Source organism: Hippoglossus hippoglossus, chromosome 16, assembly GCF_009819705.1.
Source record: "Hippoglossus hippoglossus isolate fHipHip1 chromosome 16, fHipHip1.pri, whole genome shotgun sequence".
Classification (NCBI taxonomy): domain Eukaryota; kingdom Metazoa; phylum Chordata; class Actinopteri; order Pleuronectiformes; family Pleuronectidae; genus Hippoglossus; species Hippoglossus hippoglossus.
Genome location: NC_047166.1, coordinates 26,816,153 through 26,960,331, shown reverse-complemented (window position 1 = coordinate 26,960,331; position 144,179 = coordinate 26,816,153). Strand labels below are relative to the sequence as shown.

Genomic DNA, 144,179 nt, shown 5'->3' with positions numbered 1-144,179 from the left:
AAATGAAAATATCACTTCATTCAAACTGCTAAATATGAGGAAAGGGAAACCATCTGTGCCAAAAGCCGAGTAATTCAGGCTTCAAGTGATATATTTATCTACTAGGATACTAACGGGGGTGGTTGTGTCTCAGGAGGTCGAGCAGGTCATCCACTAACCAGAAGATCCCCGTCTCCCCCATTCCGTGTGCCTTGGGCAAGCTTCTGAACCTCAAATTGTCTCTGACGGCTGTGCCGGCAGTGTATGATTGATGTATGATAGACAAGTGCTGCACATAGATGCACTGTGTGAATGTGTTTAAATGGGTGGATGTCAAAACTGTACTGTAAAGAGCTTTGAGTGTTCATGAAGACTAGAAAAGTGCCACAAAAATACAGACCATTTCCCATTACCATTTGTGACAATGTTGACAAAGACTTGAACACGATGTTCACAGAATATTTCATTTATATTCTGGTTGCAAAGCATAGTTTGATTACGACTCAGGTCATCACATCTCTGACATTACACTGGAACCCAGGAGATGCATCATCAAGCAGTTGATAGCTGCCGTATGTCGATATCACAGACTGCTGTGAAAACTCCAAAAGGCCATTATATTGTGATTAAGATAAGGGCTCCAGACTAACTTTTTACTCTGATTGCACTGGTGCACCAGCACATAATTTAAGTGCACCCAAGATTTTTCACTGATCCTTTTGGCACCGCAACAATACACCTATTATACCTTTTCTTGACAGTTCCCAAATACATTCGTAATTTCTCGACTACGGCTGGGTATCGGCAGTGATTTCCCAAATCGATTCGATTCCTATTCACAAGGTCTTGATTTTATTCAATTTTCAATTCGTTCAATATATCGATTCAGTTCAGGATATTTCATTGTGAAATACCAATTTTGCTTGGATATGACAGATATTCTCAGAGAACTTAAACTGTAAATTGTGCAAGGAAACCTCTCACTTCCTGCATTATTAAAAATAATAAAGGTTCAGTGTGTAGAATTTAGTGACATCTAGTGGTTGCATGTTGCAGCTGAATGCCTCTCACCTCTCCAAACATGAAAGAGAACCTGTGGTATCCTTCAATTGTTATAAAAACTCAAAAGGTGTTTAGTTTGTCCAGTCTGGTATTTAAATATAAAGGGACCATTCTACGGTAAAGACACATACTGCCTCGTTCACGTCAACAAGCTCTCTATTGCTAAAATACACAGACAGCTAAATATTAGGTGCACTGGTGCAACCAAGGAGAATTTTTAGTCGCACTTTACAGATTTTTGGTCGCATGTGAGCACTCTGGAGCCCTGCGTATACATGTTTACATAATGTGACTAAGGTTGGAATACTCCATGGGCCTGATCTACTCCATGGACCGCATAAAGAGTGCTAAATTGCGTGTGCATTATAACAGATTGCACGTTTGGTTGGTGGACGTTTTGCGGGTGATCTACTAAAAATAATTGCAGAAATGATAACAGGTGCAAACATGGTAGAGGCAGTAGTATTTGAATGTTTTGCGTGCGTTACTGGTTTCCGCCATGGAATTGGAGGTGTTAGTGGAAGAGGCAAACAAACATGTTGTTGAGCTACACCAAAGGAATATTAATATAACTCAAAGAAACGCGATATGGGAGAGTATCTGCGAGAAAGTAAATGCTGTGGGTAAAACAAACAGAACAACCAATGAAATTAAGAGAACATGGCAGGACATAAGAAGAAGAACAGAAGAAAAAAATAGCTCATAATAAAACCTCTGCAAATAAGACAGGTGGGGGGCCGGTGAAAGAGATGCTTCTGACCAATATAAAGCAGCAGGTGCAGTTCCACTTTCTGAAAAAAATCATTCTCTCAGTCTTCTTCCATGCCATCTCCTCCTACCACAATAACTGCATATCATGATTCCAATACAGTATGACAAGCTGTATGAGAAGCACAGGGAAGTCCTGCACTGCATTAAATCATTATTTTCTGCTCTAATGGATGTATACAGTTTAGTGTGGAAGAGCTCCATGTTCCTGTCAGACTAATTTCACAACCATTTTTTTGAAACCATACAGTATATACCTGTATCGCTGGTCTTACCATCCGAAACCACACATTCAACATTCAAGTTTCTATTCACACATTTTAAATCAAAGTAAAAAAGTATTTTCTCAGGCTAGATCCATACTAATACGTTTTTGTTTTAAAACAGTGTCTTAAAACTGAATCAATGTCTGTCCACACAAGCGATTTGGCTTTGAATCAAATGTAAATGTAAGCACAAGTGGGTCCACCTGCTGGGCAACGCTGCTTGACGCATCTAAGGCAGTGCCATTGTGCCTGCTGCAGGGTTGTCAAGTGGGAGCCACTCTTCACTTGCTCCTTTAATCTCGGAATATCGTACCGAATATCCTTCGAGGTGAAGGAGCAGCAGCAGGGATGTCTCGCTACCACTCACTGCAGCTGGCCCTAGAATCCTTCTCTGCCCCACACCTTATCCTTCCTTTGGAGCCCTTTGTTCTGCCTCCTTCGCAAGGTCTTTGAGACCCTTCTTCAGCTTGTAGCCTCTGACCATAATGGACATAAGGAACCGCTGGATGGATGATCCAGTGTAGCCTGTACAGCTGACTTCCACTGGATAAGTGTATGCCCTCCACCCTGCTTGTGAGCATACAGTTGCCAGCTCTGTATACGTCTTCCTCTCGAAGGCAACTTCCATACCATCGTCCCACGGAACCGACATTTCAGCCATGATGATTGTCCCACTGGGGGTAGACGATAGCACAATGTCCTGTCAAAGGGAAGGGAAGTTTCAACTGGTGGTCGAGGTCAGCTCTCATGTTCCACTCCCCTCCAGGAGACAGGAAAGACCACTCCCTTGTGCTGCTGCTGTGAATCTTGCCCACTTGCCTTACAAACTACATCAACTGTTGACAGGCTGGCCCTGTTTGCGTATCTCAAGGATTTCAGTGAGCTTCATACCGGCCCTGTGTAAGTGTATCCTTGTAGCCAGACAGGATGTGCTGCAAGCTCAGGTTCTGGGATTTGCAGAATTAGCAGGTCTCCTCTGAGTCGTACCAGCCGTAATAATCCCTGTACATACTAACACACCTGAAAATGCGAATCAACTGACTATTCATGTACATTAGGCAGGTGTGAGTTGGTGTTAACAAGAGGCAGATGGTCACTGTGAATAAGGAACAGCAATAGTGCAATAGAGATTTGTTTTTCTGGATCGATGACCAGGTGGACCTGTAGGTATTAAAGTTTTGCCCTCACCGTTGGTAGTTGAGTCTCTACAGATAGAAACCAATCAGACTACATCACAATCCTGGAGTTTTCAAACTAAAACAGGGCCAGCTCTATTTCAAACTTCTCCATTATAGTGTGGATGACAGGCATACACATAGCAACAGTGATGTGTTTTCAAACAAAAACGTAGTTGTGTGGATGTACCCGCAGGCTACAGAGGGAGAAACATCCCTTGGCTGCAACGGTCTAAATTAGATGTGGAAGGTCAAAGATATTAATCTTTAAACAACAGAGGGTGAAAGTAGCAGGGAGAACATCAGAAAAGTAGCAGGATGTTGTTAGAAAAAATGGATAGGAGGAGAGTGTTGGTCACTAAACAGGTCACTTACGGTCTCATCGGTACAGATGGAATGGACTTGGGTGCCGAACATCACAGAGGTGAAGATGAGGAAGAGGAGACCCTCAAAGCACAAGAGTATGAGGAGGATGACTGTTGCAGGGGGAGAGAAGGAGCTGCACTCTGGGGGGACGGAGGGACAAGGAGAAAGAAGTGAAAGGGCAAAGAAGAGGATCATATGAAGAACCGCTACACTAAGATAACAAAAACTACAGTTACTTTAATGTTGAACTATGTGTCACTAAAAGAAGGAGGCTAAGCTTATAAACTATTCAGTCTACAGCTATAGGCAGTGATGTACTGATTATGGAGATTTAAGTACAAATATAATACTATATTTTATCACCACTTTACAGTAAGTCACGTCTGCTGCATTGTGCAAGTCCCTTATACACATACATTTTTGTTAAGTGGTACGTTTTGTCAATTTATCGACTAATCATAAAAAAAAAATCAACAAACACCTGATTTTCAATGAGACATGCTGTCTTATTTCATTATGAACAAAGTAGAGGAGAGTATTCATATTTATGATGCAGTCACTCAAAATGGGAACTGCTGCTCACACTGCTTGATAGTCCGTAACAGAAACATCCAATTAACTAATTAAAGTTATTAATCCTGACCATGGACTGTATATAAACATGGAGGAAAGGTATCCTCTTCTTCCCTCTGTCAAGAAATGAAGCCAAAATATCCCAGACATGAATGTTGCCATCTTGCGGCAAAGATGATCCATAAGTCATTCCATCCATATTTTGAGAGCCAATGATAATGAAAATAGAGCAGCGCCGAACTGATCATGTGGCTGGAATAGAGTTACAGCCACGTCGGTGTTTAGGTTGACGCACACAGCAGAGTGTAGTAGTTGCAGCCGGCAGCAGCACATGTGCTAATGTTTGGGCTCCTGCAGAGAGATGTGGACATTTCTGATTCTTAGATTCATCATGACGCGGACATAGAAAGGACACTCAAATTAAAGATCCGGTCGTCCTGTACTGTCTGAGTCTGCTTCCTCCTCACTCTCCACTGACCTGCGCTCACTTTACACTTTACCAATAAACACCATCAATGATCAGAAGTTATTAGGACACGTACAGTACAGACGTTTACTTGGTGTTTCTTTGATTTGCTCTAGTGTTTAGGAGACACATTTAAACCTGCTACACAACACATACGTAACATGTCTCCAAGACATCAGGGTTAAAGTAACCAGAACGATCCGGATTTAATGATCTGAAATCATAATAACTGAAAACATGTGATTATCAGTTCTTGTGTGCAGACAGACAGACAGACAGACAGACAGACAGACAGACAGACAGAGACACAGACACACACACAGAAGATAAGTTCTTACGCAGATTATGAGGCAACACTGTGTTTTAACTTCATTGTTGCAGAAGAAGCGACGCCCCGTTTATCCAGGAACATAAATATGAATTCAGTAGGTTTTTATAAATGTGATTATTGGTTTGTGTGTGAAGAGGGACAGAGATGAGCAGACACACACACAAACTTGTCTCACTTGTTGACCTGCACAGAGTAATGTGCCTCAGTGCAGTGGCGCTGACTTGATTTATATCGTGATATATATCGATATCGAAAAAGATTATCGCGAGAAGATTTTTTTCCATATCGCCCAGCACTAACAGTAATGTTTGGGAGATGGAGCCTCGGTACTAAGCTCCCACCTTGACAAATCATGCTCAACTAATCATAAGTCAGTGACAGCTGTCAATCATGCTGTTTCACAAAGTTTTTATAACATCAATACAGTTAATGCTGAATTTACTCTCAAACTTACAATCAACTCTTTATTTAGTGCATCTTACTAAATAGATTTTCTGACTTTGGGGTCAACCAAAGTGGAATCGGGCTTAATTGTAGATGAGACATTGTAAACCAAATATTAATAGTAATACAAATTTTTTTTTTTTAAATCGAGATCTAATTAAGGGCAGTGAGTCAAACAGCAAATTGCAATGAAAACAGAATGAAAGTCTAAGGGTGCTGCTTTATGAGTGGATAACTTTCTTTCTATCTTCAACCACATTTACAATAGTAACAACTAGACACTAGGGATGCCACTGTGTAGAGATTTTCCCCCCGGGTTATAAACTTGTGACAACACCACCGTGACTGATTATACCTGGCATGTAGCTAATCATGGTTTTTGGTTTGTTCTGCAGCCAGCCCAGTAGCTTCCAAGTACAGCAGGTTGAGGAAGGCACACTGTCTGGAGTCCCGCAGGAATGCAAATATTTGCAAAAATGTTCATTTCCAACCACTACAAAAGGAGAATGTCCAATTCTTCAGGTTTTCCTACATTAACTACAGGCATCTTACATTAATTGTATAACAATGCTATTATTTATATATTAAGTATTGTCGGTGTAGATAAAGCCTGATGGAGATTTATGAATAACAATTCATCATCATTATGGATAGAAAGAGAAAAATACTGTCTTATTCTGTGACTTAGCTTTGAAAAGCCTGATGTTAACTGATGGTCATTTAGTTTTCTTGGTTGAAATTATTGGTGCAGATTATTAGACAAGGTCATTTTTCCTTCATGTTCTAACTTTTAAGAGCATCAGTAGGACAGACATGTCATGTCACGTCATTGCTTTGGCGGAGGTACAGTATGTGCTCTGCCATTCTCGTCTTTCTTTTCGTCTAAGTAAATAATAATAATAATAATAATAATAATAAGGATTCTTCACATCTTAAAAGAAATATAAGTTTTTCCATTCTACTTTCGAAGTGAAGGCGGGGTGAATCGATAACTTTCTGAACCAAAAAAGTTATTTTTAAAATGTGTTAGACATGATTTTGATGATTTTTTTGATTTTGATTGCATTTACATGTTGAGGTGGACATGGAGGAAGATTCTGGTTTGATGTATAAATGTTTATTTTCCTATGATATATTGTTTTTTCTATGACAATGGTTATTGTATATCTAATTTTGTGAGGCCTGATCATATTCATTATGATAATGATTTACTGGCAATTTTGAACTTGCCACGAATGAATCAATTCAGTTTCACCTGAAAATTTAACCTGAAAAAATTGGATTGGGTGGCTGCCCTGTGAAGGTATAGTACCAAAACGCTGCAGCATAATAATTCACTGATTTCAAGTTGGAGCTCTTTTCTGTTTTTGATCTACTCGTCCCTCTCCTACGCACCTGTTCCGCCAAATGTAGGTGTAAAGCATTCTTTAGTTTTTAAGATATCTCACACTAAAATAAACCTTGCCAATGTCTATCCTTAAATAATTTTAAATGTTACTTATATTCATTTGTATTACAATAAAAGTGTCAGAATAGTTACAGTGAAATACAATATCAATCCAGGGCTCATAATTCTGACAGATCTTTTTTGACAGTGAAGGAAATTATAGGTTATAGAGCTTTAAAAACACTCACTTGTCCAATCATCTTCAAAGCAATAGAGGAAATGGAAGACCACCATGACCATAGCATGGAGAGAGATGAGTGCAATATACATCTGGGGTAAAAGACAAGAAAAGAAAAGACACAATGAAGGACAATTCACCACATACACTGCATACAAAGTGGTAACCACTGAGGAATCCCTCTCGTCTGCATTTGGCATTACAACAGCAACTTCTACTGATTCCCTTAAAAAAGCTAGTAAAATGTGTTTTCAACTACAATCTGACAAATTGGTCACCTCTGAGCGTTAAACCGGACTCTGAACACTTGCAGTTCCTCACTTTACATGTATATATTATAGTATTTATATATCTTACCTTGTAATACTATTGTGTGTTATTTTTATATTGTGTCTTTTATTTTACTATTTTAAAAACTGGATGCAGGCGTAATAACACATTTCACTGCACCATGTATAATTGCGTACGTGATAAATAAAGCTTATCTTATCTTCCAACTTTAGATGCTGAAAGTTGGTCTTTGACTGAGTGAGACTCCTTGTCACCGTGAACTTACTGTGAAAAGCACAAAGTACTTTTGGTTGTTCTCCCCAACACAGTTATTGACCCAGGGGCAGTGATGGTCCATCTTCCGTATACAGCGTTTGCAAACACTGTGAGAGAGTTACACGTAAAGGGGAAAAAGTAATTGATCAAAATAAAAGGCAAACTGTGAATTTCAATGTTAGTAGAGAGAGTGAAAGGAACAAGATTGTGGCAGGAGCAATTTTCTAAGGTTGAAATTTCTGATAACAGTGTGCACTGTACAAAAACACTGCAGCTGTAAACATGGGACTGGGTGTGTGAACATCAAATACTGCAATGAGCATATTACATCACAGTTGCCCTACCTGCAGTGGTGGGCTCGGTCAGGCTTGATGCTGCTGCACTTTGGACATTTGTAGACCACCTGCCCTGGTTTCAACTGAAGGCTTTCTATGTATTCCTTAGTAGCATTCCCTTTTGGTACAGCCCCCTACCAGGAAACATCACCACAGAGAAGACTTGAGTGTAATTTTTGCTAATTAGTCAAAATAATTTACAAATAAGGCTAAATATACTGTAATATTGAGATTTTGCAGTGCCTATCTATACACACATTCGTGAACATTTGTTCGACATACATCATTCCTGACATGTTCTGCCCCATTGAAGATGATATAAGCATGCGTGTTGAGACAAAAGTCAGTTATTAGACATGCACATCCTCATGAATACTTTCTCGGCATTCTATGTAAATGCAAGAAAAAAAAAACTATGATGCCTCATGAGCTTTCTCATGTTTGTTACCACACAGAGAACTCTATAAACTCTTTGCATTTGTTCGCAGTGTCAATTTCTTCTTCTGCTGTATTTAAGTATCCAAATAATTAATTTTGAAGATCTCTCTCTCTCTCTCTCTCTCTCTCTCTCTCTCTCTCCCTCTCTCTCTGTCTCTCTCTCTCTCTCTCTCTCTCTCTCTCTCTCTCTCTCTCTCTCTCTCTCTCTCTCTCTCTCAAAAATGTTCACGGCCCAAACATGTATGAAAAGACTCATAATTAACACCATAGGTGGGCTTAGTGGAGCTGTGCATGGCTCCCTGGTGTCTGCCCCGGAGGCGCTGCGGCCGGGCTGTGCGCCTTCTCCCGGCTATGGAGCTGTCTGTGGTCTCTGCGCCCGTAGCCAGGGACTGTAAGTCATATCGTCATTGCAATATTAAACAACGTAATCGCATACGACATGTTTTCCTAATATCGTGCAGCCCTACCCCGAATTGTCCCTCATAGAAAAAGAGTGCTGCTGTGTGAATGTCAAACTGTACTGTAAAGACTAGAAAAGCGCTATATAAATACAAACCATTTAACCATTTACGTTTTATCTTTGCAAACGTGCAGTGCAACAAAAGATTCTAACACGATACGTTTATTCCGCTCTATATGCAAATAATTTAGACTGTCGTTTGTGAAGACCAAATTATGTTGTTTTTACCCAGTATGGATTCACTGGCGTGTTGGATGAGAGAGCGAAAAGAGAGCAAGTGGAGTCAGATGGGATTCAATAAATGAATGAATGCACGCAGCTATGAAGAAAAATGTAATACAAGTATCGACCATAATGTGGTGATCAGTGTTGATCAAATGGATATATGGACACTGAGAAGCTAAAAACACATTTAAACTGTAGCAGGTCAGAGACGTATGTGTGTGCATGTCAACACAAGTCGGAGAGAAAAGTGAGCAAGTGGAGTCAGGATAATGGACGAATATATATTTTTTTAAATAATCAATAAGTTTCAGTGCCTTTGTTAGTCATTTGACATGACAAATCACCCAAACAATCGCCCAAAAAATAACAACTGACGATGGACTCAGTCTTTATAGACGTTATATTCGTCCAATTGCCCAACCCTAATAGCTCAGAGCGTGAGTAAATTACATGATCAATGTAACCCTGAACATCTCGCCAAAACCTTATTAAAAAAAATGGTGTTACATGACAGATAAAAAGAATCATTGAATATCCAACTGAAAAAATTCTTATTTGGGTACAGCCCCAGAAATGAACCCCCCAAAAAGCTCAACTTACAGGGTCAGTGCACATGGCCCTGAGGTGTGAGGCGAGGGCAAGGAAGGCCAGTGTGTTGAACAAGGTCCCGTTCACAATGCAGTATGTCAGACTCTTGGAGGGCAGCAGCATTACAAACAGCACCACAAACTCGGCATACAACACCAGCAGCCAGGTGATGACCGCGCACACTATGCCGCAGGCATCCCAGATGAACCACATGGCAGAGGCAGAGGAGGAAGTGATAACATCTTTGGAGATGGGGATGCGCTGCTCAGCCTGTAGGCAGTTTACTCCTGCCCGATCCCCGGCATGCCCACGCCCATGCTCTACGTCCCTGTATCTGTGCACTGGGCTCTTCATCCTTCATCTAAGCTGCCTGCTGCTGCCGGACACACTGGGTCTTCAGACCCCAGTCACCGCATGCTGATGGCGAAGAGCAGGAGGGTCCACAATTTGTATCTCTACAGAATTTCTAAGGGGAAAAACATATTATTAATCCACATGCATTGGTCCTATTAAATCTGTGGGATTAAAATTCGCTACTGTTGGATGTATTGTACAAAAAACGCATACTAGCAATAGACACAATTGAAAGATGCTGCAGAACTGAAACAATTAAATCGCTTAATCTATTGACACATAATCAATTGTAAGATTCTGTAGTTTCAGCTTCTCAACTGTGAGAATTTACTGAATATATTTAGCATTGTAACTGTTGAATAAGCAATTTGATGATATTAGGTTGGGATTTAGAAAATTGTGATGGGCACTTTTTTGATAGAAAATTCATTGAAAATAGAGCTGAATGTATGAGTAAATCTATTTATATATAATTATGTTCTCCCCATGACTGTGTGGGTCCTCTCTCGGTATTCTGGCATCCCCCCACAGTCCACAGATACACAGGTTAATTGGAGACCTAAATTGCCAGAAGGCGTGAAATTGTGTCTGAATGGTTGTAGAAAAAAAAAAACATAACTGTACACTATGAACAACTCTTTGTAAATTTACAGTCCCGCACACATGTACAACATGCACAGCTTGAAGCAATGAACTCCCATAATGTGTGCTAATGCTACACCTGTAATGAAGTACTTATGGCACAGCAGATTTGTGGATGACAAACCCATGTGATGTGCTGACATGCTGAATAGAACTGAAGGTTCCTGTTCTATCGGAAAACATGTCCATGTAAGCTCACTAGTTAAACTTTCTCCCATTGAGCACTAAAATACGAAACCTCAATCAACCCTGCAACTCTCAAGCCATTTTCAGAAATCACCTGCGGGCCTCCAGTCTTTCTCCGCAGTTTGCCTTTCACACATGCACAACAGAGCAGGAGATCCTCTACAGGATTTTTCAGGTGAGGGGTGGTGCAACAGATAGATGCAGGAAGTAATGTATTAATTCCGCTGCGGAAATTGCTTTCTCTTTTTTTTTTTCATCTTTTCGCATGAACCGTCATCAACCTCCCTACTCACTTAGGGAGAATCCTGCGGTGGATCTCCTGCTGTTTACTTACATCGGCTCCTCCTGACGTTCTGCAGACTTTATATTTTTTTACGATCCTGTCTCATTCCACACACACTACCTTCTCTCCAAGCAGTGCCCAAGGTCAGGTTATAGATAAAGGACCAACCAACAGTGCATTGTAGTGTCTACGCTTAGGGACTTTCAGATCTAATTCAGATGCCCCAGACAGAGAGGCACCATCATCAACTCTCACCAACTTCACCTCTTTTGCGTATTTCACCAGTGGCGAGACGTAAGGGCACAATGTGATTTAGGAATGCATGCTTGAGACTCAACTATCCAATAGGATGCGAACACCTACAGGTAACATAGAGAGTGACAGCAATTCTAGCCAAACATGAATGTGCTGTTGGAATGGGTGATGCAAGTAGAGGAAGATATATTGTGGATGCTGTGGGAGACATCGTCAGACAATTGCTTATGTTACTCTGTTGTATATTGTTTCACCTTCTGGTCTCCTTGATGCATCAAGTCTACATTAAAATCTTCTGCATAAGACATCATATACATATCTTACTTTTGTCCTTGTTGTAAGGTAAGCAGGCATCCTTGCCTTAGGCTAGATAAAGTAATAATTTAGTGGCTAACAATAATTGATTAGACAGTTTTCAGGCCTACATATCCACTGAAACCTGATACACACAAACCAACACACAGTACATTTTAGCTAATGCTTGTTGCTTTACAAACGTGTCAGAGTGAGCATTTACTAACTTGTTCACATATTCCTGTCGGTATGCTTACTTTCAACTGTGAAGCGTTAGACTACCGGGACTGTTCGGCTGCCTTCACTAGAGATGAATGATCATTATTTCCCGCTGAATCTCATCTGAACGATGAGCCAGGAAGAGCACCTTCCAGCCGATCCCTCTGCAGCTGTTCCGTGACTCCTCCTCAACATGCTGCTCCCGCCCTTCACAAACAACACGACGTAGCATATATGATATAATGTTTGCAGCCTTGGTAGTGTACGGTTCTCCGCGTATGGTGAACTGGTTGCGCATGTGTAGGTCTAAAACGGAGATTGTGGGATTCGCGCATGCGTAGAGAAACCTCGACCTGCAGAGCCGCCTCCGTTTCAGACGTACGCATGCGCCACCAATTTGACATACTCGGGGAACCAACTCTTCCATGGCTTCCAACATTATAAGAAAAACTAAAACAAAATAAATGTAAATAAATAAAAATAAAGATATATAAACATATATATATATTTATACATAATTTTTTTGTTCTTGTCTCCTACGGCTGGCATTTTTGATGCCAGCCGTAAAAGGCCAACATAATAAACATAAATCTAAAACAGTTGTATCTCTACACACACATACGCCGACATGAACTATATATATATATATATGTATATGTATACACAGCCATGGAAATCTGAGTGGAGATACAGAGTGCTGCTTAAAGCTTTTCAATGTTATGCTACCAGTGTATTTATTTTTCTATCACAGAATACTATATGTTCAGTTTCATATTCTTAGTGGCATGGCGTTGCAGGACACAGTTTAAGGTAGTTTATTGGTTTGAGTTTAGATTAGGAAATGCTCAGTATTTCATGAAAGGGCTCTTTATTATTGTACTTGTACATTTGTACACCCCTTGCATACATGCACCAAGACATATATGCTGCCACTACTCCATCCTTGGGCGCTTTCGCAATGGCTGGTAGCCTTCTTGTTGTAATCATTTTTTCCACCCTGTCCTCAAAGTGTTCTGTTTAACTATATAAAAAATACAAACAATGATTAGGATAATACACATAATATCAACCTTAACCCCTACATTGAGGAAAAAGACAAACAGTATGTAAGTGAAAATTACAATGTCATACAAAAGTTTGGGAACCTCTTATAGTTAGTAATGTGATAGGATATGAACTGATCTTCAAAAGGCCTATAATTGAAAATACTTTTCTACATTTTAAGAAAGATTAGTGTATTGTTTTTTGTACAATTTTTTGTACCAGTGAAAAGAGAGAGCACTGTGCAAAAGTTCAGACAGCCCAAGAGATTTTATCTTTTTTGTCAGTTTATAATGTGAATTGAGGTCATAAATACATATTCTTCATAAATCTTGCTTATCCTTAGTTGTAGTACTGCCATTTTTACACATTTACACATGCGTACGTTTAGAACGGGTGCTTGCATCTAGAATGGTATGGAAAGCCAAACGGTTAAAAAACATGTGAATTTGTCATGCACAAACTATACATAAACAACAGGTTGACAACGCGTTGCTTTGATTTTTTTTACCAACAGAGCGGTTGTCCTCTAACCAGAAGGTTGGTGGTTCAATCCCAATCTTAACCATTCCAAATGCAAAAGTGTCCTTGGGCAAGATACTGAACCTCAAACTGCCCCATTTACCTTTTATTTCTTTGAGCTTTCTTCCCTATTTTGTGCAGCTGATAAAAATGAAATATTTGGATTGCACTTTAATGACTCGATACAAAATTGCCACCCGTTGCTCCTCCAAGAAGGAAACACATTAGCAGATATGCTGGCTTCAATCATTCATCATTCAGCAGCTGAATCGTTCAATTTTGATTTAGATGTTGATCTTACAGATCATTGAAAAATACAATGTGAAGATGTTGTGTTGGAGCATGAATTGTTTGGAACATTGTAATTCACCAGCACAACAGCAGAGGGCATACTTGACTATACTGTTAGTTCCAATGAAATTGACAGACAGGTTGACAAAAATGATCAGATTTTAACTCGGTGCTTAGTTGAAGGAAATCATGTAAAATCATATACTCATACATCATTGCAATATTCTTAACCCTCAAGCTCACTAATTGTCAAAATGTCTTTTGAAGCTGCTTTCAAACATATTTTTTCTCCACATTTATGCATAACACAGAATAATACTGATCTTGTGATGAATTACATTCCTTTAAAGCAGATATCTCCCTAGTATGTACTTTCTGTAGACCAAAGTTAATCTTTTTCTCACTTATTCAATGAATATACTCTTCAAGTAGCTCTGATGATTAATTCAAGTTTCATTAGATTGCCACCAATGTTAAAAGACAAAGACTTATTTCTGAATTGTAATGCAGGCTCTAAATATACTCAATATTCAACAATATTCTCAAACTTCTCTGTCTTGTCGGTAAATATAACATCCATTAAACAATAATACTTTAATCCACACCTTATATCCATCCATTTCATGCAGAGCAACAGTATCTCTTCTAAGATATAGAGACTTCTCAAATAATCAGAAAGTCTTTGTCATAATAACTTGTGTTGTATATCTTTAGGTTTACATGTACTATATGAATACTTACAGCTGAACAATGATAATGCCAACAAGTAACTTGCTGCTTTTGGACAGTTTATATGCTGGTTTATCAACGTGACAGACTTAAAATGACTTACTGACTATATGAAAAGGCAAGGGCTTGAAATGGAACTGATGCTAGTACACTGCAAGTTCCTCAAGACACGTCACCAGGGGAAACAATTGATAAACAGGTTAATATATTATAGATGAATGAATATTATAACTCTGTGAAGAGTTTGCATGTTTTCCTTGTGTCTATGTGGGTTTTCTCTGGGTACTATTTCCTCCCACAGTCCAAAGACATGCAGGTTGATTAGACACTCTAAATTGAACATTGGTGTGAATGGCTGCTTGTCTCTGTATGTCGGTCCTGTCAAATACCTCAGCATTTATACATTTTTACCATCACTGAATAGCCAAGGCTCTTCAAACTTATTACCTTCATGATTGCCTCAGTTGTCTCAAGTCTTCCTGAGTCTTCTCTTATTATTTGATAATAAAATCACCGGTGTTTTACATCTCTCCCCTTGCCTTCAAGGACTGTACCATTGGCCCACCTCCCATGACCACCATCAAGAGATCTTTAACCCCTCCACCTCCAGAAGCAAAGTCTGCACCACACCCACCTCCAGATAACAAGGACTTTACCTTGTAAAGTGCTCCTGTACATATGGCAGAATTGACAATGAAGTTAACTTTGACTTTCAACTTGAATATATTGCTTGTATGTGATTTTAATAAAGAATTTCATTACAATGTTATTTTATTAATACAATTTCAGATTACATTGTGTACAGAAATTTAATATAATTTTGGCAACTATGTTTATGCAAAAAACATTTTTAAACATAATGAAAAAACAAAAACCTATCCAGATAACAATCCGGAAATATACACAACACAAATTATTAACTGTGACAAAGAATTTTTCTGATTATTTGTGAAGTCTTGATATCTTAGATGAGATTCTGTTGCTAGGCATAATAATAATAATGGCTTGCATTTATATAACACCTTTCAGAGGACCATTTACATAATTTTGTGAATACAAAACAGAAGAGAAAAGAAAAAAGTAATAGTAGCATGGATGGATGTATATTATTTTACATAATTTCCTTCAATTTAGCACCAAAATCTGATCATTTTTGTCAACCTGTCCGTCATTATCTTACCATTTTATTGGAACTAACATTCTAGTCAAGTATGTCCTCTGCTGTTGTGCTGGTGCATTACAATGTTCTAAAGAAATTCATGTTCAACACATGTCCACAATGTATTTTTCAATGATCTGCAAGATAAACATCTAAACCATCATTAAACTATTCAGTTGCTACTGCTATAATTCCCCTTCCCCCACAAAATTAATGTTTCAAAATAAAAGAAAACTCTTGTTTGATGAATGATATATCTAGAAGCAACGGGTGGCAACTTTTTATCGTGATAAAAGATGAGTCATCAAAGTATGTCTTTTCTTTTTATCAGCTACACAAAATAGGGAAAAAAACTTTGAGAAATAAAAGGATGTGTATTATGTATGGTTGTATAACTCCCCCTGGGCTTACAAAAATTGTTTAACCTTAGTGCTCAGCAGCCAATGAGACCAGTTGGATTTTCCTTTTTTTTCAGTGTTGCAATATTTTGGAATAGGTTCCTTGTATTTATCAAGCTCAAATTCTGAGATCTAGAAGAGATCCAGACAGAGTTGGATATATTGCTGCAACATTTGTTGATCTCAACTGTTTATTTATTTGTTTCTTTTTCAGTTTTTACTATGCTACCTTTTAGATTTTCACGGATGTCTTTTACTTTTTTCTAATACTTGATAAGTTCATACTTGAACAGTTTTAATATTTCTTGTTCTTTTTTTTTTCTTTTTTTCTGTTATCTTTTGGTTTCTGTGGTGACAAATATATTTACAATAGTGTCTTAGTTTTTCTTGCACTCAATATGACCTTTATCCTACGCTTACTTGATGTCCAAGATTAGTATTCATCCTGCATGTCTGTATCCATTTAAGAGAGCAACACCTGAAAGATGTTTCCTGCATCTGTTAAAGAAAACAACAGTTGAAAAGGCCATCAAACTGTTTCATCTAATATAGCAAAAGTTGCAAAGGCCAATAGATTAGTTGATGGAACCTGCTCCATATCCTGTAAACCACAGCTGCAGACATATGGACATATAAATTTGTGTCATATTGTGATGCTCTTTGTCAGATCTCCTGAATACACTTAGGGCCTGATCTACTAAAGGTTTGTGCATTTAAAAAAGTGGGAAAACTTGATCTCACCTGCAAAAAAACATGCAAGCCTATCTACAAATGGTGTGCACTGAGGATTGCGTGCAGAATAACAGGTGCTGTCAATTTAGTACGTTTGCCTGAATGAATATGCAATATCGGGCGTTTCTACCCGAGTGCGCAAAATATTGGGAGGAGTAGATGCAAATACTTTAATTTAGCACACGCACTGTGATTTACAAAGCCTGAAAATAATTGCAGTGATTGTGACTGCGTCTATATTTAATACGTTTGAAAGGTAGGTGCTAATCGGGATAGCGTTGCGCACAGATGGCTGCAGTTATTTTGGTGAGGAGGAGATTGCATGGAAGAAGATGGCGAGAACTGTTTTTGTCAGAAAGTGAACTGCACCTGCTGCTCAATATTGGTCAGAAGCATCTCTTCCACCGGCCCCCCACCTGTCTTATTTGCTGAGGTTTTATAGCTATTTTTTCTTTTATTCTTCTTCTTATGTCCTGCCAGCTTCTCTTAATTTCATAGGTTGTTCTTTTGTTTTACCCACAGCATTTACTTTCTCACAGATAGTCTCCCATATCGTGTTTCTTTGAGTTGTATTAATATTCCTTTGGTGTAGCTCAACAACATGTTTGTTTGCCTCTTCCACTAACACCTCCAAATCCATGGCATTAGATTTCGCTTTGTGCTTGCGGTCACTCTGCTCTCTGTAATGCACCATGGTGTAAGCCAGTAACACACGCAAAACACTCATTTAAATACTACTGCCTCTACCATGTTTGCACCTGTTATCATTAACGCAATTATTTTTTGTAGATCACCTGCAAAACACCCACCAACCAAACGTTCAACATGTTATAATGTACATGCAATTTAGCACTCTTTATTTTGGGATCTTAGTAGATCAGGCCCTTAGTGTATGAGTTCTGTCCTTCAGCTGAATGAAGATTTTCTCTGCAACTGTTAATTAAAATAAAAATTGCAAAGACAAATTTGTTTCACTAGTCTAAAATGATTTAACTTTTCACGAATTTCCACCACAAACTTGGCGAGGAAAGAATAGAAGCCAGCTACTTCCTCCCTGAGGGTGAGAAGTTGTCTTCGAACGGAGCTAAGGTACCACTCCAATCCTGATTAAGAGGAAAGAAATCATATATGGGTGAGAGGCGATTTAATATTATTTCATTGAAAGTTTTGCAGAGTTAATCAGAGATTAAAGCCCTTCCCCCTCATTTTGCGTGTTCCTGTGTAGGGGTTGGCTGTCCCAATACCTGTTGGGATGAAGGGGTAGGCCAAAGTGATTTTTCAGACCCTCACTTTAAACAAAGGGGTATCCAGAATGCCTTGCGAATCACAGGCAAACTGGGAGAGAGACCCATAAATGTAGTATTTTCTCCTTTAATAAGGAGAACATTTTCAAATTACCATCATGATTGTAATATCTCAGTTTAGTATCATTTCAATGTATTATGGTCATTTCTTCTAGTGGGCCAAGTTTTCTTACCAAGTGCTGGGGCAGGGGTCGGCAACCCGCGGCTCTGGAGCCGCATGCGGCTCTTCAGCACCTCTGCAGTGGCTCCCTGTACAGTGTTCTGCATGTCGCGCATATTTTGCGCGAAAGGTGAACTTAACGAATCAGTTTTCATATGATGAACGTGAACGTGAGTGAACGTCACGTTCACGTTCATTTTTTAAATCATCATCGTATCAGGCCATCATGAAATACCAGGAGCGGGCGAATGTGTGTGTGTGTGTGCTCCCAGACAGCGCACACACACACAGGCCACGGGGCTACGCCCTCCGCCCTCGTTCACGTGAAGCAGCCGGTCAGTGCCGTCGGGGGGGCAGCGCGAGACCCTAAGCGTCCGGAGGTTGGTCGGGCTGCCTTGGTCGACCGGGGTCGAGCAGGCTGTACCGGTAATGATCCTTCCGCAGGTTCACCTTCAGAAACTTTGTTACGAGTTTAACTTCCTCTAGATCAGAGGTCTTCAACAGGGGGTCCGCGACACCTAGGGGGTCCGCGGAGGTACTGCAGGGGGGTCGCGAAATTTTTGGTTGATTAGACAATTTTTTTAATTTTTAGTTATTTTTTCAAACCAATTTTTTTCCCACAAATTTAAATGTCTTTAAATACACATTAACATGAATCCAACATATTGTAGCGAACGGATAAATGGAGGCAGAAGACGTTATCTTTCAGTCAGCAATGCACACATTCAGCGTCAATAATAAAAACATGAATATATGAACCTGTGTATTATTTGAATAGCTTAGTATTGAATGCACAATAACAGGGTAGCTATGTTTATACATGGCACTAGAACAATTTTGGGTTGTTTGTGTCTGTATAGGCCTACTATGAAAAGCATTTTGCATCTTTAATTTTGGTACTTGTACTTTTACTTTTGATACTTAAGTACATTTCAACACCAGATACTTTTGATACTTAAGTACATTTAATATGAGCTACTTTAAGACTTTGACTCAAGTCATTTTCTTACAGGTGACTTTTACTTTTACCGGAGTAACTTTCAGGTAAGATATCTGTACTTTTACTCAAGTATGGCTTTCAAGTACTTTATACACCATTGCTTACCGGCTACTTCTTAACAGTGGGAACAGTGAAAACACAGAGTTTCTCTGGTCACAGCTGCTCAGAGATCAGCGCCGCAGCTTCTTGATCAGAGCAGAAGCTGCAGTTGGTTTGTACCAAGCTTCAGTTTCTGTGTCCATCTCCAGTCGGACCTGCTCTCACTTTTTGTTTTAATATTTCGTCAACTAAAATATATCTTTTTAAGCTATTAGGCTGCAGCTATATGTTTTTATTTATTTCAAAATAGGGTACTTCTTATTTCATACATTTCCCACATATATGACACAAATTTTATTTGGGGGAAGAGGGGGAAAAATGGCTCTTTTGATAGTAAAGGTTGCCTACCCCTGGGATAGGACCAAGGACTAAACCTTGGGGCACGCCACAAAACAGAGTTTCAGACGAGGAGGTAAAACTGCCAACAGATACTGAAAAACTCCTATCAGAGAGGTCAGAGGAGAACCACTGCAGGGCTTACCCAGTGATACCCACCCACTGCTCAAGTCTCTCAACCAGTGCAACCGGCAGAGATATATACAACACACATCTGAGGTCATTTCTGTGTTACTTTTTGCAATTTAAAAATAAATAAATAGATAAACAACAGCGCCCAGCAGCTACGGATAGCTGATAAAGGGGAACTATTAACAGGCTGCTCACAGCTGGCCACAATCACATATAACGAAGAAAGGGGTGAAATAAATGTAATTGTAAGTAAGGGTTGGGTCCTCTGCATAAAGGACACAGAAATAAAAGAAATACATACAAAGGATTCCATTCCATTCCGCAGGAAATGAGAAAGCTCAGTGGCTCTAATCACATCCCCCTAAAATTGTGCTTTTCAATCGAAAGCATCTTTTCTTTTTTTTTGTGACCACTGTGTATATATTATTTTTGTAAAAAGTATTTTTGATTAATTAATTTAATTAATTAATTTGTCTTGCATGCACATCTGCTGCTATAATCTCACCCTATTATATAAAAATACTTTCTATGTACCTGCAGTACCTCCTCCAGAGTATATTCTTTCACCTCACAGCACTTGTGATGGTATTGTAACATTTGAAACATCTGAAAGACGCTTTGAGACATGCACTGAACTCTGGAGAACTTTTTGACCTTCTCTGGAGGGGCTGTGTGTGAGCGCAAATGCCTGAGTGGGAACCTCCAGACTTTCTGCAGAGTTTATCTGGCCAGCCCCCTTGTTAAAATTCCACAGAATGTGTGAAGCTGCCGATTTGAGAGCCCAGCAGGATATCCACTAAGGTATTTAAACATGCAACAGATGCAAAACTGCCAAAAAAAAAAAAAAGCTAAAAGAAAGCTAATATCTTAAGATGAAAAGGTGGTGCCATACACATAGAAGAAACCGATGAGGATGTCAAGAGATTTTGGTGACGAGGGCCGAAACCAGTGCTGTTGTGCCACGAGTCAAGTCATGTTCGCAGTGAAATTAATATGTTTTGTCCTGCCTCTTCATGCTGTGCCACCCCTCACCTTAACACTCCAGAGATTTCTGTTTTGTTTTTATGTTAATTCATCTAAGCAGAGAATCCCATGCTGTGTTGCTCATGTGAGAAAGGCAATATCTGAAAACGACATTGACACTTTTTTCTCTGCTGAATCCAATTGCGGTAACAACTTTCTGTCTGTGGTTTTCTATAAGGGCCACCCAGACAAACAAGGCTCTAAGGTCTTACCAGTGGGTTTTGACATTTATCTGTGATCCCACATGTCTGCTGTACTCCACTCCAAGAAAAGACTCACAATTTCCACTCACTGCAAACTCTGTTATGTGTTTTCTCAGCACATTAGCCCAGTAAGGCTTATGAGAATGTCATATTACCTATATCAAAAATTGTTTGAGAAAAGATGAGGCATTTTGATCAATATTGCCAGTTCACGATGTAAAACAATAAAATCTAAATTTTTCTACGAGATTTCTACGACTGTGACTGATCCCATTCGTTATGTAATTATGTATGTATGTTATCCCTTCCAAATGTGAGGAACATATTGCTTAATTATAATTTTGAAAGGTTTCTAAGTAAGAATTTTGGAATTTAAATGTAGATGTTATTATGACACGTGATTCTGGAGCAGAAAATATTTTTATGTCAGTTGAATCGACAAAGTCCATTCATCACTTTAATAGAGCTATAGATAGTCCAACTTACTGAACTGGAACTCAGATAAAAATAGGATATTCAATATGATCCCTGGCTTCCTTAACCAGAAGTGCTGTTTTTATAACATGGAAAACTTCCTTTGAAAATGGAAATAAAATGTTTGTTGATGAACAGTGGTTTTCAATTTCTTCCAAGTCTTCTTTTTTAACAGATCTACAGCTAGGAATTACTCTTGAACTAGAAAGGCCTGATTAAGTCATTCACTATCTTTCAGTTAATCAATTCTTGATGACATTGTCACTGCTCCTCAAAGTTACAATTTGCAAGAGCAGGTGGTCAGTGGAAGAGGTTCCATTGTACCTATAAGAAGTTGGTTTACAATCAAAATGCTTTGGGGGAATTTCAGGCCCAGGAATTTACAAGGATGAGTTTTAAAATGAATGAGGTCACACAGGTTTAAAGCATCCATAGGTTCAGAGAGCGAGTTCCATTAACAAAAGACTTATTTGATTTATTTAACACAATTTAATACAATATACTCAATGCAGCTCAATGAAGCTTAAATCTTACCAACACCCAAATCCAATATAAGTGAACACTCAGGCAGGGGAATTAAAGGAAATGAAAGCAGGGCTGGGGCTTACCATGGCGGCAGGAAACCAAAAAGAGGGAAGGGGAAGGGTCCATAAACTAACCACCCGTGGCAATGCACACCAACAAAAGAAGTGTATCTTGAGGAAAACACCACCACCAAGAGATTGGACTGCCATCTTAGGCCCACAGCACCTGTCCAACAGAGAGAGGGTTATTAAAAAAATATGCCATGATTTGCAATAATTTGGTAGAAAGATACAAATGGTAATGTATTTGAAAATATATACACATTCATCCAAACACACACAAACACAGATGTCCTGCGTGCAGCTGGAACCAACGTGCACATACAGTTGACAGCAGAGCCAAGGCACTACGAGCTAACAAGGAGGTACAGAGAAAAAGACTAGATTTAAAGCCAAAACAGTAGATCCAAACCAGGGAGGTGGCTGGAGAAAGGCTACACACTTACTGCAGCCTATATAGAAAGGCACAAAACATTCAGTTAATACTTAAAGTGGTTTATCCAATTTTAAGGGTAATGCAGTTCCATGCACACCGCTTAACCCAGGCGCAGCCCCGCTGTGAGCAAGAGGATGTGAGCCGTCAACCCCACAGCTCAAACTCACTGCAGCAGGAGATGCATAATAATTATCTGCAGGGGAGCTGAGTGACTGCTGGGGTATGATCCGCAGATAACATAGCCTTACCACGGGGCCCGAAACCGGAACATCATCAGCTTCACTCTAGTCACCTGCGCGCACACATGCTCCTCATCATCCAATTAAGCCAATGTACAAGCCTCCTGCCTCACACACACTCATTGCCAGATTGCTCTTCGCCATATCCCATGCAAGACTCTCCAACGCGTTTCCTCGGACTGATTACCCATCACCGATCCTGCCTGTCCCTGACTTACATGCCTTGCCTGAATCCCGGAAAACAAGCCCTCTGTCCCTGACCACAAGATCTGCTCCTGCGATTCTGGTTTCTATCTGCCCATCTACAAATGTAACTGAAAAATTATCTAATGAATCTAATCTTACCCTCTTCCTTCTCTGTCGACTCCGGGATGAACTTTTCAATGCTGCTGCCTGAGCTGCAAGGTCCAGTTGGCTGTACCGGAAGTTCCTTCATACTGTCTCATAGTAAGTCTTACAGGCAGCTGGAAAACAACATGAGTAACATGAGTATATTATTAATAAATGGAAATATCCTCGCTAATTGACCGTTGGAAGATCCACAGTAAAAAACACAATTACCACACAGCTACTTACATTCAATGACATAATTTTCCACACTGCAAATCTGAACTTGCAACGAGAGCTTCGACCAAGGGTGCAGTGACTGCCTCGTTGCGAGGGAGCTCAGACTGTGAAAACATAATTTGAAATAGACCAGATAAAGTAAACATAGGCAATGTATTTTATATAGCACAATTCATCTCTTTTTTAACCTTACCCTTGCTCCAGTTCGTGGCGCTTGCCATTTGCCTCAGAGGTGTGTCGACGACGGACAGTTTCCTATAAAAGACAATAGGACAAAGAAGTCACTTTTATGAAAAAACTTAAGTTTAAGCAGTTTGTAAACATTTAAACATACACTAGTTTTGCTCAAGCACTCGATGCTCTCTTCTTCTTCTACCAACTTTCTTGCTAATCCCACAGTTGTTTACACGCTATTCAGATCTGTTAGTTACTTAGCTTAGCAGTTAGCTTATCTTTTACCGTAATTTTGGGATTGTGCGCCCGTCTTTTCAGCTTTGACTCCTGTCGTGTTCTTTTTTCCTTAGGTAGAGATGGTAGAGTCGGTCTGGTTCAAAAAAGTATTTATTTAGAAGCAATGAACAGCTACTACATAGCTATGGGCACTCAACGTACAACCCGCAAGCCGCCTAATACCGCCAGGGAAGTCAAGAGTCGCCCCGAGCGGACGGTGGGTGCAATATTTATAATAATAGGTAGAACTTCAGCAGGAGGGGGAGTCACGTGGCTAGTGCACAGGCTGGTCCCAGCCTCAAGGCACTGGAATTCGCCAATGATGAGGAGCCGCTCCCAGTTTCGTCCCTCCTTTGACAGTAGCTGGGACAAATCTTCACATTCTGACAGTGTTTGGTTTGGTGTTTTAAAACAAGCCTTGAATCGGCTGACAGCTTGTGAGCTTTCAGTATGGCATGCGCATTTTCTAGACAAAACAACGCCTTTCCTATCTGTCCTTCAGACCCTAGTGGCCGCTGCTTGAATTCTTTCTAAGGGTATGTCACAGTTTTTTAAGAAAACAGTGCATTCATCTATGTGTGATTTTTGAAATAAAGCTAATGGAGTTTATGCTGTAATATAGTAAGTTAGGTATGAGAACAAGTTAAAGTACAGTGTATTGTCTGCCACAGATGTACAGTCTTCTCAAACAGGCATTATCAGACAGGTGCAAGACTGAACTGCGATGTGACGCACACACACACACAACAATCAACTTCAAGATTAAAACCAGCCAGCAACGGCTACTATCAGTCACTATGTGAAGGCCACACATTTTCCCACCTATTCAGATTCAGCCCAAACTGCCCCTGCCCCCACCCCTGTCTAACATACTGCACTTGTTTAGTTCAGTTTCATTGCCATCTTCACAGACACATATTCAAAGAAGAACATAGATTTTAGTCTTAACAATATTCAAAGGAAAACATAGATTTTAGTCTTAACACTCCTCAACACTGGGCCCCAAGCTTTGCTTTCCAACGCAGTCATTCTCTTCAGACAGTTTTTTCACCAAACACAGTTATTCATCGACCCACGCAAAACAGCAGTCGGTAGTTTCTTGTCTGCGGTAGCAGGACATCGATCATGAGGCTGTGATTGGACGAGCCCTCGTGAGGACGCTGACGACGGATGTGGCATCTTCAGGAATGGACATATTCATGTGCTGAGTGTGGTCTTTTCAGAGTAAAACTTCACATATGATCTGTCTCTCTCTTCTCTCTTCTATTTTCTCTCTCCTCTTTTCCACCCATCTCTCCTCTCCTCCCCATTTTTCCCTGCTCAACCCAACCGGTCGAGCCAGATGGCCGCCCACATTGAGTCTGGTTCTGCTAGAGGTTTCTTCCAGTTAATGAGGTAGTTTTTCCTCTCCACAGTCACCAAAGTGCTTGCTCATTGTGGGAACTGTTGGGTTTATTATTAATTGGCGCAATACAAATAAAATGTAATTGAATTGAATTGAACTTTTGAAGAAGCGGTTCTATCAGTTTTTAAATTGTACTTTACATTTATATAGGATGAGTATGTGACTGAGGACCAGTTTATTCTTTCTGGTGTTAAGTTACTTACATGATTCTTGCTGTTCTGGGTTTGCACCCTAGTTGAATGCACTTATTGTAATTCGCTTCGGATAAAAGCGTCAGCTAAATGAAATGTAATGTAAAATGGTGTTTTTCATTTGAGCGTGTTGAGTGGAATACTGGAAAAGATTAATAACACCAATAGGACAATTGAAGTCCAAATTATGAGGCTATTTCAGCAGAGGCAACAGCTTAGTATGTAGTAAGCTGTCTAAGTACCTTTTAGAAAAAGGTGTAACCTCTGCACCAGTGGTGAGTTAAACTATCCTGATTTGCATTTGTAAAGCTCACAGTTTTGATATTTACATGTGAAAGCCTCCCCTAGACCTAGGAGCAGGGGGGTCAACTGCAAAGCTTCTCAGGCTCGAAACTTGTCCTTAGCCGCTGGTCATTACAAGCATTTCATTCCACAACAACCACTACATGAAAATAAGAATTTGTGTCAGTTAGTGCCGTTGTAAATTTCTGTGGAAGTTCAGGTTAACGATTGTTCACAGGAATCTACAGGCAGCACAGAAAACTGCCAGGAACTGCCGGGAATTGACGTGGGGTTCCAGTTTTGGGCAGTTTTAAAAGCCTGAGAAGCTTTGCAGTTGACCCCCCTGCTCCTAGATCTATGGGGGGGCTTTCACATGTAAATGACAAAACTGTGATTTTAACAAATGCAAATCAGGATAGTTTCACTCAGTGGTGCAGAGGTTACATCTTTTTCTAACAGGTGCTAACTCCCTTTTAAGAAAATCTCTCCTATAAATACATCAGGCCTTTTATAATTATAGAATCATAAATTGTAGCTTGAATAGATTTGCCTTATATAAGTAAGTATGCTATAATGAGTGTAATCAGTGATACAATTTTCAGGGTACATCTGATGATACATCAAAGAGATGTCTTTCTGCTGACACCAAAACATTGTGCTTCACATAAAGCATATCAGCTGTGTCATCGCGTGACAAAGTCCCAAACATTTGTCCTCCCAAACTACTGGGAAAAACTCACGCACCATATTCACGTCCATGGCATACTAAGCTGTTGACTCTGCTGAAATTGCCTTATAATTTAAATTGTCCTATTGTTGTTATTAAACTTTCCCAGTATACCATTAAAACACTCAACACTTTTATCCAAAGTGACTTACAATAAGTTCATTCAACTATGAGGGTACAAACACAGAACAGCAAGAATCATGCAAGTACATTAACTTAACACCAGAAAGAATAAGCTGGTCCTCAGTCACATACTCATCCCATATAAATGTAAAGTACAATTTAAAAACTGTTAGAAACGCTGCTTCAAAAGTGAAAAGGTCTTTTGTGAAGTTTTACTCTGAAAACATCCCACTCAGATCGTGAATACGTCCATTCCTGAAGATGCCAAGTCAGTCGTTAACGTCATCATGTTAGAGGGCTCGTCCAATCACAGCCTCGTGAATGAAGCGTCTGTCTCCCACAAACAAACTCCAGGCTGTTGTTTTGCGTGGTTCGATGAATGACTCTGTTTTCAGTGTAAAAAACTTGCTGAAGTCAACACCACTGTTTCCCTGGAGGAGAGGATGGAAAGTAAAGCCGCGGGCCCAGTGTGGACGAGTCGAAGCGGAAAAGACGGGCGCACAATCCCAAAATTACGGTAAGAGCTAAGCTAAAGAGAGAAGCCATTGCTAACTGCAAAGTAACTCATAGATCTGAATAGCGCGTTAACAACTGTGGGATTAGCGAGGAGAAAGTTGCTAAAAGAAGAAGAGAACATCGAGTGCTTGAGCAGAACTAGTGCATGTTTTAATATGTACGAACTGCTTCAACTCAAGACTTTTTTCAGAGTTTGTTTTCATAAACTTGACTTTTTGTCCTGTTGTATTTATAGGAAACTACCCGTCTCTTCACACCTCTGAGGCAAATGGCCGGCGCCACGAACCGGAGCGAGGGTAAGATTAAAGAAGAGACGCGCTGTGCTGTATAAAATACATTCTCTACGTTTACTTTATCTGATCCATTTCATCATTGTGTTTTCACAGCCTGAGCCCCCCCCCCCACTGCATATTAGGCCGAGACTCTCGCTGCAATTCCGGATTTGCAGTGTGGAAAATGACGCCATTGTATCTAAGTAACTGTTTAGTAATAGTGTTTTTTACTGTGGATCTTCCAACGGTGATGTAGCGAGGCTATTTCCGTTTATTAATAATATACTCATGTTACTCATGTTGTTTTCCAGCTGCCTGTACTATGAGTACTAAGACGTACTATGAGTCAGTATGACGGAACTTCCGGTACATCCAACCGGACCTTGCAGCTCTTGCACCAGCATTGAAAAGTTCAGGAGTCGACAGAGAAGAAAGAGGGTAAGATTAGATTCATTAGATCATTTTTCAGTAACATTTATAGGTGTATATTGTCATTGAACTGTGCTGATTGTCATTGAACTGTGCTAATTGTACTGATTGGTTTACAGCTGATTGAAGCGGGACAGATGACATGGATCCATCCTTCCACAGCCAGGAGCTCACCGACCTGTGTGCCACACTTTAAAGAAGACCAGAAGCTACACTGAATCTCACAGCTACACACCACAGACGTCTACACACTGGAGCAGATTCAGACAGAGTCCCACAAAGAAGTTATGACCCAGAGGCGGAAAAGAGACATTTCAGGCTTCACTTGATTAGTTTTTCACTGGCTAGGCCAGTTGTGTTTTTACATTATTTGTGCTGTATGTAAATAAAGCTTTGACTCAACATATACCTGGTTAATGTTTTTTTCCCTCTACAATATGTTCAACATATAACATCAAGCATCACATGAATAAATGTATAGTCTTCAGTAACTGCAATGCTTTTGGTAAAGGCTTACTAAAAATTAATATTAATAAATACATTATTAGTAACAATAACTATGTATTAATTATTCATATTATTAATATTGTGTGGGAGGGGTTTACCCACATGTGTATTATAATGACCCAGGGTGACCAATAGCAACAGATCTACCAGCCAATCACAAGTGACTTTTCAAAGGTCTGTGGTTTCATCCAATGGTGAAGTGAAATAAGTTGTCACAAGCAATTTGGCTGCGATTCATATGCTAATTAGATCACACCTTCGCTCCGCGACTCCCCGGCGGCCCTGCCCCCTCCCCAGCCCCCCCATTGCGCTACCAGGAGTACGTCCTGCCAATTTGTGTCACGGGCGAACGTGGAATTCGCATCCTGTAAACGGGCACTAACTGCCAGGAATTAGACGAGTTTGCAGACGTTTGCAGGGGCGAAAATTCGGCTTTTAGTGCAGTGAACCTCAATTATATACGTCAAGCCAAAATGACTCAATTTAAATCCTATACAGTCTGAAATTCCATTCAAATGATACACTGCTGTGGTCTGGTCCATGCTTGTGAAAGCTGCAATAAAGGTCAATTCCAACTAACTGTGTATTGTTCTGCATCTGGGTCCCACATATACATATACCATTACACACATGGTTAGAAGATACATTAATTGATTTCACTGAAATTTTCTGGAAAGAATATAAACATGCATTTACATAGCCTACCTGAGGTAGATTGAAAACATTTGCTGTGGACACACTTACTGTAGCATGAATGGCCACATACAGGAGGGATTACTGTTTGCTGATTACTGCACCAGTTTTAACCAATACATGTTTAATATAACCAAGTATGAGGTAATTCAATAAATAAAATAAAATATTTAAATCATTTTAACTCAGGTACTTGATTGCATTAATCATCATTGCATGTCTTTTAAAGCTGCTGCTTATTTTAAATGTGATCGCACATGGGTCCTGAGAAATGCAATTTTGTTCCACTGTATGATTTACAGATATGGCTAGAATGACATGAACTTGAAAACAAACAAAATGAGGTAACTGTCTAAACAGAGAGAGAGAAAAAACGAGAGAGAGATAGGGAGGGGTCAGTGCACTGACTATCCTTGTGCTGACATCATTAACAGACAAAGTGACAAACAGGAAAAACACTGAAATGGACTAAAAACATGTATCATAGCCTTGGTGAGGCAGCATTTCAAGGCTACAAAAACAAACTTTGTTTCCCTCCTATGTGAACACAATCTACTGCCCAAACCACCTCTTGGAAGATACATTCACTTCAGCCCTTATACCAGTACTTTGTGTTTGGATGCTCTTCAAAATGACAAAACAGACAAACCATCTTCTGAAAAGGGGTTTAAACTAGAAGGTTATTTCAGCAAGTGGCTGTGAAGAAAGGAACAAGTAAGGCTCTTACATGATTCTTCATTTAATTCAAGCTTTTATATATATAATGTCTAATCATGAATTCAATGGGGAAAGTAAATGTTGAGCTATGTTTTGTCTATGGCTATATAGGAGTTCATTACTGTAAGTGCATTTACTGTAGCTGTTTTTAAAGCTTAATGTAGTTTTTATAATAATCAGATTGCCATATGGTTAATCTGGAAGAGGAAAACAAACGAATCAAGGATACCTTTTAGAAAATAACAGCTAAGATGTGGGGCTACTGAGTAAGACAGCAAGCAAAGGCTATATGGACAGGGCTTACGTTACCAGTATACTGTCTAGAATACTGGTAACTTAAGCCCTGTCCATTATGATTCCTCCTCTCATTGTGTACAGTCCTGGCTGATTAATTTGGCTATGATCATTTTTCAATAGGAGCTCACTGTTGAGGGCTCATGGCTCAACTAAGCATCTGTTCAAAAAGTGTATCATAATTTAAAAAAGGAAATAGGAAAAAAGCATTGACAACATAGCTTGTTTTATGTTATAGCTTAGTGCTATAAACGTGCAATATGTTTATTTATTTGCAGCCTCATTGGACTCTAGCAGTAGGTCCTATGCCGAGTGACATTTAGTGTGTAAATCAAACCTGTATCTGAGCCCAAATGATAACAGCTTCATGTGACTGCTTCTTCAATATGCAGCATTTGAAGACAGATCATATGATCACAAGGAACATCCAGTACCATAATAATGTAATTTCATATAAATCCCACTGTTTGACCTTCAGCATGAGATAACAGTGCAAGAAGAAACTGTAATGTAGGGAAAGAAATGCAGAGATGTTTCACAATAAAGGACTTGAACAGATAAGTGTTTGGTATGGGGAAGAGGGGTGGGACAGAGAGAAATAGAGCGAGGCCTGGAGAGGAAAGAAATATTTGCATAAGCAGCTTGTGAGATGAAAGCAAGATTGAATGGATCATGTATAATGTCTATATTTCATGTCATGTTTATGGCTGCGCCCACTTGGGGCACTACTAGGTTCAAGATTTGTCTGTAGACCCAATGAAGGGGAAATATTAATGCTGCTACATAAGATTTTATCTGAAACAACAGTGTTTTTCCCAATGTTGTGGTTTCAGTTTGGAGAATGCTCTCTATTGCTCTTGTGTGTGCAAAGCAAACATTCCCAGTTTGGTGTGGAAAAACTCTTTGACTGGCATCTAACTCATCCAAACCCATTGGGACAGTGAAAGCCAACACCAAGCAAGCAAGCAAGCCTAACTCCAGAATCAGTAACATTTAAAAAAACAGATAAGGAGTATGCAGGTTTGAAACATGTCTCTCAGGCTCTCTCAGACCTACTTCTGTCAGCTGTTGTGTGAACTGAGAACAACATCATAAACACCTTTGAGGAAAGACTTCTAAAAGTGCTATTACCACAGATTAACCCCATTACCCCAATTTAAACAATCACCACATCTTGCCCTACAGTGAGGTCTTGCCTTCACTCATGGTCAGATAGTGTATAGTATCCACTATATAATTCAAATACCACAGCCAATATATATTAGACAAATGTGTATTTGACTTTCTAGATTTAATTTGCTTTATCCATTTCAACAATGGACCCAATGAACAAAGCGCCATAAACAAATAGTTTCTCCCAGTTTGGTGATTAGGATCTTAAAGGGATAGTTCACCAAAAAAATGAAAATTCAACCATTATCTACTCACCACTATGCCAATGGAGGGGTGGGTGAAGTGTTTGAGTCCACAAAACACTTAAGGAGTTTCAGAAGTAAACAGCGTTGGAGCCAAATCAAATACTATTGGTACTGGTAGTCACTTCTTCAAACGTAAAAACACAACATGCCGCCATACTGCTTGTGTGGTGTCATCCAAGTGTCTGGAAGCCCTGACATTCAATTTCCACTCAAAACGGTGTCACCCCTCCATCGGCATAGTGGTGAGTAGATGATGAGTGAATTTTCATTAATTACATCAATTTACATCAGAATATTGACAACGGCGTGTGTGTGTGTGTGTGTGTGTGTGTGTGTGTGTGTGTGTGTGTGTGTGTGTGTGTTAATATTCAACCCCCCCCACACACACACACCCACACAAAAGCACACCAAGCATAACAAAATAATTTCCTGAACCCATCACACCACCAGTGGAAATAAGTACATTCAGTCATTATGTTTTCAATAAAGCCCTGAGAGACTGTGGACATTACAGATACCAGTATGAACAGGTCTTGTCACAGCATCCTCAGGGTTGTTGTTGCTTTTCATGTTGTAATAATCAAAAGCTGAGCGATGGGTTTGGACTTTCTGCTGGAAGTCATGGATCACACATGCTGTTTCTAAAAGAACAACACAAAATGACTGGTGTGCAGGAGTCAGGACTGCGGTCAAGCCATTTTGTTTGTATATCCGTAGTCAAACCAGCACACGTATTCAGACCTTTACGGTACATGAAACAACTTTCATTTCTCTCACTCTCTAAAGACTCCTGAAGTCCTGACTCTGCCACACCACTCATTTTGTGTTTTTAGCTTCCACAACCACAACACCATCATCCTCTCGTCCACAATGTCTGATCGTGTCTGATAGTGGTGGTTGCATTCAATCTCTTGACTCTCGACTTCCCGGTGCCCTGTAAAGTGGCTAACAGCACCACAGGCCATTGTGGATTGGATGGGGAATTATTCAGGACAACTTGTTAGAATTCTTCAGCAAGACATATCGGCTGAACATATTTAGCCAAAAGTTACATGATATTAATTGTGTCGTACTTGTGGAATATCTTTTTTGGACTTAAATTATTTTTGTTTAAATGGGATACATTTTCCTGCATGTAAGATTTATCCGAATGCCGGACGTGTCCTTGGGCAACATATTTGGCCCCAAATTGCCCTTTCTCATAGAGAAAAGTGTTGCACTGTATGAATGTTTTTGTGAATGGGTGAATGTAAAACTGTACTGTAAAGCGCTTTGAGTGGTCATCAAGACTAGAAAAAGTGCTATATAAATATGTAGGATTTTCTTTTGTACTTACATAACATACAAACATCTATTTATTAAACATATGTAGTTTATTTGTTTGTCATGTGTATTGTATTTGCAAAAAAAAAAGGATCAGTTTGTTAAGGACGCTTTTGTATTTGCAAATGCTGTGTTTGCAAGTTAATGTGTAGGAAATTTGTAAAAAATGTTTTTGTTTGTTTATTGAGTTTTGACAAGCATCTAGTTCCATAGTTTCTTTACTGAGGGGCCAATGAAAGTGTTATCAAAGCTAGGAAACATTGTGACAAATACTATTAGCCATGAAGTTTGGTGCAGATATTGTTCCACACAAAATAACCTAATAAGGGGCAGTTGCCATGTTCTGCCAACTGCACGAGCGGAACACACTGACTAAATACACATACAGGGAAGGATATGACACACAGGTGAGACAATCAGGCACAGGTGTAGCACATTAGGGCGGGGCAAGTAATCACACAGGAGGGAAACTTGACAGGACGTGGGGTCTGAAACGAGAAGAGTCAGAGGTTACCAAAATAAAACAGGAAACACGGAATTAAATTATAATAAATAACGTGAACATAACTTAGGTAGTCAGGCGAGATGTAACAGTCTCCGTTATTATCTAGATCAGTGGTCACCAACCTTTTCGAGCCCAAGATCACTTTTTAATTCCAAACATACGCAGAGATCTACCACCCTGATATCTTCCATAAAACCTACTTAGGAGGGTCACATTTATAATTTTTTGCTATTTCTGTTAAAGGCTGAATTTATGAGCATGAATATACTCAAAGAAAGGCAGTTGTGCAACTTTAAATGCACAATATTTACATTAATATCAATTCATATTTATAGCATCTGTTCAATGCACAATATGTAGCTTCTCAGTTCAAGAATATGTTCTGCAGAGGAGCTGCTACTGCAGCACAATGTTTTTACATATAGGGTTTGACTTGAATATGGCCATACAGTATGAAGCCATGCATCTTCCACTCCTGCTAATATTTCACATCCATTGAATCCATTCATTTGTTCTAACAGGGCTTTGATTGTTATCGACAGACTGGAAGATGCACATCTTCATACCGTAGATTCCTGAAATTAAGTTTATTACATAAACTGACTTGTTTTGAAGGAAATGCAGGAGATAAACCAGCAGCTCAGCCGCCAGTAGCGGACACGCAGCTCGTGTGAAAAAAAGACAACCGACACACAGCTGATCTGTGGCGCGACGGACAGCCAGTGAGTCCAGAGAGTTCGGGGATCGACAATGAAGACTTGCGAGATCGACTGGTAGATCGCGATCGACAGGTTGGCGACCACTGATCTAGATATTGGAAAGAGGTGTCAAGGTGTTATTTAAAAGCTCTCAAAAAACCAAATATGTTAACAGCTTTTATGTTTTTGTCCAAATTCCAACTTCAAAGCACCTGAACATACCAAAGTTGGAATGACTTCACAACTCAGGAAATGGGACCTTCCAAGGAGCATGTTAACGCACAGTCTTAGTATGTTGGCTATTTTTGAGCGCTAATAACAATTGTGCCAAACTACAGCCATATGGAGCACTCATACACGGTGGAGGCTTCAACGAAAAGCCACTTTGAATCAGATGATGTCATGCATTGCTTAACTGCTTTGGGGTTCAGTTACTTTGCCTTGCTTGTGCTGTGTGCGGTAGAATGCAAACTTTTGAAGTGGCAGCACAGGCACCAGCCAATTAAATCTTGTTTAAACCAATACTCAAATAATAGACGCATGTTTATGCAAATACAGGTCCGGTCTGATATCAAACATCAGAATTTTGCTGGAGAGAGGAGGCAGCTGCTGAACCTGGTGTGTGTTCATCTGGTTGTGGAGTTTATTTCCCATCTTCCCCTTAACATTGCATGGACAGCCAGCATGACATGCACAAATATCTGCCTGTCTTTCTGTTCATCTATCATCATAAGTGATAGTAAGAAATAGTAGAACTAATTTAATATCTTCAACAACATTGTTGGACAGAAATTTGAGAATGGCTGCTGCACCTTATCATAAGAATAGATTTTATTTCCAATGTGATTTTCTTCCTAAACCAGTTTATGAATACATTGCATTTTTAACCACAACCACAGCATGACAGTTCCACAAAATTTTGCATTAACAACTTTAATAACATTTCATATATATATATGAAATTTTATTAAATTTGTATATATATATATGTTACTTTTAGATGGCCATTCACCCATTCTAAACAGCAACATCCATGAATGGCTAGAATTGCTGTCACTCTTTATGTTACACCTAGCCATTACAATGCATTGGTTGGTCCTTTATCTATAACCTGACCTTTGGTACTGCTTAAAGAGAGAATGGAGTATCTTTGGAATTTAGACAGGCACTATTCTCCTGTACAGATATCATATAATATTACATTATATACATAATATATAGTGGCATATACAGTAATGTGTGAGGATGGTCAAAATTCCTCAATACTGCTCACCTTGCTTTATTGCAGTTACCTGCGTATTCACTCACTTATTCACTAAATAAGGCTGGGATATGTGACAAGATAATGACATATCTTAAGTGAAAGTTCAGAGGAAGGTTTAGCTGGTTTACTGTCAATATCAATCCTGAAAACTTACTTATTCCTTCTGGTAGCAATATGCAAAATAGCCATCTAAAAGTAACAGTCAAGCTACTTCCACAATCACATTAACTGATAATGTTGCATTAGCTTACCTTTTTATCTGTTGATATAGTTTGTTCTTGTTGCTGATGAAGACCGTAGTACAGTACATTACTAAAAGGTAACAGCAGAGCAGCCCCTCACACTATATCAGCAAGAGGTATTTTGGGGAGGTATTAATTGTTATGTGTCCTATTTTTGGTTCACTGATGAAAAATGGAAAAGATTCGATCTTAATAATTTTTAATTGTTAGTTTTATTTGGTTTTATTCTCGTTTTCATTGTAATAAAATGTTGTAACTAATAGTTTCCTTAAGGTTTCACTGACACACATTGATTTGAAGATTAAAAGAAGATTTAAAATTGGGAAATTCAAATTGTATTTCTGAGCTAAATCTTGACCTAATTAACTCTCCTCAATATCCTGACAGCTCTGGAACGTTTTCCCTCTAACAGAACTATGAACACGACCTCAGTATTCCAGACGGACTGCCCTGAAGTGAAAGTCCCGGTCCCTCTCTTCCTTACCATGGGATTAGTGAGCTTGGGTGAGAACTTCCTGGTTGTGTTAGCCGTCATACGAAATAGGGATCTTCACTCGCCCATGTACTGCTTCATCTGCAGCCTGGCAGCATTCAACACCATCGCCAGCCTTACCAAAACCTGGGAGACCCTGATGATTGTGTTGGCCGACGTGGGGCAGCTGGAGAAAAGAGGCTCCTCTGAGACAAGTTGGACGATGTGATGGACTCCCTGCTGTGTATGTCGTTCGTTGGCTCCATCTCGAGTTTCCTGGCCATTGCTGTGGACCGGTATGTGGGTAGGGCTGGGATATGCACACCAAAGTGTTATAGAAGAATGTCTGATACTTTAAGACCCACTAGTGTGATGGTATGAATATAATCAACAAGAATACTAATTAGGGCCCGAGCACTGACAGTGCAAAGGCCCTATTGAAAATGATGTGATTATTATTATTTTTCAGGCAAATGATTTTAGTTTTTCAAGGCCTAGACATGTTCAAAAACTCACCAAAATTTACACATTCTGGAGTAATTTGAAATGGGCATGGTAAAATGGCTGAACAGCACCACCTAGAACGCAGCCCCTGAGTTTGCTTTCACTGATCTCCACGAAAATCGGTACACATGTGTGTCAGACCAGATGAACAAAAATGTCTCAAGGAGCATTATGAAAAACGCAACAGGAAGTCGGACATTTGGGATTTAGTGGCCATTATGGCCATTTTACACGTGTATTTTAACGAACTCCTCCTAGAGCTTTCATCAGATCAACTTCAAATTCGGTGAGTGTCATCTAAACAAGATGGAGATTAACACTACCTTGATTTTTGAGTTTTCGTCACACAGTGTGACAGTGGCGTGGCGCCAAATATTGATTACTTGCCATCAAAACACAAGGTTGTTGTATCTCAGACATACATGGTCCAATCTAATCCAAACTGGATATGTATGACAAGAGTCCCGGCCTGATGACATCTACACAGAAATCATGACTTAAAATCACAGCATTCCCTGGTGGCAACAGGAAATGTCTTGTTTTTTGCACATCTTAAACTTTGATGTATTCCAAATTTCAACAAGTCGGCCATTTGGAATTGACTGGCCATTTTGGACCATTTCCACATGTTGTATTTGAACAAACAACTCCTAGAGTTTTCATCAGATCAACTTTAAATTCAATGATTCTCACCTCAACAACATTGAGATTAAAACTAATTCAAAGTTTTAGTGTATGTCACACGGTGTGACCGTGGCGTCAAAGTTTAATGATTCACCAAAAAGAGGGATTTGTGATAACTCCTCTGTGCATAATCCAATCGGACTCAAAACTCTTTCACACGATTACAGTCCCGCCATGATCAGATCAATATGTCAATATTGACTCATCATTACAGCGACACCTGCTGGCGAAAGGAAGTGGCATGTTTCATACTTTGATGCACTGCTCTTGGCTGCTTTACAATATACAGCTCAAATGAGCTCAGACAAGTCATACGTCCTTGGTCAGAATTGTGACATTTCCTTAAACATTGATGTTCAGGGAAGGTTGATCCTTCGCCAAAGGAGACAACGTTGTCATAACTCCACTGTGCATTGTCCAATCACATGATCAAAGTCCGGGCCTGAACAGCTCCATGTGTCAATTTTAATTCTGGGTCATAGCGCCACCTACTGATTCGCTGTGAAAACGACGTTTGTTTAAAACTCCACTGTGCATTGTCCAATCAGCCCCAAAATTCTGTCACATGATCTGAGTCCAGGCCTGAACAGCTCCATATGTCAATTTTAACTCAGGGTCATAGCGCCACCTACTGATTCACTGTGAAACAGGAAGTTTTTTTTAACTTCACTGTGCATAGTCCAATCAGCCTAAAAATTCTGTCACATGATCAGAGTCCAGGCCCAAACAGCTCCATGAGTCAATATTGAGTCAGGGTCATAGCGCCACCTACTGATTCCCTGTGAAACAGGAAGTTTTCTTTAACTCCACTGTGTATTGTCCAATCGGCCCCAAAATTCTGTCACATGATCAAAGTCTCGGCCTGAACAGATCTATTAGTCTGTATGTAGGGATAGTGATAGCGCCACCTACTGGCAACAGGAAGTAAGCCTCGTTTTACAACTTTAATTAGATTTACATACAATTTTCACCATGGGGTCTGTACTGGACCGTAATGCATGATTAGTGGGCGTGGTTAGGCGTTGCGTGACGGACACAGGAAGTGAAGCGTTTATTCTTCCCGGGGTGCTCAAAACGGGCCCGCTCAGTGCTGCTTCGCAGCCCTTTTTCAATCATGATGCTTTAAACTGTGTAAATCAAAGAGAATATGGATTAATTGACTGTTAAGGAAACCAGAATGAATGTGGTCCTACTGTAGCTTGTTTCTGTGTCTGTTTTGGTCTCTGAAAATAGTTAACCTCTGCTTATATTTTTTTTAACATAAACATTAATTCATAACATCAGGTCTAACTGGGACTCCGTCTCAACATATCTGTGGTGAGTCAGACATATATATGTAAATAGGCTTTTTTTTGCCAAAAACAGTTCCATGTATCAGCTTAAAAGGAAAAAAAAAGTCTGTTTTGTCTTTTCATTTTTCTTCCACTACAACACATGGCTACAAAAGTCAGTTACTGAAGGTTTAAAGCTTCCACATGACACTCAATGTAACGATCATGATTTAGGAAGATTTAAATCTTTGTTTTCATTTTCAGTTACATCACCATCTTCCATGCACTGCGATATCACAACATTATGACAATGCAACGCACCAGGGCAGTCTTGGGTGTCATCTGGACAATGTGTGGGGTGTCAGCCGTACTTATGGTGAGGTTCTTTGCCGCCAAGTTCACCATGACTTCTCAAATAATCAGAAAGTCTTTGTCATAATAACTTGTGTTGTATATCTTTAGGTTTACATGTACTATATGAATACTTACAGCTGAACAATGATAATGCCAACAAGTAACTTGCTGCTTTTGGACAGTTTATATGCTGGTTTATCAACGTGACAGACTTAAAATGACTTACTGACTATATGAAAAGGCAAGGGCTTGAAATGGAACTGATGCTAGTACACTGCAAGTTCCTCAAGACACGTCACCAGGGGAAACAATTGATAAACAGGTTAATATATTATAGATGAATGAATATTATAACTCTGTGAAGAGTTTGCATGTTTTCCTTGTGTCTATGTGGGTTTTCTCTGGGTACTATTTCCTCCCACAGTCCAAAGACATGCAGGTTGATTAGACACTCTAAATTGAACATTGGTGTGAATGGCTGCTTGTCTCTGTATGTCGGTCCTGTCAAATACCTCAGCATTTATACATTTTTACCATCACTGAATAGCCAAGGCTCTTCAAACTTATTACCTTCATGATTGCCTCAGTTGTCTCAAGTCTTCCTGAGTCTTCTCTTATTATTTGATAATAAAATCACCGGTGTTTTACATCTCTCCCCTTGCCTTCAAGGACTGTACCATTGGCCCACCTCCCATGACCACCATCAAGAGATCTTTAACCCCTCCACCTCCAGAAGCAAAGTCTGCACCACACCCACCTCCAGATAACAAGGACTTTACCTTGTAAAGTGCTCCTGTACATATGGCAGAATTGACAATGAAGTTAACTTTGACTTTCAACTTGAATATATTGCTTGTATGTGATTTTAATAAAGAATTTCATTACAATGTTATTTTATTAATACAATTTCAGATTACATTGTGTACAGAAATTTAATATAATTTTGGCAACTATGTTTATGCAAAAAACATTTTTAAACATAATGAAAAACAAAAACCTATCAGATAACAATCCGGAAATATACACAACACAAATTATTAACTGTGACAAAGAATTTTTCTGATTATTTGTGAAGTCTTGATATTTAGATGAGATTCTGTTGCTAGGCATAATAATAATAATGGCTTGCATTTATATAACACCTTTCAGAGGACCATTTACATAATTTTGTGAATACAAAACAGAAGAGAAAAGAAAAAAGTAATAGTAGCATGGATGGATGTATATTATTTTACATAATTTCCTTCAATTTAGCACCAAAATCTGATCATTTTTGTCACACTGTCCGTCATTATCTTACCATTTTATTGGAACTAACATTCTAGTCAAGTATGTCCTCTGCTGTTGTGCTGGTGCATTACAATGTTCTAAAGAAATTCATGTTCAACACATGTCCACAATGTATTTTTCAATGATCTGCAAGATAAACATCTAAACCATCATTAAACTATTCAGTTGCTACTGCTATAATTCCCCTTCCCCACAAAATTAAATGTTTCAAAATAAAGAAAACTCTTGTTTGATGAATGATATATCTAGAAGCAACGGGTGGCAACTTTTTATCGTGATAAAAGATGAGTCATCAAAGTATGTCTTTCTTTTTATCAGCTACACAAAATAGGGAAAAAAACTTTGAGAAATAAAAGGATGTGTATTATGTATGGTTTGTATAACTCCCCCTGGGCTTACAAAAATTGTTTAACCTTAGTGCTCAGCAGCCAATGAGACCAGTTGGATTTTCCTTTTTTTTCAGTGTTGCAATATTTTGGAATAGGTTCCTTGTATTTATCAAGCTCAAATTCTGAGATCTAGAAGAGATCCAGACAGAGTTGGATATATTGCTGCAACATTTGTTGATCTCAACTGTTTATTTATTTGTTTCTTTTTCAGTTTTTACTATGCTACCTTTTAGATTTTCACGGATGTCTTTTACTTTTTTTCTAATACTTGATAAGTTCATACTTGAACAGTTTTAATATTTCTTGTTCTTTTTTTTTCTTTTTTTCTGTTATCTTTTGGTTTCTGTGGTGACAAATATATTTACAATAGTGTCTTAGTTTTTCTGCACTCAATATGACCTTTATCCTACGCTTACTTGATGTCCAAGATTAGTATTCATCCTGCATGTCTGTATCCATTTAAGAGAGCAACACCTGAAAGATGTTTCCTGCATCTGTTAAAGAAACAAACAGTTGAAAAGGCCATCAAACTGTTTCATCTAATATAGCAAAAGTTGCAAAGGCCAATAGATTAGTTGATGGAACCTGCTCCATATCCTGTAAACCACAGCTGCAGACATATGGACATATAAATTTGTGTCATATTGTGATGCTCTTTGTCAGATCTCCTGAATACACTTAGGGCCTGATCTACTAAAGGTTTGTGCATTTAAAAAAGTGGGAAAACTTGATCTCACCTGCAAAAAACATGCAAGCCTATCTACAAATGGTGTGCACTGAGGATTGCGTGCAGAATAAACAGGTGCTGTCAATTTAGTACGTTGCCCTGAATGAATATGCAATATCGGGCGTTTCTACCCGAGTGCGCAAAATATTGGGAGGAGTAGATGCAAATACTTTAATTTAGCACACGCACTGTGATTTACAAAGCCTGAAAATAATTGCAGTGATTGTGACTGCGTCTATATTTAATACGTTTGAAAGGTAGGTGCTAATCGGGATAGCGTTTGCGCACAGATGGCTGCAGTTATTTTGGTGAGGAGGAGATTGCATGGAAGAAGATGGCGAGAACTGTTTTTGTCAGAAAGTGAACTGCACCTGCTGCTCAATATTGGTCAGAAGCATCTCTTCCACCTGTCTTATTTGCTGAGGTTTTATAGCTATTTTTTCTTTTATTCTTCTTCTTATGTCCTGCCAGCTTCTCTTAATTTCATAGGTTGTTCTTTTGTTTTACCCACAGCATTTACTTTCTCACAGATAGTCTCCCATATCGTGTTTCTTTGAGTTGTATTAATATTCCTTTGGTGTAGCTCAACAACATGTTTGTTTGCCTCTTCCACTAAACACCTCCAAATCCATGGCATTAGATTTCGCTTTGTGCTTGCGGTCACTCTGCTCTCTGTAATGCACCATGGTGTAAGCCAGTAACACACGCAAAACACTCATTTAAATACTACTGCCTCTACCATGTTTGCACCTGTTATCATTAACGCAATTATTTTTTGTAGATCACCTGCAAAACACCCACCAACCAAACGTTCAACATGTTATAATGTACATGCAATTTAGCACTCTTTATTTTGGGATCTTAGTAGATCAGGCCCTTAGTGTATGAGTTCTGTCCTTCAGCTGAATGAAGATTTTCTCTGCAACTGTTAATTAAAATAAAAATTGCAAGACAAATTTGTTTCACTAGTCTAAAATGATTTAACTTTTCACGAATTTCCACCACAACTTGGCGAGGAAAGAATAGAAGCCAGCTACTTCCTCCCTGAGGGTGAGAAGTTGTCTTCGAACGGAGCTAAGGTACCACTCCAATCCTGATTAAGAGGAAAGAAATCATATATGGGTGAGAGGCGATTTAATATTATTTCATTGAAAGTTTTGCAGAGTTAATCAGAGATTAAAGCCCTTCCCCCTCATTTTGCGTGTTCCTGTGTAGGGGTTGGCTGTCCCAATACCTGTTGGGATGAAGGGGTAGGCCAAAGTGATTTTTCAGACCCTCACTTAAACAAAGGGGTATCCAGAATGCCTTGCGAATCACAGGCAAACTGGGAGAGAGACCCATAAATGTAGTATTTTCTCCTTTAATAAGGAGAACATTTTCAAATTACCATCATGATTGTAATATCTCAGTTTAGTATCATTTCAATGTATTATGGTCATTTCTTCTAGTGGGCCAAGTTTTCTTACCAAGTGCTGGGGCAGGGGTCGGCAACCCGCGGCTCTGGAGCCGCATGCGGCTCTTCAGCACCTCTGCAGTGGCTCCCTGTACAGTGTTCTGCATGTCGCGCATATTTTGCGCGAAAGGTGAACTTAACGAATCAGTTTTCATATGATGAACGTGAACGTGACGTTCACTCACGTTCACGTTCATTTTTTAAATCATCATCGTATCAGGCCATCATGAAATACCAGGAGCGGGCGAATGTGTGTGTGTGTGTGCTCCCAGACAGCGCACACACACACAGGCCACGGGGCTACGCCCTCCGCCCTCGTTCACGTGAAGCAGCCGGTCAGTGCCGTCGGGGGGGCAGCGCGAGACCCTAAGCGTCCGGAGGTTGGTCGGGCTGCCTTGGTCGACCGGGGTCGAGCAGGCTGTACCGGTAATGATCCTTCCGCAGGTTCACCTTCAGAAACTTTGTTACGAGTTTAACTTCCTCTAGATCAGAGGTCTTCAACAGGGGGTCCGCGACACCTAGGGGGTCCGCGGAGGTACTGCAGGGGGGTCGCGAAATTTTTGGTGATTAGACAATTTTTTTAATTTTTAGTTATTTTTCAAACCAATTTTTTTCCCACAATTAAATGTCTTTAAATACACATTAACATGAATCCAACATATTGTAGCGAACGGATAAATGGAGGCAGAAGACGTTATCTTTCAGTCAGCAATGCACACATTCAGCGTCAATAATAAAAACATGAATATATGAACCTGTGTATTATTTGAATAGCTTAGTATTGAATGCACAATAACAGGGTAGCTATGTTTATACATGGCACTAGAACAATTTTGGGGTTGTTGTGTCTGTATAGGCCTACTATGAAAAGCATTTTGCATCTTTAATTTTGGTACTTGTACTTTTACTTTTGATACTTAAGTACATTTCAACACCAGATACTTTTGATACTTAAGTACATTTAATATGAGCTACTTTAAGACTTTGACTCAAGTCATTTTCTTACAGGTGACTTTTACTTTTACCGGAGTAACTTTCAGGTAAGATATCTGTACTTTTACTCAAGTATGGCTTTCAAGTACTTTATACACCATTGCTTACCGGCTACTTCTTAACAGTGGGAACAGTGAAAACACAGAGTTTCTCTGGTCACAGCTGCTCAGAGATCAGCGCCGCAGCTTCTTTGATCAGAGCAGAAGCTGCAGTTGGTTTGTACCAAGCTTCAGTTTCTGTGTCCATCTCCAGTCGGACCTGCTCTCACTTTTTGTTTTAATATTTCGTCAACTAAAATATATCTTTTTAAGCTATTAGGCTGCAGCTATATGTTTTTATTTATTTCAAAATAGGGTACTTCTTATTTCATACATTTCCCACATATATGACACAAATTTTATTTGGGGGAAGAGGGGGAAAAATGGCTCTTTTGATAGTAAAGGTTGCCTACCCCTGGGATAGGACCAAGGACTAAACCTTGGGGCACGCCACAAAACAGAGTTTCAGACGAGGAGGTAAAACTGCCAACAGATACTGAAAAACTCCTATCAGAGAGGTCAGAGGAGAACCACTGCAGGGCTTACCCAGTGATACCCACCCACTGCTCAAGTCTCTCAACCAGTGCAAACCGGCAGAGATATATACAACACACATCTGAGGTCATTTCTGTGTTACTTTTTGCAATTTAAAAATAAATAAATAGATAAACAACAGCGCCCAGCAGCTACGGATAGCTGATAAAGGGGAACTATTAACAGGCTGCTCACAGCTGGCCACAATCACATATAACGAAGAAAGGGGTGAAATAAATGTAATTGTAAGTAAGGGTTGGGTCCTCTGCATAAAGGACACAGAAATAAAAGAAATACATACAAAGGATTCCATTCCATTCCGCAGGAAATGAGAAAGCTCAGTGGCTCTAATCACATCCCCCTAAAATTGTGCTTTTCAATCGAAAGCATCTTTTCTTTTTTTTTGTGACCACTGTGTATATATTATTTTTGTAAAAAGTATTTTTGATTAATTAATTTAATTAATTAATTTGTCTTGCATGCACATCTGCTGCTATAATCTCACCCTATTATATAAAAATACTTTCTATGTACTGCAGTACCTCCTCCAGAGTATATTCTTTCACCTCACAGCACTTGTGATGGTATTGTAACATTTGAAACATCTGAAAGACGCTTGAGACATGCACTGAACTCTGGAGAACTTTTTGACCTTCTCTGGAGGGGCTGTGTGTGAGCGCAATGCCTGAGTGGGAACCTCCAGACTTTCTGCAGAGTTTATCTGGCCAGCCCCCTTGTTAAAATTCCACAGAATGTGTGAAGCTGCCGATTTGAGAGCCCAGCAGGATATCCACTAAGGTATTTAAACATGCAACAGATGCAAAACTGCCAAAAAAAAAAAAAAGCTAAAAGAAAGCTAATATCTTAAGATGAAAAGGTGGTGCCATACACATAGAAGAAACCCGATGAGGATGTCAAGAGATTTTGGTGACGAGGGCCGAAACCAGTGCTGTTTGTGCCACGAGTCAAGTCATGTTCGCAGTGAAATTAATATGTTTTGTCCTGCCTCTTCATGCTGTGCCACCCCTCACCTTAACACTCCAGAGATTTCTGTTTTGGTTTTATGTTAATTCATCTAAGCAGAGAATCCCATGCTGTGTTGCTCATGTGAGAAAGGCAATATCTGAAAACGACATTGACACTTTTTTCTCTGCTGAATCCAATTGCGGTAACAACTTTCTGTCTGTGGTTTTCTATAAGGGCCACCCAGACAACAAGGCTCTAAGGTCTTACAGTGGTTTTGACATTTATCTGTGATCCCACATGTCTGCTGTACTCCACTCCAAGAAAAGACTCACAATTTCCACTCACTGCAAACTCTGTTATGTGTTTTCTCAGCACATTAGCCCAGTAAGGCTTATGAGAATGTCATATTACCTATATCAAAAATTGTTTGAGAAAAGATGAGGCATTTTGATCAATATTGCCAGTTCACGATGTAAAACAATAAAATCTAAATTTTCTACGAGATTTCTACGACTGTGACTGATCCCATTCGTTATGTAATTATGTATGTATGTTATCCCTTCCAAATGTGAGGAACATATTGCTTAATTATAATTTTGAAAGGTTTCTAAGTAAGAATTTTGGAATTTAAATGTAGAGGTTATTATGACACGTGATTCTGGAGCAGAAAATATTTTTATGTCAGTTGAATCGACAAAGTCCATTCATCACTTTAATAGAGCTATAGATAGTCCAACTTACTGAACTGGAACTCAGATAAAAATAGGATATTCAATATGATCCCTGGCTTCCTTAACCAGAAGTGCTGTTTTATAACATGGAAAACTTCCTTTGAAAATGGAAATAAAATGTTTGTTGATGAACAGTGGTTTTCAATTTCTTCCAAGGTCTCTTTTTTAACAGATCTACAGCTAGGAATTACTCTTGAACTAGAAAGGCCTGATTAAGTCATTCACTATCTTTCAGTTAATCAATTCTTGATGACATTGTCACTGCTCCTCAAAGTTACAATTTGCAAGAGCAGGTGGTCAGTGGAAGAGGTTCCATTGTACCTATAAGAAGTTGGTTACAATCAAAATGCTTTGGGGGAATTTCGGCCCAGGAATTTACAAGGATGAGTTTTAAATGAATGAGGTCACACAGGTTTAAGCATCCATAGGTTCAGAGAGCGAGTTCCATTAACAAAAGACTTATTGATTTATTTATAACACAATTTAATACAATATACTCAATGCAGCTCAATGAGCTTAAATCTTTACCAACACCCAAATCCAATATAAGTGAACACTCAGGCAGGGGAATTAAAGGAAATGAAAGCAGGGCTGGGGCTTACCATGGCGGCAGGAAACCAAAAAGAGGGAAGGGGAAGGGTCCATAAACTAACCACCCGTGGCAATGCACACCAACAAAAGAAGTGTATCTTGAGAAAACACCACCACCAAGAGATTGGACTGCCATCTTAGGCCCACAGCACCTGTCCAACAGAGAGAGGGTTATTAAAAAAATATGCCATGATTTGCAATAATTTGGTAGAAAGATACAAATGGTAATGTATTTGAAAATATATACACATTCATCCAAACACACACAAACACAGATGTCCTGCGTGCAGCTGGAACCAACGTGCACATACAGTTGACAGCAGAGCCAAGGCACTACGAGCTAACAAGGAGGTACAGAGAAAAAGACTAGATTTAAAGCCAAAACAGTAGATCCAAACCAGGGAGGTGGCTGGAGAAAGGCTACACACTTACTGCAGCCTATATAGAAAGGCACAAAACATTCAGTTAATACTTAAAGTGGTTTATCCAATTTTAAGGGTAATGCAGTTCCATGCACACCGCTTAACCCAGGCGCAGCCCCGCTGTGAGCAAGAGGATGTGAGCCGTCAACCCCACAGCTCAAACTCACTGCAGCAGGAGATGCATAATAATTATCTGCAGGGGAGCTGAGTGACTGCTGGGGTATGATCCGCAGATAACATAGCCTTACCACGGGGCCCGAAACCGGAACATCATCAGCTTCACTCTAGTCACCTGCGCGCACACATGCTCCTCATCATCCAATTAAGCCAATGTACAAGCCTCCTGCCTCACACACACTCATTGCCAGATTGCTCTTCGCCATATCCCATGCAAGACTCTCCAACGCGTTTCCTCGGACTGATTACCCATCACCGATCCTGCCTGTCCCTGACTTACATGCCTTGCCTGAATCCAGGAAAACAAGCCCTCTGGTCCCTGACCACAAGATCTGCTCCTGCGATTCTGGTTTCTATCTGCCCATCTACAAATGTAACTGAAAAAATTATCTAATGAATCTAATCTTTACCCTCTTCTTCTCTGTCGACTCCGGGATGAACCTTTTCAATGCTGCTGCCTGAGCTGCAAGGTCAGTTGGCTGTACCGGAAGTTCCTTCATACTGTCTCATAGTAAGTCTTACAGGCAGCTGGAAAACAACATGAGTAACATGAGTATATTATTAATAAATGGAAATATCCTCGCTAATTGACCGTTGGAAGATCCACAGTAAAAAACACAATTACCACACAGCTACTTACATTCAATGACATAATTTTCCACACTGCAAATCTGAACTTGCAACGAGAGCTTCGACCAAGGGTGCAGTGACTGCCTCGTTGCGAGGGGAGCTCAGACTGTGAAAACATAATTTTGAAATAGACCAGATAAAGTAAACATAGGCAATGTATTTTATATAGCACAATTCATCTCTTTTTTAACCTTACCCTTGCTCCAGTTCGTGGCGCTTGCCATTTGCCTCAGAGGTGTGTCGACGACGGACAGTTTCCTATAAAAGACAATAGGACAAAGAAGTCACTTTTATGAAAAAACTTAAGTTTAAGCAGTTTGTAAACATTTAAACATACACTAGTTTTGCTCAAGCACTCGATGCTCTCTTCTTCTTCTACCAACTTTCTTGCTAATCCCACAGTTGTTTACACGCTATTCAGATCTGTTAGTTACTTAGCTTAGCAGTTAGCTTATCTTTTACCGTAATTTTGGGATTGTGCGCCCGTCTTTCAGCTTTGACTCCTGTCGTGTTCTTTTTTCCTTAGGTAGAGATGGTAGAGTCGGTCTGGTTCAAAAAGTATTTATTTAGAAGCAATGAACAGCTACTACATAGCTATGGGCACTCAACGTACAACCCGCAAGCCGCCTAATACCGCCAGGGAAGTCAAGAGTCGCCCCGAGCGGACGGTGGGTGCAATATTTATAATAATAGGTAGAACTTCAGCAGGAGGGGAGTCACGTGGCTAGTGCACAGGCTGGTCCCAGCCTCAAGGCACTGGAATTCGCCAATGATGAGGAGCCGCTCCCAGTTTCGTCCCTCCTTTGACAGTAGCTGGGACAAATCTTCACATTCTGACAGTGTTTGGTTTGGTGTTTTAAAACAAGCCTTGAATCGGCTGACAGCTTGTGAGCTTTCAGTATGGCATGCGCATTTTCTAGACAAAACAACGCCTTTCCTATCTGTCCTTCAGACCCTAGTGGCCGCTGCTTGAATTCTTTCTAAGGGTATGTCACAGTTTTTTAAGAAAACAGTGCATTCATCTATGTGTGATTTTTGAAATAAAGCTAATGGAGTTTATGCTGTAATATAGTAAGTTAGGTATGAGAACAAGTTAAAGTACAGTGTATTGTCTGCCACAGATGTACAGTCTTCTCAAACAGGCATTATCAGACAGGTGCAAGACTGAACTGCGATGTGACGCACACACACACACAACAATCAACTTCAAGATTAAAACCAGCCAGCAACGGCTACTATCAGTCACTATGTGAAGGCCACACATTTTCCCACCTATTCAGATTCAGCCCAAACTGCCCCTGCCCCCACCCCTGTCTAACATACTGCACTTGTTTAGTTCAGTTTCATTGCCATCTTCACAGACACATATTCAAAGAAGAACATAGATTTTAGTCTTAACAATATTCAAAGGAAAACATAGATTTTAGTCTTAACACTCCTCAACACTGGGCCCCAAGCTTTGCTTTCCAACGCAGTCATTCTCTTCAGACAGTTTTTTCACCAAACCACAGTTATTCATCGACCCACGCAAAACAGCAGTCGGTAGTTTCTTGTCTGCGGTAGCAGGACATCGATCATGAGGCTGTGATTGGACGAGCCCTCGTGAGGACGCTGACGACGGATGTGGCATCTTCAGGAATGGACATATTCATGTGCTGAGTGTGGTCTTTTCAGAGTAAAACTTCACATATGATCTGTCTCTCTCTTCTCTCTTCTATTTTCTCTCTCCTCTTTTCCACCCATCTCTCCTCTCCTCCCCATTTTTCCCTGCCTCAACCCAACCGGTCGAGCCAGATGGCCGCCCACATTGAGTCTGGTTCTGCTAGAGGTTTCTTCCAGTTAATGAGGTAGTTTTTCCTCTCCACAGTCACCAAAGTGCTTGCTCATTGTGGGAACTGTTGGGTTTATTATTAATTGGCGCAATACAAATAAAATGTAATTGAATTGAATTGAACTTTTGAAGAAGCGGTTCTATCAGTTTTTAAATTGTACTTTACATTTATATAGGATGAGTATGTGACTGAGGACCAGTTTATTCTTTCTGGTGTTAAGTTACTACATGATTCTTGCTGTTCTGGGTTTGCACCCTAGTTGAATGCACTTATTGTAATTCGCTTCGGATAAAAGCGTCAGCTAAATGAAATGTAATGTAAAATGGTGTTTTTCATTTGAGCGTGTTGAGTGGAATACTGGAAAAGATTAATAACACCAATAGGACAATTGAAGTCCAAATTATGAGGCTATTTCAGCAGAGGCAACAGCTTAGTATGTAGTAAGCTGTCTAAGTACCTTTTAGAAAAAGGTGTAACCTCTGCACCAGTGGTGAGTTAAACTATTCCTGATTTGCATTTGTAAAGCTCACAGTTTTGATATTTACATGTGAAAGCCTCCCCTAGACCTAGGAGCAGGGGGGTCAACTGCAAAGCTTCTCAGGCTCGAAACTTGTCCTTAGCCGCTGGTCATTACAAGCATTTCATTCCACAACAACCACTACATGAAAATAAGAATTTGTGTCAGTTAGTGCCGTTGTAAATTTCTGTGGAAGTTCAGGTTAACGATTGTTCACAGGAATCTACAGGCAGCACAGAAAACTGCCAGGAACTGCCGGGAATTGACGTGGGGTTCCAGTTTTGGGCAGTTTTAAAAGCCTGAGAAGCTTTGCAGTTGACCCCCCTGCTCCTAGATCTATGGGGGGGCTTTCACATGTAAATGACAAAACTGTGATTTTAACAAATGCAAATCAGGATAGTTTCACTCAGTGGTGCAGAGGTTACATCTTTTTCTAACAGGTGCTAACTCCCTTTTAAGAAAATCTCTCCTATAAATACATCAGGCCTTTTATAATTATAGAATCATAAATTGTAGCTTGAATAGATTTGCCTTATATAAGTAAGTATGCTATAATGAGTGTAATCAGTGATACAATTTTCAGGGTACATCTGATGATACATCAAAGAGATGTCTTTCTGCTGACACCAAAACATTGTGCTTCACATAAAGCATATCAGCTGTGTCATCGCGTGACAAAGTCCCAAACATTTGTCCTCCCAAACTACTGGGAAAAACTCACGCACCATATTCACGTCCATGGCATACTAAGCTGTTGACTCTGCTGAAATTGCCTTATAATTTAAATTGTCCTATTGTTGTTATTAAACTTTCCCAGTATACCATTAAAACACTCAACACTTTATCCAAAGTGACTTACAATAAGTTCATTCAACTATGAGGGTACAAACACAGAACAGCAAGAATCATGCAAGTACATTAACTTAACACCAGAAAGAATAAGCTGGTCCTCAGTCACATACTCATCCCATATAAATGTAAAGTACAATTTAAAAACTGTTAGAAACGCTGCTTCAAAAGTGAAAAGGTCTTTTGTGAAGTTTTACTCTGAAAACATCCCACTCAGATCGTGAATACGTCCATTCCTGAAGATGCCAAGTCAGTCGTTAACGTCATCATGTTAGAGGGCTCGTCCAATCACAGCCTCGTGAATGAAGCGTCTGTCTCCCACAAACAAACTCCAGGCTGTTGTTTTGCGTGGTTCGATGAATGACTCTGTTTTCAGTGTAAAAAACTTGCTGAAGTCAACACCACTGTTTCCCTGGAGGAGAGGATGGAAAGTAAAGCCGCGGGCCCAGTGTGGACGAGTCGAAGCGGAAAAGACGGGCGCACAATCCCAAAATTACGGTAAGAGCTAAGCTAAAGAGAGAAGCCATTGCTAACTGCAAAGTAACTCATAGATCTGAATAGCGCGTTAACAACTGTGGGATTAGCGAGAAAGTTGCTAAAAGAAGAAGAGAACATCGAGTGCTTGAGCAGAACTAGTGCATGTTTTAATATGTACGAACTGCTTCAACTCAAGACTTTTTTCAGAGTTTTGTTTTCATAAACTTGACTTTTTGTCCTGTTGTATTTTATAGGAAACTACCCGTCTCTTCACACCTCTGAGGCAAATGGCCGGCGCCACGAACCGGAGCGAGGGTAAGATTAAAGAAGAGACGCGCTGTGCTGTATAAAATACATTCTCTACGTTTACTTTATCTGATCCATTTCATCATTGTGTTTTCACAGCCTGAGCCCCCCCCCCCACTGCATATTAGGCCGAGACTCTCGCTGCAATTCCGGATTTGCAGTGTGGAAAATGACGCCATTGTATCTAAGTAACTGTTTAGTAATAGTGTTTTTTACTGTGGATCTTCCAACGGTGATGTAGCGAGGCTATTTCCGTTTATTAATAATATACTCATGTTACTCATGTTGTTTTCCAGCTGCCTGTACTATGACGTACTAAGACGTACTATGAGTCAGTATGACGGAACTTCCGGTACATCCAACCGGACCTTGCAGCTCTTGCACCAGCATTGAAAAGTTCAGGAGTCGACAGAGAAGAAAGAGGGTAAGATTAGATTCATTAGATCATTTTTCAGTAACATTTATAGGTGTATATTGTCATTGAACTGTGCTGATTGTCATTGAACTGTGCTAATTGTACTGATTGTGTTTACAGCTGATTGAAGCGGGACAGATGACATGGATCCATCCTTCCACAGCCAGGAGCTCACCGACCTGTGTGCCACACTTTAAAGAAGACCAGAAGCTACACTGAATCTCACAGCTACACACCACAGACGTCTACACACTGGAGCAGATTCAGACAGAGTCCCACAAAGAAGTTATGACCCAGAGGCGGAAAAGAGACATTTCAGGCTTCACTTGATTAGTTTTTCACTGGCTAGGCCAGTTGTGTTTTTACATTATTTGTGCTGTATGTAAATAAAGCTTTGACTCAACATATACCTGGTTAATGTTTTTTTCCCTCTACAATATGTTCAACATATAACATCAAGCATCACATGAATAAATGTATAGTCTTCAGTAACTGCAATGCTTTTGGTAAAGGCTTACTAAAAATTAATATTAATAAATACATTATTAGTAACAATAACTATGTATTAATTATTCATATTATTAATATTGTGTGGGAGGGGTTTACCCACATGTGTATTATAATGACCCAGGGTGACCAATAGCAACAGATCTACCAGCCAATCACAAGTGACTTTTCAAAGGTCTGTGGTTTCATCCAATGGTGAAGTGAAATAAGTTGTCACAAGCAATTTGGCTGCGATTCATATGCTAATTAGATCACACCTTCGCTCCGCGACTCCCCGGCGGCCCTGCCCCCTCCCCAGCCCCCCCATTGCGCTACCAGGAGTACGTCCTGCCAATTTGTGTCACGGGCGAACGTGGAATTCGCATCCTGTAAACGGGCACTAACTGCCAGGAATTAGACGAGTTTGCAGACGTTTGCAGGGGCGAAAATTCGGCTTTTAGTGCAGTGAACCTCAATTATATACGTCAAGCCCAAAATTGACTCAATTTAAATCCTATACAGTCTGAAATTCCATTCAAATGATACACTGCTGTGGTCTGGTCCATGCTTGTGAAAGCTGCAATAAAGGTCAATTCCAACTAACTGTGTATTGTTCTGCATCTGGGTCCCACATATACATATACCATTACACACATGGTTAGAAGATACATTAATTGATTTCACTGAAATTTTCTGGAAAGAATATAAACATGCATTTACATAGCCTACCTGAGGTAGATTGAAAACATTTGCTGTGGACACACTTACTGTAGCATGAATGGCCACATACAGGAGGGATTACTGTTTGCTGATTACTGCACCAGTTTTAACCAATACATGTTTAATATAACCAAGTATGAGGTAATTCAATAAATAAAATAAAATATTTAAATCATTTTAACTCAGGTACTTGATTGCATTAATCATCATTGCATGTCTTTTAAAGCTGCTGCTTATTTTAAATGTGATCGCACATGGGTCCTGAGAAATGCAATTTTGTTCCACTGTATGATTTACAGATATGGCTAGAATGACATGAACTTGAAAACAAACAAAATGAGGTAACTGTCTAAACAGAGAGAGAGAAAAAACGAGAGAGAGATAGGGAGGGTCAGTGCACTGACTATCCTTGTGCTGACATCATTAACAGACAAAGTGACAAACAGGAAAAACACTGAAATGGACTAAAAACATGTATCATAGCCTTGGTGAGGCAGCATTTCAAGGCTACAAAAACAAACTTTGTTTCCCTCCTATGTGAACACAATCTACTGCCCAAACACCTCTTGGAAGATACATTCACTTCAGCCCTTATACCAGTACTTTGTGTTTGGATGCTCTTCAAAATGACAAAACAGACAAACCATCTTCTGAAAAGGGGTTTAAACTAGAAGGTTATTTCAGCAAGTGGCTGTGAAGAAAGGAACAAGTAAGGCTCTTACATGATTCTTCATTTAATTCAAGCTTTTATATATATAATGTCTAATCATGAATTCAATGGGGAAAGTAAATGTTGAGCTATGTTTTGTCTATGGCTATATAGGAGTTCATTACTGTAAGTGCATTTACTGTAGCTGTTTTTAAAGCTTAATGTAGTTTTATAATAATCAGATTGCCATATGGTTAATCTGGAAGAGGAAAACAAACGAATCAAGGATACCTTTTAGAAAATAACAGCTAAGATGTGGGGCTACTGAGTAAGACAGCAAGCAAAGGCTATATGGACAGGGCTTACGTTACCAGTATACTGTCTAGAATACTGGTAACTTAAGCCCTGTCCATTATGATTCCTCCTCTCATTGTGTACAGTCCTGGCTGATTAATTTGGCTATGATCATTTTTCAATAGGAGCTCACTGTTGAGGGCTCATGGCTCAACTAAGCATCTGTTCAAAAAGGTATCATAATTTAAAAAAGGAAATAGGAAAAAGCATTGACAACATAGCTTGTTTTATGTTATAGCTTAGTGCTATAAACGTGCAATATGTTTATTTATTTGCAGCCTCATTGGACTCTAGCAGTAGGTCCTATGCCGAGTGACATTTAGTGTGTAAATCAAACCTGTATCTGAGCCCAAATGATAACAGCTTCATGTGACTGCTTCTTCAATATGCAGCATTTGAAGACAGATCATATGATCACAAGGAACATCCAGTACCATAATAATGTAATTTCATATAAATCCCACTGTTTGACCTTCAGCATGAGATAAACAGTGCAAAGAAGAAACTGTAATGTAGGGAAAGAAATGCAGAGATGTTTCACAATAAAGGACTTGAACAGATAAGTGTTTTGGTATGGGGAAGAGGGGTGGACAGAGAGAAATAGAGCGAGGCCTGGAGAGGAAAGAAATATTTGCATAAGCAGCTTGTGAGATGAAAGCAAGATTGAATTGATCATGTATAATGTCTATATTTCATGTCATGTTTATGGCTGCGCCCACTTGGGGCACTACTAGGTTCAAGATTTGTCTGTAGACCCAATGAAGGGAAATATTAATGCTGCTACATAAGATTTTATCTGAAACAACAGTGTTTTTCCCAATGTTGTGGTTTCAGTTTGGAGAATGCTCTCTATTGCTCTTGTGTGTGCAAAGCAAACATTCCCAGTTTGGTGTGGAAAAACTCTTTGACTGGCATCTAAACTCATCCAAACCCATTGGGACAGTGAAAGCCAACACCAAGCAAGCAAGCAAGCCTAACTCCAGAATCAGTAACATTTAAAAAAACAGATAAGGAGTATGCAGGTTTGAAACATGTCTCTCAGGCTCTCTCAGACCTACTTCTGTCAGCTGTTGTGTGAACTGAGAACAACATCATAAACACCTTTGAGGAAAGACTTCTAAAAGTGCTATTACCACAGATTAACCCCATTACCCCAATTTAAACAATCACCACATCTTGCCCTACAGTGAGGTCTTGCCTTCACTCATGGTCAGATAGTGTATAGTATCCACTATATAATTCAAATACCACAGCCAATATATATTAGACAAATGTGTATTTGACTTTCTAGATTTAATTTGCTTTATCCATTTCAACAATGGACCCAATGAACAAAGCGCCATAAACAAATAGTTTCTCCCAGTTTGGTGATTAGGATCTTAAAGGGATAGTTCACCAAAAAAATGAAAATTCAACCATTATCTACTCACCACTATGCCAATGGAGGGGTGGGTGAAGTGTTTGAGTCCACAAAACACTTAAGGAGTTTCAGAAGTAAACAGCGTTGGAGCCAAATCAAATACTATTGGTACTGGTAGTCACTTCTTCAAACGTAAAAACACAACATGCCGCCATACTGCTTGTGTGGTGTCATCCAAGTGTCTGGAAGCCCTGACATTCAATTTCCACTCAAAACGGTGTCACCCCTCCATCGGCATAGTGGTGAGTAGATGATGAGTGAATTTTCATTAATTACATCAATTTACATCAGAATATTGACAACGGCGTGTGTGTGTGTGTGTGTGTGTGTGTGTGTGTGTGTGTGTGTGTGTGTTAATATTCAACCCCCCCCACACACACACACCCACACAAAAGCACACCAAGCATAACAAAATAATTTCCTGAACCCATCACACCACCAGTGGAAATAAGTACATTCAGTCATTATGTTTTCAATAAAGCCCTGAGAGACTGTGGACATTACAGATACCAGTATGAACAGGTCTTGTCACAGCATCCTCAGGGTTGTTGTTGCTTTTCATGTTGTAATAATCAAAAGCTGAGCGATGGGTTGGACTTTCTGCTGGAAGTCATGGATCACACATGCTGTTTCTAAAAGAACAACACAAAATGACTGGTGTGCAGGAGTCAGGACTGCGGTCAAGCCATTTTGTTTGTATATCCGTAGTCAAACCAGCACACGTATTCAGACCTTTACGGTACATGAAACAACTTTCATTTCTCTCACTCTCTAAAGACTCCTGAAGTCCTGACTCTGCACACCACTCATTTTGTGTTTTTAGCTTCCACAACCACAACACCATCATCCTCTCGTCCACAATGTCTGATCGTGTCTGATAGTGGTGGTTGCATTCAATCTCTTGACTCTCGACTTCCCGGTGCCTGTAAAGTGGCTAACAGCACCACAGGCCATTGTGGATTGGATGGGGAATTATTCAGGACACTTGTTAGAAATTCTTCAGCAAGACATATCGGCTGAAATATTTAGCCAAAAGTTACATGATATTAATTGTGTCGTACTTGTGGAATATCTTTTTTGGACTTAAAATTATTTTTGTTTAAATGGGATACATTTTCCTGCATGTAAGATTTATTCCGAATGCCGACGTGTCCTTGGGCAACATATTTGGCCCCAAATTGCCCTTTCTCATAGAGAAAAGTGTTGCACTGTATGAATGTTTTTGTGAATGGGTGAATGTAAAACTGTACTGTAAAGCGCTTTGAGTGGTCATCAAGACTAGAAAAGTGCTATATAAATATGTAGGATTTTCTTTTGTACTTACATAACATACAAACATCTATTTATTAAACATATGTAGTTTATTTGTTTGTCATGTGTATTGTATTTGCAAAAAAAAAGGATCAGTTTGTTAAGGACGCTTTTGTATTTGCAAATGCTGTGTTTGCAAGTTAATGGTAGGAAATTTGTAAAAAATGTTTTTGTTTGTTTATTGAGTTTTGACAAGCATCTAGTTCCATAGTTTCTTTACTGAGGGGCCAATGAAAGTGTTATCAAAGCTAGGAAACATTGTGACAAATACTATTAGCCATGAAGTTTGGTGCAGATATTGTTCCACACAAAATAACCTAATAAGGGGCAGTTGCCATGTTCTGCCAACTGCACGAGCGGAACACACTGACTAAATACACATACAGGGAAGGATATGACACACAGGTGAGACAATCAGGCACAGGTGTAGCACATTAGGGCGGGGCAAGTAATCACACAGGAGGGAAACTTGACAGGACGTGGGGTCTGAAACGAGAAGAGTCAGAGGTTACCAAAATAAAACAGGAAACACGGAATTAAATTATAATAAATAACGTGAACATAACTTAGGTAGTCAGGCGAGATGTAACAGTCTCCGTTATTATCTAGATCAGTGGTCACCAACCTTTTCGAGCCCAAGATCACTTTTTAATTCCAAACATACGCAGAGATCTACCACCCTGATATCTTCCATAAAACCTACTTAGGAGGGTCACATTTATAATTTTTTGCTATTTCTGTTAAAGGCTGAATTTATGAGCATGAATATACTCAAAGAAAGGCAGTTGTGCAACTTTAAATGCACAATATTTACATTAATATCAATTCATATTTATAGCATCTGTTCAATGCACAATATGTAGCTTCTCAGTTCAAGAATATGTTCTGCAGAGGAGCTGCTACTGCAGCACAATGTTTTTACATATAGGGTTTGACTTGAATATGGCCATACAGTATGAAGCCATGCATCTTCCACTCCTGCTAATATTTCACATCCATTGAATCCATTCATTTGTTCTAACAGGGCTTTGATTGTTATCGACAGACTGGAAGATGCACATCTTCATACCGTAGATTCCTGAAATTAAGTTTATTACATAAACTGACTTGTTTTGAAGGAAATGCAGGAGATAAACCAGCAGCTCAGCCGCCAGTAGCGGACACGCAGCTCGTGTGAAAAAAAGACAACCGACACACAGCTGATCTGTGGCGCGACGACAGCCAGTGAGTCCAGAGAGTTCGGGGATCGACAATGAAGACTGCGAGATCGACTGGTAGATCGCGATCGACAGGTTGGCGACCACTGATCTAGATATTGGAAAGAGGTGTCAAGGTGTTATTTAAAAGCTCTCAAAAAAACCAAAATATGTTAACAGCTTTTATGTTTTTGTCCAAATTCCAACTTCAAAGCACCTGAACATACCAAAGTTGGAATGACTTCACAACTCAGGAAATGGGACCTTCCAAGGAGCATGTTAACGCACAGTCTTAGTATGTTGGCTATTTTTGAGCGCTAATAACAATTGTGCCAAACTACAGCCATATGGAGCACTCATACACGGTGGAGGCTTCAACGAAAAGCCACTTTGAATCAGATGATGTCATGCATTGCTTAACTGCTTTGGGGTTCAGTTACTTTGCCTTGCTTGTGCTGTGTGCGGTAGAATGCAAAACTTTTGAAGTGGCAGCACAGGCACCAGCCAATTAAATCTTGTTTAAACCAATACTCAAATAATAGACGCATGTTTATGCAAATACAGGTCCGGTCTGATATCAAACATCAGAATTTTGCTGGAGAGAGGAGGCAGCTGCTGAACCTGGTGTGTGTTCATCTGGTTGTGGAGTTTATTTCCCATCTTCCCCTTAACATTGCATGGACAGCCAGCATGACATGCACAAATATCTGCCTGTCTTTCTGTTCATCTATCATCATAAGTGATAGTAAGAAATAGTAGAACTAATTTAATATCTTCAACAACATTGTTGGACAGAAATTTGAGAATGGCTGCTGCACCTTATCATAAGAATAGATTTTATTTCCAATGTGATTTTCTTCCTAAACCAGTTTATGAATACATTGCATTTTTAACCACAACCACAGCATGACAGTTCCACAAAATTTTGCATTAACAACTTTAATAACATTTCATATATATATATGAAATTTTATTAAATTTGTATATATATATATGTTACTTTTAGATGGCCATTCACCCATTCTAACAGCACATCCATGAATGGCTAGAATTGCTGTCACTCTTTATGTTACACCTAGCCATTACAATGCATTGGTTGGTCCTTTATCTATAACCTGACCTTTGGTACTGCTTAAAGAGAGAATGGAGTATCTTTGGAATTTAGACAGGCACTATTCTCCTGTACAGATATCATATAATATTACATTATATACATAATATATAGTGGCATATACAGTAATGTGTGAGGATGGTCAAAAATTCCTCAATACTGCTCACCTTGCTTTATTGCAGTTACCTGCGTATTCACTCACTTATTCACTAAATAAGGCTGGGATATGTGACAAGATAATGACATATCTTAAGTGAAAGTTCAGAGGAAGGTTTAGCTGGTTTACTGTCAATATCAATCCTGAAAACTTACTTATTCCTTCTGGTAGCAATATGCAAAATAGCCATCTAAAAGTAACAGTCAAGCTACTTCCACAATCACATTAACTGATAATGTTGCATTAGCTTACATTTTTATCTGTTGATATAGTTTGTTCTTGTTGCTGATGAAGACCGTAGTACAGTACATTACTAAAAGGTAACAGCAGAGCAGCCCCTCACACTATATCAGCAAGAGGTATTTTGGGGAGGTATTAATTGTTTATGTGTCCTATTTTTGGTTCACTGATGAAAAATGGAAAAGATTCGATCTTAATAATTTTTAATTGTTAGTTTTTATTTGGTTTTATTCTCGTTTTCATTGTAATAAAATGTTGTAACTAATAGTTTCCTTAAGGTTTTCACTGACACACATTGATTTGAAGATTAAAAGAAGATTTAAAATTGGGAAATTCAAATTGTATTTCTGAGCTAAATCTTGACCTAATTAACTCTCCTCAATATCCTGACAGCTCTGGAACGTTTCCCTCTAAACAGAACTATGAACACGACCTCAGTATTCCAGACGGACTGCCCTGAAGTGAAAGTCCCGGTCCCTCTCTTCCTTACCATGGGATTAGTGAGCTTGGGTGAGAACTTCCTGGTTGTGTTAGCCGTCATACGAAATAGGGATCTTCACTCGCCCATGTACTGCTTCATCTGCAGCCTGGCAGCATTCAACACCATCGCCAGCCTTACCAAAACCTGGGAGACCCTGATGATTGTGTTGGCCGACGTGGGGCAGCTGGAGAAAAGAGGCTCCTCTGAGACAAAGTTGGACGATGTGATGGACTCCCTGCTGTGTATGTCGTTCGTTGGCTCCATCTCGAGTTTCCTGGCCATTGCTGTGGACCGGTATGTGGGTAGGGCTGGGATATGCACACCAAAGTGTTATAGAAGAATGTCTGATACTTTAAGACCACTAGTGTGATGGTATGAATATAATCAACAAGAATACTAATTAGGGCCCGAGCACTGACAGTGCAAAGGCCCTATTGAAAATGATGTGATTATTATTATTTTTCAGGCAAATGATTTTAGTTTTTCAAGGCCTAGACATGTTCAAAAACTCACCAAAATTTACACATTCTGGAGTAATTTGAAATGGGCATGGTAAAATGGCTGAACAGCACCACCTAGAACGCAGCCCCTGAGTTTGCTTTCACTGATCTCCACGAAAATCGGTACACATGTGTGTCATGACCAGATGAACAAAAATGTCTCAAGGAGCATTATGAAAAACGCAACAGGAAGTCGGACATTTGGGATTTAGTGGCCATTATGGCCATTTTACACGTGTATTTTAACGAACTCCTCCTAGAGCTTTCATCAGATCAACTTCAAATTCGGTGAGTGTCATCTAAACAAGATGGAGATTAACACTACCTTGATTTTTGAGTTTTCGTCACACAGTGTGACAGTGGCGTGGCGCCAAATATTGATTACTTGCCATCAAAACACAAGGTTGTTGTATCTCAGACATACATGGTCCAATCTAATCCAAACTGGATATGTATGACAAGAGTCCCGGCCTGATGACATCTACACAGAAATCATGACTTAAAATCACAGCATTCCCTGGTGGCAACAGGAAATGTCTTGTTTTTTGCACATCTTAAACTTTGATGTATTCCAAATTTCAACAAGTCGGCCATTTGGAATTGACTGGCCATTTTGGACCATTTCCACATGTTGTATTTGAACAAACAACTCCTAGAGTTTTCATCAGATCAACTTTAAATTCAATGATTCTCACCTCAACAACATTGAGATTAAAACTAATTCAAAGTTTTAGTGTATGTCACACGGTGTGACCGTGGCGTCAAAGTTTAATGATTCACCAAAAAAGAGGGATTTGTGATAACTCCTCTGTGCATAATCCAATCGGACTCAAAACTCTTTCACACGATTACAGTCCCGCCATGATCAGATCAATATGTCAATATTGACTCATCATTACAGCGACACCTGCTGGCGAAAGGAAGTGGCATGTTTCATACTTTGATGCACTGCTCTTGGCTGCTTTACAATATACAGCTCAAATGAGCTCAGACAAGTCATACGTCCTTGGTCAGAATTGTGACATTTCCTTAAACATTGATGTTCAGGGAAGGTTGATCCTTCGCCAAAGGAGACAACGTTGTCATAACTCCACTGTGCATTGTCCAATCACATGATCAAAGTCCGGGCCTGAACAGCTCCATGTGTCAATTTTAATTCTGGGTCATAGCGCCACCTACTGATTCGCTGTGAAAACGACGTTTGTTTAAAACTCCACTGTGCATTGTCCAATCAGCCCCAAAATTCTGTCACATGATCTGAGTCCAGGCCTGAACAGCTCCATATGTCAATTTTAACTCAGGGTCATAGCGCCACCTACTGATTCACTGTGAAACAGGAAGTTTTTTTTAACTTCACTGTGCATAGTCCAATCAGCCTAAAAATTCTGTCACATGATCAGAGTCCAGGCCCAAACAGCTCCATGAGTCAATATTGAGTCAGGGTCATAGCGCCACCTACTGATTCCCTGTGAAACAGGAAGTTTTCTTTAACTCCACTGTGTATTGTCCAATCGGCCCCAAAATTCTGTCACATGATCAAAGTCTCGGCCTGAACAGATCTATTAGTCTGTATGTAGGGATAGTGATAGCGCCACCTACTGGCAACAGGAAGTAAGCCTCGTTTTACAACTTTAATTAGATTTACATACAATTTTCACCATGGGGTCTGTACTGGACCGTAATGCATGATTAGTGGGCGTGGTTAGGCGTTGCGTGACGGACACAGGAAGTGAAGCGTTTATTCTTCCCGGGGTGCTCAAAACGGGCCCGCTCAGTGCTGCTTCGCAGCCCTTTTTCAATCATGATGCTTTAAACTGTGTAAATCAAAGAGAATATGGATTAATTGACTGTTAAGGAAACCAGAATGAATGTGGTCCTACTGTAGCTTGTTTCTGTGTCTGTTTTGGTCTCTGAAAATAGTTAACCTCTGCTTATATTTTTTTTAACATAAACATTAATTCATAACATCAGGTCTAACTGGGACTCCGTCTCAACATATCTGTGGTGAGTCAGACATATATATGTAAATAGGCTTTTTTTTGCCAAAAACAGTTCCATGTATCAGCTTAAAAGGAAAAAAAAAAGTCTGTTTTGTCTTTTCATTTTTCTTCCACTACAACACATGGCTACAAAAGTCAGTTACTGAAGGTTTAAAGCTTCCACATGACACTCAATGTAACGATCATGATTTAGGAAGATTTAAATCTTTGTTTTCATTTTCAGTTACATCACCATCTTCCATGCACTGCGATATCACAACATTATGACAATGCAACGCACCAGGGCAGTCTTGGGTGTCATCTGGACAATGTGTGGGGTGTCAGCCGTACTTATGGTGAGGTTCTTTGCCGCCAAGTTCACCATGATCTGCTTTGTCGTCTTCTTCGTCGTCTCCTTGGTGATTATCTGCTTCCTCTATGTCTACATGTTCATGCTGGCTCGCATCCATGCCCTGAAGATTGCAGCTCTGCCCACCAGTGGCGTGGGTAAGTGTCGTTGGAGGTGCTGCAGCATGAGAGGGGCCCTGACTCTCACCATCCTGTTCGGGACATTTATGGTGTGTTGGGCGCCGTTTTTTGTCCACCTTATCATCATCATGGTGTGCCCCGCGAACCCATACTGCGAGTGCTACCGATCGCTATTCCAGCTGCACATGGTGCTGCTGATGAGTCACGCCCTGATTGACCCAGGCATCTATGCCTTCCGCAGCGCAGAGCTCAGACAAACCTTCAGGAAGATGCTGCTTTGTTCAACTTGGAAGCCATGCTCATAGAGAAAACTTGTTTCTGCTTTATGTTCTATGTTCTCTGTACATGCAGAGCACTTTACGTTCACTGTTTTGCATATATTTATATTACATAACATGTTGTTTTTTATCCAAAGCAACTTACAATTAGTGCATTCAACATCTATGAGCGGCCATTTAGGGGTTCAGTATCTTGCCCAAGGACACGTCGGCATGCAGATGGGAAAGACTGAGGATCAAACCGCCGACATTCTGGTTGGAGGACGACCATTCTACACCTCAGCCACAGACACCCAATTTTATATGTATTTATATATGTAAAATATATCTAACACAGTGAATGTAAAGTATATAAATATACTTAATGTACATATTCAAGCAACATTTACAACTAAACAATGTCAGTTTGTTCCAAAAATCATCTCATTATCCTGTTTTTGTGTATGCATTAAAATGCTATTGACCAGTCTGAAAATACAAATAATACAAATGACTTGCTTTTCTTTGCAATAAATTATATATATATATATATATATATATATATATATAAACACTGCCAAAATGTTAATAGCGACCACAAGTGATACATTTTATACCAAAAAAAAGTTGAGGCAGATTTAGAGTTTTATGATAAAGTTCAGTCTAGCTTCTCAGTTGAGAGTCAGGAACCAGACACGCACACACAGAGCACTAAATCTATTTATACATTCACCTTGTTACATTACAAGTGTAAACCTATGACATCTTTACTTACATTAGTTTAACATAGTGTGGGCGGGAAGGCAGCACAGGGGGGATACAGAATACAACAGATATAATTGATAGCAAAGAAGACAGAGCAAGTGACTACATTCACATTCTGCTGGGCTTCTGAGCTTTGGCAGATGTCAGGAATCTGATTGTAATTGAAATAATTTAAAAAAAACCAGCCAGCAACAGTTGAAGCTATCCAAATGTTCAGCCATATCCTACTTTATTTCCCTACTAACAAATAACAAATTAGGTGACATACTGTACATCTGAGGCCATGGACAAATAATGTCTGACTTGTTTCTCAGGTTGTTAGAGGTGTAAACATTCAATCCAGCACAGGGATCAGTCTGCATCAACTCTGCGTTTACCCACCATGCTGTTGTCCCTCTGAGCTTTGTACTGGTGCTCTAATTCCCATACATAGCTACTTTTAAAATCTGTAGAGTTCACACATTACAGACATGATAAAAACTGTTTTTGTTAATTGTTGTTGACTCATGCCTTTGCTATCCGAGCACAACCAATGCTCCAAAGCTACACTGGGTAGCCTTCATGTGTACTCTGATGCATAGTTAAAACAAAGTATATGAGTACTTCTACCCAACAGTGTCCAAGGTTTTCTAATGATAGTGGGGAAAAAATTAAAATTAAAGTACAAGCCAATATAAAGCGTCTGAGTGAGGAGTTTGCTTCTCCACTCATTTTTCAGGTTATTATGTCACCTGTCTGTATATATACAGTGGGCTCCAAACAGTGGACCCCAGTATATAAAGATTCTTGAAAAATCATAACCAATCACTGAATTTTAAACAAAGGTTAAAGCACAAGAATACAGCTAGAATGAAAGGCAGAGCATATACATTTTCAATCAAATCATGATGTCCTAGCTCAGGGATGGGGAACCTTTTATCTATCAAGGGCCATTTTATTTTTCATAACATCCTTCGAGGGCCATACTAAATTATTATTTGTTATTAACAAATAGATCACACCAGGGCTCCCGACTAACTTTTTACATTGGTTGCAAGTGTGCGCCAAACTTTTTCATATAGGTGCACCAGCACATAATTTAGGTGCACCCAAAGTTTTTTTGGAATCCAATAATACACCTATTAAACCTTTTCTTGACAGTTTCCATATACATTGGTATTTTACTTAATTAGGGCTGGGTATCGCCACTGATTTCCCAAATCGATTCAATTCAATATCGATTCAGTTCAAGATATTTCATTGTGCAATACCAAGTTTGCTTGGATATGTACAAGGAAACCTCTTATTTGGTGCATTATTAAAAATATTAAGGTAGGCCTGTCACAATAACAAATTTTCTTGGACATTATATTGTCCCAGAAAATATTTTGATTAATTATTGTCATAATTTTTAAGCCATTTTGTACCACTGATAATGCATAAGCACAATCATGCAAGCAGGCTACACCCTTCACAGAGCAATTAACTTAATTCTTAAGAATATTCAGTCTGACATTTCAATTAGAATTAAAAATATTAAAATATCCTAAATACATACTGTAAAACATAAAATATACCACACATAACCAAAACAATAAATAAAATGGACTCTCTGGCTCTGTTAACAAAAATAGCTTTGAAGAAATAATTGGCACCGGATATATGTTAACAGCTCGGTAAACAGGATGATTATGATTAACATGAGCATAAGTTTAAGTTAGTATTCCATCGTTTCACCTAGGATTGTGTGTGTTTGTGTATGTGTGTGTGTCTACATGTCTCGTGAACTCTGGATCAAATTTGTATTTATGAATTGCCTGGTGGGCCGGATGGTCAGGCTCCCCACTCCTTTCCTGGCTGGTTGTTTAAAGCCCCTACAAGGAGTTTTTGAATGGTTATGAAATGGTCTAATTTGAATACTTCTGCCTCTTTATGACCTACAACAGCAAATGAGACAATCACAGAGAAAATAGTTTTTTCTATAAACTATTAGACCTAACAAGGGCAGAGGAGGAGGTGTGTGTGTTAACATGAACAACAGCTGGTGCATTGCCGCTGATATTTTTTTACAAACACTGCTGTCCAGACCTAAAGCTCATCATGGCAAGGTGCAGACCGTTCTTTTTACAAGGGACTTCATAATAACAGTATACATTCAACAACAAGCTAAGTCTCAGGGAGCACTTGAAAAGCTGCATGATGTCATCAAAAACAGCAAACGGCATGATCATAGTAGCAAGGGAATTCAATCGTGCAGATCAGATTGGTCAAATTGGTCATATCCAAATGTCATAAAAATTTGAATTTTCTCAATCAGACAAAGTAACGATAACAATCATACAACAAGAAGATACATTACCTCATCGCGATGCATCCTGCTAACAGCTGTGTGTCTTTTTTTCATTCATTCCAAAACAAATGCATATGGTGGGTACACCAAGCGGGCAGCTGTGGCTCAGGGGTTATAGCAGTCATCCTCTAACCAGAATGTCTGAACCCCGAATTGCCCCTTCTCATAGAGAAAAGTGCTGCTCATAGATGCACGGTGTGAATATGTATGTGAATGGGTGAATGTAAAAGCTGTACTGTAAAGCACTTTCAGTGGGCATCACAATAGCGCTATATAAATACAGACCATTTACCAAGGTTTTTCAACAGGAGTGGAAACAGTACCGCTTTTGTCTAGGGGCACCAAAATCAACGAAATTGAAAAGTTCCTTGTAGGAGCCGAAATGAAAAGTTCCTTGTAGCAGCTTTAAATTACATACCTGATTAAGGAGCCTTTGTTTTAGTTCTTAGTGTACATGCCACATTCATTAGGAGACAGTAAATTAGTTATTAGTTAAATAAATTTCTACATAATGTGAGCATCCTCTTTCCAGTTCCATAAGGGTTAGGAAAAAGAATGTGTTTAACTTTATACTGTTTTTGCTGAAAAGTGCAATTAACTTTTTTGTTGTCGATAGAATCTCCCTAAGTTAGGTTACAGTGTCAGTTTCAGTCAGTCCATCCTACCCATCTTGTCACTGGTGCTCTCAGTCTGTGTCTCTTAGTACTTTAGAGTGCAGATGCTGTTGCATGCGTTCCTCAGGCTGCAACAGCAGATTATCTCTTTAAAAGTTTTCCTCATCTCCTGACTTCTGAAGGCATAAATGAGTGGGTCAATCACAGAATTGCACATGATAAGGATGAGGTACATGTTGAAGTGGGACATGAAGCACACACAGTAGAGGTTGCGCGGACAGGAGATCATTAGGATCAGGTGGAGAAAGAAGGGTGCCCAGCAGACAATGAAGATCCCCAACAGTATGGTCAGTGTGATGGCCCCCTTCATGCTGGCCCGCTGGTGGATGGAGTTGTAGCCAGGCAGGGCTGCGATGCGCTTCACGTGCGAGCGGGCCAGCATGAACATGTGGCTGTAGAGGGAGGCCATGATGAGTAGCATTGCGAAGAACATGGAGACCAGGCAGACGATGACGGGGGTGGAGTCTGAGTAGATGATGAAGATGATACCACAGCCTGTGCAGAAGGTCCATATTCCCCCGATGATGCAGCCAGCTCTCTTCACTGTCATTATGTTGTGGTACCTCAGTGCATAGAAGATAGTGACGTACCTGCAGATATTAACATTGATATTGATAATATTGATTTCTGAAGTGATCTATAATTTACTAGCAACCTTAACAAGCCACTGAGGAATTACAGAAACCAATTGACATAGATGAATAGACCTTTGACATGTCTAGAGAACTGAAATGATAATCCTGTGGACAACAACACTGCTTTATTATTTGCTTTTAATTATTGTTTTTGGGCACCTTTTTGCACAAATATGTCAAATTCTATAACACCTGTCAGATATAGAAAGCAGAAACCTTCTCTGTCATGGTTAAATTAAGAAGTGAGTCTCTCAAAAGACATTGCAGGAAGGCTAAGCAAAAATGGAAGAACGACAAAGTCAGTGTTTCACTTGCCTCTCTAAACCTGATGCCTATCAGTGTACTTTTAAAGAGGCAAGGATGAATCATTTCTCCAGCCAAATAGGGTCATAATCCCAGAAATATTTTTAAAACTGTAAATTCATCCACCTGTCCAACAGACTGCATTGCCACTTCGTTTTTAAAATCTGTATTTCTGATGGTTGCCAATTGTTTTTACCCAACATGTTTCTTTTATAAAAAGCAATCAAATCAAATCACAATCTGGCTTCCGTTCTCTACATAGCACAGACAATGCTCTAGTTAATGACACCAATGACTTATTGCTTGCAGCAGACACAGGCTGTTTCTCAATTTTAATCCTGTTATCCTCCATGACTTCAGCTCTGCCTTTGATACAGTGGACCATAATATCTTGATCAGCTGTCTGAAGAATGTTGTTGGTATCATGGATGGGGCACTGGATTGGTTTATCTCCTATCTGTCTATTTGGTTCCTTATCAGTAATGCTGGGAGATGCTTCCTCATCATGTGCTCCTCTCTTCTGTGGAGTGCCCCAGGGGTCTATTTTGGGTCCCATTTTGTTTACCATATGCTACCCCTGGGGCAAATCATGCATAGCAATGCAGATGATATACAGCTGTATATCCCCCTACAGCCTGGCTAAACTGATGCGTCTTGCATTGTGTCCTGCCTTGCTGACATGAGAAATTGGATGACTCAAAACTTTTGGCAGTTAAATTACTCCAAATCGGAATTCATCATAATTACCTTTTCTGGCCCCACTACTAGCGACATTAACAGTATCTCCTGGGTGACTTATCTAATAATGTCCATAAAGAGGCCCGCAATAGGTGTAATGCTTGTAATGATTCTGGTTTGTTGTTTGATACTCAGGTGACCAAAGTGGTGCAGTCCTGCTTTTCCAACTGAGACAGTTAAAGAAGATCAGGTCTTTCCTGTCCTCTACAGACTTAGAAAATGTCATGCACGCCAATATTTCTTCCAGTCTTGACTATTGCAATGCACTTTATTCTGGTATTAGTAAGCAAAACATTGAAAGAGGCTGTTGCTAGGCTATTGCGCACTAAGAGAAGCAATTACATTACACCAATCCTTGCAGCCCTTCACTACCTGTGAGTTATATTAATTGATTTAAAAATGTTACTTCTTGTTTTCAAATCTGTGAATGGCCAAGGTCCACTCTATATACTTGACTTGCTAACCCCCTATCAGACTGAACGCTTCCTGAGATCCTCCAACAGGGCCCTGCTAACAGTTTCCAAAATCTCCACTGGGCACTAAAGGCCTTTGCTCAGGCAGGTAACCTAAAATCTTCTTTTTAATATCTTCTTAAGACTCACTTTTATTGTATGGCTGAATTTTAACAGTTGGTATTTGTCTTTCATTTTAATTTATCTTATCTTGCTTTTTATGTTAAAATTTAATCTTTTGATTCTTGAAATTCTGTTATAATGTAAATCACTTTGTCACTTTGTTTTTGAAAGTTGCTATATAAGTAAAAGTTATTATCATTATAATAAGCTGTAGTCACTGCAGACAAAATGTTCAGCTTCATTTTTTAATACAGTTAAGAAGACGTTCAATAACATAAAATCTACATTTCGAACAGGAAACCCGAAACAAGGGTTGCTACTCTTCCGAAATAGACAGATAGATACATGATTGGCACAGCGGATTATTCAGATGGAGCTGGCCAAAGGGGTGCAATGATGCCCAGCATACATGCAGCCAATTAACAGAGAGATGTGCTTATCTTCAGGAGATATCACAGACTAAGACCGTAAAACCTACTTTCCACTCTATACTGAAAACCAACACATTTTATTGAATGTCTGAAACAAACAGATAATACAGTTCAACCTTTCTGTAACTTGTTAAATATTGTTTTCCAATTGATTTCAATCTGATAAAATCCCTACACTGTTCAAAGACTTCAAAGACAAAGAAAGTTTAATTTAGAATCTTGAGGTCTGAGATATTCATCTTACTTGCAACTATATATTTACCATTTGCACTTTGAGTGTTCATCAAGACTAGAAAAAGCACTATATAAATACAAACCATTTACCATTTACCATTTCCATCAATGATTCCCTACAACCTATATTTGCCTGAATTCAACATCTTCTTTACATTTGACTTTTTACTCTTCCTTCAAATATCTCTCATTTAAAGTTTATCTTTCAAATAACTGTCTCTCAAATAAGTTTTTTTGTTTTGTTTTTCAGAGAGCCAAATCAACAGCCTGCTGTTTGTATGATGAAGTCAAGCATACAAATGAATTAATCATCACTGGTCAAGAAGCCAACCTGTTACTAATACGCAGACTGCAAGCCTGCACCAACAGTCTCTTTCAGAGTTGAGAGAGGCGCAGGCGAGCCCTCACTCACATCAAGCTGAGACCCCTCGCAGAACTCCCTGCTGAACAACTGAGGTCATCTCAAGGACACACCACCTAGACCCGATGTGATGTTACACTGAACCATGGTTTGAGTTCCAGCCAAGAAGGTCACAGCAGCACTCATTCAACTAGGCTCCGTCCAATCATCTGATTCTGCACTAATGATTGGGTTGATGTTGTTACCAGAAGTATAATCTCTAAATTTACTTTCATAGTTGCCGGTAATGTTATCACACTTTAACGTATTATTTTTCACTGTCACCCAAATTATCACCTTTCTATTCCATTGATACAGATAGATTTAGCATATTTCTTGTTTTGTTATCCTTGTTAATATTCCATTCCCAGTAGATATTAGTAAGTCAATGTCATATTTTTGTATCCGTTTGTTGCAGTGTGTTATTTTAACATAGAGAACGGATATCCATTGAATCGTGAATTTATGACTGATCATTCATTAAATTAATATCATCATAACATTTTTATCTGTATAGCCCATATTAGGGTTGTCAAAAAAATTGATACTCACATATTAATCAATTGACACAAAGGCCCAATCCCATTTCACCCCTTAGCCCTTCCTCTTCATTTTGCACGTTCACGTGTAGGGGTAGTCTTTCCCAATACCTGTTTGGACGGAGGGGTAGGGCCAAGGCATAGGGCTTTATACCCCTCCAAACGGAGATTTTTCAGACCCTCACTTCAAACGGAGGGGTACCCAGAATGCCTTGCGAATCACCGGCAAGCTGGGAGAAAGACCCACAAGGATTTTAAAATTACGATATTGATTGTAATATCTTTGTTTAATATCATTTTAATGTATTATTACTTTTTTCACAACAACCTTAAAAAAAAATAGATCTCGAGAACTATAGCGTTAGCATACTAACATTAGCATGCAAGCGATCTTTTTTTTCTCATGATAATCCCGAATTTTACATAATGTCATGTCGCATTGCCCCTCTTTGAAGACACACAATGCACTTGATTGAACACGTGTATGGCAGTGATGTTACTGAATTGCCCCTCAAATTACAAAGCATCGTGGCAGGGTTGCCTACAGACCACTGCTAGCAGTCTGAAGCTGTGTGCTTTTGATTCATACATGTATGATGCAGAGCATCCAAGCTTTTCAATTTCAAATGTTATTGATTCACCTGCATTAGCACAGATGTTATTTGGATATTAAAGGTTTGACACTTTAGAAACTGCAAACAATAGCATTGGTTTATTTAAGATCTCAACAATGTTATTACAATGACATCCCTGTCAAAACTGTCTCTTCTGTTTACATCGACGACTTCTGATGACGTGTCTGGTTTTCGCGACGACTACTAATCATGTAACGGCTTCTTGAAGGGCTGTCCCAATTCGTACAGGAAGATTTAAGGGGTAGGGGTAGGGCCAAGGGGTGAAATGGGATTGGGCAAAAACTTCACACAGCACTGCTGCAGACAGGCAAGCACACAGCCCCTCCCCTCACTAGCAGCTGAACACAAGAACGTAAGTTGACGTTCAAGACACTGAGCTGGTGTCACCACTATAAAACTTAACATGGCAAGTGCTGCTGCTGAAGGGCCTTCCCGACTAGTTTTAGTCGAAAATGAAAAAAGCTAGAGTGCCATTTGAAAGCATTTTGCCTACAAGGCAAACGACCAGGGAAAGGCTAACGATGTTGATAAGCAAACAATGCGACAAAGTGGTGGCGACCAAGTACAACAAACTTGGTGAAGCCTCATAAAGACCGACAAATGATAAATTTGAACATTGAATTCAGTTACAGTTATTCTAAACATTAAACTGGCTGGTGGCACACGTTAATGTTAGCCGTTTAACTATTAGCAATTAGCCGATCGCCACATTAGCAGTCGTTTAAGTTATCATTAAGCTAGCGGATAGCAGCTATGGCTAATAATAAAACGACTAACGTTAATGTGGAAGCTAGGCCTCAAACGTTATCAGTCCTGACCATCTGTAACATTAATAGACATTGTTAATTTAACAGGATAACACAATTGTTTGTGTCTTAAAAGTGTCATGATTCTCTTAAAGTCCCAGATTGAAGCTGAGAAGAGTCGACCAGCAACTGGACAAAAACAGTGATGTTGATGATATTGTTTGTATTGTTCTAAACTTTAGTAGAACATTTTTTATGCCTCTTATTTTTTTGTAATTTTTTCCCCCTGTCGTATCGAAATCTAGTATTTTCCTGGGTATTGGTATCGAGTTTGAAATCGTGAGAACCCAAGCCTATATACATAATTCCCAATTTGTCTCATTGGGCTTAACAAGGTGCAACATCCCCTGTCCTTTACCTCTTAACAAATGATTTAAATTTGCTCTGATAGGAGCTGTTGCCCCTTTTCCACAGCAAGTGCAAATTCATCAAAGTGCTACAACAGGTTTACGGTTAACTATGTTCTGAGGCACTACATATGTTATCTTATTGTTGTACATTTTAAGGGATACTCCAATAATTAGGCCCGAGCATCACCATCTGCGAGGACCATATATGGGTTGCTCTGAATCTGCTTCTTCTTCTTCTGAAAAATAAATTTTTGGGGGCCTAAATGTACTTAAAAAACTCACCACATTTAGGGGGACTTCCAGTGTCATGGCGGAGTGAGGACGTCTTCTGGAAACTCTCCTCACCTATTTCATATTTTATTTGTTAAAAACATGTATTTAGTTTAAAGTCGCGTCGCATTCCTTTACTTAAACCTCCTACTCCATTAATCGTTTATATGTCAAACAAAGCCGGTAGAGGTAAACAAGCTGGCAAGAATGATCAGGCCATGCCGCCCGAAGCCGGTGCTAGCAAGCAAACGTCAGGCAGTGCTAGCTTGGAGCTAATGCACGGGGCACTGAAAGAACTGCGAGATGGCATCAAAGAGGATGTGGCTGCGGTGAGGGACGAGATATTATCAGAGCTACGTTCATCTGTTTCGACCCTCCAAACGACCGTCTCCATGCACGTTGAAAAAATTGCAGGCATCGAAACCTCTCTGACGGACGTGGATCAGAGAGTTACTAAGCTTGAAACTTCCCACACGGCACTGCAAGCTGAAAACTCTAAGCTACACGCTAAACTGGACACTCTGGAAAATTTCTCAAGGAGGAATAATATCAGGGTGACTGGTCTGGAGGAGAAAATTGAAGGAAACCACCCCTCTGCCTTTATAGAAAAGTTCCTGACCGAGGTGTTTGGAGAGGACAGTTTCACTCGCCCACCTGTGGTGGACCGTGCCCATCGCACTCTGAGACCGCCACAGCCGACAGGTCCCCTGCGGGCTATGGTGGTGCGCATGCATTACTACCAGACGAAGGAGCAGATTCTGCGGATGTCGTGGGAGAAAGGGCAGCTGAAATACAGAGGAGCAAAGATCAGCTTTTACCCCGATCTCAGCGCGGACCTACTACGTAGAAGAACCGCGTTCCTCCCAGTCAAGAAACAGCTTCGGGAGGCGGGAGTGAAATACTCTCTGCTACACCCAGCAAGGCTCCGGTTCCTTTTCAACGGAAAGAAGTACGAGTTTGAAACCCCAACGGAGGCGGCTGCTTTTGTCAAGGCCAAGATTCTACCAGCGGTGACATCAGAAAACGACAGAGAGTGATGGTATGTAGGCTCACTACAGCCAGTACAAGACTGATCATTCATTAAATTAATATCATCATAACATTTTATCTGTATAGCCCATATTAGGGTTGTCAAAAAAATTGATACTCACATATTAATCAATTGACACAAAGGCCCAATCCCATTTCACCCCTTAGCCCTTCCTCTTCATTTTGCACGTTCACGTGTAGGGGTAGTCTTTCCCAATACCTGTTTGGACGGAGGGGTAGGGCCAAGGCATAGGGCTTTATACCCCTCCAAACGGAGATTTTTCAGACCCTCACTTCAAACGGAGGGGTACCCAGAATGCCTTGCGAATCACCGGCAAGCTGGGAGAAAGACCCACAAGGATTTTAAAATTACGATATTGATTGTAATATCTTTGTTTAATATCATTTTAATGTATTATTACTTTTTTCACAACAACCTTAAAAAAAAATAGCCAGTACAAGACTGTGACAATGTAACCCAATCTATAGCGTGAGGGCATACTCCGTGAGACAAATGTAGGCTAACGTTACATCAAAATGCACAGTTGTCTACGTTAATGCTACTTCAGAATTTCTACTTGCCTGTGTTCTATATTTCTATTTTTCCTTATTTTGTATTTTTTATTATTTTCTTTTGAATGGGCCAATCTGGGAATAGTAGCCTGCCCTAATTATATTGGAATATGAAAGCTCAATGGCCTGTTTGTAGAAGGTGGGATGTTTGATGGAAAAATGTGTCAGGCAGAATATAGCCTCGTGACAAATACCAGACAGATATGTTATCAAAGGAGGTAAACAACATAATAATTTACTTTTTAAACGTGTTTCGTTATCCTCTGTTAGATGAGGAGAGTTAGGTGCAAGCGTTGTTTAGCTAAGATGGACCTTTTTGCACTTGTTTTCTGGGGTTTTAATGCACTTAGTTTGGTTAAGTGCTGGGGGAGGGGGGGAAGCATCCTTTTTATTTTGCTGTCTTTTTGTAATGTAATGTACACGTCGCATCTTTTTGTTTTTTTGAATGTCTTACTCTTATCATCTATGGACATCCCGCAATGTTCTGTCTTCCTGCCCTATATATGCTAGTACAGCACAACTCTGTAAAGTATGAGTACAGTTAGAAATAGTGGTAGAAAAGTGAAGTTCATCTCTTGGAATGTGAAATCGCTGAATCACCCTGTGAAGAGGAACAAGGTACTGGCACATTTAGGTCAACTTGGGGTAGGGGTAGCCTTCCTCCAAGAGACACACCTACGAAGGGCAGATGTTTCGGGTATTCAGAGGAGTTGGGTGGGGAAAGTCTTTCATTCCAAGTTCAACACTAGGGCCAGGGGCGCAGCTATTCTTATACACAAAAGTTTTACCTTTGATAGTGATCAGGTAATTGCAGACACAAATGGCCGGTTCGTCATAGTCACCGGTCAGCTTTTCAATAAACCTGTTATCCTCGCCAGTGTATACGCTCCAAACTGGGATGACAGCGCTTTTATTAACTCTTTTTTCTCTACTGTCCCTGGGATCAATAGCCACCACTTGATTGTTGGGGGTGACTTTAATTGTGTTCTCTGCCCCAGTCTTGATCAGTCTTCTACCAGACATGCACCACTGTCTAAAATGGCCACAGCTATTAGTACCTTTATTGAGCAGTATGGAATGGTTGACCCCTGGCGTTTACACTTCCCTACAGGAAAGGCTTTTTCTTTCTTTTCACCAGTTCACCATACATTTTCCAGGATTGATTATTTTATTCTAGATGCCCGGCTTATACCCTCTTCTAGCCCTCCCACTTATCATAGTATAGTTATATCTGATCACGCTCCCCTATCCTTTGAACTAGATTTCCCTGATCATCCTGCCCCATATAAACAGTGGCGCCTGAACCCTCTTCTACTCTCAGACAGCGCTTTTGTAAAATTCATCCAAACCCACATACACATTTTTATTGAGACCAATGCATCACCGGAGGTATCTCATAGCACCATATGGGAAGCGCTGAAAGCATACTTGCGAGGCCAAATTATTGGCTATGCCTCAAATACCAAAAAGGCGAGGATGGCCAAATTGAAAGAGCTTTCTGTCAAAATTTCACAGCTGGATAATCAGTATGCCTCGACGCCTACTCCAGAACTTTATCAAAAGCGGATTCACCTACAGACTGAGTTTGATCTAGCCTCCACCTCAGCAGCAGAGCAGCTGTTATTAAAGTCCCGACATTCGTTTTATGAGTTTGGCGACAAAGCAGGCCGGCTTCTCGCTCACCAAGCCCCCCAAACTGCAACCTCACGCCAGATAACTCAAATCAAGACCACCTCGGGTTCAGTGACCACAGACCACAAGGAGATTAATGATGCTTTTGTAGCGTTTTATACAAACTTATACTCGTCTGAATATGATGATGAGGCTTCCGATTCAGAGTCGTTTTTTCGGAATTTGAACCTACCAACCCTTGAGGACTCTCAGAAAGATGCCCTCGATTCCCCCCTGACGCTGGAGGAGGTTTGTGGTGCCATTAAATATATGCAATCTGGCAAATCCCCTGGACCAGACGGGTTCCCAGTGGAGTTCTTTAAGAAATTTGCAGAAGACTTATCCCCAATACTACTATCAATGTTTAATGAATCATTTTCAATTGGCCATCTCCCTGAAACCCTGAACCAAGCCTCCATCTGTCTCCTACCTAAAAAGGACAAAGACCCCTTGTTGTGCGGGTCTCACAGACCGATTTCCCTTCTAAATGTGGACTGTAAAATTCTCCCTAAGTCCCTTGCTCTGCGGCTTGAAAAAGCTCTTCCCAAGCTGGTGCTACCTGACCAAACCAGATTTATTCGTAGCGGACATTCCTATTCTAATATCCGTAGGCTGTTCGATATTATTTATACTACCACCAGTTTGGATGATCCTGAGCTTGTAATATCCTTAGATGCAGAGAAGGCGTTCGACCGGGTGGAGTGGGAATATTTATTTATGACCATGAGGAAATTTGGCTTTGGTGATGATTTTATCTCCTGGGTTAAATTGTTGTACGCCTCTCCCTTAGCCTCTGTCCATACTAATGACTCTCACTCAAAATATTTCCCACTACATAGAGGCACGAGACAGGGCTGTCCTATGAGTCCCCTGCTTTTTGCTCTGGCGATTGAACCGCTTGCGGCTTCTATTCGTCAATGCCAGGCAATTGAAGGGATAACTCAAGGGGACACAACACACAAGCTCTCGCTTTATGCCGATGATTTACTTTTGTACATTGCTAACCCAGTATATTCTTTGCCGCACATCCTGTCTACCTTGGAACGATTTGGAAAGTTTTCAGGTTACAAACTGAATTTAGAAAAAAGCGAACTTTATCCCATAAACAAAGCAGCTCTCGATATCCCGGCCACAGCCTTCCCATTCAAGAGAGTGTCTTCCCATTTTAAATACCTTGGGGTGGTGGTGCCGCGGTCTTTTCACAAGTTATATAAACTAAACTTCACACCATTATTGGATCGATGCAGGCAGGACATAAACCGCTGGCGCACATTACCCTTATCATTAGCTGGCCGGATTAACCTAATCAAGATGAATGTTCTTCCTAGGTTTCTGTATTTGTATCAATGTATTCCGATTTTCATTCCTAAAAAACATTTTTTTACACTGGACCAAATACTATTTGCATTTATATGGGATGGAAAGGCCCCCCGTATTCGCAGAACTTTTTTACAAAGGCCGAAAAAGTTAGGAGGAATGTCAATGCCTAATTTTCTTCACTATTACTGGGCCTGCAATATTCAAAAGGTCATAATGTGGGCTAATAGTGGTGCAGATGTGGAAGCTCCCGCTTGGGTTAAATTGGAATCTTTTAAATTACAACTCCACTCCCTGGTCACAGCTCCTTTACCTCTTAACTCTGGTTCTTTCAAAAACCCTGTAGTTGCCCTTACTTTGAAGATCTGTGTACAATTTCGGAAGCATTTTGGCTTGCAGAGCTCATCAATACAGGCTCCTATTCTTGCAAATCATCTTTTCACCCCTTCCAAGTCAGATCTGGCCTTTCGGGCCTGGCATGGCAATGGGATTAGACTTGTTAAGGATCTATATGTTAACAAGGTGTTCGCTTCATTTGATCAATTGTCAGGGAGGTATGCGTTGCCCCGTTCCCATTTTTTTCGATACCTACAGATTAGGCACTTTGTACAAAGGGGTTACCATCCTTTCCCTGCGCAACCCCCAAGCACGCCCTTAGATAGTCTCCTAGGATTTAATGCTGGTCTCAAGGGCGCCATCTCCCGGATTTATGGGGAAATTGACGCGATAAACCCACAGTCTCTGAATAATTTAAGGACACTTTGGGAACAAGACCTAGGCCTGTCATTTGCTGATGGTCAGTGGGCTTCAATCCTTGGCCGGGTTCATTCCTCCTCCCCCTGTGCCAGGCACGGTCTAATACAGTTTAAGATAGTTCATCGTCTCCATTTCACCAAGGAGAAATTAGCAAGAATATACCCTAATATTGGGAGAAAATCTTTGGATCGCTTAGTGACATCTATGGCATGACGATTGAACCTCAACTCTTTGGGGTGATGCCCCTTCGGGTATGGCCGGTTGGCATGCATGTTGTGATCGCCTTTACCACTCTCTTAGCTCGGCGCCTTATCGTCCTTAACTGAAAGAGGCCGGTGCCACCATCTCATACAAGATGGCTTAAAGAGATCATGTTCTATTTGAAGCTTGAAAAGATTAAATATACACTGAGGGGAGTTACAGATACATTTGAAAGGGTATGGAGGCCTTTTCTTGCATACTATGACAATTTAACCCAAATAACAGACTGGGAGGATTCATAATTCCTTTGGTATAGCACAGTGCTGATGTACTTAGTTTTATAAGGAGTGTACATTACATGTTTATTTATTCATTGTTTTTGTTTTGTGTGTTATTTACTCAACATTGTATAGAGACATTTATTTAAAGGGGACATTGTATGCCCATTTTACCACAAGTTGATATGGTTCCTTGGGGTCTTAATGAAATGTCTGTAACATACTTTGGTCAAAATACCACAAGGATCATTTAAAACAGCACCCTTTTTACCCTGTATAAAACAGCCCTCCACAGAGTGACCTGTTTTGAGTGCCTGTTCCTTTAAATGCTAATGAGCCAGCTCCCCCCTCCCCCCTCTCAACCCCATGATTTTAAACGATATAAATTACATATTTTATATGATATAAATTATCAAATATGCATCCCATACTTTGTATTCCCCTTCTGTTGTCCTGGAGTTTTAATTTTCCCAATCACATAATTAAATGTCCCCCTCTGCCCATCCACTACAAGCACACAAGCAGACAGACAGAGAGAGAAAAAGAGGGGTGGGGGAGGCTATGAAGACCATCATTTACCCCAAACCCCGACATTCAACGGGTATAACAACAAGCGGAGAAAGCAGAATCGCGGGCTGACCACCGCGGAGAAATGCGCATCCCGTGTGAACAGCACAGGTGGCTGCGCGCTTGAGAATGGCGCTGCGCTGCCTCGCAGCCTCGCTGCGTCCGGTGTAAACCCGGCGTAACGAGTGGGGGGGCTCTGTGTGTTTGTGCCAGTGTTACAGTAGTGCTGAACACTGCAGAAGTCTTCCACACTGCTGGCTGTGTGGCGTTGACACAAATTCCAGCTCACGCATGGGAGAGCGAGCAGTCGCGCCCGAGCAACTGCTGCAGCCTCCCAGTCCCAACGATCCAGACGAATGCCACATGTGAGTGAATCGCGGGCTGACCAGCGCGGAGAAATGCAAGTCCCGTGTGAACAGCCAGGCGGCTGCGCACTTGGGAACGGCGCTGCGCTGCCTCGCAGCCTCGCTGCGTCCGGTGTAAACCCGGCGTAACGAGTGTGGGGGGGCGGGGGGGATGAGGTGGGGGGTGGGCCAAGGCCATGTAGGGAGACTTCCAGTGTATTGTTACGACACAAAACACAGGAAGCTCATTCGAGTCACTCAAGCATGACGTTTCTGACTTAGAGGAACCATAACAAAACGCGCGAGTGTTTTTTTTTCCAGAGTTTTGGGGTTGGTAGACATGCCAGATACCCACATTAACGTGTAGAAGCACTAACAAAGTGGAATTTGCATGCTATGTCCCCTTTAAATATTTGGTGGTGTCTGTCAAGGGGATGCTGGGTTGGGGTGGGGGGAGGGCACATGGGAAGGGAGTTATGTAGGATGTATTTCAAATGTTGACTCTGTGAATTATCTATGTAAAATTCCAATAAACAGAAGTTGAAAAAAAAAATTTGACAGGCATATCAGGTCTGGTGAAAATGTGTGTATCTTAAAGTACTCAGGAAGGTATGTGGCTCGATTATGCTCACATGTGTATCATGCAGAGACACAGAAAAGATTCTCTTGCCACTCTTCGCCAAAACTAACAGAAAGTCAGTCATTTTTGATTGAACGTTCAAATTTGGCATGATATTAGGCGTTTTCACACATAGAGGTATATTGTCCAAACGGCGTCATACTTCACATGTACAACAAAGGTCCTTCCCTGAACAGATCCATATGATAATATTTAATAATAGTCAAGGCACCCTGTAAAAGGAATTGTCATGTTTTACATTTTGGCTAGCCCGTTTACCTGATGCATGTGAAATTTGGTCGGAAGAGCCTAACAAGTTTGATCCTCCGCAAATTTGGTCAGGGAAGCCTTGAGACCTTGTTGACGAAGAAAGTGAACCAGGAAACACAACCGATGACAACTGAACACATTCGGAGAAGCAAGACATTTCCCATCTATTGCATGAGCAGCGAAGTTTGGCGCACTGCACGCTTTTACGCACTGCGCACCTCTCGCTTGCCCCCTGCCTTGGGAGACGGCGGCGTGTGGGCCACCGGGGGGCAGCGCGAGACCCTAAGTGTCCGGAGGTTGGTCAGGCTTCCGTGATCGACCAAGGTCGAGCGGCTGTACCGGTAATGATCCTTCCGCAGGTTCATCTGCAGAAACCTTGTTACTACTTTTACTTCCTCTAGAATAAGTTTGATCGCCTTCTCGGTGCTCCGCCAGGGCAGTGACCGACTCCGGCGGGGCTGAGCACATTCCCAATCCATTTATTCCCTGTAAACAATTATCCAGGTGCTCATGCAGGACCTCGGTTCAGTTCAGTCTTTATTATTCTGTCTGAAATTTGGCATCATGTATAATTAAAATGTTTTACTTTTTACTTTTGTACTTAAGTACATTTCAGAGCCTGTACTTAGATACTTTTACTTGAGTAAAGGAGTTGAATCAGTACTTCTACTTTTAGCAGGCTTTTTTTACACAAGTATCTGTACTTCTATTTAAGTAAAAAATTTGAGTACTTTTGCCACCTCTTGACCTTCAATAGAATGCCAACAAAGAGAAGTGGTTGTAACTAGGGATGAGCGAGTACACCATTATCTGTATCTGTATCTTTTACTACCTGTTAAAGTAAAACATGATGTTAATTATGTGGTGTGTGTGTGTGGTGTGGCTGTGACAATGACAATATTGTGTTGTGTGGCGCTGCAGCAGTGAACTTTTTATAGGCTCTGTGTAGGGGAGGAGCTCTGTGTGTGGCTGGCCTATAATGGAATGATGTGGACACAGCTATCCAATGAGGATTTTCGTTCATCACGAGTATGGATATTGATACATTTTACTTGGATGGTACACGTGCGCAGCTGAGGCAAAATGGCAGCGCCACCATCCTGGCATGAAGTAGTCCTTCTGGTTCAAACATCAGCCACATCTAAGGCGGTGGCCTTAGTGTGGCTCCGCCTTGCTTTTTTGCTCCGCCTTGCTATTATTATTTGGTGTCAGCCGCCTCAATGCGGAATGAGGTAGATACATGAACCTTGGCAAAATGACTGGAATTGATGTGTGTGTTTCCAAGAAACATGACCTCAATCAGCCAAAAGCCAATAGTGCTCAACAATAAAGCCAATTGGACCATAAAAGTCCACCATGATAGATTTTTCATAATTTGCATGAATTGAAAAATTTGAATGTGACATCTCCTTTTTGTTTTTACATCCTAGATACACATTTCTATTTTAAATTAGCAGGATTGGTCAAAAATCCTGGCTGCTATTAACAAAATGTTTTGTCAATGGGGCTAAGCTGGAAATTAGCAGAATTTATCAACAGTTTGTCCAATAGATATGTTTAAATTATATCCGGAAACGGGCAGAGCAAAGTTTTGCCCATAGATGCCCCAAAAACTCCCCAAATCTGTAGCGCAGTAACCACTGAACCGAATTTCACCAAATTTGGTACGAATGCTCCGGGGGCAATCTCAAGTGCAGGATAGATTGGCAAAAGGGGGCGTGGCCCATTAAATATTTGCCTATTTTATGGGATGTCTTCAAAATATTTTGGGTTAGAAACAGGAAAATTGGCACATTCATTGGGAATGATGTAAAAGTAAGGCCCAACAAATATGACCCCAACGGGTCTATTGCCAATGGTGGCGCTATTAAATTTGACAGGCCACCTCCCTCACACAGTGAGTATGATTAACTTAAAATTTCACATACATTCCTAATCAATGTGTGCTACAAAAAAGCCTCTTTAACCATAACTGTCTACTGTGATGGATTTTTGATAATTTGCATAAATAAAAAAACAGTAATGTCACATCTACTTTTTAGTTTTTCAGCCAATCCATTCCAAAACCAGTATAAAGCATTGTGAGACTGAGATACACATTTCTATTGTAATTGAGCGGGATTGGTCAAAAAATTGCTTTTAGTCAAAACCTTTTGCCAAGGGCGGGGCTTAGCGGGAAATTAACCATAACTCTTTAAATATATGTCCAATCATCATGAAACTAATTAAATATGTTTATATTGTATTGGAAAATAGAAGTGATAAAGCATTTTGAGATATGCACATAGGGAGCAACAAAAATACCAAAAACATGTACCGCAGGAACCAAAATCTAAAGTGCAACATTGATCAGATGGTGGCTGGATGAACAGAATGGTATATTTTTGCTAAAAGGACAAACACTGCACGCTGCTATCTGTCACTCTGTGATAAATCGTGTTTTGCTCTGATAATTTGTTGTCAAATGTGCATTAAAGGCTTAATTCCCATAGGATTTACCTGAGAGAATGTGAAATTGATGTAACAGGTGCACTTTTGAACACACAAAAGGACTCTTGCAGGTTTCCAGTGTTGTTACAAAGTGGTGTTTTGACTTTACAAAGGATCATGAGCAGAACACACACACCTGACAAAAGTTTGATTTTTGTCCTGCCATCAAATCTAATCAGAACTAGGGCTACGTTGTAGCACTAACGGGCCCGAGCACACGCATTTCGAAGCCTGTTGCGGTCAGTGGAGAGAGCGATCAATGACCAAGCGCACGTCTCTGCGTTGCATGCGTTTTGCGCACTAAGGCAAGGATAACGCTTCACTTCCTGCGTCCGTCACGCGATGTTCGATCCTTGCCTGCTAATTGCTCATTACGGTCCCGCTATCAATTGCACATCACACTGTGAACATTTTATGTAAATCGAATGATAGTTGTAAAAACAAAGCTTACTTCCTGTTGCCAGTAGGTGGCGCCATCACTATTATTACCTACAGACTAATATATCTGTTGAAGTAGGAGCTCTGATGTAGCGTGAGCAATTTTGTGTCAATTGGACAATGTTACAACATCTTAATTATCACACTGATCAGTAGGTGGTGCTATGACCCTGAACTAATATTAATATATGGAGCTGTTCAGGTCAGGATTGTGATCATAGGTCAGTAGTTCGGAGCCGGTTGGATAGTGCAGAGTAGATTTACAAAGTACTTCCTGTTTCATGGCGAATCAGTAGGTGGGCGCTATGACACTGAGGAAATATTGACACATAGAGCTGTTCAGGCTTGGTCTCTGATCATGAGACAGAAGTTTGGGCGGTGATAGGACAATGCGCACTGGAGTTATGACACATCGTCTCCTTTGGCGAAGAATGAACCTTCGCTGCCACCTCAATGTTACACGGTTTGAGGAAATGTCACAATTCTGACCATGATCCTATGACTTGACTGAGCTCTTTGAGCTGTATATTGTAAAGCAGCCAAGAGCAGTTCATCAAAGTATAAAACATGTCACTTCCTTTAGCCAGCAGGTGGCGCTGTAATTTTAAGTCATGATTTCTGTGTAGATGTCATCAGGCCGGGACTCTTGTCTTACATGTCTAGTTTGGACTTGATTGGACCAAATATATCTGAGATACAGAACCTAATGTTTTGATGGCGTGTAATCAAACTTTGACGCCACGCCACGGTCACACCGTGTGACGAAAAATTGATCTTTGAGTTAGTTTGTATCTCCATCTTGTTGCGATGACACTCATCTCAATTTGAAGTTGATCTGATGAAAGCCCTGGGACAAGTTCGTCAAAGTAAAAATGTGGAATATGGCCAAAATGGCCACGAAATGCAAATGGCGGGCTTCCTGTTGCATTTTTCACAATGCACCACTAGACTTTTTTGTTTGTCTGGTCATGATACACCTGTGTATCGATTTTTGTGAAGATCGGTCAATGTGAACGCATTCCGGGGGGCTCGGGGGGCGCCGTTGAGCCATTTTGCCACGCCCATTCCAAATACTCCAGAATAACATTACTTCTGGGGTTTTGAATTCCCTGCAAACTTTGGTAACAATTTGAGCATGTCTAGGCCCTGAAAAAGCCCCAAAAGGGAAATACAAATCCTTCAAAATACAATAGGGCCTCCCACCGGAGGTGCTCGAGCCCTAATTAGAGTAAATTAGCTGCAAATGTCAACAGCATTCCCACGGGTGCCCCCTAAATTATTTTCCACATTCACACACTTTTATTGCATTGTCCTCCGCAGCCACAGAAAACCATTCTTCCAATAGTTTTCAGAAGCTGAGTACTACTTCTCATGAACTGAATGTATGAAACTAGTGGAACAGCCCTTTAAAACCGGAGCATTATATTGTAGTTACATATTTTGGTAGAGAGGTTCTTGATATCCAGGGGAATTATAGTGTTACAATTCAATCTTAAATGTACATGGTTTAAAGAAATCATCAAGTAAGTATACATTTATTTAATTCACTTAAAGATGAATCTGACATTTTTTTAATCCTCAGCTGAAAGTCTGTCCACTGATAACGAGGACAGATTTGATTCGGGAACATTTTGCCACATGATTCAATTATTGGATTTTACAGAAATAGTAGCAGTTGTGCAATGCATCTGTGTTCCAGGTGATTAGTGCAAAATTGCACAGTCCATTTCAGGATACTCTCTAAAAAGATATCTTTGTTCTAAGCAATTATTATACAACTGGGAGAACTGAAGACCCAGTTTATTCTGAGCACCAGTATGCACAGTTGGTAGCTAATTACATTGCACAACCTCTATTATTAAACAAGCTCATTTAAGTCATTTTTTTTAAAGTTCTTTATACATTGACTGGATTAAAAGCACAACCTTGTGCCATGTTTCAAGACAAAGTAGAGCAATTCAGTTATGCACTGTGATTTTCATTAAAGATTATATTCCATACAAAAGCCTTGGAGAGGATCTCTTGCAGAAATAATAAGAGAAAAGTAATAGTGTGTATGCATGAACTGAGGTGACCTGGATTTTATAACAATACTAACACCAATAATGATTAAATAACTAAATCTATACTAAGTGCTTTCCAATTGTATTCTATAATTTTATTATGTTACACAAGCATTTCAAAATGAAGATGGCAGTGATATCTACCACATACATCTTTCCATACACACCTCTCTCCCTCCCTCCCTGATTACCTGTCCACAGCGATGGCCAGTAAGCTGCACATCGACGCAACAACAGAGATGCAGATCATGGAGTCAAACACATTGTCCATCTGCCGGATGAAGTGGTCTTCCACCACCAGCTGTCTGTTGTTCAGAAGGTAAATGATGATGGTCTCCCAGGCATTGGACACACTCACCAGCATGTCTGCTACTGCCAAACTGCAACAACCACACAGGGTTACATCAAACTTTGATCACAGAGATAGATGTTCACAAGTCTGTACATGTGCTTTCTCCCTGTGAATGCAAGATTCTGCATTGTGGTCCTTGCCCTCCCCCTGTGAAATTACACAATTATGTAGGGTATATTACTCAACCTATGAGATAGAGTATTTTCTAGTCCAACATAGAATCTTGCTCTGATGCAACAGTGTAAACAATGCAGTGATCGATCCATTTAATCATCTATCTTTTCACCCATCCATCCATCTGTCCCTCCATCCATTTGTCTGTGCATCCATCTCCACTTATCCAGGGTCAGGTTGTGGTGGTAGCAGTATCTAGCTCTAATTCAACTATAACTCCACCCCAAGCCACATGAAATATATGATCCTTCCGGCGAGTTCTGGGTCTACCCTGGTGTCTCCACCCAATTAGATAAATTGATGCTGGAACCACCTCAACTGGCTCCTCTCAATCACTCAAAACCCAAAGGGTTTACTTTCTTACCTGACTCAGATGAAAATTAGAGAAAGATAAAGAGATAGAAGTTGATAAAGAGGAGAAATGAAAAGCAGGTAGAATTGGACTAACATTAAGTCCCTGTTATGTTCAACACAAATATAAACTGACTCAACTCATTGCAATAAAAGAGTATAATGTATCCATTACTACAGAGATATACATGTATGTTATTACAGTGAAACCTGAGGCTCCATTGAAGCACATAACAAATTAACATAATATAAAATTATATCAAATTACATAATTATCATGTTGTAATATAGTTGTATAAAACTTGCCTATGATTATGTATTGTTTGAGACACATTTCATTGATTCAAATTCAAACACAAAAAAAAATGTATATAATCTTACACAATTTAAGTCACAGAGAAAGGTAGACAGTGAAAACAGAGGGAGCGAGAGAATAAATAAGGAGGAAATTAATTACATAAAGTGAAGAGACTGTGAAACACACATAAATGCATCTCCCTTCTAAAAAATAACAAATGTCCTACGGATTTCTGACCCAGGGCCCCATAGAGGGCAACTTAATGTGAATTTAAAGTTGACTTAATAACTACATGTGAAAATTGAATTTCTTCACTCATGTTGGCCAACATGTAAACATTGAGAACTCAAATCTATCATCACTGTTTTTGGTGCCGATATTTTATGTTGCATGTTGAACTCACCTGCAGACAAAGAAGTACATGGGTGAGTGGAGGTTCTTGTTCTTTACTATGGCTGTGATAACCAGGATGTTCTCCAGCAGGGAGATAATACCCAGGATTAGAAAGACCTGAGGAAGAAAAGACACAATGCAACAATGAGAATAGTAAACATTAACAGAAGTGTAGCAGTAGTGGTTTTCAACCTGAGAGCTGGGGTCCCCATCAGGGTCACAAGAAAAGAAAAGAAAATTAAAAATGTAGGGGAGAAAAAGAATAAAAACATACTACTATGGAGAGTATTATTTTTGAATTCTTCCTGAGATGTACTGGAGTGTTTTACCTTATACCTGAACTAATTTAAATTATTCAAATCAATCTGAGAAGGGAAATGTTGCTCTTTTGTTACACTGCTTCCAGCTAATAGACACATTGAACATGCAAGGTGGGATCACAAGCAAGATTTGCTTGGCTATAATGGGTTACAAGTCAAAAACAAAAAAAAACAGCTGATGAGAGTATTAAAGTAATAGCTGCAGCAGAAAAGCAAGTAATAGTAACAGTTAAATGGCCAGTGTGTAAGATTTTGGTGAAAGGGATCTATTTGCAGAAATTGAATATAAAATCATCCCAGTTATGTTTTCACTAGTCTGTAATCATCTAAAGTGTATGAATTGTTGTCTCCTTTACCCTAGAATTGGCCCTTGCATGTTGCTCTGCTGCAACATGCAACTTCACCACTAGATGAAGTTACATGTCACTAAATGCTACACACTGAACCTTTAATTGACTGAAGCATATAATATAATGGAGTGCTGTAGAGCACAGATTATTTTAAAGTATAATTCTTAAAATTAAAGTACAAAAAACATTCTGTACCAAACTAAAATACACACCTCTACAGCAATGTGGACCTGCTCGCATGCTGCAGGTTTAGAGGTGCTCCTCTTGTCTGGTAGCAGTGGAGGAGGCAGGGTGTAGTTTTGGTGATAGTAAGTGTATGCCCATGTGGAGTTACCCATCACCACCTCCTCCTGATAGAAAAGCTCATGAGACTCATTCATCTTTACTGTGGCTCTGGTCCAGTTCACTGCTGCTCTATTTTGAAAGGCATTTTTCAAGCAGGCTGCAAAGAGAAACAAACGTCAAAGTTAGTGGCATCATAGTTCAAATAATGGTTTTCATGTGGAATGTGTGATCTGAGTTTTGACTCCAAAGCTCAGATATTATGTTTTTGTCCCTCCCCAGTTCAGTTGTCAACCAAGTTCAATACAACATAAAAGCTTCACTCACTAATTACTTACAAAACTACATCTAAGTTGACATGGTGAACTTGTGTCTTGTGCCCCTCTATGGTCACATAAAGTGACTCTTTGGACTTTTTTGATTCTTATTATTTCCTGTTTTATTTTGATATCACTTACTTTAGGACCTCTTGGTTCTTTTGCTTGCTATCTTAGTCTTGTTTCCTTTCTTTTGTGATTGTCTGCCCCACCTTGATGTGTTTCACCTGTGTTTTTATCCCTGCAAAATACACAAGGGGGATGTGTATTTAGTCTCGTCTGTATCCCAAGTCAGGGGGCAGAGGACATGTTCTACTCCAACCACGAAGGTTGAACAAAACAGTCTATGGACAATCTCCTTTTTGGGTCACCAGCTTGTCCCCCATTATCATTTCATCATTAATGAAGTAGGCCTTACTTGGAGCGGCTACATTTACTGCAACGCAAATATATAGAATATATGAAATATATAGCTTTTTCACCACCACACAATGAATCATGTGATAGGTTTGCCTGAGAGGGATCCACCTGTTGGATCTTGGTTGCTCTGGAACGGAAGGACTCATTTGTTGGCTGTGTTTTTCGGAGCCTTTGATTTGTGAAAGCCTCATTACACCACTGAGACACAATCAGTCTTCAAATGAAGTCTTGGGACGATGCAGCCCCTGATTTGGGACACAGCTTCTGTGCTCCCACTCTTCTTTGTCAAATCGTCTTTTTTTTTTCCCCTTACTCTTATTGAGGGTTAAGGGCAGAAGATGTCACACCTTGTTAAAGCCGTATGAGAATTTGATTGAATTTGATTGATTGATGTTTCATATAATATTTCTCTTTGGATGTTGTGCCTGCCTATGTGAGCACCAGCAAATTGATTGATTCACATTAATTCAATATTCTTCTCTGCACCTGCCTGCCTTCATCCTGCATACTTGGTCCTTACCTTTTCAACTTGTTGACAAACAGTTGCCTATTTACACATCCTAAAGATTAGAACACAAAATTGTCATTACTGATGAAGTCTAGTATTCTCTTGTATTCTCTTGTAGCAATGTGTTTGATCTTTATTGATTCCTACAGAAAATATCTGTCTTTTAGCTGCCAAATGCTCAGTTAGGCTGCAAGCTGCATCTCAAAAAGTTAGAGCTTTGGAAATGTTTGCAGAGAACCAAGGATTAAAGCAATGCCTTATCCTAAATATTTTTAGGGAGCATATTTATTAAGTGTGCTTAGATAAGACATGTTTTACATTTTTTAAAGGTCAGAGTGTTGTAATTCATTAACAAAACAAAAACTGCACATGTTGGGAACTAACGGATTGTTTGTTATTATGAGATCTATCTAGGTTGATTCAAACTGACTGCTCTTCTTCAGTCATGTAGAACTAGAAATCCCTCCCGGGCAAATGCTCGGAACAACATATTCAAAACCTGTTTTAGCATGACAGCAGGAGCAAGTGTGTAGGGATTATTTCACATGGATCAATACTCTATTTTGTTTTACTGTCAGTGCATAATCATACAGTGAGTTATTTCCATATCTGAGTCTCTGCAAAGTGATATGCAAAGCAAAAAAGTCACGGAACATTCTTATGTGAACAAAGTCCAAGTTATATAAATGGCTCCTAATATTTAAGTGTAATAATCAAGTGACACTGCCTTATCGTGATTTATTTTGGGTGGCTGTAGGGCATTAATAGCCTTAACAAGATTGTTCTAAACGGAACAGCAGTGAGAAGAATTCAGTCTCAGCTGATCAAACATGATGACATCAAAGTTTGTTTTGACCATTCCGATATGGTTATGAAAGAAAAGGGTTAAAAAGGCCCTGACACCGCTATGGGAAGTGAGAGGGACACAAAAAAGCCTCAGTGTTTAGGACCAACAGCTGATAAGATTTGATAAGATCAAATCTGAAAGATGAGTGTTAACTCTCCCCTGCAGGCAAATGCTGCCATCAAACCCACCCCTACCAAACTAAACTCATGATCAGACTAATGAACACACACTCCAGTGATCTCAAATGACTATATTCTAGTTGCCTATGTAATTGCATATAATTTTACAAAATTCCCAGAAGCCATATGGTACATGAGACATTTCAAGGATGAGGTGGATAAAAAGTGTCTATTGGATGGAATTGGAAAAGTAAGTAGAAAAAAACCACTGACAACAAAATGAAACCATTCAATCAAAGTGAAATCATTATACCCACCAGCCTAAATGAAAATGCTGATTAAGTTTAAGTAGACAGGGATAATCTTAAACTGTTCAAAAACAGTAAAGACAATAAAGCACTAAAGCTCTGTCTCCTGAGCCACAGATTTATATATTTTTTAATTCTTACATTTCAAGCAGTAAAGAACAGAAATATCACTAATCGCTATAACTAACATGCCTTGTCAGAAAGTGACAAAGTGATTCCCAAAGTTTAGATTTGTCCCAGAAACATTATATTCCCATGTGTTGGGACAGCAAATTAAAAAGTCACGTTAGTTAAAGGACTTTAGTTCACACCAGCTCAGGCACTTGATAAAATCATACAATGCAAGAAAAAAACACAATTAACATGAATGTATAGAATGTATTTTCTGTTTTGGCAATCAGATGTTTATTGAGAAGATTAAAAGCAAATGTTTGGACCTAGAGCTAAATTCATTAAAGCCACTGTGGAGTAAAGCAGAATTTGGGATTCTCAAATCTTCCTGTCTTCACGATAATTTGGATTTGTGAAAGGCTACAGATCAAGCCCTTTGGTTAAATATTAAATTCACTAATAAATAATGTAGTGTTTGTCCTACTGAAAGCAGCTAATGATCAAAAGTGAATGGACATGATCATTGCTAATGATCAGAAGTATATATTTTTGATTTAATTATTTGTGACTGTTAAAACAAGAGGTCACTCTGTTATTATGAGTTTCTTTCGATAAAGAATTTTCTTTCAATAAATAATTCTAAACAGTCTGATAACAGCAGAACTACATCCAAATACTTGCCGGAATGCCATTGGCTTTGCAGTTTGAAGTAACAAGCATATCACTCTACATAGCTATCCACTTAAAAACTCCTATAAACTATTTACTTGTGCCAAACTCTAGAAACAGTTGAGTAAGGAAGAAAGAGTAGTTCAACCTGAAAGAAAATAGTTCAGAGGAGGCTTTTTGTCTCAATCTTGGCTTAACTAAAATTGCTTCTCCAGATTTAAAAACTCTAGATGGCCACAGCTTATATAAGGCTCAAACTACATAAATAAAACAAAGAAGCTGTCCCCTGAAAAGACTCCAGTGCTTCAGCTTGAAGACCCCAAAGCTCTGCTGTGGTTTACTTCAAAACATCCTGCATTCTTTCAGTGTCCATAGTAAGGGTCTGTCTTGCACACTGTATCTGCATAAAACATATACAGTACCTATACCTGTACATTGGGGAAACAAAACAACCACTACATATGCAGATGGGACAACACGGGAGAGCCAGTTCTTCAGGCCAGAACTCAGCAGTTCACTTACACCTCAAAGACAAGGTACACTCTTTTGAGGATGTTAATGTGGAGAATTTGGCCAAAGAGGACAGATGGCTTGAAAGAGGAGTGAAAGATACTTTTGAATTTTTTCACCACTAAATATAAGACACCTACAATGTGGTCCTAATTTCTCTCCCTAGACAGCTCAACATCCAACCATACCCCAACTCCAGTGACCCTAATGACACACAATAGCAGGGTGGGTGTACAACTTACAGGTATCAACAGCCATTCACACCTTGACTTAGAGGACCCCAACGAGGATAACCTTTTGGCATGTTCCAGATTGAGGTATGGTCTTACTCTTGCAATATTTCTTAAATGATGAAAGGCAATCCTTTTGACATTGTTTATGTGTGGATTAAAATCTAGTTTTGAGTCAAGTGTAACACCCAGATCCTTCACTTCTGATTTGCTTTGATGCGTAAGACTTCCAAGTTTGCTAATAATCTCCGATCATCAGTACCAATTACAAGAATTTCTGTTGTATCTTCATTTAATATGAGAAATTTGTTGCTCATCCATTGTTCCAGGCTGGAGAGGCAATTTTTAACTTGGTTTGGAGCATCAGAGTGATCTGGCGCTACGGATAGATATAACTGAGTATCATAATTTTTTGTGCATCTGGAAAGATGCCTGTTTCTAGTGAGCAATTTAATATTTCTAAAAGATCAAGATTAAAACTGTATTAGTTATTAGTCATATGAGTTCACTGAGAACCAGTGGTATGAAATACATTTACTTAAGTACAATGCTTGTATACAGTTCTGAGACCGGATCATTTATTTCCATCCCACTAAATTCTTTGACAGTTTTAGTTACTCCTTACTTTCAAGATTAAGATTTCTCTATAATATTTAAGGTCTCGACCTTAATATGTTATGATTTCGCGCCTAAATGGAATAGAATTTAATATGTCCCTTATATCTGCTTACCTTTCTTTAATTTTTTTTATTGCCATGTATTTTGTGAAGCACTTTGTAACCTTGTGTAAGCCTCCTCTCTTGGTAGAGAGAGAGAGAGAGAGAGAGAGAGAGAGAGAGAGAGAGAGAGAGAGAGAGAGGCTAACAAGATCTAAATGACACCAAGAAATGAAACGAGCACGAACAATCAGATGGTGGGAAACTTATAAAGGGGTTGAAACTCCTATCTGTTAGGTAGGACTGAAACCACATGAGTGCAGCACCTTTAACTCCTACACAATTACCAAAATGTGACAACAGGATTGAGTGACCGACAGTGTCGAAAGCAGCCATCAGGTCTAAGAGCACCAGGGGCCTTAAGTTAGAAAAGAACAGAGGGGTTGTGATTTTCCTTTTGTAACAAGGGCTGCACAACAGCATGTTTAAAGGCAGCAGGGTACACAACCAGAGAGAAGACAGGTATTTATCAATGACAGAATACATGGTCCAACAGTGTCAAAGACTTCCTTAAGAAGACGAGAAAAAAGAAAGAGCAGCAGGAACCTGTTGTGTGCAGGTGGACCCAAAGGCAGATGCAGTAAAATAACAAATTCAGGGACAGACCGCAGGGGCTCAGGAGGACGGCCCGAGCAGGAGAGTGCTGGCGAGGACAGAACGTCTCTGGAGGCCAAGCAGGAGGCCGCGGGCAAAAATGGAGAGCTGAACCACAGGCCAGTGGTGCGGCAGCAGGCCTGGTAACTGATCACACTGGAGGCTGAATGCTTTGCAAAATTAGCAATAAAGTTATACCCTGAAAAACACTTTGTACTTAACAATTCCTAGTTATAATTTCTATGTATTGTTGTTTAGCTGCAGATGAACTAACTCCAGCAAAGAAAATAAACTGAATAATTTTAATGTTACAAAGAATAGGATTAGTACTGAAACAGGTACGTTACATGCCACACAAGTATTCCTAACCTTTGATGAAGAGGTCACTGCACACATTAGCCTGATCTGAATCTCCTCTCAACCTCAGGTGAAGGTTCCCTGGTAACATTTTTGGTCCATTTTATCCTCTTTAAGAACAAATACTCTTGATTATTGATTAAAAACTCCTTGTGGTTTCTTGGTAAACAACACAAACACCAGCCATCCCTGCCTCCATCTGCAGTTCACTCCACAGTGATGTGACATCAAACAAAGTGTTGTTTAAAATTCTGTCCGATCACTGAGGAGAAGTGTCATCCCTCCTTTTCTGTAATCTTACTCGCAGGTGTTGTTGTGTTGAGTGAATTTAGATGTTTTGATGCTTGTCAATTCTACTCTTTTATATGACTCCTTAAGGGCTGGGTTGTCAGTTGTCAGAGCATATTTCTTTCAGTATTCAACATCTATTAATAAAAAAATCTAGCTTCTGAAAGAAAATGTCCTTGAAAAAGGCAACATTATTTATTTTGAATGTTTTGTCGTAAGTGTTTCATCACGCTGCATAAAAGAGGGCTCTTGGTTTCAATGGAAACCTCAACCTACCTCACAATCTAACAAAACTCACTTTGAGTCTGACTCATGGACCATTAGAGAAAAAAAGAAAAAACAGGCCCACACACACTTTCCTTTGTAGTGACCGTCTCAGGGGGGTCTGTTATTGACTGGGGCCTAGTGCACCAGTAGAAAAAAACCCACTGTGTTTCTGCAAGGAACATGTGGACACGGTTTAAGCCGGAAAGTCTCTAAAGGTATAGTAGAGGAGACAGAGCCTTCAATGGATCGTGACTGTTGATTGTGGTCGTAGTGGGTTAGGTGATCATGGTGGCAGCTGAATTATGGTTAAATTATCTGTATTTATCTATCTATCTATCTATCTATCTATATATCTATCTTTTCTAGTCTTTATGACTACTCAAAGCACTTTACAGTACAGGTTATTGTCATTCACCCATTCACACATTAGGGTCCGGTATCTTGCCGAAGGTAACCTGGGTGAAGACAGGAACCAACAACCTTCTGGTCGGAGAACAACCACTCTACCCCCTCAGCCACACCCCTTAACTATTGCTAAGATTGCTAAGATATACAATATAACCTCCTCACATATTCTACCATTATTGACAGTACAATGAAACAAACCTTTGGGATAAAACTACATAAAAGAGAGTAGGTAATTTATAATATAAATATCCTGGGTATGGGCATTGCCAACTTGTGCTTTTGACATCTTTGGAGCCAGTCTGGGCAGTAATGATGGTCATGTAAGGCGAGGTATTGCGGCATCGCTCAACCGATCAGTTAGACTGAGGTCTCAATCTTGTTTTTTATAGTTTTACAGTATGGTTTTATGCATCCATTCTCAAATTCTACAGGTAACTCTGACTCCACTATTCAAAAACATGAACTATTATTATTCCGCTGCATTAGACACACTGAAACAGTGGTCACAGGAAATGGAAATGTTACCTGAGGAAAATAGGAAATATCTAAATGATTAAATGCACCAAAATTAAAAATCTAGATGGTTTGAATTTGAGCTAGTGGAAGATAAATAAAAGATTATTATGAATGTTATTCTCTTAGTGTATAATTGGAGGTTAAATTAAAATTATAAAGCTTTATTTTTATTTTAACACCTTTAAAAAAACACCTTTTTCCGAACAGTAGAATTTGAAAGTAAAATCTATTGATGTATTTTTTTGCCTTTTATTGCTTCATATATTACATTGCCATAAACCTGTCTGATTTTGCATTCTATTAATTGTGACATTTTATTCTCCAATATGCAAATCATGCTGAATGCCTGTCATCAGCTCCTGCTGAGCATCCTCTTGCTCTGATCTGCATGGACTGCATGAACTGTGAACAACACTGAGACCTCAGTTTGCAGTTGATCCCATGATGTGACTGACTCCAATGAGAATGACATGGATGATAACAAAAAGCGATGGTCATGAGCAATTTTTCAAAGCTTGCCATTGGTAATCTATCAAAGACATTGGATTCTATTGATTGAGTGCACGGTCTTAATCGCATTGGTACAAGTGCATTTCGGGCATTTCCAGATGCACTTTTTCTAGTTTAATGCTAGGGACATGGTTCAAAAGGGTTCTTTTTTACTTTTGCACCTTCCTTACTGAGCCAAAGTCACCCTTATAGGAAATTAATTACGAAATTTAATTTCAAGTTACTTGTTTGATTTATATTCTGGGGCAATCAAGTTTCTGATATAAAACAACATCAATAACATCAAAAATACACAGCTTAATATTGATGAGAGACGTGCAGAACTTGTCATAACACAAACACAATATGAATGCAAGATATGTTTCCCAGAAGCCCAGACTATTGAGTCAGTCAGTGAAAAGACATTTCCTCTCAAAGTGAGTAGTGCCCACTGCTGCTGCACTACAGAGGCGAATCTTTGTAGGAAACATTTATTTTCTCCAGACCATTATTACAGCTTTTATAACTGACAAAAAAGAGAGCATTTCCTGTTAATGACGGTGGCATCTGTTAAGTCTTCTCATTGCTAATCAATCAGGATTCATTTTCTCGGCTTTTGTGACACATTGAGCTGACATGTAACATCCCTCCCCTCAGTTCTGTGCCAAAATACTGCTAATGCACAGTTTTACTTGGCAAGATGTCATGAGACTGAACAGCATCTGAACCTCGCTTTGTTTGTGCTTCCATAGGAAATAGCAGAGCATGTCAAAGGGAGGTTTTATCTGATCAAGGGTGGGAAGTCAGTCCTGCACATTTCAAGACAAATCATAGCCAAAGCAAAGAGAATGAAAGCATATAACCATTGGCCCCCTTTCTCAATGGACACTGTTGGGATCTGTAGAATGAGGTACTGACATCAAATTACAGGCAGGTTTTCTTTTTGAAAAAACATAATAAAATACTGTGTCTAACCATCGATGCTACCATTAAAAAAATTACTCACCTTTCAGTGGAGCTGTGACTCAAATCGTTTCCACAAGTGGCTCAGATGGACAGGATAATGCTTCTGTGGAACACCAGACCTGTGGATTTACGCATCGTGATGCTGAGCTGTAAAAGGGAGGGGAGAGAGAGAGAGAGAGAGAGAGAGAGAGAGAGAGAGAGAAAAGGAGGAAGGGTTAACTCCCTCCCACTCCCTTCTTCAGATCTGACAGTATGGACACGACATGCAGCTATTGGCACCTCGCTCAACGGGTTAAAAGAAGCAGCAGCCGGAAGCACAGAGGCTTTTCCACTTTAAAAATATTCTGTCTGTAAGGAGGAGCTCCATTTTAAGATAATTTAGCTCCTATATACGACTTGGTGCAGAGATCCAGGCTGCAATATTTAATGAGACAAACCACGACAAAGTGAACCTGTGTGTGTGTGTGAGCTTATAGTGGTAGCTTGTATTAAGAGACACAAACTGTGCAAGCTATTATTAATAGACAGTTCATGACATTGTGCAGTCAAACAGCAACAGAGCAGCATATGACAACCCACATTATTTAGCAGCATCACTGGTGCCAGGCACTTATTAGTCAAAGAGTAACAAAGCTAAATGCTAAATGCAAGACTTAACTCGCCCGTGTTATTTTCAGGTATAGTAGGTCTTACAACATAAATTACTAGGACATGATGCTATTGTTACTGTGGGTTCAGCGGTATTAACAGCTGATCAGGAAGCCTCTTGGTAGGTGGTATAACATTTCTGACGTGCTTGAAACAGTTGGCCAGTCACAAAAGAGTGTGCCAGCTGACCAATCAGAGCAGACTGGACTTTCAGGGAGGCGGGCAAAGAGCTAAAACAGTGTTTCAGACAAAGGGTGAAAAGAAACGTTATGTGTATTTGAAACAAACCCTATTATGAAAGCACCTCAAATTAAAGTTATAGACACCAAGGTATAGGCACATACATTTAAACTGGAACATTTTAATTCTTCTGTTCATTAAAAACGTATCTTGTGACCAGCAGTCTAGTCTAACTTTTTAAGTATGAGATTACTTTTTATTTAGAGTAAATTAAGTTAATGGACAAATATGACAAATTCATCATCTGGTCTGGACATTCAATCAACCAATCAATCAGTCAATCCAATTTTATTTGTAAAGCCCATATTCCCAAATCACAATTTGTCTCATAGGGCTTTAACAAGGTGTGACATCCTCTGCCCTTAACCCTCAAAAGGGTAAGGAAAAAACTACCAAAAAGAAAACCCTATTAACAGGGGGAAAAAACTTAGAAACCTCAGAGAGAGCCACATGTGAGGGATCGTTCTCCCAGGACAATAGGCAATAGATGCCGCCTGTAGCTGAACACATCAACAAATTATATAACAACATTGAACAGAATAAAAATGTTTTAGCATAATGGAAAGGTATGTCAATGTTCTATAGGTATTTACTATGTATACATAAGAAATTGTCTTATAGAAATGAAGGGAGCAATAATGACAATTGAAATTGAGGAGTTATTGTCAGTAATGGTAGAATATGTGAGTTTAGGCATTTTGTAAATCAAGCAGTCTTGTTATAATCATAGTCCATGATACACAATCCACCATTAGGGTCCACAATCAGCTGCCACAATAATCACGATCGACCACCACTATCCATGATCAGCTGCCACCACGATCACGATCCAACATCACAATCTTTGATTCGCCATCCACTGTCTTGGTCTATGGTCCATGATCACAATCTATGATCCTTCATCATGATCCACGATGTGGCCGCAGCAGCGATCCTGGGTCTGCAAACGATAATGCACAAGGACTCTGGGTGGGGGGGGAAGTAGTCAAGTCAGTAACATGTATTGATGAGAGATTAATGTGATAAAGAAGGAGACGAAGAAAGAGAAGCTCCATGTGTCATGTTTCCCCCGACATTTTAGATCTACAGCAGCATAACTAAGACTAACTATAAGCTTTATCAAAAAGGAAGGTTTTACGACTATTCTTAAACGTACAGAGAAACTGGGATATGATTCCACAGGAGAGGAGCTTGATAGCTAAAAGCTCTGGCTCCTACTCTACTTTTAGAGTTTAGGGACAACAAGTAAGCCTGAATTCTGTGAGCACAGTGCTCTAGTAGGGTGATATAGTACTATGACCTCTTTAAGGTATGATGGTCCCATATTATTAAGGGCCTTGTAGGTGAGGAGGTTAATGTTGAATTCTATTCTAAATTTAACAAGAAGCCAGTGTAGTGAAGCTGATACAGGAGAAATGTGATCTCTTTTCCTGGATCTTGTCAGGACACATGCTGCCGCATTTTGGACAAGCTGCATTAAAGACTTACTGGTAGAGCCTGATAATACGGATCCTTTGCATCCTTTGCATCCTTTTGAGACAGGACGAGCCTCATTTTTGAAATGTTACGCAAGTGAAGGAATGCAGTCCTTAAAATTTGTTTCAAATAATAATCAAAGGACAAATCGGGGAAACAAATTCCTGACAGTTTTACTGAAAGAAAGGACAACGCCGTCGAGAGGATATATGAAGCTTAGCGTAAGTTCAGTCCTAAATGGCCAATCAGATCTGCCACGGTCTCTTTCAGCCAATCATTCAGCACTGCCGCACTCAAAAAATCTGCGTTCCTTGTCCAAACAGAGACCGAAGAGCGGCAGTTCCTCGTGCTTCAGCATTAACCACAACACAATTTGCTTTGTCTACCCCGGAAGAGACAAGAACTCGACGCTATATGGCGTAATCAGCGATCTAATCTGAGACACGGAAGCAACGTATTCTATCAGAATCACAAAGCCGCGCCGTATATAGGGCAATGCAATACACACCTGAATTGGCCCGAATTACATCTCCTCTAATTCCTGCAGCAGATCATCACATCTTTGTACTTGTACTTGCTGTTGACTACACGTACGTGTGCATGATGGCTGCCTCGCGTATCCTGAGTCCATTTGGAGTCAGTTGTGCACGTCCACAGAAATTAACGCTACGCTAAGCCAGATGCAATATGCACTTGACCGGTAGGGGCAGTGTAGCGGAAGGTGGGGAAGCTCACTGTGTGTGTTGTAGTGTATGATCAGTGGGCCAATCCGGTGGAGCAAATAATCAAACGTCTTGGCGGACATTCGAAAATACTGGGTGTGTTTCTTCATCAATTTCTCGCATTGGCAGAACGAGAGAGACATACTCGTATTGTCACGCCGTACTTGATTTAAGGGCCTTACAGACCATCTATGATGGCGCCGCTGTCTCTTTTTCTGCTGTGATCTTAGAATTAACAAAATAGTAAGCTCCTCGAGTGTCGCATGTTTTTTGTAAACGTCATGCAATTCCAGAAGTCCTACACGGTCTGATTTCTCCGGTGTGCCCTCCAGTGGTATTCTCCGGTAACGCGCGTAGAACGTCGGCAAGTATGTGAACAACTACGTTCGTGATGCAGCCAGTTGTCTACGCGGACGCGGGTTTAAGCAGCAAGTGTAACCACAACACAATTTGCTTCGTCTACCACGGGAGAGTCAACAACTCGACGCTATCTGTCGTATTCAGCGATCTAATCTGAGACACGGAAGCAACATATTCCTTCAGAATCACAAAACCGCGCCGTGTATAAAGCATGCAATACACACCTGAATTGGCCCGAATTACATCTCCTCTAATTGAGTGCGCGTACGCGTGCACTTGATGGCTGTCTCGCATATCCTGAGTCCATTTGGAGCGTCAGTTGTGCATGTCCTCAGAAATTAACGCTACGCGAACACCAGATGCAATATGCACTTGAACGGCAGGGGTAGTGTAGCAGAAGGTGGGGAAGCTCACTTTGTGTCTTGTGGTGTAAAATCAGTGGGCCAATCCGCCATACTTGATTGATGGGCCTTACAGACCATCTACGTGGCGCCGCTGTCTCTTTTCTGCTGTAATCTTAAAATTAACAAAACAGTAACCTCCTAGAGCGTCACATGCTTATTGTTTACGTCATGCAATTCCAGAAGTCCTACACGGTCTGATTTCTCCGGTGTGCCCTCCAGTGGTATCCTCCGGTAACGCGCGTAGTACGTCGGCAAGTATGTGAACAACTACGTTCATGATGCAGCCAGTTGTCTACGCGGACGCGGGTTTAAGCAGCAAGTGTATCTCCAGCTTTAGTGACACAGCACCACAGGTGCATCATTCAACAAGTTTCCAATTTGAAATCAACGAATTTGAAAGCTCGTACATTCCAACAGCTAGTTCTTAACAGCCACAAGACGCTCATCCCAGTCAGTCTGTCCAGGCGCTCGATCCCATCCCGGATCCTACATATTCAGGAGAAAAGCGCTGAATTTCCGACCTCTCTGCCGGTTCTGTAGCAATAGTCTCATTCCACCAGTCTCTCTCTCTAACTACGAGGCATAATTAGACCTAGGCGGTCGATAAAGCAAATAAATGAATAAGCTCGCAGGTCAAGGAGCTTGGCTTCCTAAAGCAGACATAACCGACAATTTCATAATATATCCTTCGGTGCCGGTGGGAATCAAAATTTATTTATTCAGGTGCACAGCACCGAAGAGCTGCCAAATTTCTCATCCAATTTCTGCGATGATGGCTAAGGTTACCTGTTTAATGCGTAAATACATGAATCTATGTCGCTCTGTTCACTTTAACACTGAGTCCTACTGTTCACGTCACGTCTCATGTTGCACTGAGCACAAAATGTTTACGAGTCATTTTTCATGATGTTTAAATGCAGTCTCATAAACTCTGGAGCGAATCAAACAACATTAAGTTACTACATGTACTGATCAGGTCCTGATAATAGTGATGCATGTTTATTAGTTCAAGTGAGAGCAGAGTGGAGGAGAACACAGAAACAGCTCGGTACAAACCAAGTGCAGCTTCTGCTCTGATTACCGAGCAGCTGTGACCAGAAAACCCATACACACGCATACACACATTTTCTGTTGCTCCTGGTATTCCACTTGATGGTCTGATACTACGATTTATAAAATGTTATTAAATATATATTTTTTAATAATAATAAATAATAATAATAATAATAATAATAATAATAAAATGAATAAATAAATCAAAAACAAACTAAATAAATAAAATCACATTCATCATATGTAAACTGATTCGTTACATTCATCTTTCACACAAAAATATAAAAAAAATAAAATAAAATAACCCTATGAACGCGTTCAATGTACGCCGTTAATATACAAACACTGCTCCTCTCCAGTGGCGAGATGAAAGGCTCTTTTTCAAACTGTCGGAGACGCGTGTTCCCGAGAGTTCCTGCTGGATGATTCCCCCCCGATAGTTCCCCTTCAACTAAATGCTTCAATCAAAAATCCTCCCTTGCAGCTAAAACGTCACAAAGAAGCAGCTGCTCTCTTCCTCAGCACTTCGTGATGCGCATCATCCCTTATGACGTTCCTTAATTTCCGTCTACGGGACACGGCATCTCGTGCAAAAAATTTGGATATAATATTGCTTGATGAAGGTGCCGATCCGACCTGCGTTCTGGTCCCATCTGCATGATCACTGAAGTGACGACAATCTTCTACAGGGAGCTAGTGCATCCCTCTGATTCTCTGCAGTTATTCACAAATGCGCTCCATCTGTGAGGTTTTGGGAGATTTTCAAGGACAGTGGCGCGCAAGCGCTGGCCCCCTCATTCCCAAGTTGCAACTGGCTTCTACAAAAAAGACTAGCCCATTTGTCCTGTATTCCTCATTCCATAAACTTCCTCTATCAAAAAACAAAACATGGTTCTATCACCATCTTAAACGAGTCTAATTAAAATCAACCTATAGCCTCTGTTCAGCTCATTCATTCAGGATAGGAGCTGCTACTTCTGCAGCCAACCAAGGTATTTCCTCTTTTTCCCTACAACAATTGGGAAGATGCTCTTCTTCTGCCTTCACTTGGAGTGGGGACAGAGTTAGGTTTATAGAGTCAAAATACAGGTTTAGCAAGGAGGTGAGAGAAGCTAAACGTCTGTACTCTGAGAAACTCCAACACCAGTTCTCAGCCAATGACTCTGCCTCTGTCCGTACCAGCCTGCTTCAAGACCTCCACCATCATCCCTGTCCCCAAAAAACTAAGATCACTGGACTCAATGACTACAGACCCGTCGCCCTGACCTCTGTGGTGATGAAGGCATTTGAGCGCCTTGTGCTGCTCCACCTCAAAGCCATCACTGACCCTCTCCTGGACCCCCTGCAGTTTGCCTACAGAGCCAACAGGTCTGTAGACGATGCAGTAAACATGGCCCTTCACTTCATCCTCCAGCACCTGGACTCCTCAGGAACCTACGCCAGGATCCTGTTTGTGGACTTCAGCTCTGCCTTCAACACCATCATTCCGGCTCTGCTACAGGACAAGCTCTCCCAGCTGAGTGTGCCTGACTCCACCTGCAGGTGGATCACAGACTTCCTGTCTGACTGGAGGCAACACGTGAGGCTGGGGAAGCATGTCTCTGATTCCAGGACCATAAGCACCGGTTCCCCTCAAGGCTGTGTTCTTTCCCCTCTACTCTTCTCCCTGTACACCAACAGCTGCACCTCCAGTCATCAGTCCGTCAAACTCCTTAAGTTCGCGGACGACATCCCTCATTGGGCTCATCTCTGCTGGGGACGAGTCCGCCTACAGGTGGGAGATTGACCATCTGGTGACCTGGTGTGGTCAGAACAACCTGGAGCTCAATGCTCTGAAAACAGTGGAGATGTTTGTAGACTTCAGAAAGAACCCAGCCCCACCCACCCCCATCACCCTGAGAGACTCCCCAGTCGACACTGCGGAGTCCTTCCGCTTCCTGGGCACCATCATCTCCCAGGACCTCAAGTGGGAGCTGAACATCAGCTCCCTCACCAAAAGAGCTCAACAGAGGATGTACTTCCTGCGGCAGCTGAAGAAGTTCAACCTGCCAAAGACAATGATGGTGCACTTCTACACCTGCATCATCGAGTCCATCCTCACCTCCTCCATCACCATCTGGTACGCTGCTGCCACTGCCAATGACAAAGGCAGACTGCAGCGTATCATCCGTTCTGCTGAGAAGGTGATTGGCTGCAATCTGCCATCTCTACAGGACCTGTTTGCCTCTCGGACCCTGAGGCGGGCAGGTAAGATTGTGGCCGATCCTTCCCACCCGGGTCACAAACTCTTTGAGGTACTTCCCTCCGGCAGGAGGCTGCGGTCCATCAGGACCAAAACCTCACGCCACAAGACCAGCTTCTTCCCGGGTGCAGTTGGTCTTATCAACAAGGCCCGGGACCCCCACCTGACTTGGACCCTTAACCCGCCCCCACGCCTCAAGTCTGTGTTACATTAACACACATTAAACTGCACATTGCACATTCTCATTGCACTCCTGTTTTGCATTTTGCATTTACTTTATTTTATATATTTTTTTTCTATATATATCTTTTTATTTTATATTTGTTTTTTTTCATGTGTAAAAAAGTAGTACTTACTGTGCTTTTATGTTTTATGTTCCTTGTATGCACCTATACCAAGGCAAATTCCAGGTAGGTGTAAACCTACTTGGCAATAAATACTTCTGATTCTGATTCTGATTCTATATCCATCCTCATCTAAACACTCTCCTTTCCAATCAAAGCTTTCAAAACCTGATGTCGATAAATCTTGCATATAACTGGTGGTGGTTTAGTTTTATCTGCTCACTGTTTCGAGTTGTGCGAGCAAAGCAAGTAATTTCTCATGCAACTTCTTCAGAACTCACACCTGGTCACTCTCCCCTCTCTCATTGCATACACGGTCTCTGTGACCTTGCATGATCGGAAACCGGAAAGACCCCATACGTGCGTGGCGATGTATGTGTTGCACACGGTATTTTACTTTCGGTCCAGCGGACCTTAATTTGTGTTTGTCAAGCTGACTTAATTTCTGTTGCGGTCATCGTACTAATTTATATTTTCTGTTGCCATTTTATATTATTTGGTCTTGGACTTTAAGTTTTGTTCAGCCGAATGGCCTTTTATTTAAATTCGGTCCTCGCTGACCTTTTACTTTTTTCTACATTCTGGCCCCCCATCCAACACATTCATTTTATTTTACTTTCGGTCAAGCGGACCTTAATTTAGGTTTGTCAAGAGACTTAATTGGTTGCTATACCAATTTAATAATTTCTGTTGCCATTTTATTTTATCTGGTCTTGGACCTTAATTTCTGTTCGGTCTTATGACCTTTTATTTAAGTTCGGTCCTTGCTGACCTTTTATTAGGTTCTTGTAACAAACCTCTCTGTTACCGTGGGTATCTCGTCATGAACTCTCAGGACCACAGGTATGATTTCCGTAATGCTTTCTTTATTCTTTTGGCTATACAGATACATATATACACATGGGCAATCTCTCTAGGCGTTGCCTTCCTGCTCTGGGGCCGCCCGTCCCAGCACGCTACTGCTACTAAAGAGGAGAGAGTCATTAGTTGACCTGGAACACCTGTGCACAATCAGACTCTCTCCCTGGCACTGATCCCAGAACCCCATCTCCACTCCCTCCCTCCTGCAGCCGACGCTGATCACGCCCCACTACCACAGTTGTATATTTAGATCTTGCACTCCCCACGGTATTTTACTTTCGGTCCAGCGGACCTTAATTTCTGTTTGTCAAGCGACTTAATTTCTGTTGCGGTTGCTATACCAATTTTATAATTTCTGTTTGCATTTTATTTGGTCTTGGACCTTAATTTCTGTTCGGTCTTATTGTAACAATTCACCTTGTTTAGAATGTAAGGGGGAAATTACATACGCTATTCTAAAGGAGAACGGGTGGATCTGTCACGCTGTGTGCGGGCGCCGCCAACTGACCCTCTTACAATAAACGAATAATACTTTATAGGATCGATAACCTTGACATCTGCCCCCACAACATATGAAAGAATATATATAATAACGAAATTAAACCAGAACGCAATTAATAATCTGTATTTTCAATTAACCTTATTATACACACGTCGCAACTGGACGTGTGCCCGCAAACAAAGACGCGAAAGTAAACACAACTACTCAACTTCCAACAAATCACATACATCAATATTTCCCCCAAACCCCAGGTTCATATAGTCCCTCAGTTCATCAAACGAAATAGTTTGTCCATTATAGTCCTGAATCCCAAAAAGCGTCCCCAAGCAAAGTTTAAGCAGGTGTGGCGTGGTGAGATTGCCGCAAACAATAATATACAAAATAATCCACGCTATTCTCACCACCTCTGACCACCCAGAAAAAGAGTCCGGTTCTCACTTCCATCCCTGAAAGTTTTGCTCAGGCAATAATCCAGTTTATTGGAAAGAATCCTTTGTAGGTCCTCAGGTCCGCCTTTTCACCGAACTTCACTGGTCGCTCACCGGCCCGCCCAAACAAACAACCCCCCCATTGAGACGTCACTTCCCCCCATTTATAACATTCGGATATAAAGAAAAAAATGTATACACAATAATACATACAATAAACAAATACAGATGGAGATCCAATCCCTTATCATTATAATTTAAGGCTTCTGGCTGATAAATATGCACAGACTATAATATATGTAGGTAACATATGTAGGTATGTAGGTAAAGAGCAGATTACCTGTCCTCCCTAACACATTTACTGTACATATAAAGTGCACTTAGGTGATCTTTACACTCCACCCATTTGGTGTAGTAATCCACGACTACCATCAGCAATGAATTCCGGGCCTTGCTGAGTGGTAGGGGTCCCATGAAGTCCACTCCTATCATTTCCCCCGGAGCGTTAGCCACCACGACACCTCCAGGATTTTTAGGAGGGTTTTCATCCTCCCCAGATGTCCTCCAAAAGGACTGTTATGAAAATAAGCCAGAAACTCTGGCACAAGTACAGCGGGGACAACCATCTAGTAATTAAATCCCCCATATTTTGAAGGAACACCTCGGTATAGCACTCCTTGTTGGTATTCATCGTGAATGCGACCAGGTGTGGGCTGTTCGATGGAAAGGCTAAGCTCTTGACCAAGTATGTCAAGAGCCCAACTGCTGGGCGGTTTCGATATCCTGAAGGGAGCTGGGTAAGATATACCAGTAAGATTTTGCACCAGCAACACAAACGCTCCCTTCTGATAATGGTGGTGCGTTGTCCCCGATAGAGCATCGGGGACAACATTACAGCAGCCCTTTTTGTAATTGACCCTGAATGAGTAAAGCTGGAGCCGCAGAGTCCATCTGGTCAGGCGAGATGATGTCTTAGGGCAGTTAAAGGCCCAGGTTAGAGCTCTGTGGTCTGTGAATACTTTGAATGTCTCCCCATCTAGGTAGTGGCGCCATTTCTCCACTGCCCAGACGACTGCTAGACACTCCTTCTCTGAGGTGGAGTACCTCAGTTCAGCACCCTGCAGTGTTCTTGAGGCAAAGGCTATAACTTTCTCTTCTCCCTCGATAGTCTGCATCAAGACGGCCCCTAGTCCCACGTCACTAGCGTCACAGAGAGCCAAAGAGTGGCTGCGGCTGAGCCAACACTGGTGGTGACTGCAACATACTTGACATTGCTCAGTCCACTCCCACAATACTCCTTTCCTCTTGAGGTTATTCAGAGGAGCCACAATATCCGCCATCCTGGGTAGGAACTTGTGGTACCAACCTACTAATCCAAGGAATCTCTGGAGACTCTTCAAGTCTGTGGGTGCTGGATAGGCTGTTATGGCCTCAATTTTTGCTGGGTCCACGGCCACCCCCTCCCCTGATACTACATGCCCCAGAAAGGTTAGCTGAGTCTGAAGAAAATGGCATTTCTTTACATTGAGAGTTAGATGGGCCTCATGCAGCTTTTGGAAGACTGCATCCAGGTCTCGTAGATGCTGTTCCTGAGTCTTGGAAAAAACGATGATGTCATCTATATAGACGAAACTGATTTTCCTCTTTAACTCCACAAGGACAGTTTCCATCAGCCGCTGAAAGGTGGCACCAGCGTTCCGCAGACCAAATGGCATAACCCTAAACTGGAATAGGCCTAGATGGGTGGTCATGGCGGTCTTCCTTTGCTCTCTTCATCCATGGCCACCTGCCAGTAACCGCTCTGGAGATCCAGTGAGAAATTGACTATTGATTCGTGAAACTCCCAATGCAATGCATCCTGGGTTTTGGGTAAAAACGTATGCTCTTTTCCCCTCGGCATAACATACTTCCTGAGGTTAAGACAATCTGGCTCGCACACATAAAGTGTAGACCAAGCAGTAGAGGCATGTACAGCTGATCATCCCTAAGTATATGTAAGCTGATGGAGATGTGAGTATCATGGAGGGTGAGGAGCAGGTTAGTTTTCCCTAGAGCCTTACTCTCTTGTCCATTGGCCATAACAAACTTTGGGATTTTGCCCACGCTCAGAGTCTCTCCAGGCCTCTTTAAGTTGTTCCATAGGGTTCTATTTTTCAAAGAGTATGTGCACCCTGAGTCAAGGGCGGCATCTCCCTTTGATCCTCTGACCCTTATTGGTACCTCCAGGAGGGTTGGAATGCCCAGAACAGAGGCAACATCTGCACCATGTCCACGGCCCTGCCCATGTTCAGGTTTCCTGCCGGATTTTTTGCAAGTACGGTCCGAAGAGTTGGACTGCTGTATGCGGTTCCAATAGTCTTTGAAGTTGCTCCAGTCTTTCTCTATCAAGGACCCCACCTTAACCAGCTGGTCGACAGTAGACACAATGCCACGTAGGCCACTGGCCAGCCTCGGATTACATGCTCTGAGGATTCGCCGCACAACCTCCTCTTCTGCCATATTGTGACTCCACTTCAGGCAGAGCACACGGTGATCATAGGCAAAGTCCCTCAGGCACTGATTGGGGGATTGCACATTAGACTGAAGTCGCTCCTCAATCTCAGACTGGTAATCAGTGGGCAAGAAGGCTTCAAGGAATGCATTTTTGAACATCGACCCATTAAATATTTTGCTGCGGGCGGCTAACCACCAGCTCCGTGCTGGTCCTTTTAGAACGGCGTTGAGGGTGACCAAGAGCTCAAAGTCACTCAGTGGTCTCAGAGTAAGAAAGTTCTCACACTGTTCAATAAAATCAGTGATATCAGCCGAACTCCTCGAGGCACCAAACTGGGGATACTCCATTCTAATAGGTGGTTTAGCTGAAACTGCGTCCGAGGGCGGGAGTAAAACATATCCTGCGGATGTTGGGCGGCCGACAGGCAAGACCACAGCAGGAGTGGAAAAACTAACAGGCTTCCATGAAGACCGTTTTTTGTTGATGGTCTTCTTCCCACCATTTATCCCTCCGCTGCAGGCAAGATACCAGAGCTTGATCAAATCTCTGCAGCCTCGTGTCAGTATACTCCTTCGCCTCCTTAGCCATTGCATAAATTGCTGCTCTGAACCCCTCCTCAAGATTGAGTGTAATATTGGCCACTTCTATAAACCGGTTCTCAAAGGACTCAATTCTTAACTGGAAGTCCTGCAGTTGTTCTGCTACTCCAATGGCCTCAATAGCCTTACGGTCATCCGACTGATGTTGTTCCTAACCCAACGTGTGCTTTATGTTGTGGTATGCATTAAAAAAAGGATGTATTCACTGTACTGTAGTTATGCAATATATATACAGTTGCAATCAGAAATATTCAACCCCCCTAAAGATTTTAAGGATTTATCAATTCAAGTTTTTTCAAAGAGCAAGATTCTGCTTCGGATGACTTCTTTATGAGTTGAGTGATACATAAAATCAACACAGAAAATGCATGATGTAATATTTGTGTGTAACAGTATATTTTGTTAAGATAGCCATGTCACAATTATTCAACCCCTATATAAAGCTGTCTGACAGTTTTTATGGCCTAAAGTGGAGTTGAAACATAATTAACCCTTTGGGAACTCTATAATGATCCTTCATTTGCTTCAGCTGTGATGCATATATAAACCCCACCCATGAAGGTATTCAAGGTGAGTTGCAATCATGGGAAAGGAGCTTCCACAAAAGCTGAGAGAGGAGATTATTTCATCACACCTGAAGGGCCTTGGGTATAAGAAGATTTCCAAAAAATGTTATATTCCAAGAGACACCATTGGGAGCATTATACAAGACACCTACATGATGACCTGATGAAGGCTGGTACAAGTGCTTCAGTGGCAACTATAACACGTGCACTGAATAAACAAGGACTTCATGGCCGGACTCCAAGACGCACTCCACTCTTGACCACAAGGAACATCAAAAGTCGACTAGAATATGCCAGGAGGAATTTGGATAAGACTACAGAGTTGTGGGTGACAGTTCTATGGACTGATGAAACCAAACTGGAACTGTTTGGACATATGGACCAGCGTTATGTCTGGCGTGCTAAAGGCCAGGCTTATGACCAGAAGAATACCATCCCCACGGTCAAGCATGGAGGTGGGTCATTGATGATGTGGGGCTGTTTTTCTGCGGCAGGAACTGGCAATCTTGATCGTGTACCTGGCATCATGGATTCCCAGAAATACCAGGCCATTTTAAAGAGCCTTCTGTTGACAAATTAAACCTTGGTGATCATTGCACTTTCCAGCAAGACAATGATCCCAAGCACACCTCCAAGTCAACCAAAGCTTGGTTGAGAAAAAGATCCTGGAATGTCCTGGAGCGGCCTTCTCAGTCACCAGATTTAAATCCGATTGAAAATCTTTGGTGGGATTTAAAGAAGGTTGCAGCACGGAAGCAATCAAACATCACTGAGCTAGAGGTTTTTGCACGTGAAGAATGGGCAAAGATTCCGATCGAGAGGTGTAAGTCAGCACTTACCGAAAACGTTTGTTAGAAGTTATAAAAGCTAAAGGATGGGCCACAAAGTACTGAAGCTGGGGGTTGAATAATACTGCACATGCACTTGTGTTAAAAGAGTTACATTTTTCATTTGAACTTCAAAGTTAAGTCAACTTCTGTTGTCAAAATAACATAATATTTTTTGTTGTTTAATGAGGTTTTTTGTCATTTATTGTCATTATCTTTCATCCACATCACTATAATGTCTTTTGAGGTGAGGGGGTTGAATATTTCTGATTGCAACTGTATATATATATATATATATATGTGTATACAGGTGCATCTCAATAAATTAGAATATCATGGAAAAGTTTGTTTATTTCGATAATTAAATTAAAAAAGTGAAACTCATGTATTATATAGATTCATTACACACAGAGTGAAATATTTCAAGCGTTTATTTCTTTTAATTTTGATGATTATGGCTTACAGCTAATGAAAACCCAAAATTCAGTATCTCCGAAAATTTGAATATTGTGAAAAAGTTCAATATTGTAGACTCACGATGTCCCACTCTAATCAGCTAATTAACTCAAAACACCTGCAAAGGTTTCCTGAGCCTTTAAATGGTCTCTAAGTCTGGTTCAGTAGGCTACACAATCATGGGGAAGACTGCTGACTTGACAGTTGTCCAGAAGACAGTTATTGACACCCTCCACAAGGAAGGTAAGCCACAAAAGGTCATTGCTAAAGACGCTGGCTGTTCACAGAGTGCTGTATCCAAGCATATTCATAGAGAGTTGAGTGGAAGGAAAAAGTGTGGTAGAAAAAGGTGCACAAGCAACAGGGATAACCGCAGCCTTGAGAGGATTGTGAAGCAACAGCCATTCAAGAATTTGGGGGAGATTCACAAGGAGTGGACTGAGGCTGGAGTCAGTGCGCACAGACGTATCCAGGACATGGGCTACAACTGTCGCATTCCTCGTGTCAAGCCACTCCTGAACCAGAGACAACGTCAGAAGCGTCTTACCTGGGCTAAGGAGAAAAAGGACTGGACTGTTGCTCAGTGGTCCAAACTCGTCTTTTCAGATGAAAGTAAATTTTGCATTTCATTTGGAAATCAAGGTCCCAGAGTGGAGAGGCACAGAATCCAAAGTGCTTGAAGTCCAGTGTGAAGTATCCACAGTCAGTGATGATTTGGGGAGCCATGTCATCTACTGGTGTTGGTCCACTGTGTTTTATCAAGTCCAAAGTCAACGCAGCCATCTACCAGGACATTTTAGAGCACTTCATGCTTCCTTACGCTGACAAGGTTTATGGAGATGCTGATTTCATTTTCCAGCAGGACTTGGCACCTGCCCACACTGCCAACAGTACCAATACCTGGTTTAATGACCATGGTATCACTGTGCTTGATTGGCCAGCAAACTCGCCTGACCTGAACCCCATAGAGAATCTATGGGGTATTGTCAAGAGGAAGATGAGAGACACCAGACCCAACAATGCAGACGAGCTGAAGGCCGCTATCAAAGCAACCTGGGCTTCCATAACACCTCAGCAGTGCCACAGGCTGATCGCCTCCATGCCACGCCGCATTGATGCAGTAATTCATGCAAGAGGAGCCCCGACCAAGTACTGAGTGCATATATATTAACATACTTTTCAGAAGGCTTACATTTCTGTATTAAAAATCCTTTGTTTTATTGGTCTTTTGTAATATTCAAATTTTCTGAGATACTGAATTTTGGGTTTTCATTAGCTGTAAGCCATAATCATCAAAATTAAAAGAAATAAACACTTGAAATATTTCACTCTGTATGTAATGAATCTATATAATATATGAGTTTCACTTTTTTAATTGAATTATCTAAATAAATGAACTTTTCCATGATATTCTAATTTATTGAGATGTACCTGTATATATGTGTGGGTAGGACAGCTTTGCACAGCTACCACTACCCTAATCTTGATCTTAACAAATCAATTAATTAGACCGAACATTCACTGAATATATAATATAGTTGCGGTGAAAATCCACACAGTTAATGTAACTTAATTATTAATTAAATACTGTTAACACGGAACCTGCCATGATACTGAGGTATTTGCTGTATCAAAACTCAATTTCGGCCCCCGTTATTTTAACTTAAAAACGAAAGACTGAAGGAAGAAAAAAACTCATTGCGTCAAGCAAGCATGATCTGTAAACAGAGATATCAACATAAATGTAATCATCCAGCGCTTCCCGTACAGGCCACCACTCTGTAACCTTGTTTAGAATGTAAGGGAAAAATTACATACGCTATTCTAAAGGAGAACAGGTGGATCTGTCACGCTATGTACGGGCGCCACCAACTGACCCTCTTACAATAAACGAATAATACTTTACAGGATCGATAACCTTGACATCTGCCCCCACAACAAATTAAAGAATATATATAATAATGAAATTAACCCAGAACGTTGCAATTAATAATCTGTATTTTCAATTAACCTAATTATACACACGTCGCACCTGGACGTGTGCCTGCAAACAAAGACGGCAAAGTGAACACAACTACTCAACTTCAAACAAATCACATACATCAATATTTCCCCCAAACCCCAGGTTCATATAGTCCCTCAGTTCAACAAACAAAATAGTTTGTCCATTATAGTCTTGAATCCCAAAAACGTCCCCAAGCAAAGTTTAAGCAGGTGTGGCGTGGTGAGATTGAAATAATCCACTCTATTCTCACCACATCTGACCGCCCAGGAAAAGAGTCTGGTCCTCACTTCCATCCCTGAAAGTTTCACCCAGGCAATAATCCAGTTTATTGGAAATAATCCTCTGTAGGTCCTCAGGTCCGCCGTTTCACCGAACTTCACTGGTCGCTCACCGGCCTGCACAAACAAACAACCCCCCCGTTGAGACATCACTTCCCCCCATTTATAACATTCGGATATAAAGAGAAAAATGTATACACAATAATACATACAATAAACAAATACAGATGGAGATCCAATCCCTTATCATTATAATTTAAGGCTTCTGACAGATAAATATGCACAGACTATAATATATGTTGGTAACAAGGGCAGATTACCTGTCCTCCCTAACACATTTACTGTACATATAAAGTGCACTTAGGTGACCTTTACATTATGACCTTTTATTTAAATTCGGTCCTTGCTGACCTTTAATTAGGTTCTACATTTAGATCTTGCACTCACCACGGTATTTTACTTTCGGTCCAGCGGACCTTAATTTCTGTTTGTCAAGCTACTTAATTTCTGTTGCGGTTGCTATACCAATTTTATAATTTCTGTTTGCATTTTATTTTATTTGGTCTTGGACCTTAATTTCTGTTCGGTCGTATGACGTTTTATTTAAGTTCAGTCCTTGCTGACCTTTTATTAGGTTCTACATTTAGATCTTGCACTCACCACGGTACTTTACTTTTGGTCCAGTGGACCTTAATTTTCGTTCGGTCTTGCTGACCTTTGTTATGTTCTACATTTTAGACCCCATATCACTCCAATCACAATTTACAAATATTTTATTTGTTTTTCTGCTCACCTCAATGTCTCTTATTATGATGTCTTACTTGTTGATCTCCAGACCTTTATCTTGTATCATTATCACTCGGGCTGCAAATGGATTGTAACAAGTCTATAATATCTATATATCTGATAAATAAGTATATTTGATAAATGTGATAATTGTCTATTCTTACCAAAGCATGAATTATTTTGCCTAGATACTACATTACGAGGTAAGACTCATTACAATCTCACTTCTCCAAAAATCATCCACCTTCTTTACTGCCTTTGTCTTCTCTTCTCTTTTTGGGGGGTATTCCTGTTCTGCGCTCTGCTTCACCCCCTTTCTAAACCTGATGACATCACACAGGGGTCTAAAATGCCAAAGAGTAAAACATTCACATTACTGTGTGCACTTGTCAAATAAACATTGTTAAATCGTGAATCAAGTCTCTCCTGATTGAAATGAAGCTTAGCGTAAATTCACTCAGGAAAACTTAACCTGCTTATTGATCAGCTGATTGTGGGCGTTCCTAAATGGCCAATCAGATCTGCTACAGTCTCTTTCAGCCAATCATTCAGCACCTGTCAAACTTTCAAATCCCCTCTCCTCTCTTCCGCAGTCAGCCATCATTCATTGATGTGCATAACCCCTCCTCCACCCCAATCTTCTCCAGTCTTCAGCAGAATCATCATCACCTCATCCGCATCCCCAACCTCAACTGATCGTGTTCATATGTATAATCCTGTATCGTGTTGGTAGCAGATCATGGATCACGACGATGATTGTGGATTATGGTGGTATCTGATCATGGTGGCGGTTGATCACGGCCTAAATTCAACAAGACTGCCTGACACAATATACCTATTATACGCGGCATCTATTGCACTTCTGTCCGTCCTGGGAGTGGGATCCCTCACATGTGGCTCTTCCTGAGGTTTCTACGTTTTTCCCCTGTTAATAGTTTTTTTGTAGTTTTTCCTTACTCTTTTTGAGGGTTAAGGGCAGAGGATGTCGCATGACTAATTGAACCACCCCCAGTGTCTAGACCCCGGGGGGTATTCCTGTTCTGCGCTCTGCTTCACCCCCTTTCTAAACCTGATGACATCACACAGGGGTCTAAAATGCCAAAGACTAAAACATTCACATTACTCTGTGCACTTGTCAAATAAACATTGTTAAATCGTGAATCAAGTCTCTCCTGATTGAAATATCTTTCGATAATGCATCCCAGAGGTGTTTAGGTCTGAGTATTAGAACCTCTGTTTTATCTGAGTTTAATAGGAGGAAATTACGGGTCATCCAGGTTTTTATGTCCTGGAAACATGCTCAAAGTTTAGGTAATTGTCTACATTGCTCTGGTGTTATTGACAAGTATAACTGGGTGTCATCCACATAGCAGCGGAAATTTAACTGTGTCCTGATAATGTTTCCCTAATGGAAGCAAATATATGGTGAATAAAATTGGGCCGAGCACAGAACCCTGAGTGTCAAGTAACGTCCATTACCAACGATGTCTAAGGCTCTCTTTGCAAAAACCGGGATATAATTCTCATATATTAGTTATCAAACTGTGTAGTGAGCCAAAAATATAAACCATAGTGTTTATATTTCAATAGAATGAGCCTTATAAATCCATAAATATTTCCATGAACATGGGTCCCCCGTCGCCATGTTGGATCGCAATATTACTACAGACGCCCGGAGCAAACAAACCGGTCAGAGGTGTCGCTCGTGAATGTGTACTGAAGAAGCAGCGTGAATTCAACAGAGGAAGAAGAACCAAGCCCTTAAAAAAAAAACATAGAACATATAAGTCGGGCCGGGAGGTTGTTATGAAAGGTCTGTAGGAAGTTTGCAGACAGAAAAGACATTGAATGGAGGAAAATACTTCCAAAGGAACAACAGAAAAAACAAGGGAGCAGCACAGACATCAAAGAAGTGAAAGTGACGTGAGGTGAAGCGGTACATGAGACAGAAACAAGGATAAACACAGTTGTCTCCGGGATGGAAATCTATTGAGAGACAAAGAGCTTAAGAACGACGCTGAAGTCTCCAGTTTTCTGCAGGTAATTTACCACATCAATATAAATTCAATCTGTTGTTTGTTTGTTAGATTAGTTTTATTACCATGCACCAGAATTACACTAGATTGATAGATTCATATTGTTAACTATTCATGCCTAAGATCATTGTAGTAATTCTTGAGACTTCATTTTACATGTATTTATTTGTATTAAGTTTGTTTAGTGAATTTCCCACCACCTCAGGATGTAAAATAATTTATTACACGGAAGACCACTGTGTCATGTATCACTTATGTCCTAACTGTTTTTTTTACAGCTCTCTAAACCTCTAAATCAGCTCCAATGAAAGAAAAACCTTTTTCAGATCTGGCTTTGTTTAGCAATGTAGTTTCCACTGGAACACAGGCAAGTCAATCCATTGAAAAATTGTAATATTGATTCTCAGATTTTCTCTCTGTTTTATTATCCACAAAAAGTTTCTTTCTTCCATTGTTTGTGACTTTCTCTTCTCTCTGATCGCCATTTTACCATATCTATAAAAAAAGGTTGGAAATGCTTTAGTATTATAATATTATTTGTTTGTATCCACAGCTTGCATCTGCAAGTGTTTACTTACATGCACAGTCACTGTTCAAAGTTGTTAACATGTACATCAGATATTGAATGGTTGAAAACTGTGATTTCAGCTTCAGAAAAAGAAAAAAGAATGCCTGAAAAAACCTATGCATGTACCTTTAAGAGCTGAAAGCAAGAGAAGGAGGAGCCTTCGTCCAGATGACCCCAGAGGAAGAGGATTGGTGCCCTCCTTATTTGCACCATCCACATCAGAATTGGTGCAGACACAAGTCAGGAGACTTCTAGGTAAAGTATTTTTTTGTCATTCTTGTGGAATACAAACCCTGTAAGGCATACTCATATTAGCATTGCTTTTGCAAAACTGGATAACAATGTAAAATATTATATTAATAAGTATTGCAACTGTTTTCCACAGGACCACTAATCAATGCAAATGGTGATGTGGAATAATCCAAATGGGAGATAACTATTTGTCCTTGGAAAGCAAAGCTGAATCATGGTGCCTTTCAGGAACACGGTTAGGGTTAGCGAACGGACACAGCAGATAGACACAGATGATGATTTCATGTCTTTTTTTCATGTTATGTTTTCTGAAACGCCTCTTTGTAAAAGTACTGGCTTTTTTTAACTTTGGGGCAGTTCCACTTTGAGCACCCGTGCTTGTTGTGTAACCTCTGCAGAGCTTACTATTAAAAAGACTCAAAGGCAACTCCAGTCTGAGAAATTCATGATTTCAAATCTCAAGATGAATTTCCATCACAGTATATAATATAGATACAAAATAAATACAGGAAATCTGTTTAATTGTCTTTTATTATTGCACTGTTCATTTCAGTGTAAACTCAATTGAACAAATATTTATGGTGGACAATATTCATTAAAAAAGATTGCAAAGCAAAAGTGTAAAAATACTAATAGAAAAACAACATTAAAAAGATACAACAGAAGTATTATTATTAATAATAACCCTAACTATATCCTTGCTGTATATGCAGGTGTGTGAATACTTGTGGTACTGTCTGACCTGGGCTAAAGAGCCATGTTGCCAATAAATAAAATGTTGATATGCTGCGGTAACGGTCTTGCTATCCCCAGGCTCTCTAATATGGTTTAACATCCTCCTGGTACTGCCTGTGAATATGTAAAAAACTTCTAGGCAGTACTGGGAGAAGTATGGTGGTAGACTCACACAATTTTCAGGATCCTGACCACAGCATTTCCTCTCGCCGTCTGAAAGTTGTGTCCCTACAGTTCATAAGAACACAATGGCCGCTGTCAGCCCCTGTGGTGCTCCACACTCATCTCTTCAATTAGTGTCTGAAAACAAACAAAGGATAAACTCAGATAAGGCTTTATTATTAGCTCTATATTATGTTGACTATATGATAAAAGCAGTGATTATGGGTTGTAGGCTAAGATGTTTTTTATCCTACATATGTAAAACAATAACAAAATATTCCTGTAACAAACATGTTCAGTAGTGTCTCTGAAGTTTTACAGTCAGAGACTGACGTGGACTGCTCAGCTAATGTTACAGTAACATTACTCAGTAAGATGTAAACACAGAGCTGTGGTATAAAAACAATTTGTGTTGTATTGTTCTTGTTGATATCAAGCACACCACATAGTAATATAATAAAAATACAAACCTGCGTAGCTTCATTCTGGTCCCAGTGGTTCAGTCTCTCCTCCTCCTCACTGCTGCAGCTCCAGGAACTCTCAGTTGTCTCTCACTCACAGATCATCTGCCCCTTTCTGCCTCTCCTGTTAAGTTACTGATTTTGTTTGGACCCCAAAGCAGAGACTGAAATACAGGGTTAGATAAATAAAGAGTTTATTGCTCAACAAAGCAGAAAAGAGCAGGCTGTGGAGGCACTACCGAACTAAACAGAATTATCTGGCAGAGCAGTGGAGTCCAGACCAGGCTTTTATGGGGAGGTTGATGAGTTGAGTGAGAACAGGTGTGCCTTGTCTGCCACACACATACCCTGCAGGAGAAAGAACAGAAAGGGGAGGGGAGAGAGAGGACACAGAAAAAACAACAAAACCAAGACAGACACAGAATCATCTCATCTCCCTCCTCTTCCTCATCTCCCCTTTCCCCCTTCAGTGCAGCTCATCAGCTGTTTCAGTCAGTAAACATGTGTCTCCCGCTAATGCCGTCTCCCTGTAATCAGGCTATACGACTGTGTTTGCTAACATTAGCCCGCATTAGCATTCAGCTAATTCAGCTACCCTACGTCAGTAATAAAGCACTACCACAGCGCGGTAACATATTTTCTACATTCTAGTATGTCAACTACTGTTTACATACTAAATACACATTTGTAAATATATCTATCTATGGACTCATCATCACCGGAGAGAAGAAAGCTTGCTGAGGTCGTCCGGCATTTTGAAGCACGAGGGCCACTGTAGCTCTCCTCTCACTCAGAAAGGAAGGGGTGAGTAGCACTCAGTTTGATGCAATTTTACACCCGTATCCTTTAATATACCTTTCCAAGTGTTACCCCACTGTTTACATAATAATAACACCAACATTTTAGCGGGTCATGTCTCATCTCTTCTTTCATCACCAAAAACAAAATAGTATAGAGAGTACAACCAAGCCAAAGTCTACCTGTTCAAGAATCTCAAGCCCAAATGTCTATTCTATGAGACTGGGAGTGTGCGGAGAGAATTACCTGTCACAGGGAAGGAGACTAGAGAAGGGGAGGCTATATAAAGGCTGGGTGTGTCCTCTTCAAATCCCTTTGTTTGAGACCATGCTGCCACACCAGTAAGTTTGTCTGTTTGTCTTATATGATTTGAGTATGTTTAAACACAGTGCATCCTAATTTAATTTATATCTGACACAACTCACATCATTGTCGCATAAAGCTTGTTGGAACACTCAGCTTTCTCAACAGTCCATGAATGCGTATGTGGGGCGTGTGTATATATGCCTTCTCGGTGAGGAACAACAGGCTGGTAGCTAAACTGCTGCACCGGAGCCATCCACATACTTGTTCCTTGCATTGCTCTGTAGGATCCTGGCCGGCACCAGTACCTGAAGTTGCTTTGGGGTCCAGTGCTGTAACAAACTGGATTGCCTAGCTGGTTATATGTGAAAATCCACGGAGGTCGTCTCTCTCTCACCGGTCGCTGGAATCCTGTTTCAGTTTCTCTGTTATTTTCACTCAGAACAGGTGACAGCGGTGCTTGTATTCTCGCTCCCAAAGCACGTTCTTCTTGAACTCTCTCCCCTTGGCCTGATGTCTCCTCTTCATTGAGCGCAACTCCTCTGTCCTGAGCCTCTTGCAGTTGGGGTATGTCTTGGTACTGATGCTGCACATTTTGTGAGGGTCTTGTGAGTTCCCCATTAGCATCTTCTGTCTGTGATTACTTGCGGCTTCATCACAGTCAAACCAAACATTAAGTCAACAGGTAGCCTCGGTGACCTCCCAAATAGGAGATAGAATGGGGAGAATCCGGTAACTTCACAGCGCGTGCTGTTAGATGCATAAATGAGCTTAGGTAGTCACTCTTTCCAATTTGACTTCTGCTTTTCAGTGAGCGTCTTCAACATTTGCAGCAGTGTTCTATTTAAGCTTGTCCATTCCCTTCTGGGTGGTACGGTGTGGTTCTTGAGCCCGTCACTCCACAGTTCTTCTGCAGCTGTGCAAATAACTGATTTTCGAATTTGCCTCCCTGATCATCGTGGATTCTCAAAGGAAATCCAAACTTCAGTGCATAATCATTAAACACCTTATCTGCAACTGTCTTGGCGGATCTAGATGTTGTAGCATAAGCTTGTGTAAATCGTGTAAAATGATCAACTATCACCAATATGTATTCATAACCACCTTTACATTTGTCTAAGTGTAGGAAGTCAATGGATATCAATTCAAATGGCTGTGTCGTGACGATGGGGGTGAGAGGGCCTCTAGTCTCTCTAGAGGGCTTCTTCTGTTTGAGGCATGTACAAATCTGAGACACATAATGCTCTATCTCTTGCTGCATGCGTGGCCAAAAGAAACAATCTCGAATGAGGGATGTTGTCCGTTCCATACCTTGGTGTCCCATTTCATCGTGAAGTTGTCTCAGAACTGTTGCCTTGTACTTCTCTGGTAACACCAGTTGTGTTCTGGTGGCAGTCTTTCGGTGAAGTATACCGTCTCCATCTAGGCTGAGTTTCTCCCAATCCCGGAGTAAACACTTGCTCTGAGCACTGAATAATTTCAGTTCCTACCCCACCGGCCTCTTATCTAACTGTCTAACGTGTACAACAGGGCCAACGTTCTGATCATCTTTCTGGGCTTGACTTATAGCTGATCTAGAGAAAAGCATAGGTGCCCCCGCATCTCTCTCTGCACTCTCGGTAGCCCTCGTGAATCACACTGTGTTCGCATCTATTGTTTCCACTGCTTGCACTGTTGCTTGTATCGAAGGAGAAGACATCTCTGTACATTCTTCTATCATTGTTTCTATTTCACAGGGCATTCTTGAAAGACTACCAGCATCACAGTTCTCTTTTCCCGGACGATATCTGATAGTTAAGTGAAAGTCTGCTAGTTCAGCAACCCACCTATATCCTGTGGTGTTGAGTTTGGCAATACATAGGTAAGCGGATTGTTATCCGTGTACACAGTGCACGATGAACTAATCAAATAATCTCAAACGCTCAGTAACAGCCCACTTCAATGCTAGAAATTCTAATTTACCTGAATGAAGATGGTAATTCTTCTCAGCTTTGGTCAGTGTGCGGGACGCATATGCTATAACACGTAGCTGTCCCTCCTGTTCTTGATACAACACTGCCCCTAGGTCTTGATTTGAAGCATCTGTGTGCGGGATGAAGGATTTGTGGAAGTCCGGAAATCCAAGTATAGGCGGCTCCACCAGACAGTCGATCAGTTTTTCCAGTATCTGCTGGTGCTTGTCAGTCCATGTAATCGGCTTATGTGAAGGTGCCCCTTTGCTTTTTCCTTTTACATTCCTTGTCCTTGCATAGCTGGTTTTTGGTTTAGCTGCCTCTGGGTCTGCTTCGAGTAGAGCATACAGGGGTCCCGCTATTCGAGAGAAGTCACGAATGTACTCTCGGTAGTAGCTCAGTAGTCCCATGACTGCCCTCACCTCTCCTACAGTTCTTGGCTTCTTCTCCTTTAAAGCTCTCACAGCCAGAGTATCAGCCGGGTCCATTTTACTGCCCTCAGCAGACACCATCCGCCCGAGGTAGCGGACCTCACGCCTGAACACTTCACACTTACTAGGCTTCAGCTTTATTCCATACTGCCGTAGTCGCTGTAGTACTTTCCTCACATCCTCTACATGGTCGTCAAATGATTTGCTTAAGACCAGGGTGCCATCTAAATATGGAATACAGATCTCATCTCTCAATCCTGCCAAACATTCTTCCATGCAACGCTGGAAGGCAGCTGGGGCGTTCATTAGGCCAAAGGGGATCCTGATCCATTCATAGAGGCCCCAGGGGGTTACAAAAGCAGTCACAGGTCTGCTCTCTTTGGCCATGAAACCCTGGTTCTGCACCCTCACAATAATGGATGGTTTGTTACCTTTAATCACTTTTACGAGTGTGTCACAGAATTCAAGCCCCTCTGTCCAGCGGGGGTTCACATCGGGCTCCATGATTAGTGTGATGTCATCTTGTGGTGAACACATGTGCACATGGCCCTCAACCTGGATAGAAGTGTGTTTGGGTATGTTGATCCTCTCCTTCTTTGTCTTGACAACATACTCATTTGTCTGCTCAGCACTGATTTGTTCCACAAAGGATTTTACTTGAGTCGGCCCTAGGTCAGGAAATATTGCCCTCACCACATAAACCAGCTGTTCACGGTCAGTGGTGTTGGACTGTTTCAGTTCGCTATCTATAATGAGCTCAATAACATTCGAGCCAATTATTGGTCGAATAAGCTTATTTCCTCTCATTACAAGTGTGGGGATTATGACTTCTGTCATTGGAGCTTCTCCTGCAGCTAGTCTGAAAGTGACTTCTACCCACCCTGCATATGGCATGTTCTCACCGTTGCTGCCACTATGTCTAGTGTGTCGGCTGTGTCCAGTATTTCAGAAATGTCTCTTAGTCTTTTGTCAGGCAAGTATGCTTCTTTCCATAGCTCATCAATTATTGTCACTTGGGAGCCTGAGTCCCACAAGGCTTGAACCTTTTTACCTTGGATGTAACAGTCAAACAGATACTTTCTCCCCACCAGTGGAGCCATGTTAGCCTGTTTTTTTCTTGTAGGGGGAGAGTTCATGTTCATACATAAAGGTGGTGCACATTTCTCTCGGTGCACAGGCCAATCATCAACTTGACATGATCTAGAACAGTAGAGCACTTTTTTACATGAAGCACATTGCTTTAATGTTACTGTTTCACCCATTTTCCCACAGTTTGCACAATATGGGGACATTGCTGTGTAATTGGTCACTCCCTGTCCCGTGCGAGCAACCCGTCCCCATTTAAAGAGTTCCCTCCAACCTGTCTTTGACCTTGAGCCCGGCAGCCAGCCAGGAAGTGCTCACTGCTGCCACACCTGTAACAGTGCGTGCAATAGTCTTCAGTTCCCCGCTGTTGACAACCAAAACATCTCCTCATACGTCCACGGTTTGGTGGAGGAAAGCTGCGCTGTGGGGCAAACCGTTGCTGATACTGGGCAGTCTCCCCTCGCTGTCCAAGACCAGGAGTGGACCAGTATCCTTGTGGCGGTTCCTGCATCTGCTGGCCCGGAAATTGCTGAACTGATGTGCCCTCTGCCCCACCTGCTGGTGGATATTGTCTAGGTGTGTACTGGGGCCACTGCATAGACTCTCTGATTTGAGACACTTCAGCTTTGAGATCTTTCAGTACAGCCATCTCAGACCTCATCTCTTCAAGCTGTCACAGCCCGGCTCAAGGATTGTGACAAGGAGGGAGATGACACGAGTGGACTGTTGCTCTTTCAGCTTTTTATTAACAAATTAAATTATACTCAACAACACAACGTGTGTCCACGAACAAAAACAGAACAGGATGCTTCAGTCAGGAGTCAGGGAGATCCAACCTCGTCCGCCAAGAGCGCAAGACCCAGAGATGAACGTGGCAAGGCTTTTTAAAGGGCCCAGCACACCTGGCCGAGGTGTGCACTGATTCCCACTGACGTCACCTCCACCAACAGCTCAGGGGAAAAGAGAACAGGGACACCTAGTGTCCAGGCGAGGGTGGAAGGGGTCGTCACAGTACCATAGGGGAAATTTTATCTGAGCTTTGTTGGGCAGACAATTTTTCTTCCTTCTCAACAGGAGTATCTTTGGACTGGGCTGAATGAATCATGACAGGACGTTGTTGTCCTATTCATTTTCTTTTACTCAGTCTCTCAGCCTCACAGGCACAAGCTGCATTCATCCGCTCAAGTAACAACTCATCTGAGATGTCAGTCTGTTCAAGATATGGTTGGAGATCATGTTTCACGTTATCACTCTGTAGGCCAGTTAACACAGTGTGCAGGAACATGTTCTGTACTAAGCTTGGGTCATATTTAAGGCCTGACTCTGCTTCCTGCGAGGCAAACAAAATTTTCTGTCTCAGGTTGAAGGCTCGGATAAGGAAGTTCTGTGGGGTTTCTTTGATGCCCTGCACCTCAGAGGTGAGCTGTTTATAGAGATCGGTTGCACTCTTCTCCTGATAGTGAGACCGGAGTATACGTCTCAATGTGGGCAATATCAGGTTAATTTTCCCTTCCAAATAGCTGCGGAGTTGCATACCAGGAGAAATTGCTCTTATCACTGCATCGACAATCTCAAGTTCTAGAAGCCCTTTACCTAGGCCATGTTCAATTTGACGGGCTAAACTTGAAAATGTAAGCTTAACTTTTTGTCCTGGTTCACCCAGATATTTTAAAATCCTTGTGCCATGGGGGAGGTGCAGGACTGCTCTGTGCTGTGTTGTTGCTGGAAAACATTTTTTTTGTTTCTTTGTCCACTTGCTTATCTTTCTCACTTGGTTTCTGTATTTTTTCCAACTGGAGCTGCAAGGCCACGATCTCGTTCAATATCTTTTCCCATTCCTGATCCTTCCTAATCTGTTTCTCATTCACAGCTTCTCCCTGTGAATTTACTTGTTCTTGTGTGTCACTTGAGGCAACTACCTGGAGCTCCAAAATTTTGTCCTGAAGATGGAGTAGATCAGACATTCCCTTGTCCTCCAGCTCTTCGAGCGGACACGATGTTTGCTGGCTTCAAGTCCAAAGTGTAATGAATGAGCCGCCCCCTCTACTGTCCAAACCCGGAACACCAGTGTGATAACAACCCAAACTCCAGACCAAAGCAACAGACCGCAGACGTCACCGATAATTCAACCCCTGCAAACAACACTAGAAAATGACACATCCACTGCATTATGACCAGGCGGCAACAACCCGGGCTGAGCGATGAAGTCTATCTGGAAGTGCAAAAAGCTGCAGTTCACTGAGATGCCACTTGAAGCTGGCTCCAAGAACGAGTCAATTTCCATTGACTTCCATGATAAAAAGCCCAACTGTAGAGCTTAATTAAACATGTTTACAGCCTGGTTCATTTGATTGTTTTCACTTAGTTCTTCCTTCATGACAACTGTGCAGGGGGTTGAATTTCTTTCTTACTCGCTCGTTTCGATAATATCGAAGTTTGAAATTATACATAATTATCACTTGATTGACATGTGATGTCACCGTTAGCTCATCACTTCAGCTGCTTACTTGTGATCTGTTGGCTTCACCTGAGTTTACAGGTTAATCCAAGTCACTGAACATGACCCGGCCGAGTCTGTGGATAAGTTTTCTGTCATATATCGGATGAATAATATGGTTTGTTGTAGTGCAAAAAACAGTAGTGCAAGTGTGTGCAATAGTGCAAATGTGCAATAGTGCAAATATGATAAGGTGCAGATTCAGTGGAATTTGACAGATTGGAGAGTTTAAAAGTCTTATGGCCTGGGGGATGAAACTGTCTCTGAGCCTGGTGGTGCGGGCCCGGATGCTGCGGTACCGTTGGCCAGACGGCAGCAGGCAGAACAGTTTATGGCTGGGGTGATAGGGGTCTTTAATGATCCGGTTGGCCTTCTTCCTACACCGCTGGGTGTAGAGGTCCTCCATGGATGGTAGTTCCGTCCTGGTGATGTGCTGGGCAGACTTCACCACCCTCTGTAAAGCCTTACGGTTCAGGGTGGTGCAGCTGCCGTACAATCAGCTCCTTCGTTTTGCCGACGTTGAGATGGAGGTTGTTGTCCTGGCACCAAGATGTCAGGGCTCTGACCTCCTCTCTGTAGGCCTTCTCATCGTAGCCGGTGATCAGGCCTATGACGGTCGTGTCATCAGCAAACTTAATGATGGTGTTGGAGCTGTGGGTGGCCACGCAGTCATGCGTGAACAGGGAGTAAAGGAGAGGACTGAGCACGCAGCCCTGGGGGGCACCGGTGTTTAGAGTCAGGGTGGAGGATGGTGCTGCCTATCCGCACCGCCTGTGGTCTGCCCGTCAGGAACTTCAGGATCCAATCACGGAGGGCGATGTTGAGCCCAAGGTCTCTGAGCTTGGTGACGAGCTTCAGGGGCACGATGGTGTTGAATGCTGAACTGTAGTCAATGAACAGCATTCTCACATATGTGTCCCTCTGGTCCAGGTGGGAGAGGGCAGTGTGAAGGGTGAGGGAGATGGCATCTGCAGTCGACCTATTTGGCCTGTAGGCAAACTGAAGAGGATCCAGAGAGTCAGGGAGGGAGGAGGTGATGAAGGGTTTGACAAGCCGCTCAAAACACTTCATGATGGTGGAGGTGAGTGCTACTGGGCGGTAGTCGTTCAGGCAGAGGGTTTTAGTTTTTTTGGGAACAGGGAGGATGATGGTCTCCTTGAAACATGCGGGGACTACAGACTGGAGCAGTGACAGGTTGAAAATGACAGTGAACACATCTGCCAGCTGATCTGCACACACCTTGAGAGCTCGGCCAGGGATGCCATCAGGTCCAGGTGCCTTGCGTGTGTTGATCCGGTTAAGAGATCTCCACACGTCTGCCCTGGATAATACAGGGGGGCAGCGGTCCTCCTGGGCCTCTTGTATCTCCACAGCCGGGGAGTTGCTCTCAAAGCGTGCATAAAAGGTGTTCAGATCCTCTGGGAGAGATGCAGACGCTACATCAGCACTGCTGGTCTTTCCTTTGTAGTCAGAGATGGTTTTGAGTCCAGCCCACATGTTCCTTGTGTTGGAGCCCTTGTAGTGGGACTCCACTTTGTCCCTGTAGAGTCTTTTGGCACTGCTAATAGCACTCCGGAGCGCGTACCTGGACTTCCTGTACTCCTACAGATCACCTGAGATGTAGGCATCAGTCCGTGCTTTGAGTTTTGCATGGACGTCACCATTAATCCAGGGCTTCTGGTTTGGAAATGTTCGTACAGTAATCCTGGGTACGACGTCATCGATGCATTTGCTGATGTAGCAGATGACCGCGTCCGTGTACGTGTTGATGTTGTCATCCTGGAACACTCACCACTCCGTCGTGCTGAAGCAGTCCCGTAGAGCCGAGTCTGATTGGTAGGTCCACCGCTGAATGGTCCGAGTCACCGGTCTGTCACGTTTGAGTTTCTGCCTATAGGAAGGCAGCAGCAGAACTGAGACGTGATCCGATTTGCTGAATGGGGGGTGAGGGAGGGCCTTATACGCATCCCGGAAGGGAGTGTAAACATGGTCGAGTGTGTTCGCACCACGCGTAGGACAGCTGATGTGTTGATGGTATCTCGGCAGGGCTTTCCTCATCTTGGCGTTGTTAAAATCACCGGCCACAATAAACGCAGCCTCGGGCCGTGATGTCTCTGTCCTGTCGATAACCGCATGCAGCTCGTCCAGTGCCTGATTAGTGTCAGCATGTGGCGGAATGTACACCGCTGTTATAACGACCGATGTAAACTCCCTCGGGATGTAATAAGGTCGGCATCTGATCATGAGGTGCTCCAGGTCCGGAGAACAGCCCGAAGAAATAATTTCCACATCTGAGCACCACAGATTGTTCACCATGCAGCAGATACCTCCTCCCTTGCTCTTCCCCGAGTTTGTTGTCCGGTCCTGGTGGTGAATGGAGACCCCCTCGGGAACAATGGCGGAGTCCGGGATCGAGGGGTCGAGCCAAGTCTCCGTGAAAACCATCACGTTACAAAACTTAATGTCCCGTTGAAAAGCCATCCTGCTCCGAAGTTCGTCCAGCTTGTTATCCAGAGACTGAACATTAGCCAGAAGAATACTTGGTAGTGGAGGCCGGTTCTCACGTTTCCTCAGCCGGACTAGGACGCCGGCCCGCGACCCTTGTTTCCTTCGTCGCCTCCATGCTCCAGGTACGACAGGTAAACAGCGCCATGGGTATTCTCCTTTGTTTGCTGGTGGCGGTGAAAAAGTGTTTTTCACCGTCAACCCGATGAGCTGAAGTTGTTCTCTATCATAACTTATGATAGGGCTCGCTTTGTCAGAGTGCACAATGCAAAATAAAGTAGAATAAATAACAAAAAAACTAAAAAAACTGAAAAAAGAGCAGAGCTGTGGGGGAGCTTGAGACACGGCAGCCTTCCTCGGCGCCATCGTAACAAGTGGAACAGTTTGGATTTGTCCCCATTTGTAAGGATGATGGATTTTGGATCATTATATAATATTTTGACCCATTCTATGAATGTATCCCCAAATCCAAACCCAAATACAAAACATTTAAGATTTTGCGGACATTACAAAAGGAGTACCTGTCTGGAACAAAACCTGTTTGGTCTGGTGGATTATGTTTGCTATGTTGTTGCCCAGCCTTTTTGTTATTTTTAAATCACTATTTAGCTGGGCAATGGGACATCTGTATTTTAAGAGCTGCGGTTAAAAGTAGCATAACATCTACTACTTGGTAAATGGTTTGTATTTATATAGCACTTTTCTAGTCTTGATGACCACTCAAAGCACTTTATATTACAGTTTGCTATTCACCCATTCATACATACATTCATACAATGCATCTATGAGCGGCAATTCAGGGTTCAGCATCTTATCCAAGGACACTTCGGCATGCAGATGGGGAAGACTGGGGATCGAACTACCGACCTGCTGTTTGGAGGATGAACGCTCTACCACTCAGCCACAGCCATAATGAATATAGAAATTAACTCAATATTATCCATGACATTTATAAATGACTGCCAACTGTAAGCAGTTGCAGGTCATCTTTAGTTGAGGGAGGAAACCGTCCTCATGTTGACCAGCCTGAAGCTGCCGATCTCCACCATGTTGCTGCCGCCACAGAGGATGCTGAGGACTTCAGGTGCTGCAGTGCTTCATGTAATCTACCTAAATTCACTCGCACTACTCCGCTCCTCCGCTCTCTTAACTGATAACCAGTAGCTGCCAGCATCCGTTTCAAAACACTAGTACTTGCGTACCGTGCTGCAAACGGACGGGTCTAGTCCACATCCAGGACATGGTCAAACCTTACACCCCAGCCTGTCCACTCCGCTCTGCATCTGCCAATCGGCTTGCTGCTACCTCACTGTGAGCTAACCACTCAACAAAATCACGACTGTTTGCTGTCCTGGCTCCTAAATGGTGGAACGAGCTCCCCAATGACATCAGGACAGCAGAAAGTCTACACATCTTCCACTGCAGACTAAAGACACATCCCCAAATTTTCCCTTGGACATAACAGTGTAATACTATCTCTTATTACATTTTCTGCCTCTGATCTGATGATGTTACTGGCTTTTCCTCTCTTTATTTGGACAATCACATGACTGGATTTAGATACCAAATCTTAACTGAGGCAACTGTATCATCAAGCTGATTTGTGGCTGTTATTAGGCCTCTCTTGCCCAGGATGACAGTACAGAGTAAGGTCAGAAAATTATCCAAATTGTCTATTGCAGTATCTGTAGGACACAACTTTTAATTAGGGAAGCTGAAAAGATTGCAACTCGAGGAATGTAGATAATATGTAACTCTTCACTGTCTTAATTCTTCATTCTTGAGACAAATGGAGATGACACAACAATGGTTTGGCAAGACGAGCAGAGGTTTAAATATATTTGTCCATTAGACAAGCTCTACATATAATCTAAAGATATGGGGCAACCTTGAGTGTGAGGATTTCTAGTGGGCCTTTTTTAGAAGAACAACTCAGATTTGATGATGACAATACATTGGTTAACTTGTTAACATCTGGACTTCCGGTGTCATGGCGGAGTGAGGACGTCTTCTGGAAACTCTCCACACCTATTTCATATTTTATTTGTTAGAAACACGTATTTAGTTTAAAGTCGCGTCACTTTCCTTTACTTAAACCTCCTACTCCATTAATCGTTTCTGTCTGACCGGTAAATATGTCAAACAAAGCCGGGAGAGGTAAACAAGCTGGCAAGAATGATCAGGCCATGCCGCCCGAAGCCGGTGCTAGCAAGCAAACGTCGGGCAGTGCTAGCTTGGAGCTAACGCACGGGGCACTGAAAGAACTGCGAGATGGCATCAAAGAGGATGTGGCTGCGGTGAGGGACGAGATATTATCAGAGCTACGTTCATCTGTTTTGACCCTCCAAACGACCGTCTCCATGCACGTTGAAAAATTTGCAGGCATCGAAACCTCTCTGACGGACGTGGATCAGAGAGTTACTAAGCTTGAAACTTCCCACACCGCACTGCAAGCTGAAAACTCCAAGCTACACGCTAAACTGGACACTCTGGAGAATTTCTCGAGGAGGAATAATATAAGGGTGACTGGTCTGGAGGAGAAAATTGAAGGAAACCACCCCTCTGCCTTTATAGAAAAGTTCCTGACCGAGGTGTTTGGAGAGGACAGTTTCACTCGCCCACCTGTGGTGGACCGTGCCCATCGCACTCTGAGACCGCCGCAGCCGACAGGTCCCCTGCGGGCTATGGTGGTGCGCATGCATTACTACCAGACGAAGGAGCAGATTCTGCGGATGTCGTGGGAGAAAGGGCAGTTGAAATACCGAGGAGCAAAGATCAGCTTTTACCCCGATCTCAGCGCGGACCTACTACGTAGAAGAACCGCGTTCCTCCCAGTCAAGAAACAGCTTCGGGAGGCGGGAGTGAAATACTCTCTGCTACACCCAGCAAGGCTCCGGTTCCTTTTCAACGGAAAGAAGTACGAGTTTGAAACCCCAACGGAGGCGGCTGCTTTTGTCAAGGCCAAGATTCTACCAGCGGTGACATCAGAAAACGACGGAGAGTGATGGTATGTAGGCTCACTACAGCCAGTACAAGACTGTGACAATGTAACCCAATCTATAGCGTGAGGACACACTCCGTGAGACAAATGTAAGCTAACGTTACATCAAAATGCACAGTTGTCTACGTTAATGCTACTTCAGAATTTATAATGCCCTGTGTTCTATATTTCAATATTTTCCGTATTTTTTATTTATTTTCTTTTGAATGGGCCAATCTGGGAATAGTAGCCTGCCCTAATTATATTGGAATATTAAAGCTCAATGGCCTGTTTGTAGAAGGTGGGATGTTTGATGGCAAAATGTGTCAGGCAGAATATAGCCTCGTGACAAACACCAGGCAGATATGTTATCAAAGGAGGTAAACAACATAATAATTGACTCTTTAAACGTGTGTTTCGTTATCCTCTGTTAGATGAGGAGAGTTAGGTGCAAGCGTTGTTTAGCGAAGATGCACCTTTTTGCACTTGTTTTCTGGGGTTTTAATGCACTTAGTTTGGGTAAGTGCTGGGGGAGGGGGGGAAGCATCCTTTTTATTTTGCTGTCTTTTTGTAATGTAATGTACACGTCGCATCTTTTTGTTTTTTTTAATGTCTTACTCTTATCTATGGCCATCCTTTTTTATTGTGACACTCTTTGTACTACATAGCGCAATGTTCTGTCTTCCTGCCCTATATATGCTAGTACAGCACAACTCTGTAAAGTATGAGTACAGTTAGGAATAGTGGTAGAAAAGTGAAGTTCATCTCTTGGAATGTGAAATCGCTGAATCACCCCGTGAAGAGGAACAAGGTACTGGCACATTTAGGTCAACTTGGGGTAGGGGTAGCCTTCCTCCAAGAGACACACCTACGAAGGGCAGATGTTTCGGGTATTCAGAGGAGTTGGGTGGGGAAAGTCTTTCATTCCAAGTTCAACGCTAGGGCCAGGGGCGCAGCTATTCTTATACACAAAAGTGTTACCTTTGATAGTGATCAGGTAATTGCAGACACGAATGGCCGGTTTGTCATAGTCACCGGTCAGCTTTTCAATAAACCTGTTATCCTCGCCAGTGTATACGCTCCAAACTGGGACGACAGCGCTTTTATTAACTCTTTTTTCTCTACTGTCCCTGGGATCAATAGCCACCACTTGATTGTTGGGGGTGACTTTAATTGTGTTCTCTGCCCCAGTCTTGATCGGTCTTCTACCAAACATGCACCACTGTCTAAAATGGCCACAGCTATTAGTACCTTTATTGAGCAGTATGGAATGGTTGACCCCTGGCGTTTACACTTCCCTACAGGAAAGGCTTTTTCTTTCTTTTCACCAGTTCACCATACGTTTTCCAGGATTGATTATTTTATTCTAGATGCCCGGCTTATACCCTCTTCTAGCCCTCCCACTTACCATAGTATAGTTATATCTGATCACGCTCCCCTATCCTTTGAACTAGATTTCCCTGATCATCCTGCCCCATATAAACAGTGGCGCCTGAACCCTCTTCTACTCTCTGACAGCGCTTTTGTAAAATTCATCCAAACCCACATACAAATTTTTATTGAGACCAATGCATCACCGGAGGTATCTCATAGCACCATATGGGAAGCGCTGAAAGCATACTTGCGAGGCCAAATTATTGGCTATGCCTCAAATACCAAAAAGGCGAGGATGGCCAAATTGAAAGAGCTTTCTGTCAAAATTTCACAGCTGGACAATCAGTATGCCTCAACGCCTACTCCAGAACTTTATCAAAAGCGGATTCACCTACAGACTGAGTTTGATCTAGCCTCCACCTCAGCAGCAGAGCAGCTGCTATTAAAGTCCCGACATTCGTTTTACGAGTTTGGCGACAAAGCAGGCCGGCTTCTTGCTCACCAAGCCCGCCAAACCGCAGCCTCACGCCAGATAACTCAAATCAAGACCACCTCGGGTTCAGTGACCACAGACCACAAGGAGATTAATGATGCTTTTGTAGCGTTTTATACAAACTTATACTCGTCTGAATGTGACGATGAGGCTTCCGATTCAGAGTCGTTTTTTCGGAATTTGAACCTACCAACCCTTGAGGACTCTCAGAAAGATGCCCTCGACTCCCCCCTGACGCTGGAGGAGGTTTGTGGTGCCATTAAATATATGCAATCTGGCAAATCCCCTGGACCAGACGGGTTCCCAGTGGAGTTCTTTAAGAAATTTGCAGAAGACTTATCCCCAATACTACTATCAATGTTTAATGAATCATTTTCAATTGGCCATCTCCCTGAAACCCTGAACCAAGCCTCCATCTGTCTCCTACCTAAAAAGGACAAAGACCCCTTGTTGTGTGGGTCTCACAGACCGATTTCCCTTCTAAATGTGGACTGTAAAATTCTCGCTAAGTCCCTTGCTCTGCGGCTTGAAAGTGCTCTTCCCAAGCTGGTGTTACCTGACCAAACCAGATTTATTCGAAGCAGACATTCCTATTCTAATATCCGTAGGCTGTTCGATATTATTTATACTACCACCAGTTCGGATGATCCTGAGCTTGTAATATCCTTAGATGCAGAGAAGGCGTTCGACCGGGTGGAGTGGGAATATTTATTTATGACCATGAGGAAATTTGGCTTTGGTGATGATTTTATCTCCTGGGTTAAATTGTTGTACGCCTCTCCCTTAGCCTCTGTCCATACTAATGACTCTCACTCAAAATATTTCCCACTACATAGAGGCACGAGACAGGGCTGTCCTATGAGTCCCCTGCTTTTTGCTCTGGCGATTGAACCGCTTGCGGCTTCTATTCGTCAATGCCAGGCAATTGAAGGGATAACTCGAGGGGACACAACACACAAGCTCTCGCTTTATGCCGATGATTTACTTTTGTACATTGCTAACCCAGTATATTCTTTGCCGCACGTCCTGTCTACCTTGGAACGATTTGGAAAGTTTTCAGGTTACAAACTGAATTTAGAAAAAAGCGAACTTTATCCCATAAACAAAGCAGCTCTCGATATCCCGGCCACAGCCTTCCCATTCAAGAGAGTGTCTTCCCATTTTAAATACCTTGGGGTGGTGGTGCCGCGGTCTTTTCACAAGTTATATAAACTAAACTTCACACCGTTATTGGATCGATGCAGGCAGGACATAAACCGCTGGCGCACATTACCCTTATCATTAGCTGGCCGGATTAACCTAATCAAGATGAATGTTCTTCCTAGGTTTCTGTATTTGTATCAATGTATTCCGATTTTCATTCCTAAAAAACATTTTTTTATACTGGACCAAATACTATTTGCATTTATATGGGATGGAAAGGCCCCCCGTATTCGCAGAACTTTTTTACAAAGGCCGAAAAAGTTAGGAGGAATGTCAATGCCTAATTTTCTTCACTATTACTGGGCCTGCAATGTTCAAAAGGTCATAATGTGGGCTAATAGTGGTGCAGATGTGGACGCTCCCGCTTGGGTTGAATTGGAATCTTTTAAATTGCAACTCCACTCACTGGTCACAGCTCCTTTACCGCTTAATTCTGGTTCTTTCAAAAACCCTGTAGTTGCCAATACCTTGAAGATCTGGGTACAATTTCGGAAGCATTTTGGCTTGCAGAGCGCATCAATACAGGCTCCTATTCTGGCAAATCATCTTTTCACCCCTTCCAAGTCAGATCTGGCCTTTCGGGCCTGGCATGGCAATGGGATTAGACTTGTTAAGGATCTATATGTTAACAAGGTGTTCGCTTCATTCGATCAATTGTCAGGGAGGTATGCGTTGCCCCGTTCCCATTTTTTTCGATACCTACAGATTAGGCACTTTGTACAAAGGGGTTACCATCCTTTCCCTCCACAACCCACAAGCACGCCCTTAGATAGTCTCCTAGGATTCAATGCCGGTCTCAAGGGCGCCATTTCCCGGATTTATGGGGAAATTGACGCGATAAACCCACAGTCTCTGAATAACTTAAGGACACTTTGGGAACAAGACCTAGGCCTGTCATTTGCTGATGGTCAGTGGGCTTCAATCCTTGGCCGGGTTCATTCCTCCTCCCCCTGTGCTAGGCACGGTCTAATACAGTTTAAGATAGTTCATCGTCTCCATTTCACCAAGGAGAAATTAGCAAGAATATACCCTAATACTGATCCTACATGTGACCGATGTAAGCTAGCTACTGCAACCTGGCTACACATGTTTTGGCTGTGCTCGAGCCTCCAAACATATTGGGAGAAAATCTTTGGATCGCTGAGTGACATCTATGGCATGACGATTGAACCTCAACCTGTAATTGCACTCTTTGGGGTGATGCCCGAAGGCACAGTATGGCCGGTTGGCATGCATGTTGTGATCGCCTTTACCACTCTGTTAGCTCGGCGCCTTATCCTCCTTAACTGGAGGAGGCCGGTGCCACCATCTCATACAAGATGGCTTAAAGAGATCATGTTCTATTTGAAGCTTGAAAAGATTAAATATACACTGAGGGGAGTTGCAGATACATTTGAAAGGGTATGGAGGCCTTTTCTTGCATACTATGACAATTTAACCCAAATAACAGACTGGGAGGATTCATAATTCCTTTGGTATAGCACAGTGCTGATGTACTTAGTTTTATAAGGAGTGTACATTACATGTTTATTTATTCACTGTTTTTGTTTTGTGTGTTATTTACTCAACATTGTATACAGATGTTTATTTAAATATTTGGTGGTGTGTCTGTCAAGGGGATGCTGGGTTGGGGTGGGGGGAGGGCACATGGGAAGGGAGTTATGTAGGATGTATTTCAAATGTTGACTGTGAATTATCCATGTAAAATTCCAATAAACAGAAGTTGAAAAAAAAAAAAAAAAACTTGTTAACATCTGTATGGCTCCTCTGCCCAATCTGCCTGATGCATCTGGTGTTGACAATAAATATAGAAAGACTTCATTCCTTAACCCTGCAAGATTTACATCACAGTAACAATAAGCAATTAAAGGTAAGATATAAGTCTCTGGATAGCCAAAAAGGAGGACTGTAAGGGAGGGAACTTCAGAAGCTCAGGAGGTACAAAAGAGACTATGTCCAGCATAGAAGTAAATAAAAATTGTCATTCAGGTTCAAACACACCAACACATATGCTATGTAGTGTAGCACAAGCCCAGTGAAGAGGTAGAAATGAAAACAATTGAACATAACAGCATTGTAAAATACTTACAGACCCATACGACGTAGGGTTTATGATTTAAATTTGAGTCAAGAGCTGGAAACACATCAAATTATTTATCCTGAACAACTTGTCCTGAACAACATCCTGCCTGAACATAAATTGTATCAGCCTCTTTATTGGTGTTACTATGCTATCAAATCTTTACCTAACCTGTGTATGCATACTAGAATGACTATAGTGGGTGAGGTGGATGACGTCTAATAAATAATGTGAAGTAGTGTGTAGTATATTCGAGGGTCGCGTCAGTCTCATAAAACAGAATGGTAAGCAGCAATATCTGTGTTGGTCCCCGCAGTTTACTGACTGATGATGTCAGTTACCCAAGATATGTCATTGGTCACAAATGTCAGTCAGGATTTCAAGAACATCTACTCGTGACAGACTCGGTAAAGACAACTTTGTAATCCATTCAGTCAAGGGGCTCAGCCCCTCTCTAACAGGTGCAAGTGATTTTCTCTCATCTTCATTTTCAGTGAAAAGTTGTCACTACCTCTACTAGTATCCTCACCCCATCTGTCAAACACTCATTTATCAAAACCTAGATAGAGGGCATCCACTCTTGTGGATGTCAAGAGGTTTCACTTGACATCCACAAAAGAGAAATTGGATGGCCTCAGCGGGTTCTTCATGAACACCTTCTCTGGTGACATCAACCTTATATTATCCATCCTTACCTATGAGGTAAACTTCTCTTTTCTGTTGGTCAAGAGCACTTTGTTGCCAGGTCCACTTTTTGTATCCCTTAAATTTTCAGTTGTAAATGTCTGTTTTGTTCCTTTGTTGCATGGTTGAGGCCAATGACCATTGCTTCTTTCAGGTTATTGGTGTGAGATGCCACATTCGTGCTATAGCTTGTCACGGTATCTATAGGTAGACAAGAAATCTGGCCAAACAAAAGGTAAGAGTGGGGCCACTTTATAGTCTAACCAGCTGTGAAATATAAATGCCAGAGTCTGCAAATGTTGTGGCCAGTCAGCTTTCGCTTCAGATGTGTACTTGTCATGCCACCTATAGTGCAAGCGAATCGTCCCACACTTAAATTCCCCAATTGATGGTAAATTGTACAATTTCCTAATGCCTGAAAACCTCACTTATTACCTGACTCTCAAAGTTAGCACTGTGGTGGCAGTTTCTGTTTAATAATGATACTCTATTGTATAATAATACACACATAACATTGTCTCTCGGAAAGTTCAATTCTAACACCTGCAGGTGGGCTCACCCCACACAGCCACCTAGTGTGACGTGTATAGAATGAGCACAGAGCACAGGAGAATCACTTCACTTATACAATCAGAAGCCCCTCCCTGCGAGGAGCCAAAAGGTATTCTTCAGTGTCTTGATGTCTGACCAGGTTGGGCAGAGTTCCTGTCTCAGATCTCCGTCCCAGACCCCTGGTGTGCCCTTCTGGTGTGAGACAATCTGTCTCCGAGATCCCTTATCTAGATTTACAACATCAAAAGACCCCAGTCCTGTATACAATGCAGAGTTCCCCTCACCCATCTCTATCAGACACACTAAGTAACACCCCTGCAGTGAAGCATTTGCTAAGACACACATGTGGGGGCCATAAACACTTCCTTCTGCAACTTCCCGTAGTTAAGTCACAGAAAACACATTTGTTATCTACTTCTTCTAAATCAGAATCAGAATCAGAATCAGAAGTATTTATTGCCAAGTAGGTTTACACCTACCTGGAATTTGCCTTGGTATAGGTGCATACAAGGAACATAAAACATAAAAGCACAGTAAGTACTACTTTTTTACACATGAAAAAAAACAAATAGAAAATAAAAAGATATATATAGAAAAAAATATATATAAAATAAAGTAAATGCAAAATGCAAAACAGGAGTGCAATGAGAATGTGCAATGTGCAGTTTAATGTGTGTTAATGTAACACAGACTTGAGGCGTGGGGGCGGGTTAAGGGTCCAAGTCAGGTGGGGGTCCCGGGCCTTGTTGATAAGACCAACTGCAGCCGGGAAGAAGCTGGTCTTGTGGCGTGAGGTTTTGGTCCTGATGGACCGCAGCCTCCTGCCGGAGGGAAGTACCTCAAAGAGTTTGTGACCCGGGTGGGAAGGATCGGCCACAATCTTACCTGCCCGCCTCAGGGTCCGAGAGGCAAACAGGTCCTGTAGAGATGGCAGATTGCAGCCAATCACCTTCTCAGCAGAACGGATGATACGCTGCAGTCTGCCTTTGTCATTGGCAGTGGCAGCAGCGTACCAGATGGTGATGGAGGAGGTGAGGATGGACTCGATGATGCAGGTGTAGAAGTGCACCATCATTGTCTTTGGCAGGTTGAACTTCTTCAGCTGCCGCAGGAAGTACATCCTCTGTTGAGCTCTTTTGGTGAGGGAGCTGATGTTCAGCTCCCACTTGAGGTCCTGGGAGATGATGGTGCCCAGGAAGCGGAAGGACTCCGCAGTGTCGACTGGGGAGTCTCTCAGGGTGATGGGGGTGGGTGGGGCTGGGTTCTTTCTGAAGTCTACAACCATCTCCACTGTTTTCAGAGCATTGAGCTCCAGGTTGTTCTGACCACACCAGGTCACCAGATGGTCAATCTCCCACCTGTAGGCGGACTCGTCCCCAGCAGAGATGAGCCCAATGAGGGTGGTGTCGTCCGCGAACTTAAGGAGTTTGACGGACTGATGACTGGAGGTGCAGCTGTTGGTGTACAGGGAGAAGAGTAGAGGGGAAAGAACACAGCCTTGAGGGGAACCGGTGCTTATGGTCCTGGAATCAGAGACATGCTTCCCCAGCCTCACGTGTTGCCTCCTGTCAGACAGGAAGTCTGTGATCCACCTGCAGGTGGAGTCAGGCACACTCAGCTGGGAGAGCTTGTCCTGTAGCAGAGCCGGAATGATGGTGTTGAAGGCAGAGCTGAAGTCCACAAACAGGATCCTGGCGTAGGTTCCTGAGGAGTCCAGGTGCTGGAGGATGAAGTGAAGGGCCATGTTTACTGCCCAGGAGAGGGTCAGTGATGGCTTTGAGGTGGAGCAGCAGAAGGCGCTCAAATGCCTTCATCACCACAGAGGTCAGGGCGACGGGTCTGTAGTCATTGAGTCCAGTGATCTTAGTTTTTTTGGGGACAGGGATGATGGTGGAGGTCTTGAAGCAGGCTGGTACGTGGCATGTCTCCAGTGAGGTGTTAAAAATGGCTGTGAACACCGGAGACAGCTGATCAGTACAGTGCTTCAGGATTGATGGAGAGACAGAGTCTGGCCCGGCTGCTTTGCGGGGGTTCTGTCTCCTGAAGAGTCTGTTGACGTCCCTCTCCAGGATGGAGAGAGTCGTCACTGTGGAAGGGGAGGAGGGAGGGGGCTCTGAGGTGGGCAGTTGTGGAAAGGCACAGGCCTTTGCTATGGTGGGGGAGATGCAGTTGATGGGCTGGAGGGTGGTGTCACGGGGGATGGTGTCAGGACTGTCCCATTGTCAAAGCGACAGTAAAACTCATTCAAGTCGTTGGCCAGGCGAGGGTCGTTAGTGGAGTGGGGGGCTCTAGGCTTACAATTTGTAATCTGCCTAAGCCCTTTCCAGACAGAGGCAGAGTCATTGGCTGAGAACTGGTGTTGGAGTTTCTCAGAGTACAGACGTTTAGCTTCTCTCACCTCCTTGCTAAACCTGTATTTCGACTCTATAAACCTGACTCTGTCCCCACTCCTGAACGCTTCTTCCTTCTCCAACCTTGACTTTTTGAGTTTGGCTGTGAACCAGGGTTTGTCATTGTTGTAACACACCCTGGTGCGTGATGGAACACAGCTGTCCTCAGAAGCTGATATAAGAAGTCACAGCCTCTGTGTACTCGTCCAGACTGTTTGTAGCAGTCCTGAAAACCTCCCAATCTGTACAGTCCAAGCACGCCTGAAGATCCTCCACAGCTTCACTGGTCCACTGCTTTGAAGTCCTCACAACAGGTTTGCAGAGTTTTAGTTTCTGCCTGTATGCAGGAATCAAATGGACCATGACGTGGTCCGAGAGTCCCAGTGCAGCCCGGGGTACGGCGTGATAGGCACTGCTTACTGTGGTGTAACAGTGATCCAGAATGTTCTCCTCTCTGGTCGGACATTTAATAAATTGTTTATATTTGGGGAGTTCGCGGGTGAGATTTCCTTTGTTAAAGTCGCCGAGGACAATAACTAAGGAGTCCGGGTTAGTCCGTTCCACACACAGTATCTGGTCGGCGAGCATGCGTTGTGCCTCTTGCACGTTGGCCTGCGGTGGAATGTAAACACCGACCAGAATGAATGAAACAAACTCACGGGGGGAGTAGAAGGGTTTGCATTTGATAAAAAAATATTCCAGATCAGGAGAACAGTGCTGTTGAATCACTGTCACATCATTGCACCAGCCGCAGTTAGTGTAGAAGCAGATTCCTCCACCTTTCGTCTTGCCGGAGAGTTCCGTGTGGCGGTCCGCTCTGAAAAGTTGGAAGCCAGCCAACTGCAGCGCAGAGTCCGGTATCGATCCACACAGCCATGTCTCCGTGAAGCACAGGACGGAAGATGAGGAGAAGTCTCTGTTCTTACCAACTAGTAGCTGGAGTTCGTCCAGCTTGTTGCACAGTGAACGCACGTTGGAGAGGAATATACCTGGTAGCGGTGTGCGAAGTCCCCGCCGGCGGAGACGCACAAGCGAACCGGCACGTTTACCTCTCCTCCTTCGCTTCACTGTATGTACGAAGGTGAGGGCGCCTTTGACCAGAATATCCAAAATTTTCTCAGGAATATTCTCAGGAGTTGTGACCCTGATGTTCATGAGCATTTCTCTGGTGAAAGAGCTCCCGGTTCTTAGGCAAAACACTGAATTAACTAACAAAACAAGACAAACATCGCGCACCAACACACCGAGGCAGCCGTCCGCGGCGCCATCATCTCTCTCTCTCCATACAAATACATATCTGTTCTTCTATTAAACATTACACAAATGCAAATTCTGCCATTACAATTCCCCCTTTGAGCCTAAAAGGCTCAATATCCTTTATACATCTTTATACCATCTCATCATCCTGGAAGGGAAGAGTCCAGGATAGATGAGTTTCAGGAAGTTGAACATTTCGTCCAATCATAGACTTGATTAAGGAAATAACCATAGTCTTAAACTCAAAAGACAATACAACAGTTCAACAACACTAGTACACACATGAAAATCCAAATAGGTTTCAACAAACTTCAATAACATATTTTGCAATCATTCAAAAGTAGGCGTGACCATCAATTCCGCCCTTCAGGAATCTGAGTGTCCTTGTTCTTTCTCTGGACAATAGGTCATTTAAAAATTTGAAACGATATGCATCATATTGTCAAAAATGTTCACTGTGTATGTGCCACAATTCGTCCTGATTATGTGACAAACACCTTCTTGGCTAGCATCTTTTCTCAAAGCCATCCTGTGATGCAGAGTCATTCCTGACCCTAGATAGTGGGAGAAAGAGTTGAAAACCCAGCCCCCCTCTAAAGATGTTAATCTTCCATCTCCAGAGCAAACTCATCTGTTTGTGTGTGTTCTTCACAGTGCTCCCCCCTGGGGCAAGTCCTCCAAAACCTTTCATCTGGAGACACTCACACTGTGGAACTCTCATCTCTTGATTGCACACAATGAGTTGAATCTGTAAGTGAGCTTGGGTCTCTGATGTCTTCATGGACTCAAACCATGCATTCTCCAGGCTTTGTCAGTTCATCAGGGAAGTCGAACATGAGTTCTCCTTTTGTTCTGACTTTGATGCTCAGGTTATATTTCGTGTTTTTCTTCCTGCCAAGGTTTCACATGCCATATTATTGGTGGCAGGACGACGATGACGGTGTTCATGAATAGGGAAACCATCTTTTCCCTCGAACTGCATCCCAGTCGTCCCATCAGGTGTCGTTGGTTTCCCCCTTCGGCGCTATTGTATCAGCAGTGCCCCTCGCCAACCCCCTCTTCAAAGTGTTGCCTCTTCTTGAGATTAGAGACGTGTGGCCCTAATCATTTCCACACCCCTCCTTGCTTGCAAACACGAAACAATTGAAGGCTGAAGGCTCGCACACTGACACAACGCACGCTCCGTCCTGTAGAATCCACTCGTGGCTCCGGAAATCCTCCTTCAATGGCTTGCATGTCTCCAGGTTGACCTTCACTTCCGTCTGTGTGGTGAGAGGCACTTGGTTTGCACTCGTTCCATCGACGTGCTCTCCTGGTTTCCTCCTCACGTCCTTCACCACAATCCAGTCTCCTGGTCTCAGATCATGCAGTTTCCCTTTCTATGGATTTCGGTAGGGAGTCCATCACCTGCCTGTGGATTTTAAAGAGTACAGGGGACAGGTTTACACAATATCTACCAGTTCGTTTTTCAATGTGCTGTTGTCTCCTTCCACTGTTTGTTTCTTTCCACTGCCCCGCCACTGGCGGGATGATAGGCACGATGTTGCCTCGTGTCGATACCCATACTCACCAGCATCCTTAAAGCTGTGCTTACAAATGGGGTACCATTATCAGTGGACATCTTTTTGGAATTTCCCAATGTGGAATGAGTTCTCGGAGCAGTGTCTGCGCCACTGCTGAAGAATCCTGTTTAGATGTGGGGAAAGCTTCTACTTGCATAGCATACATGTCAACAAGAACAAGACAGTATTTATTTATCACCCTAACTTACTTAATTCAAGTTAATCTTTATCAAATCCCTCTATAAATGATCAAACTGTTTGTTTGGTGGTGGATTGTTTACTTTGTGGAATCTGGATTTCTTTACCTATTTTCATTGTAATTCAATTACGCGACTCAGATAAAAAAAAGTTTTATTGAGTATTGTTTAGAGTGTTGTTTTGTACACCCAATATCCTATATCTATATTCCTCCCTTTTGACACACTGACTACAGTCATGTGTCAATTCAAACTAATGAAGAAACATACATAAGTTAAACAATATCATCCATGTGACCCACATCAAAAGTCTGTCAGCCACCAAACAAACTGTTATCCACCAAACAGTTTACTCCTTAAACGTATTCAATTAAATCTGTATTCTTTAAAAATGTATTTAATTGCGATTGACCCTTGTTTATAGCTCCTATAACCTACATTAAGTGTTATTAATTAAAAATCTTTAAACGCACTCCTCATTTGCAGACTGCATACAGTTTGCATGATAACACAGCATCTATCAGCACACAGATGAAAGTGTGAAGTGAAATAGGTTCATGAATCTCCTATTCAATCAACTCGGCCAAAATCACATGCCACCCCCATGCAAACCTGCTATCAGTGTTGATCTTAACACTCTTGTCCCTATCATATTTGCATTCTTCAGTCAATGCACAATAGTGTGATGGGAGTGGTTTAGCCTCTATTGTATCACACAGTCGTAAACCCACTTGGTTATCTCAGTTGCTGCATCCTTTGATGCTGAACTTATCACCAAACAACTATCACCTCTACATAATTAGCTGGTTATCTTTTAAATCTAATCTAATCTTTTTTAGTTAAGAAAAACTGCTACGCAATCATGTGGCTATCCCCACTGATGTAGGGAAGAGAGTCGCATAGTTAAAAACATTGCATCTCTAAATAGTGATGTCTATCATCTAAGGCAATACTGTCCCATATCTGAGCCACCTGGTTGTTAAAAGGTGGCAGGTATTTTGCTCAAGCAAAATCATCGTATCAGCATATTGGCACCAGTAAAGTCATATATCACAGCGTCACATATCACACATCAAAATCACAGCTCTCTCAGCAGTTGTCGAAACTCTAAGACATTGTTTGAAGCTCTGCTTCCTTTGTTTTTCCTTACAGGAAAAAAGTAGTGTGTTAACAGACGATCTTTACATATTCCATACGAGGATTCAGATATTCTTTTCTATTGGGTCCTTCTCCCTTGATCAGACCCAAAACATATTTGTGCCCGGTCCACAAACATGACGGTACCTGTTTCAACTCAGGAATATCATTAATGTTTACACCAAAACTAAAAATCGTAATACATTTTATCAAAAGATTTACCACATTCAGGAATGAGTTCAACACTCCTAATTTCATTTATCACTATGGAAAATCGTTTGCGATTAACCTTTAACCCTCTTTTAAAATATCTTATTGGTATTAAATGTCTTTTCCCCTCCAGTAGTATTATAATCAAAAGTTGATATTTTAACAAATCTTTAGCCAATGAGTCTA

General features: G+C 41.2%; 4 protein-coding genes across 8 annotated transcripts in view; 2 read left to right on the top strand and 2 right to left on the bottom strand.

Annotated features, from left to right (window-relative positions):
• Positions 1-12,194, bottom strand: part of zdhhc3a (zinc finger DHHC-type palmitoyltransferase 3a) — a 16,915-nt gene extending 4,721 nt beyond the window's left edge. For 2 of the 5 annotated variants that reach the window (XM_034611235.1, XM_034611239.1), the window contains exons 1-6: positions 11,919-12,194; positions 9,660-10,113; positions 7,946-8,070; positions 7,612-7,708; positions 7,066-7,147; positions 3,626-3,756 (exon numbers count right to left, since the gene is read on the bottom strand). In XM_034611235.1, coding sequence (XP_034467126.1) covers positions 3,626-3,756; positions 7,066-7,147; positions 7,612-7,708; positions 7,946-8,070; positions 9,660-10,001 — 777 coding nt within the window. In that variant the 5' untranslated portion in view covers positions 10,002-10,113; positions 11,919-12,194. Of the gene's footprint in view, positions 1-3,625; positions 3,757-7,065; positions 7,148-7,611; positions 7,709-7,945; positions 8,071-9,659; positions 10,114-11,122; positions 11,183-11,691; positions 11,734-11,918 lie in introns of all 5 variants that reach the window. The other 3 variants (XM_034611236.1, XM_034611237.1, XM_034611238.1) reach the window with 3 other exon arrangements.
• A 22,204-nt stretch (positions 12,195-34,398) lies between these two features.
• Positions 34,399-38,735, top strand: LOC117776469 (adrenocorticotropic hormone receptor-like). The gene is given in 4 exon segments (XM_034610410.1): positions 34,399-34,477; positions 35,753-36,046; positions 36,049-36,133; positions 38,561-38,735. Coding segments are annotated over 3 exon segments (525 nt in total). The 5' UTR covers positions 34,399-34,477; positions 35,753-35,781.
• A 19,933-nt stretch (positions 38,736-58,668) lies between these two features.
• Positions 58,669-63,385, top strand: mc2r (melanocortin 2 receptor). The gene is made up of 3 exons (XM_034611245.1): positions 58,669-58,747; positions 60,025-60,406; positions 62,836-63,385. Exons 2-3 carry the CDS (start codon positions 60,054-60,056, stop codon positions 63,383-63,385), a joined length of 903 nt encoding a protein of 300 aa, XP_034467136.1. The 5' UTR covers positions 58,669-58,747; positions 60,025-60,053.
• A 3,429-nt stretch (positions 63,386-66,814) lies between these two features.
• mc5ra (melanocortin 5a receptor) lies at positions 66,815-96,928 on the bottom strand. Its single transcript, XM_034611234.1, has 5 exons — positions 96,838-96,928; positions 88,088-88,317; positions 87,216-87,322; positions 85,829-86,017; positions 66,815-67,695 (listed from the first exon to the last, which is right to left on the bottom strand). The coding sequence occupies exons 2-5, from the start codon at positions 88,253-88,255 to the stop codon at positions 67,131-67,133; spliced, it is 1,029 nt and encodes a 342-aa protein (XP_034467125.1). The 5' UTR covers positions 88,256-88,317; positions 96,838-96,928; the 3' UTR covers positions 66,815-67,130.
• Between the last annotated feature and the right edge of the window lie 47,251 nt (positions 96,929-144,179).

What these genes read in the sequence shown, in the direction of transcription:
- mc2r (XM_034611245.1), top strand. Translation starts at nt 60,054, where the DNA reads ATGAACACGACCTCAGTATTCCAGACGGACTGCCCTGAAGTGAAAGTC. An exon ending in CTGGCCATTGCTGTGGACCG is followed by an intron (nt 60,407 to 62,835) that starts GTATGTGGGTAG and finishes TTTCATTTTCAG; the next exon opens with TTACATCACCATCTTCCATG.
- mc5ra (XM_034611234.1), bottom strand. Translation starts at nt 88,255, where the DNA reads ATGAATGAGTCTCATGAGCTTTTCTATCAGGAGGAGGTGGTGATGGGT. An exon ending in AGGTCCACATTGCTGTAGAG is followed by an intron (nt 87,323 to 88,087) that starts GTGTGTATTTTA and finishes TTTCTTCCTCAG; the next exon opens with GTCTTTCTAATCCTGGGTAT. An exon ending in CTGGCCATCGCTGTGGACAG is followed by an intron (nt 67,696 to 85,828) that starts GTAATCAGGGAG and finishes TAATATCTGCAG; the next exon opens with GTACGTCACTATCTTCTATG.